The sequence below is a fragment of the Diabrotica virgifera genome, chromosome 2, assembly GCF_917563875.1.
Source record: "Diabrotica virgifera virgifera chromosome 2, PGI_DIABVI_V3a".
NCBI lineage: Eukaryota > Metazoa > Arthropoda > Insecta > Coleoptera > Chrysomelidae > Diabrotica > Diabrotica virgifera.
In genome coordinates this window covers 4,091,499-4,206,787 of record NC_065444.1, presented here as the reverse complement: position 1 = coordinate 4,206,787, position 115,289 = coordinate 4,091,499, and the positions used below count along the sequence as shown (strand labels likewise).

At 32.3% G+C, this 115,289-nt stretch overlaps 2 protein-coding genes across 2 annotated transcripts; one reads left to right on the top strand and one right to left on the bottom strand.

Moving 5' to 3' along the window:
* Nucleotides 1-13,628: 13,628 nt before the first annotated feature.
* LOC114330128 (methionine--tRNA ligase, cytoplasmic) lies at nucleotides 13,629-76,103 on the bottom strand. The gene is made up of 13 exons (XM_050643330.1): nucleotides 75,845-76,103; nucleotides 75,474-75,751; nucleotides 75,275-75,418; nucleotides 56,519-56,754; nucleotides 51,630-51,950; nucleotides 48,420-48,702; nucleotides 44,282-44,666; nucleotides 41,079-41,292; nucleotides 39,496-39,732; nucleotides 23,902-24,039; nucleotides 19,217-19,409; nucleotides 18,248-18,442; nucleotides 13,629-13,961 (listed from the first exon to the last, which is right to left on the bottom strand). Exons 1-13 carry the CDS (start codon nucleotides 75,948-75,950, stop codon nucleotides 13,809-13,811), a joined length of 2,883 nt encoding a protein of 960 aa, XP_050499287.1. The 5' UTR covers nucleotides 75,951-76,103; the 3' UTR covers nucleotides 13,629-13,808.
* An 8,555-nt stretch (nucleotides 76,104-84,658) lies between these two features.
* Nucleotides 84,659-99,707, top strand: LOC114330129 (CTD small phosphatase-like protein 2). The gene is made up of 5 exons (XM_028279440.2): nucleotides 84,659-84,778; nucleotides 89,737-90,678; nucleotides 93,177-93,545; nucleotides 94,066-94,161; nucleotides 98,505-99,707. Exons 2-5 carry the CDS (start codon nucleotides 89,755-89,757, stop codon nucleotides 98,568-98,570), a joined length of 1,455 nt encoding a protein of 484 aa, XP_028135241.1. The 5' UTR covers nucleotides 84,659-84,778; nucleotides 89,737-89,754; the 3' UTR covers nucleotides 98,571-99,707.
* Nucleotides 99,708-115,289: the final 15,582 nt, after the last annotated feature.

The window sequence follows — 115,289 nt, the reverse complement described above, 5'->3', positions numbered from 1 at the left end:
CGTAGTACCTTTCTTTCAAAAATTGATAGAGCGGATTCATCTGTTTTAGTTAGCGTCCATGCCTCTGAACCATATGTGAGAACGGGGACTATCAATGTTCTATACAGCCTTATACGAGTTTTTTGAGACAGACGTTTGTTAGATACCTCAAACCCAACTATAACCTCAGATTTTCTTAACATTCTGTTTTTTTATTGATTCGCTTATGTTGGATAATAAAAAAGTTAGGCACGTTAACAACTACCCCTGTTTTTCGGCAATAAGGTGTTTTTAAATAAGTACGGCAAACTTTAAGGGGTAATTCTGCATGATAAAATAATGACAGTTTGCTTTATAAACGTATTTTCGCAAATGCTTCGTTTCCGAGATAGGGGGTGTTGAAATTGTTCTTACAAACTGACGACTTATTTATTGCTCTAAAACGGTTTGTGATATGCAAATGAAATTTGGTAGATTTTAAGAGATAGTTATTGCGCATTTTTTGGCATACAATTAAGAATTTTATATTCACCATTGGCGTGCATACGGGTATAAACATTTTAGATATATCCCGTATGCACGCCAATGGTGAATATAAAATTTTTAATTGTATGCCAAAAAAATGCGCAATAACTACCTCTTAAAAGCTACCAAATTTCATTTGCATATCATAAACCGTTTTAGAGCAATAAATAAATCGTCAGTTTGTAAGAACAATTTCAACACCCCCTATATCGGAAACGAAGCATTTGCGAAAATACGTTTATAAAGCAAACTGTCATTATTTTATCATGCAGAATTACCCCTTAAAGTTTGCCGTACTTATTTAAAAACACCCTGTATTGACGAAAAACGGGGGTAGTTGTTAAAGTGCCTAACTTTTTTATTATCCAACATAAGCGAATGAATCAAAAAACAGAATGTTAAGAAAACCTGAGGCTATAGTTGGGTTTTAATTTCAGTATTTTATAAAAACTAGAACATTCCACAGGGTGTTCCAAAGTTTGAGAAAAAAACACAGGTTGATTCGTACACCCTGTATACAATGACAATGTACCTGTCTAGCAACAATATTATTACAGCGATATTGATAAAGATTAAGGCTATAACATTAAAAAAATACTTAAATCGGATATCAGGTTTAGGAAATACAAGTCATTAAAAATGACCCATTTTTTGGGGTGCCCGTTTTTTGTGCCGATGAGTGTAAAATAATTGTCCTGCATTTGATATCTGAGATCTAAGAAACTTGTTTTCTTCCTACACTTCTACTAATTTGGCTTTAAGGATCAGTTGTAGATTTATCGCTTTCCCCTCGCACTATATGTCCCAGATAAGACATTTTTAGGTGTTTAAAACCCCTTAACGTATATGCTCGAGTTAACTCGAGTGCGCTAAACTGGCCAAACTGTACACACTCGAGATAATTCGAGCGGCGTTGTACTTAATGTACTATAATTTTTCACACTTTAATGCAATCGGGAATTGAAAATAATAATGTGAGAACAAAAAAATTGTTTTGTTGATATTTATCATTTACATGGGATTGTAAGCTATAACAACACTTACTTATTCAAGATTCAAGTATAAAATATAATCCTTTTTCTACTTATCACTTAGGACTTATCTCTTCCTTGTGAGCCGCTTTCTTACAAATTTACGAATTAATATTCTGATTCGCCCATTTTTCAATATTAGTCCAGGGTAATATGGTTTTTTCCATGACACTCGAGCAGCCAGGGTACTGAAGCGTTTTTTCGACAGGTAATGCCTATAAGAGCAAATTGTAACTATTTCCTGCGTAGGATCTGGCGGCCATTTTTATTTATAAACAATTAACTGTCAAAAAATGGCATTTTTCCCTTTTTTTTTCAAATCAATGGAAAACAGTGAAACTTATGGTTTTCTTACTACAAATATCTTTGAGATTATGGAAAAAGCTTTAAAATGACGTATTATAAAGTTTGATATACTCATTTATTGTTAATATAATTACGAAAAAAGGTCTGAATTGCAAAAAAAATTAATTTCGGAATATCTATTGTAAAAATTAGTGTACAGCTTTAAAATTTTTGTTATATAAGGGTTCTTTGGTGCTTAATATGTGATAAAAATTTCAAAGTGATTCATTCAATTGTTTAAATTTTATTCAAATTGTTTATCCCAGAGAGCATTTTTTTACAATAACATAAGTCAGAAAAATTGACGTTAGAACCATTCCACAGGTGTCAAATGAAAGAGCATGAGCTATATTTTCAACTTGGTTTGAAAAAAGCGAATAAAAAATGCATTTATTAGTAATAAATAATTATGCAAAAGTATCGTAAATCTTTCCTTATAAACTTTTTATTTTGTTATATAAGAAATGATATATATTTATTACAATTTTTTATCAATTATGATATAAATAACATTACTTGGTAGTTGTGCACTTAAAACGGTAAAAAAGTTAATTTTTTGAAAAAAGTTATTCAAAAAGTTTATAAGGAAAGATTTACGATACTTTTGCACAATTATTTATTACTAATAAATGCATTTTTTATTCGCTTTTTTTAAACCAATTTGAAAATATAGTTCATGCTCTTCCATTTGACACCTGTGGAATGGTTCTAACATCATTTTTTTCTGACTTATGTTAGTGCAAAATAAATGCTCACTGAGATAAACAATTCGAATAAAAGGGCCTAGCCGGGTAAGATGATGAAAAGTGCCCCCAACTCGATTCGAATTCCATATAGGTCACCGTTTAGCATATATAGTGAAACTAACTTTCTGAAATTTTTAGCCCCCTAGGTGGTCATGTGTCCCACCTAGAGCCTAATTAGGCTTTTTATGTTTTTATTTTTTATCTCAACCGCATCAAGAACTAGCGAAAAACTTTACATAAAACATTTGTAAGATTTAAAAAGTTCTGGGCGAAAAAAAATTTTATTTTAATTTTTGGCGGGAAATTTAAATTTTAGAACGATTTTAAAATTTTAAATGAGTATAAAAAAATAACTAAGACATTCGTTTTCACAAAAAAATATATAACGTGTATTTTTGCATAATATTTCACCCTGAATTTTTTCAAATTTTTAAAATTGGTGAAACGCACCTTTAAAAATAAAAAACCGCATTTTTTCGGTTTTTTTTTTTTCGTTTTTTGATACAATTTTATACATATTTTTCAAAAAAGGTAACACCGTCACTGGAGTAGGTAAAAAATTTAAAAATAATTGGGGTTTGCTTAATAAAACTTTTTTGTAACGCCATCCAATTTCAAGATACAGGGCGTTGAAGAAAACAAAATTTTACACATATTTTACGATTTTGCCGAAACTACTGGCAACATTGTAATAAAACTTGGCGGGTTTTAAGAGGTAGTTATTGTGCATGTTTTGACATATGTACAATTAAGGATTTTATATTCATCATTGGCGCGCTTAGGGGTAATGGTCTGAACTTTTCAAAGAAAAAAAAGATAGTACGCCACTGACATATTTCAAATTAACAATCATTTTTGAATTCCTCATTCAATTTGCGATAAAAAGCTATCTTTTCATTTTTTCATACGAGGCGCCGTTTTGCTGCAAAAAATAAAATATCTTAACGCTTCCAAAGTATTCGAATTAGTTTTTATAATGGATGTACGAGTTTATGTATGTAGATGTAGAAACTACTACTAGAAGTTCGAATACTTTGTAAGGGTTAAGATGTTTTATTTTTTGAATAAAAATGGCGCTTCGTATGAAAAAATAGGAAGATAGACTTTTTGTCACAAAGTTAACGAGGAATTCAAAAAGGATTGTTAATTTGAAATATGTCAGTGGCGTACTATCTTTTTTCTTTAAAAAGTTCAGACCATTACCCGTATGCGCGCCAATATTAAATATAAAATTCTTAATTGTATATCCAAAAGTGCAGAACAACTACCTCTTAAAACTCGCCAAATTTTATTACAATGTTACCAGTAGTTTCGGCAAAATCGTAAAAAATGTGTAAAATTTTGTTTTCTTCAACGCCCTGTATCTTGAAAATGGATGGCACTACAAAAAAATTTTATTAAGTAAATCCCAATTATTTTTCAGTTTTTTACCTATTCTAGTAACGGTATTACCTTTTTTGAAAAATATGTATAAAATTGTATCAAAAAGCGAAAAAAAACCGAAAAAATGCGTTTTTTATTTTTAAAGGTGCGTTTCACCAATTTTAAAAATTTGAAAAAATTCTGGGTGAAATATTATGTAAAAATACACGTTATATATTTTTTTCGTGAAAACGAATGTCTTACTTATTTTTTTGTACTCATTTAAAATTTTAAAATCGTCCTAAAATTTAAATTTCCCGCCAAAAATTAAAAGAAAAAATTTTTTTGGATAGAAATTTTTAAAGCTTACAACTTTTTTATTTAAAGTTTTTCGCTAGTTCTCGATGCGGCTGAGATAAAAAATAAAAACATAAAAAGCCTAATTAGGCTCTAGGTGGGACACATGACCACCTAGGGGGCTAAAAATTTCAGAAAGTTAGTTTCACTATATATGCTAAACGGTGACCTATATGGAATTCGAATCGAGTAGGGGGCACTTTTCATCATCTTAACCGGCTAGCATCGCTTTGAAATTTTTATCATATATTAAGCACCAAAGAACCCTCATTTGACAAAAATTTCAAACCTGTACACTAATTTTTACAGCAGGTATTACGAAAATAATTTTTTTTTGTAATTCCGACCTTTTTTCGCAATTATATTAACAATAAATGAGTATATCAAACTTTGTAATATGTCATTTTAAAGCTTTTTCCATAATCTCAAAGATATTTGTACTAAAAAAATCATAAGTTTCACTGTTTTCCATTGATTTGAAAAAAAAAGGGAAAAATGCCATTTTTTGACAGTTAATTGTTTATAAATAAAAATGGCCGCCAGATCCTAAGCAGGAAATAGTTACAATTTGTTCCTATAGGTATTACTTGTCGAAAAAACGCTTCAGTACTCTGGCTGCTCGAGTGTCACGAACAGGGTATATTTTTGTCTTATTACCCTGGCCTATATGTATATCACGCTCCTGCGCTGCAAAAAAAAATATGTTCTAACAAAAAAATTATCGTTCATCGCATCGTCCTTCCGATTATTCCAACAAAATATCGTGATCGTCTAGTGACAGTTTCGTGACAATTATTTCCGTAATCGGATAAATTATGCAACTATAGTTGGGCTGACCTGGGCACTAGGATCATTTTTTACATTAAAAATAAATTGATTTTTTTGCCGGCCTTTTTCAAAAAAATTGTGCATTAAGCCTTTAAGTCTTTAGCAGTTCTCTATGTTTGTTGACCCTCCTTAGTACTTCCTAATTAGTTTTTCTTGCTGTCCGAGGTATTTTCAGCATCCGTCTATGAATCCACATTTTCAATGCTTCAATTCTGTTCATGGTCGATACTGTTAGTGTCCACACTTCTGCACCATAAAAACTACACACCAAACATATAGGTCTGGATCCCGCGTATGAAAAAAAAGTTGATTAATAGACCACGAAAACGGCACATTTATTTTGTCCGACAGAATAGACTTAAACTCTCCGAACAGAGATTACACTCCCATGCAAAAATCAGACTGCTATTTATCACCTGTCATTTGACACATTCTACATGTTCAACTCATTAAAACGCCCATTTGGTGATAAGTAGCAGTCTGATTTTTGCATGAGAGTTTAATCTCTGTTCGGAGAGTTTAGGGGCCGGTTGTTCGAACGCTAATCAACAATGATCATTATCAAATATTTAATTACTGTCACCAAAACTGTCAATGTCAACTTTGTTTGAGTTGCTGAAAACGTAATTAATTACAATTATGAGATTTATTATTAATTATGTTAATAATTATTGTTATATTAATTGATTATAGACTCCACAGACTTTTTAACAACCCAAACAAAGTTGACATTAACAGTAATTAATTATTTGATAATGATCATTGTTGATTAACTTTCGAACAACCGGCCCTTAGTCTGTTCTGTCGGACAAAATACATGTGCCGTTTTCGTGGTCTGACCGTTCCAAATTTTTAACCTGTTCCACAATTAAAACTTCCCCTGTTCCAGTTATTTTTATTTAGCGTATGGCACCTGACACATTTACATTTACATATATTTTGTATAAGACAATACATAGATTCACAAACGTACATCTAACTTATTTACATAGTCTATCGACTCTGGAGTCGCCATCAGGAAATCCTCTGACCTGCCATGATATAATCTTGTGGGACACTGTTCTGTGATGTGATAGATGGTTTGTGGTTGTCCACAGTCACAGAGTGGGGATGGTCGTTTACCCCATTTATGCATCATGTAACCACATCTGCCGTGTTGAGTTCTGATTCGGTTAAGCATAGACCATGTGCTGCGTGGTAAGTCAAAGCCTGGTGGTTTTTGTGTAATGCAGGGTAAGTTGCTATTTTGTTGTTCCATCCATTCTCGAGTCCATGTTGTCGTTAAATTGAACTCATTTTCCACAGCAACCTTTGCTGTTTTTATTGGTGGTCGTCTGGATCGTAGACGGTTACCGTTGGCGGCATCTATATCTTGGTGGATTGGCAGGTTCTCGTTATCTACTATCTTTCTGTACTCACTAGTGAGTGCGTGTATGCGTCGTAGTTTGGGTGGTGGAATGTGGCTAAGTACTGGGAGCCATTGCGTAGGGGTGGATTTGATAACTCCAGCAATCATTCTCATTGTATAATTTAATTGGGCATCTACTTTGTGTATATGTGGGCTGTTAAGCCATGCTGAAGAGCAGTATTCCGCAGTTGAGAAGACAAGACCCAGGGCAGATGATCGCAAGGTGGAAGCCGATGCTCCCCATGTTGTGCCGCACAGCTTCTGGATGATGTTGTTTCTGGATTTAAGTTTTTCCGCTGTTTTTGTCAGATGTTCCTTGAATGATAGAGTTCTGTCAAGAGCCACCCCAAGGTACTTTGGTGTTTTATTGTAGGCGAGTGTGGTGTTTTCGAACTGAATATTGAGTATTCTTTCTGCAAGCTTGTTATTTAGGTGGAAACTGGAAACCTCTGTTTTCGTAGCGTTTGGTTGGAGCCTCCATTTTCGGAAATATTTTCCCACTATGTATAAGTCCGCCGTGAGGATTTCTTCTGTTTCTTCAAATGACTTACACCTTGTTGCAAGGACCCAGTCATCGGCGTAACCAAACTTCCTTGATCTGGTTTCTGGTATATCAGAGATGTATAGGCTAAAGAGAAGAGGAGCCAGGACAGATCCCTGAGGCAGTCCATTCTTCAGTTTCCTTGGGGTGCTGATGTCAGATCCCATGACCACTTGAATCGTTCGGTCGGCTAGCATGCTGTTGATTATTCGAGCGGTGGATTTACAGGGGATTGTACGGAGAAGCTTGTATATCATGCCTTCTCTCCAGACTGTATCGTAGGCCGCTGTTAGGTCTATGAATGCGGCAGCAGTTTTATGTTTTCGCTGGAACCCTGCCTCAATAAATGTAGTAAGTGAAAGAACCTGATCTGCGCAGCTTCTTTTTGGTCGGAAACCTGCCTGATCAACCGGTATTGTTTCAAGCAGCTTTGGGCTAATTCTATTATAGATAAGGCGCTCTAGAAGTTTAAACGTCACCGATAGTAGGGCTATTGGTCTGTAACTCTTAGGGTTGTTATCATTTGGTTTCCCTGGTTTTAATATGGCAATGACCTTCGAGCGTTTGAGTTCCTGTGGTATGATACCGGTCTTCATAATGTCCGTGAAAAAGTGGGCTAACCATTCTCTCGCACGTTTGCCGCAGTTAATTAAGAATTCGGGATGAATATTGTCAAAACCTGGAGCTTTACCTGGCTTTACATCCTTGAGAGCAACAGTGACTTCTTCGGAAGTGAAAGGGCGGGAGTATTCGGTGTCTGTAGATTGGAATTTTAAAGTTTTGAGCTCTCGTTTTACCTTGGTTGTATGTGGCTTGTCTTTCGGTGCTCTAATGTTGATACCAGATGTGAGGCAATAGTGTTTGGGTTAATTGTTCTTTTGTTCCTTGTTATAGGAGTTCCGCTTCCTAATTTTCTTAACAGTGTCCATGCTTGCCTGCTTGATGTTTGAAAATTAAGACTTTCTACAGTTTCGTTCCATTTTTGTTGTCTCGCCGCATCTAGGCTATGGAGCAGTTCATCTGCTATTTCTTGATCGCCACTTTCAAGGAAATTTTGGTACAGTTCTTCACTATTATGGGACCAACCGGGAATGTATTCTTTTCGATAGCCTCTTGGTATATGCTTTTTGGCCGTGCTTATTACGGCTCCAGCGAATCTTTTGTAATTTCTGCTGGTAGGCGGTATCCATCCTAGAGTCTTGTCCAGTTCCGTAGAAAACCTACTCCACATAGCTTTCTTCAGATTCCACCGTGGGCGAGGGATGGATGTGATTAAAGGAATTTGGGTTCCTGCCTCTATGATTACTGGGCGGTGTTGACTGTGTGGAAAGTCGTCCATTACTTTTCGTGAGACTGATAGAGGTTGTCCGCTCCTATTAGTAGATACAAAACATAGATCTGGGTTGTACCCCTGTTTCCATGCTGCTGACATAAATGTAGGTCGGTCTTTAGCATCAAACTTAAGTAAGAGATGTTCGTCCTCCGCCCATTTTACTAGTGCGTTACCATTGTTGTTGCATTGTTTATATTTCCACTGTTCATGGCGACTGTTGTAGTCCCCCACGTATATTGACGGGTGAGGATGTGTGTGAATGACTTGAGCTGGCCAGGATATAGCTGGTGGTTTGTAGGTGTTAGTGATGGTGATGCTTCCAATTTTTACAACAACATTATGAATTTCATCATTAGTACACGTGGAAACAAGGACGGCGTTTTCTATGTTTTGTTTAACGTACGTTGCTGTGCCATATGATCGATGGTACGTGGCACCGAGTAGTTCGAAGCCAGGTATTTTTCCCCTTTTTCGCAGTTGATCTTCCGTTTCGCAATGTGTTTCCTGTAAAGCGACCAGATCGATGTCGTTATCTTTTAAAAATTTTGATAAGTACTGGCTCTTTGAATAGCTTATACTTTCTACATTTAAGTGACAAATTCGGATCATCGGTCCGAGTTTTCTAGTCGTTGAGTCCTGAGAAGGACCTTGTGTATTTTTAGTAATTTGCCTTTTGATAACGTTTACCGGCATTGTAATGTGTCTCTGGTCAGGAGATCCTAAGATTATCTGACCGCCAGTATTTGCTAGTTCATTTAGCGTTATCCAGGGTGCACGTGTAGTATTCTACTACGGACGCGAACTAGCTTTACACCCCTGTTCCAGTGTTCCTACATATCAAAGTTTGTCCGACTAGACACCCTTAAGCTATTAACAAATTTTCAGCTTGCTATTAATCAACTTTTTTTCATACGCGGGATCCAGACCTAATAGCACTTAACCATTATTTGTCTTAGTTCTAAGCTGAGATAATTTTATTCCGAATACTTGATTGTATTTTATAATATTTAACGTAGCTAATATTATATTTTTTCTTTGTTTAGAAACACTCACCAAGAAAATACTTGGGCTAACAGACTATTACAGGAAGCAATGAAGAATGGGAAGCAAGTGAAGACGCCAAGTCAGTGCATGAAAATATACAGATTTTGTCCTTATACAAGTCAAATGATGACGTCTTTGCTTAAATTATTTGGTAGATGGTTTCCAAAACAGAATCAGTTTTCCTAAGAAATGAAATTATGTATGAATTGGTTTTTATAAAGCCTTCTTGTGTATTGAATTTTGTAAATAGATTTTTAAAATGTATCTATCTATTAGTAACAAATAAAATAAAATAAAATTATTTTACCCGTCTTTGAAGTTATACTTCTTTAAGCGCGTTGGGAGTAAATTTATATGTGCGCGAATTCATCAAAAGGCTTATTCCTGGGCGCAGCTCAAACGTTATACGGGCTCTGATTGGGTAATTACAATGACCTGTCAATAATTGTTCAATATGTCGGTTATGGGTAAACAAATGTTGTGTATATTAGTTTTTATTGTTGTGAGGACAGAGAAAAAAGCAAGTTTATAACTGTAGTGACCTTTTTAAATAGTTTTTAAAAGCAACAAGTACGTACATAATTGTAAATGTTTCAGAATTGTAATAAAAAATTACATAGGTACTTATTTATTTCGAAAATGTATGTACCTATCTAGTACGTAATGCTTTGATTTACATAATTTGATTACTAACAAAATTTCTACCAATCTTCATCTAATTATATTTTGTTTTCTTGTTTTATCTATGTTTTGTTGTATTTTAAATCCACAAAAATCAAACTAATTTTATTAAATTCGGAACTGTCAAACAGTAAAACGTTTAGTTGGCCTATCTTCGCACATGACAGTTACGTGTAAGTGTTCAAATGAGTAGAGGGTACACGTCTAAAGCACGCTAGTAAATCCTAAGCATGCTAATAAACGCGGTTCGAATCCCAATGCAAGTTTTTATTTTCTTTATACATTTTATGATTGTAAGTATATTTATCTATATTTTTTTCAGAAAATGCGTATTTAGTTAAAATTTTTGTTAACAATTATTGTTTAGAAATCATTTCTTTGCTAATAAAAATTTTTGGAAAGTAGTATTAAAATTAGTTTAATATTTAGATAAAATATAAATAAACTGTTTAAAGTACATATTAATTTCGTTGGAATCATATAATAGAAGTATCACTTCTTACGTGCGTACAAAGTACACACACACATTCTTTTTTTAATATTAGTCTAACCTATACGTACTAGGATGTATATTCTTCTCACAATTTTTCTTAGCTTTTTTTCAGGTTTTTACCTTTAAGTATTCGGTGATATTTTCAGTTATTTTGTTATATTCTGATTTATTATTATTCCTCTGTCCTTTGCTTCCCTTATCAGCGTTAGAAGTCTTTCTTCTAGACTTTTTCAGCTCTGCCACGCGCTTTTTCAACTCTGTCTCTGATTACTCCTTCTAGGAGCATATTAAATAGCTCCATTAACAGACTATCTCCTTGTCATCCGCTCCGTTCTATATTTATATCGTTTGTATATCTTATTTGCCCATCAAAATCACTTAAATAGAACGTTCTTTAAAGGTAAAATATTGCAAAACCATAAAATCCTTTATAAAAGGTATATTTGTTAAAATCCCTATACAGGGCTACATCAAAGACAGAACTAGTTTTCGATCGGTTGACCGATCATCATCAGTGCAATCTTAGAATCTACATGCAAGAAACAAAAGTAAAAATAACAGTGTAAAAACCCTTTACAATTGATCCGTCATCGGAACATATGACAAAGATGTGAATTATAACATGGATGATTAAGATATCCAATGTTTTTCGCCCGAGGTACCAATGAGCTCTATCTGACAAGTTCACATCATGACTGTACGGAAGCAAGTGGAATTGCAAAACCTCTAAATTTTAAAGAACTGCTTGGATTGACATGAAATTTGGCATAGACATAGCTAACAAGTAAAAAAAAAGTGATATTGTGCCGATGTGTGATTTTGTCCTAGGGGTGATTTTCACCCCCTTTTGGGGGTGAAAAATATATGTTCCAAATAAGTCCTGAAATGGATAAAATGACTAATTCTAAGTAACTTTTGTTCTATAAAGTTTTTTCACCAAGTTAATACTTTTCGAGTTATTTGCGAGTGAATATGTTAATTTTTCTACAAAATAACCACATTTTCAGACGGTTTTTCGCAACTAACTCAAAAAGTAAGTATTTGGCCGAAAAAAGTTCTTATCAAAAATATAGCACGTAAAAAGTGAAAAACATGGTGTATATATTAGGTCACTATACCTAGTAGAAGCAGAGTTAAAGCTAATGAAAAATAGGTTCATATTCGTCAAATTGAAAATCCAATATTTTAACGTGCCATAACCAAAAAACGAAGCACTTTTTTGGGGAAACCTTATTTTAACTTTTTAAAGTGTTTAAAAAATGCTTATTTTTGTTTAAAAAAAAATTTAGCCTAAAAAGTAAACAAGTTACGCTCAAAATAAAGTTAGTCCCTTTTTTTGGTAAGAAATCGGGAAAATCACCCCCTAATTAGCATTTCAAATGAACTTAATTGTTACCACTGCACAAGTTTTATACTCGCGTATGTATTGATCATATGATCTGTAAGTTTCATCGGTTCAAAGTCCTTCTTTTTGAAAGAGCTGTAGTTAAAAGGGCTTGAATGAGTCACTCATCACGAATGTATGCAAATTTAGAAACACCGAATCTTAACCAATTTTTGTCTTACAGAAAAACAAAAATATAGAAAATATTCAGAAAAGTAAAGCCGACTTTTTTTATTGTTTAAGGTTTCTCTAATTGATATCTCTAATAATTTTTATTTTGAAAAAAAAAATTTTTTTCAAAATTAAAATTTTTAAAAATTTTACTTTAAAACCACATTTTTTCAAAAATAAGCACTTTGAATCGGTGAAACTTACAGATCGTATAAAAACAACATAAGTAAAGTAACTTGTGAAGCGGTAACGATTAATTTCATTTAAATTACTAATTGGGGGGTGATCTTCCCGATTTTTTTTTTGCCAAAACAAAAGGGACCAACTTTATTTTGAGCGTAACTTGCTTACATATGATGCTAGAAATTTTTTTATAAAAACAGAAAAAAAGCTTTTTTTAAAACACTTTAAGAAAGTTGTAATGTGTTTTCCCCAAGAATGCTTCATTATTTGGATATTTCACATTGAATTATTCTATTTGAAATTTTTCGATTATGAACCTATTTTTCATTATCTATAACTCTGCTTTTGCTAGGTATAGACCTAATATATACACCATTTTTTTTTAACTTTTTATAGGCTATAGTTTTGCTTAGAATATTTTTTTCGACAAAATGCTTACATTTTGAGTTATTTGCGAAAAACCGTCTAAAAACGTGGTTATTTTGTTGAAAAATGAACATACAGTAAAACCTCAATATAACGGACCTCTATTTAATGGACTTCGGATATAACGGACAAAAAAATCCGCTCAAATGTGAAAAAAATTAAAACGTCTCTGAATTTTACAAAGAATTTCTATAAAATTTTTATTATAGCATAATGCGAACATATTTCTAATAATAGTATAAAAAACAGCAAACTTCAAAAGTGCAAACAAAACTTAAAAAAAGTTTTTTGGTTCATTTTAAACGTATTTTTGTATAACGGACTTTCGGCTTTAACGGATAACCCGTCCCCCCAATTGGTCCGTTATATCGAGGTTTTACTGTATTCACTTGCAAATAACTCGAAAAGTATTGATTTGGTGAAAAAACTCTATAGAACAAAAGTTGCTTAAAATTAGTCAGTTTAACCATTTCGGGACTTATCTTCGACATATATTTTTTCACCCTCGAGATGGGTGAAAGTCACCCCCAGGTCAAAGCACACATCGGCACTATATCACTTTTTTTCTTTGACATGTTAGCTATGCGTATGCCAAATTTCATGTCAATCCAAGCGGTTCTTTAAAATTTACAGCAAAAACCGTGAAAGAACGTACTAAAAATGATTAAAAGAAGTACGAGGATGAGGTGGTGTACACAAAGTCGATTTTTACATAGAAAACCAAAGCTGATGAGTCTCGACAGTCTTCTAGAGGTTGTACTACGACATACATAATTGAAATAAACACGACAAATTGTAAATTTAGTTTATTATCAAATAAATAAAAACACTTCTTAAATAAAATATGAAAACTGTATTTAAATATACCATATTTATTATCAATATTTAGAATATTGAATAAATAAAATAAATATTTTTCTACCCAGATCACACGCAATACTTTTATTTATCAACTTATATTATTTTTATTCTTATTTCTTGCCCTTTTTGCTTTTTTGGGGAGCAGCCACTGGGGTACCGCTTGCTGAAGCTAATTGTTTCTTCAAAGCCAATAGTTTGTCTACTTCTGGTTGCCATTTAGACTTTTCTGCTCCGCCTTCTTTCAATGTTCTTACAACCAAAGCCTAAAATTAGAATTATTGTATTGCTATTGTATGAAAATTCTTATTACTAACAATAAAAAGATATTTTTGCATTACCTAAACCAAAAAACTCTGTATGATGTATAAATAAATCTACAATTCTTCAAATTCAAAATAATACGACTTCAGCTCCGGTTTCACCAACAACAAATAAATCAATGAATAGTTATTCGTGAATAAAATTTATTAGACGTTTATATTTTTATTTTGTTTCAATATAATTTTGATAATTTAAAGTTAAACTGACGAATTTACTTTCTTATAGATATTTACAGCGAGATTAACTTGCCAAATTAATCGAAGAGTAAATATTTATTTGATAAATAAATAAAATATGTCTTAATGTTGTTCTGAAGCTATTTTCTTGTGGCATTTTTGCAATTAACTATTTTTGATGGGAAATAAGCCACAATTTTACTAAAAAATGATTTTATTAACGTTTCGACACCCAAATTGGGTGTCGTTGTCAAAATACAAAAAATACTAATGAATTAAACAAAAATGTTGTTGCTTAGTAAAAAAATTCTTCTAATAATTTATTTAATCTGACTCATTTATATCGGCAATTCAGACATATATTATACATTTTAAAGTAGAAGACTTTAAAATGATATTGCCAATATTTATGAGTTGCGTTCCCGGGACGACTTTACTGAAAGATAGTTCATTCGATTACATCAAATCAACCCCAACTCAAGAATATCCGTCACAAAAAAATTCATAACATGTGATCTGTTGTGACAGTAAAATTCTCGCGCTAGAGATTCCATAGTAAATCACGAGGGAAAACCAAGAAAAAACCTAGTGATACTATCCCAACATCGTAAGTATTAGGTCTTATTTTAGTTTACTCTCAAAACTAATACCAAATTCTGACCTTAATATGTACATATGTTATTTTAAATTATAAATAATATTAATAATACATAGATATATAAATGATATTAAAATATAAAATATGTATTAACTCGATATGTTATTGACTTACTAATCCTGGTATTTTCTTTCTATTGACTTCCTCTTTTAGTATGGGTAACCAATAAAAATATGTCTTATTTGATGTTAGTAAAATGGAGAAATGTCAGTTTATTGGTCGAATAACTTTATTCATAGAATAAACTATTTGTCGTTGGTGAAACCAGCCATTGAGATTTAAACATAATGAGCAAACAAAAAATGCGGCAGAAGAAACCGACATTGAGTTGAAACAGAGTGCAGAAGTTGTAGGGCTAGCGATAAATACAAATAAAACAAAACTACTCATACACACCAGATCAAATAGACAGGTTCAACAACAACACTTTATAGACGATATAGAACACTTGAGTCGATTCACGTATTTAGGAATGGACCTGGTCGCAAATAATGAAGAAGAACCTGAAATAAATAGAAGGCTTATGCTGGCAAATAAAGCCTATTGCGCGATGGGCCACATATTCTAATAGCGAGACGTACACAGGAAAACAAAACTCCGGGTCCATAAAACAATAATCAGACTCATAGCAAGTTATGGGTGTGAAATATGGGTTATAACATGAAATCTGCCAATACATTAGATGTGTTCGAAAGAAAAATATTACGTACGATACTGGCCCCAATAAGTGAAAATAACAACTAGCGAATATACGAAAAATATAGCGAATTAACACTAGCACAATACACTAGACTGCAGATATTACGGTGGGCAGGGCACGTGGTCCGCATGCATGATAGAGGGAGAGGCAGCGCTGAAAAATTTCTTTCAATTTACTAAAGCTTAATTTTTCACAGTTGATTACTGTGATTGTGTAGACAAACATACTGCGGTCGGTCAAGCGAAACGTAGAACAGGGGTTACTGAGAGGGTATCAAAGTTACTTTCCAACGAAGGTAATTAAATCCATTTAGTAAGCCTGAAAATCAGTACACACATTCTAAATTGAATATAAATAAAAGTTATTATAGTCGGTCAGCTGTATGACGGGACAGAGCCGGACGGTCGGCCAAAATGAATGTACAGGGTTATTCACTATATTTTGACCCCCTTGTATACTGGTTTATTTACAGAATTAGAAAAAAATGTAAAATACAAAAGTTATTCGATTTTTTAATTAAGATTTTTTGACATATATATCGTACTAGTGACGTCATCCATTTGGGCGTGATGGCGTAATCGACTATTTTTTTAATGGGAATAGGGGACGAGTGCTAGCTCATTTGAAAGTTTATTCAATTCTCTATACAGTACTATAAACATCAAGATCATTATTTATACAGGGTGTCCAAAATTTTTTTAATTTAAATAATTGTTTAATTATTAATTCAAAAAAAATTTTTGGACACCCTGTATAAATAATGATCTTGATGTTTATAGTACTGTATAGAGAATTGAATAACCTTTCAAATGAGCTAGCACTCGTCCCCTATTCCCATTTAAAAAAATAGACTAGAATAGTCTAGACTAGAATAGAATTTAAAAATAGTACTATAAACATCAAGATCATTATTTATACAGGGTGTCCAAAAAATTTTTTTGAATTAATAATTAAACAATTAATTAAATTAAAAAAATTTTGGACACCCTGTATAAATAATGATCTTGATGTTTATAGTACTATTTTTAAATTCTATTCTAGTCTAGACTATTCTAGTCTATTTTTTTAAATGGGAATAGGGGACGAGTGCTAGCTCATTTGAAAGGTTATTCAATTCTCTATACAGTACTATAAACATCAAGATCATTATTTATACAGGGTGTCCAAAAATTTTTTTTGAATTAATAATTAAACAATTAATTAAATTAAAAAAATTTTGGACACCCTGTATAAATAATGATCTTGATGTTCATAGTACTGTATAGAGAATTGAATAACCTTTCAAATGAGCTAGCACTCGTCCCCTATTCCCATTTAAAAAAAATAGTCGATTACGTCATCACACCCAAATAGATGACGTCACTAATAGATATATACAGTGGAACCTCGATTATCCGTCTCTCCATTAACCGTCACCTCTGTTAACCGTCAGGGTCCGTACATAAGTTGTATTGAGTACATAAGAAAAAATGTGAGTCATCAATTCATTTTTTTAGCATTGCGATAAGCCAAACGAAATTCACTGAAATGTACAATGCAGTAGCAAATGAAGTTATGGCTGAATCAACTGTTTTGTTTTCGTTGCCTAAAAATGACTTAAAGGAATGGTTAATTTGTGATGAGGACGCAAATGGCTATCGATACTGACAGATGATGGAATAGTTGAAATGGCAAAACAGAGGCTGACGAAACTGCTTCAGAAGCTGACACAAACTTAAAATTTGACAGTGGCGATGTCGATGATGCTTTTGCAACTGACAAAGATTTGTCTAAAAAGCTAGAGAAGCTGCATCACACATGCAACCATTCATCGAGTGGTATTCTCGACAAGAAGAATCCAATAAAGTAGATTGCATGATTTTACGCCGATTAAAAAATTCAGCCCTTGCAAAATGTGAAGCATCAGTAAAACAAACAAAGATTTCAGAATATTTTAAACCAAATTCGACAATATTAACACGAACACAAATTCCTCTTATTGTATTATCAAACATAACAAACAAATAAAATTTGAGAGTTGTATTATCAATTTTTAACTTTTTTTAATGTTCTGTTAACCGTCTTTTCGATTATCCGTCATACCCTTGGTCCGGTGCCCTGACGGATAATCGAGGTTCTACTGTATGTCAAAAAATCATAATTAAAAAATAGAATAACTTTTGTATTTTACATTTTTTTCTAATTCTGTAAATAAAGTTTACAAGGGGGTCAAAATATAGTGAATAACCCTGTACATTCATTGGGGCCGACCGACCGGCTCTGTCCCGTCATACAGCTGACCGACTATAATAACTTTTATTTATATTTAATTTAGAATGTGTGTACTGATTTTCAGTCTTAGTAAATGGATTTAATTACCTTCGTTGGAAAGCAACTTTGATACCCTCTCAGTAACACCTGTTCTACGTTTCACTTGACCGACCGCAGTGTGTTTCTCTACACAATCACAGTAATCAACTGTGAAAAATCTAGCTTTAGTAAATTTAAAGAGATTTTTCAGTGCTGCCTCTTGGACTATGAGAACAGAATCCCCAGAAAATTGCTAAATGCAAAAATGAACGGAAAAGACTTGTTGGAAGGCCAAAAAAGGGATGGGATGACGAACTAGATGAGGATGCCAAAAACCTCCTTAAACCGCGTCTATGGAAAAGAGTTCCATTGGATATATGGATGACTTAGAGAAAACAAGCTTACCTGCTTGGCCACTTCTTCTTCAATCTTCTGTACTGCATTGGAATCTACAACGTCAGTTTTGGTAGGTGCAGATTGAGGAGCTGAACTTATTTTCAATGATTCCAACTGTTTCTTTAAATCCAAAAGGATTTTTACTTCGGGTTGCCAGACTGATTTCTCAACACCACTTGATTTCAGTTGTCTCACTTTATCACCCTATAATAAAATATATATTTTTAAAATACTTTAATTATTTTAACTGTGTATTAAAAGATTTTGATATAAGAATTATTTCATATTTGGTATATGTCCTGTAAAATACGAACATTACAGGATACCTCTACACCGCACATATCTTGTAAAATGTAATATCATTCAAATGCAATAAAATTTACAAGAATTTTGATTAATAACAGCGTAAATTGTAATTAAAGTTTATGGGAATATTTTTTGAAGTCCATAAAACTGTCATATTCATAAATACTATTAGTCTAGTAGCTATTGAAAACAGCTTAACCCAGCGTGAGGCTGACCCCTATTTTGCGGTGCCTCACTGGAAGTACGTTGTCATTTATTATTATAAGAAAAGAGACATTAATTAATGCCTGCAGGAAGATATATGAACTGTCGATTCACAAGACCTCTTTTCTCACTCTAATTCACGTACATACCCCATTTGATTTTAGATTTATTTATATCAATTTACGCCATTATTAATCAAAATTCAGAGTTGGCGCAATGATATGAAATGATTGTAATTTCGAGACGAATCAATTCATGTAAATTTTATTGCATTTGAGTGGCATTACATTTTCCATAAGATGTGTGCGGTGTCCTTTGGTTACCAACCAAATTTTGTTGGATGGATGGTTAGTTAGGATTTTGTATTCCATGTTTCCTATGCCCATTTCCAAGCAATACTTTTCGTTGCTACATTATTTTGTCGTGTGTTTTTCTTGGGATTATTTATTTATTTAATAAATTCCATACCTGACTGGCTACTGCTGCTTCTAGATCTGCCGCGCTTTTGAAATCTCCACTGGGGCTGGTTTCTTTAGATTGTTGTTTGCCTGCGAATTTTTTCTTTAACTCTTCTGCAACGCTTGGTTCAATTTTGGCAAACAAAGGCGAGGGTTCTCCTAACTTATGACCTGCTGGAAGCATGTTAACTATTTCTGGGTCACTAAAAAGAAAAAATAACAACTATTAAATAGAGAAATATTAACAATATGCTATTATTTCAACGACTATTACTTAAATACTAACAAAAAGAATCCCGGGAGTTGACGCCACTACCGGGCGCGTCTCCAGGTGACGGTTGGAGATTGACAGTTGGAGATTGAGAAGTACCTTATCGGGCTGAGTGCAACTGATCGTCGGAGCAGGCTTACCTGGTTTAAAGAAGCGTCCAGAATTGACCAGTGAGTAGGTGGTGGCATATACAGTAATGGGATCGAATTTAAGTCTACCCAGACTGGCTCCCATGCATCAGTCTTTCAGGTCGAGATCATGGTATGTGCTCAGGAAATAACAGATATGGCTTGCTCAGTCAAAACCATCTCTATCTGCTGTGACAGGCAAGCAAGGCTAAGGACTTGTAACGGTTCGATACGTTACGAAATTATTTTTGAACTTTTTAATTATTTTTATAATTACTTCTCTTGATCTCTTAACCCTCCGTTAGTCGCTAGGATAAACGGAGCAGCAAGAGTCGCTACGGTGTCAGAGACCGACAATTTAAAAAAATGGTTATTGCTATAAAATTCATACAAATATTTTATATTGTGTATAGGAATGACTGAAAAATATTTTTGAAAATGTTTTATTGGAAAACAACAGATATAAAATGAAAAATCCTAGTATAACAATGTACATATTGTTATTTGTAATATAAAAATATTCGCTAGGAACCATTTCCCATAATTCCAACAAACGTTTTTGTTCGGCTTCAAAGGACATCTATAAATAAGATTTGACCAAAACTTACCGATAAAATGCAATAATAAGATGCTAAATCTTTACCTGAACTGAAGTTATGCCAATAAAGTAATAACCACACCGTTAGTCGCTACGGAGTCTTGCACCGAAAATAGCTATAAAACTCGCACAACTGTACCCAAGTAGGTAAGAATGTATACTAACACGAGGTTAGTTGATAGGAAGAGGTACAGAAAGTGGCGATAGAAAAAACTAGTTATTTTGCAAATCCCGAATGAATAATTCTGTCGTCGGTGTGTGACACCGATAGCGACTAACGGAGGGTTAATTAATTTCTCAAATTTTCTCGTAATTAACTATTTACGTGACGTCACACTTTTGTGTACGGAACCGAACTATACGCCACCCAGTGGTGGAAATGACTTCACGTTCTGAGAGAATTTGACGTTTACCTTGTGGGAGAAGCGGATTTCACTGACCACTCGACTGGTAGCTTGGAATAGGTAAAGACGAATCAAGTCTAATGGTGTAGTACCCAAAATGGCGGAATCTTAAGTAATAAGTTTTATTGGAAAATACAGTGCCACTTAAGTGAAAATGGTATCCCCTGGTTTTATCTACTGAATCCATCCAGTGTTCTATAGAGGGACAACAGTAATGAAAAACTGAAAGATTCCGCCTTTGGGGAAATAATGGGAAGTCATAGACCCTCACCCACCTGAGAGGAACCTATTCCAGCTCCAGTCAGTCAACCTGGGAGCAAGCTGGAGCGTTCCAGCTCCATTTTCTCTCTTCTACACCTGTGCTTACAGATAGCATGGTTTGGCACTATCCTAGTGCTCATTTTCTGGGAACCTTTTGGTTAGCCGTTCGAGTAATGGGTTTGTTTGGGAAGAGTTTGGTGATTTTAGTAACTATTGCGTATCATATCACAGACATTTGGTTGATGTACTATGTTATTAATTACTTTTTTCAGATTTAGCTTACGTTAAGACAAGACACAAAAGCAAGAATCTATAAAGCAGCAATTAGACCTATATTAACATACACGGCGGAGACAAGGCCTGACACATCTAAAACGAGACGACTACTAGAAACAACAGAGATGAAAATACTCCGACGAATATCAGGGAAAAGTCTGTTGGATAGGGAGAGGAGCGAAAACATAAGAAGATCATGCAATATAGAAGACATAAATGGATGGGTGACAAAACGGAAACAGGAGTGGAACGAACACATTAGTAGAATGGCAGAGGATAGGATAGTACGAATAGCACGAGATAAGTCACCAAATGGACGAAGAAGTATTGGCAGACCAAGAAAAAGGTGGTGCGATAACCTAAACAATTTAGGAGGATAATATTGAAGAAGAAACAGGCTTTAAAGCCTACATACAAGAAGGAAGAAGAAGAAGAAGAAGATTTAGCTTACCTTTGTTTTTTTTATATAACATATTTGTATATTAATGTATTAGGTTCCCAAACTTATTTACGATCTAGGGTAAGTTACTTGTGCACAAGGAATAAGCTCAGAAAATTACGGTTTTATACTTTATTATTGATTTAATTGGTTTGTAAATTTAGGTTGTAATATTAATTGCCTGTTTCCCAGATATTTTGTCGTTAATTTGTTTCATTTCACTTGTTCAGTCATTCTAAGTCGTTTGTATAGGTATTTATCTTAACTTCAATTTATTTAACGTTTATTCAGTAACTTTGATTAATTCATTCTATTGTATTTCCCTTAGTCAGGCTTGTGCCTGCTTATTTATATTATTATTTATATTTGTCGGTATTTAATTTAGTTGTATGTAGCAAGCGTACTATAACCATTTGGTACAGGTAGTCTCATGTGAGTTGTACCCTATATATAGGTATGTAAGATTGTACCCTGTAAGAGGTATTAAGTTTTGTAATATATAACATGACTGTTGTTATATGGTAAACTATTGTAAACTGTCATCTTGTGTCATTTTAGAGTTACTTACTATTCCATTTTTAACGCAGAGATTGTGCAAATCTAGGTAGTTATTTTTAATAAATATTTACTTATTTTGTATATCATTTATTCTTATTATTCCTTTATGTGCACATTTACTGATTTAATCTATTTAATATTTGACAGCAGTGTAAGATACCTGGGAGATTGGTCGATCCCATCTCCTGGAGACCGTAACTTAGTCTATTTTATTTATCTCCTATATTCTTCTATTTTGATTATATTATTATATTTATTCTATCTATTTTCTGAACATCTATTTTATCTTCATATTGCCATTCTTAGTCATCATCACTATCTTTTAAGCTACCGTCTTTGTCAGGCATGCAAATTGGCCGTATCCATCCTTGAGTGTCAAGTTGTCGTTCTCTTGCATATATCGCTAGCCTAACTTCATTCAGTTTGCATCTGTCTATTTTGTTACTTCAGCTTCTCCAACGAGAAGCTATTTTCTTTCTATTCTCATTTTTTGTTCCATTAGTTACATCTAGTTTTCTTTCTATTTTCATTTTTGTTAATTTTGCTACTCATCAGTTTTTTCTTTTTTCCTTACTTCTGTTGGAGTTTATCACTCTCTTTACTTTCACTCCAACAGAAGTCTTCTTTTTTGTTACAGACTCTGGAAGCAGACAGTAAGCTGGTTCTTGGGTAAAAGAGAGCATTGGTTGATGTCGCGCGTACCAATAGGGTCAACTTAATATGGGTACCAGACACACAGGTGTGGAAGGGAACGAACGGGTAGATACCCTGGCAAGCCATGGCTCATCCACTTTGCCTGTGGGACCCTAACCTGTGATTGGAGTGCCCTTCAGTGAAGATTCCAGGACTAGTGACGAATGTATAAGACAGACGAGCCCCACATACCGGAGCCATCCAAAAGTTTTACAGCTCAACTGCTGCTTCTAAATCTTAGAAGATGCTATCTGGTGGTAAGTATGCTTACAGGTAACTGTAAACTAATTGTGGCGACACGCTTCAATTACTATTTTGCTAATTTTAATTTTTAACAACTTTTTCAAAATGAAATAATACGTCCCATTTTAAAATTCACAAACCATATGCATAAAGGGCCTGTTAAATTTTAAGAAACGAAATATATCAGTATTCAGATAAAATGCCTTCCCAGCTTTTAAAACACCAGATGTTGATGGCCTGTTCAGTTTATGTATGGGAAACGCAAATTCCATAATAGATTACGGGACGATAAAGGGCCAGCCTCCTTATGTCAATAAATCAGTCTTTAACTTCTTTAAAAACCACAGAAATGGAAAAACTAATGTTTTTAGTTCATCCACAGGAGTCTGACACAAACCCTCGTCCCGCAAAGAATAACAAACCCTCTTACGAGATATAAGCACGCCTTTTTAACCAAAAATAAATAAATATATTATTGTTCGTTGTCTTACACTTATTTTAATTTCATTTAATTGGTTCCGTAAACCACTCACGGAACATAAGTATCTAAACAGACATGTAAACTAGACATCTTCATCTACCAGGCCTTCGGTCTTTATGCAACCGAGGTAAATGAAGAAGTTACCCCTAAAGAGACTTGTGGCTTTCTGTGAGCCCTCAAAGTTACTAAATAATTAGAGTTAGTTAGGAACGGCATGAAGAGCTCAGATTCGGAGACCCGAGTAGATAGAGACGTCGATTACGTCCAGCAGTGGACAATCAAGGGCCGTTAAAGAAGAAAAATATTTTGGCTAAAGTTTGTGCCTTCTACATAATATACTCACCTAGGAATCAAAACAATGTTAGATGTATTCAACTGCTTCTTCAAATTCTCACTGGTTTCAGGCATATATGGTTGCAACAAGGTGGCTATCAAACATGACAAATTGCAACACATGCCAATAACGGTTCCAGCGCGTACTCTGAAAAAAAATATCATTGTTACTTTAATTTTGGAACAAACATCAAACCTCAACTTATATATATATATATATATATATATATATGTCTTCATATCAAGGCGAGATCCGTTTGTATCATAAGCTATACAAGATGAGATCCGTTTTGCAAGGGGAGATCCGATTTTGGATCTCACCTTGTATTCACGTGTATATAGTGACATCTCGATGTAACAATGGTTAGGATACAAAGAAATCGATTTTTGTCTGGACCTCATTTTGCACCCCTTTTGGTGAATTTTATACTGCAGTGGTTCCACTAAATCCGCTGTAGAGGGCAGCGCGCGAGATCCGTTGTGTATATGGTAAATATATATTTTGCAGACAACCTGAGATCCGGTAAATTTGGAAACATCGCAAATGAATTTCACGGTCAGCTCTCTCACTCGGCTTATGCCTAGCTTGAATAAGAATGTTTACATTATTTAAGGGCTCTGTCCAGAAAGGCGATTTTCAAATATCTCGAGAACTACACGGCATATCAAAAAAACGTTGGAATTCTTTTTGAATGGTTTTTCAAAATCTATATACTTATGCAATGCAGGGTTCTTATTCTGCCTGCGAAAGCGGTGGGTGTAGCAACTTTGAATTTTCAACTGAAACACTTTATTTTTAATTAAATAGTTGAAATTTAGAATTAAAAATACACAACTTTTGTTTGAATCGATAATAGCTTCTTTAATCCAGTCGGAAGAGCTTCAAAATCGTCGTTTTGATGACATTTTTAGGGTTTAGGGGTACCTCAGGTAGTTAGCTTAAAACGTAAGAAATAAATTTGAATAGTTAATGTTTATTGATAAACAAAGCTCCAATTCTATTTTACTTCAACTCATTTTAAGGCTATTTCAATAAGCTAATCGGTTCTTTTTTCAGTTTTTTGGTAAAACATTGTGACTTATAGACGAAAATTCTTAAAATCGGCTATTTTTCATTTTAATTGTCAATAAATAATTAAATTGAGAAAAAATTGGTCAGATTTACATAAATTTTGTTATTCCGTCCATATAGAAACTAAAACAATTGTTACGTAGTTACACTGAGTGTCATAAAAACCGTGTATTTTTACTCATTTCTTTGAGCTATTTCACGTAATATCGAGATATAAGTTGTATTTTTTACATAAGTTATATTAACGTTAAACTGACTTAATTTATAGTTTTATAAGCAACAATTAAGTATAGCGAAATTTATAAAACCTTGTTTAAATTGTTTTACATGCTCTATAATGCGGTTATCTTAAATTTTGTTTTGAATGTTTTTCTTCTTACTGGTAGACAAAAAATGGCAAAATGTGCATTTTTGACATCAAATTGTTGATAACCAACATAGTTACTACTCAAAATATTAAAAAAACTAACCGTCGGTATAACAGGTTGCCTGGAAACCAGATGCAGAACAGTACCATAAATGTTTTAGACTTTTTAGCACTTTCTTTAAGTGAAATTTAAAATCATTTACCACCCATGTACACTCATTACGGAATCTGTTACAAGAATTTCAGCGATTTCAGCCATTTTTTCAAAATTTATTTGGATTTTCTCTAGTAATCCTTCCAAAAGACAATACATAAATGGTGAATACCTTTTACACCAACTTCAAGGAGGGTAATTTATACAGGTACATACTGGAATTATTATATGGACCGTTCACTCTTGTTAGAGTATAGTTCGCTCAAATATGAGCTCTTTTAATCCATTTCACGCGGTAAATTAGTCCGCTTTTCCTTTAGGTCTTAGTTCATAGGTTGTGATGTTTTTTTGCCCTCTCTACTATCTTCTTCCACTCTCTCCGGTCCTGAATCTTTTCTCTCCAGTTTGCAATTTCCATCTTTGATATATCGTCTAGCAGTTGATCTTCCCATCTAATTTTTGGTCTTCCTCTTGGTCTATTTTTTACTGGTTTCCAGTTCATTATCTTCCTGATCAGTTCTTCTACCCCTCTTCTTTGTGTGTGCCCAAACCATCTGAGGCTTTGTGCTTTAATGAATTTTACTATATCTTCTCCTTTATTTATATTTATTATTTCATGGTTCATCAGCTTTCAATATTCCCCTGTTTCTGTCTTTACTGGGCCATGTATCATTATAATTTTTCTCTCAATTATTTTTAACTTTTCTTCGTCTTTTTTCGTAAGGCACATTACTTCTGCTCCATAGGCTATCACTGATCTGATTGCTGCTGTGTATATTTTTGATTTTGTTTTTTTTGCTCAAGTTTTTGTCCTTGAGTAGTTGGTGATATTTCCAATATACTCTATTACCTGCTTTAATTCTGTCGTTTATCTCTATATTCCTTCCGTTTTTGCCGTCCACCATCACCCCCAGGTATGTGAAGCAATCTACTCTCTGGAATGTATTTTCACCTATCTTTATTTCTGCTTTTCTGTTTACATTGTCTCGTGTGCTTATAAGATATTTTGTTTTATTCTGATTGATTATTAGTCCTCTAGTCTTTGCTTCTCTTACCAGAGTTAAAAGTGCCTCTTCTAGTCTTTTTTTATCTCGTGATACCAGTCCCAGTTCATCTGCATATCCTATGATCTGTGTTGAGCTTTGAATAATTGTCTTTTTCAGCCCCGTGTCCCTAATTACTCCTTCTAGAGCGATATTAAATAGTGTCGTTTGTCGTTGACAGACTGTCTCCTTGTCTTACTTCAAGTTCTATTTTGATGTCATTTGTATCGCCCTCATTTGTTTTAACTTTTGCTGTTGAGTCTTTTATTGTCATTCTAGTTAGTCTGATTAATTTAGCCGGTATCTCCATTTTTTTCATTTCTTTTAATAATTGTTGTCTGTATATGCTGTTGAAGGCCTGTTGGAAGTCGATGAATAGTATGTGTAATTCTATGGCATGTTCATAGCTTTTTTCAATTGTTTGTGTCAGTACGTGTATTGCATCTATTGTTGATCTTCCTTTGATCTATTGTTCTAAAACCTTGTTGATATGGTCCTATAATTTTTTCTGTGTATTGATTTAGTCGGTTTCTTATAATTGTGGTCAATATCTTATACGTTGTATTCAGTAGCATAATTGGTCTGTAGTTGCAGCACTTAGTTGGATCTCCTTTCTTAAAGATTGGTGCGATGTGTTCGTTTTTTCATTCTATGGGCATGCTTTCGTCCTTCCAAATTGTAACCATTAACTTGTGCATTCGCTTCGTGAGCTCCTCTCCGCCGTTGATGATCAGTTCGTTGTTGATTTCATCTGGCCCTGGCGTTCTGTTTACTTTTAGTTGTTTTAATACCTCCATGAATTCCTAATAAGTAGGTGCGACTTCCTCTTCATCTCTGTTATCTCTTATATCCTCATCCTCTGAATATGCCTTATTGTCGTTTTTGTATAGGTCCGTGAAATGTTTTTCCCAATCTTTTTTGTTTATTTTTGTGACAGATTTTTTGGTACTGTGTTGTTGTTTTATCTATTCGAACAATTTCTTGTTGTCTTTATTATTCGCTTCTAATTCTTGCATTTGTTCAGAGATCCATGTGTTCTTCTTTCTTCTATAGAGTTTCAATGCTTCTTGTTTTTCTTTCTATATTGGTCCAGTTGTTCCTGTTCGGCACTTTGCAGCCATTTGTTTCTTGCGAGGTGCTTCAGTTGACTTTTTTGGTGACATTCCTCATCAAACCATTCTTTCGATTCTTTGTTTTTTTGGAATCCTATTATTTGTTCTGCTGTCTCTATTATGCTGTTCTTTATGTTTTTCCATTCTCCTTCTATTTCTATGTGCTCGTACTGACCCAATTTCTGTTCCAGTTGTTCTGTATATTGTTGCTTTGTTTCTTGCGTTTTCAGATTGGCTATATTCCATTTTCTCCTTTTTCCTTCCTTATGATTATTTGCTTTGATTATTTTCATCTTAAGTTTTGCTATCAACAATATGTGGTCAGTGCCTCCATTTGCCCCTCTAAATGACCTTACGTCTTGTACTATTTGTGTCCACTTTTTCGAAATTAGAGTATGATTTATTTGGTTTCCATCCATTCTTCCTGGTATCATCCATGTTATTTTGTTTTCTTTTTTATGTTTATGCCCAGTACTAACTATATATGTATTTGTTGCTGCTGCTAGGTTGCAGATTTCTCCTCCATTATCATTCGTAGTTTCATGAATGGTTTCTTTGCCAGCTACATTACGATTATAGTCCTCCTTTCCGATCTTTGCATTGAAATCACCCAATATTATTAATATGTCATTCCTCGGAATATTTTCACAGGTTTCTTCCAGGATGTCTTAGAATTCTGTTTTATCTTCTTGGTTTGCTTCTTCGGTGGGTGCATAGCAATTGACTATCGAGATGTGGGCTTGTTTATTTTCTTATGTAAGATATCCTTTCATTAACTGCTTTGAATTGTATCAGTTTTTCCCTCATTTTTTTGTTCACCATAAATGCCGTACCATTCGTTCCCTGTTTGTTTTCTCCCGAATAATACATGCTAAAGTTTTTCTTCTCAATTTTTCCTTCTTTCTTCCATCGTATTTCCTGTACGGCTAGGATTTCTAGTTGGTATTTTTTCATTTCAAGAGCTATTTCTTGCATCTTACCTGCTGCCAGCATGGTTCTAATATTCCAAGAGCCCATTCTAATGGGTTTTGTTCTTTTCTTCTTATTGAGATTCTTTCTTTATTTTGTGTGCGTTATTTTGTTTTCGTTAACCGTTTGCATTTCCGAGTCTTTTTTTGCCATGTCAATATCATATTTCAGCCGCTGTTCTTCGTTTATTAGTTTTTTGAATTTTCTATCAGCTGTTCTCTTTCTTCGTCCCATATCTAGATTTTGCCATTCACTATTAATTTCTTGTAGCCGATTTTCGTTTGCTTACCTTTGCTTCTTTCGTCCTTTGCTATTTTAGTTATTTCCTTTTGTATTTCTTTTTCTTTCGATGTCCAATCGTTGTTTATATAGATACGATCTATATGCTGTTTTAGTTTACGTTTCTTGTTTAGGATTTCCATTTTATCCGTGGGGGCTTCTGTTTCTATTGCGCATACTGTTTCTCCTATTTTTTTTGCACTTCTTAGTTTTATTTGTATTTGCAACTCTTGGGCTCTGAAATTTTCCATTTCTTCTTTTAATTTCATATAATCATTGTTTCTACTTTCAACCCAGTTACGATCAAGCTTTTCTTTTTGCTAAATTTCTCCAGTTGCTCTATTCATTCATGTAGCTGTTTTACTTCTTTTTTTAGTTTTTGTTTCTCTGCTTTTACACCCATTAACTCTTTATTGGTTTGTTGTTATTCTTTCATCCAAGTTTTCTCTTTTGCGTTTCGTTTCATCATCGGTTTCACTTCCTGTGACATTTTTTCCATTTTCTAGGAGTGCAGCGCTAAATACCTGGAATACCGATATTAGATTATCAACAATACTTAAAAAATGAAAGTTACCAATTCACCGGTAGTTAATGCGTTATTTAAAAATTACCTGCGCACCAGAGTTGCCAGTTGGTCTGTAATTAGGATGGGGATTAAAATAGATACGAATTCACCGGGACCCGGAAATATGCACACCCTGATATTCTAGTTACGTAAGCTCGTCCGATTGGCGCATGACGTTAACAACAGAGTAAAGCATAGTCCCGTCTATGCGTTCGTAATACGAACGCGAATGAAATTTGAGAATAGTACAAATGAATGAATTATGACTAAAAGAAACTAAGTGATTTTTATAGTTTAGAGGAAAATTATTAAACTATTTACTTTTATTTAAATTGATTTTCAGTTATTTGTAAAGTTCCCAGTTTCTTGATTATATTGGTATCCGGAAAATAAAAATATTCATATAATCGATATCTACTAAAATTATTATATTTCGTTAGTTTTCAAAAATTGATTAGTGGCCTACACATTAGTAAATATAATTTTTACCAATGGGAAGAAAAGAACCAAAATAAAACCATAAATTTAATGGATTGATAAAAAAACAAAATTTTTTACTTTTTAAATAATGTATTTCATCAGATTTAAGTAAGAGGCTTGGAAAAGACAAAAATAAGTTTTACAGTTTTCATGCCATGCACTTTATTTAAATTTTGTGCATGTGAAATAGACGTACATACAGCAACTATGTAGCAGTTTTCATAATTTTTCTTTTACGCAATGTCAGGTTGTTAACGAGACTTGTTTAATTCTTTAATTCGGAAGTACATCCGAGACCTAAAAAATAACTTGTTCGCTTTGTTAGAACAGTGTACAGTTACACTTTTGGACATACGGTTTTCTAAATAATTTTTAGTTACCAAAATGGAATCACCATTCACGTGGAAGGAAAAATTGTCTTCAGTTACTTAATATATGACAAGAGAGTGTCTGATTGTTTACATAAACTACACTTACTCAAATGATCAACCCACGTGTACGTTGAAACATCTTCGGATTGAATACTGGAGTCCTTCAATTTATGGCAGATATAACCAGCCAAATTCTCCAAACCATCATACTCGAGGTCACTAATGTTTTTTCATTCTAACTCTCATTGAAAACTTGAAAATCCACAACTGTTTCGTTGTTAGAATCCAGCCTTTGGATCAATTGTCCAGAAATTGGTAAATCTGGGATGTCGTCTGTTTAAACGTTCGAAAATTCGTTCCGTTGTCTCTCCTACCCGTATATAACTTTTATAAAATAAAATAAAGCTTTTTGTTAACACTTTAAAAAAATTTTAATGGGTTTTCCCCGAAAAGAGCTTCATTTTTTGGTACTAGGTATCACGGTAAAATATTTGATTTGGAATTTGAAGGATAAGATCGTCTTTTTTATGAGCTACAAATTTACTTTTACTGGTTCTATAGACTAAGAATATACCATTTTTTCGTTTTTTTTTATATGCTACATTTTTTCCAAGAATATTTTTTCGATATAATACTTACTTTTTGAGTATTTGCGAAAAACCGCTGAAAAACGTGTTTTTTTTTTGTTGAAAAATAAATATTTTTAGTCGCAAGTGACTCTAGTACCTACTACTAAATTAACCTAGTACCTAAGTTAAAAAACTCTATAGAACAAAAGTTGCTTAAACTTAGTCAGATCTGTTTCCGGACTTATTTTAAACGTATATTTTTTCACCCTCCAAGTAAAAGCAATCAACGGCACAAATTCAACTTTGAAGTGGGGGATGGGTAGAATCTAAATCCAAATTTTCATGCAATTAGGAGTTGACCCTGAAAATTATGTGTGTTTCTTTTTATCTTTTAAATCATTTTACTTAAATTCATTTTTTAACTATCAAATAATAATTACATATTGAGTTATTTTATTTTTTAAACTTTAATAATATTTATAAAAAATTTTACTTTCTTGTAATGTATTTTTAAAACAAGCAATCATTTAAATAATTATTTTGTAACAATTTGTATTCTTTAAGAATATAATAATTACATTTTGGTTTCGTAGTAAGTGTTTTTTAAGAATATTAATGTATAGTTTTAAAATATTGTATTGCAAATAATTATCATTATTAAATGGTTATTATTTGTCAAGTATTCTTTTTCTTTTTTCACACCCTTATGTATGTAATAAAACTAAGGGACTTTCTGAAAGGTCAATCGTAAACTTTAAATACACAAAAGAAGCGATACTTAAAAGTTACGCCCATTATATATCTTTATATCGTGGGAAATATACAATACAACACGAGCTCCAACCGCTCGACTAATACTCTTTAGAGCTGGCATCAGTGTGTGATCTCGCGTTGAACGGTAAATATCTAAAATTTCGTATATAAGTCCTCCCCTTTACTTTTCAGCGACGGATCTCGTTTCGCTGTAAATTTATCAGAAAAATTTAAGTACAAAAATCTTTTCCCCTCTAAGTGTGCCATGATTAATCTGTTAATTATAAAGATACTTATGAACAATATACTCCAATAATTAATTTCCTATTGGTGGATCTCGGGTTGTCCTCGATTTAGTCGGATCTCGCCTTGATATGAAGACGTATATATATATATATATATATATATATATATATATATATATATATATATATATATATATATATATATATATATATATATATATATACTCATTAACCGATAATACGAAGCCAAAAGTTCCATATTGCCCTATTAATATGAAGCCCGCATCGACAATACGAGGCCCGACTCCGGGCTTCCTAAAGATTAACGTGTATATGTTTGAGCCTAAACTGTACGCTGCACAACGCTATCAATAACACATTTTTTTTTTGGGCTTCGAATTGTCAGGGAGTATCTCCAAACATACGCCATTTAGTTCATCGATTTGATGGGTAGGGGGCGTCTCGAACATTAGGTGTATATTTATATACACATTTAATATATTTACAGCGTATTCGAAGCCCGAGTTGATTCACATACAGTACGAGTCCCGTTGAATTGGCAACATTGCTTCAAAGTATTGGCGATTGTTTTTAATACTCGAGACACCTTGTGCGGATTTAATGAGCCAGCTTTCTAAATTGTAATGGTGTGTTTTATAGAAGTATATCAAAAATATATACCGGGTGCTGCATCTCATTACGCACCATAGGAATTACAATGCAAAAATAAAGAAATACATATTCCTGCTTCCCTAATTGTTTTAGCTAAAAGTCCATAAGACTTTTTTTGTAGCAAATTACTTTTTATATCAGATGGCATTCTCAAAAAACGAATTATTTTCGTCGTGGAGTGAAAATTGTCGAAAATATCTTCCCCTTTCCATCACCTACTTGAGTTATTAAGGAACAATCAACACCTTTTTTTTTAAATTTCAAAGATCTGTCATATTTGTTGGCACAAGATTATCGTCAATTTATCACACTAAAATAACTGCAAAATGATTTATTTATTTTAAATGATTTAATACTATAATAATACTAATACTTAATACACTAATCATAAAATTTAACATACAACACAGTTTTAATATTTAATTAAAGCAAGTGCTCGAATATTCCACCATTTTGAACTAAACAATACCCTAATCTATTGTAAAATTCTCTACGAACGTTAGCCAATATTCGAGGAGAAGTTTTTCTACATTCTTCGCATATACTATTTTTAAGTTCTTCTAGTGAATTTAACTTTTTTTCGGAATAAATCCTGGTTTTCAAATGCCCCCAAAAAAATCGTTTGGGGCAAGATCTCCAGACCTAGGGGGCCTCTTAATTTGGCAATTTGGTCCAATAATACAATCATTAAAACAATTGTTGAGAAATTCTTTTACAGTCTGGCTATTATGGGCAGGACATCCGTCCATTTGGAACCACACCTCGTGGTCTTCTCGGACAACCTCTGCCAAAGCAGGCAAAATGTCTTTATCTAATAACATTATAAAACGTTCTGCAGTTAGATTTTCCTCGTAGAAAAAGGGCCCAATTAAGTGATGACCTATTATTCCCAACCAGACTTTGTCTTCTTCGGGTACTGGGTGCGTGTTTCTAGAAAAAGCTGCGGTTTTTCAGTAGCCCATATCCTACAATTTTGTATATTGGGTTCATTGTTCAGAGTGAAAGTACATTCGTCCATAAAACAGATATTTTTTAACTACGAAAGAAAACCTTCAGCAAGAGAGCGGCCAACAATATGTGCCATTTGCTTCAAAGACGTTATTACTCATTTTACCAGACACCTTTTCAGGCACCATCCAGATAATAAGGAAGTTCAGTTAATCAAATCTCTAAAGCCCAAAAGTAAGGAACGTATGGAACTTGTAGCTGCTTTAAGAAAACAAGGATATTTTATTCTACAAACAGAAAAAAATATTACACGCCCTGTTAAATCTTAAAAAAAACTAGATCCAAAATACTTTGTTTGTAGTCATTGTCTGGGACATTACACTAAAGAGTTTTTAAGCAAACACGTTAAAAGCTGTAAAAATAGGTCATCGTCAAACCCAAAGAATTGTTTATCTGCTTCACAAACTTTTATGGCGATGGTTAATGTGAAAAACTCAACTTTTTTACAAAATGCTCGAATTAAAGACGAAGTATTCAGTATCATGCGTCCTGATGATAAAAGTGAAGCAGTAAAGAATGATACCCTAATCTGTATGTACAGCGAAACTCTTCTCTCAAAACATAAAAGAAAACAAATAATTAATGTTATTTCGAATAAAATGAGAGAGTTGGGCCGTTTACTTATTACATTAAAAAAATCATATGATATTAAAAATTTATTTGATGCCTTGAAACCAGAACTATTTAATTACCTAATACTTGCTACCAAAGAAATAAGTGGTTATAGTGTAGAGAGTAAAAGCTTCAAATCACCATCACTAGCTTTGCATACGGGATCCAACTTAAAAACGGTTTGTGATGTAGCATACAAACTAGTTCTAGAAAAAAACGTCTTCCTGGTATAGAATGGATCGATCAGAAAATTAAAAAAATCGAAATTAAAGATCTAAGAAAGTTAATTGAGGGTCACTGGTGTAACGAACTGTCTAGTTTAGCTTTGAAAACCCTTAAAGAGAAACACTGGGAAAAGCCTTTGCAATTGCCACTAGCAAGTGATACAGGGTGTTTCATTGGGAAACGGAAATACTTTAATTGTAAATAGAGGTCACCGAGGCGGTTCTAGGTATACTACATTTTTTGCCCTACCGGCTTTTATAACCGAGTTACAGGGTGTTTTATCGATTTTGCCAATTTCTTTCCTAAGTAATAACTTTGGAACCACCCTGTGTATTTTTTTGATATTTGGTACACATGTGTATCATCCAAAACCCAAACGACCGACAAACTAATCACAAGAAAAATCCAGGTCCGGATTAACAAAAAATTATAAAGTAATTGTGACCTTAAAACACCACCCTGTATATTGAAATTCTGAAAATCTGTTTGCATATTTGAAAAGAGCACAAAAAACTAAGTCTAATTGTTCGCTTCCATTTTTCGGCCAGACAATTTTATGACTTTAATTTTAAAATTATATTGAATTTTTTAAGAACTCTGACATTAAAAAGAAGCTATTGTTAACTTTTAATTATAAATTATTAAAGCTATTGAATAAATACTCATTTTAAAATTAATCAATACTTATTTACCACATTGGAACGACCCTATTAATCACAAGAAAAATCCAGGTCCGGATTAACAAAAAAAAAGTAAAGTAATTGTGATCTTGAAACAACACCCTGTATATTGAAATTTTCAAAATTTGTTTGCACATTTGAAAAGACCACAAAAATCTGAGTTTATCGGTTTGCTTTAATTTTTCGTGAAGGAAATTTAATGACTTTAATTTTGAAATTAAATATATTGATAATTTTAAGAACACTGAAATTAAAAAGCAGATTTTTAAAGCACTTTTAACAATAAATTATTAAAGTTATTAAATAAATACCCATTTTAAAAATATTCAATAAGTATTTACGACATTCGAATGACCCACTTACAAATCACAACAAAAATCCAGGTCCGGATTACCAAAACAATATAAAGTAATTGTAACCTTGAAACAACACCATGTATATTGAAATTTTCAAAATCCGTTTGCACATAGGTATGAAAAGAGCACAAAAAACTACGTTTAATCGTTAGCTTCAATTTTTTGGCCAGACAATTTAATGAATTTAATTTTGAAATTATGTCGAAATTTTTAAGAACTCTGGGAACTCATAATAAAAATTTCGATATAATTTCAAAAGTAATGTCATTAAATTGTCTGCACAAAAAATTAAAGCGGGACATTAAACTTAGTTTATCGTGCTCTCTTCAGGTGTGCAAACGTATTTTAAAAATTTCAATATACAGGGTGTTTTTTCAAGGTCAGATTTACTTTGTATTTTGTTGTTAATACGGACCTGGATTTTTCTGTGATTAGTAAGTAAGTCCTTCTAATGCTGTAAATAATAACTGATTATTTTTAAAATTAGTATTTATTCATTAACTTGAATGATTTATTAATAAAAGTGCTTTAAAAACCTGCTTATTAATTTCAGGGTTCTTGAAAATTTTAATATTTTTAATTTCAAAATTAAAGTTAATAAATATTTGCACAAAAAATCAAAGTGAATCTATAAACTCGGATTTTTGTGGTCCTTTCAAATGTGCAAACAATTTTTGAAAATGTCAATATACAGGGTGTTGTTTCAAGGTCAAAATTACTTTATGTTTTTTTGTTAATCCGGACCTGGATTTTTCTTGTGATTAATAATTGGGTCTTTCCAATGTGGTAAATAAATATTGATTCATTTTAAAATGAGTATTTATTCAATGAATTTAATAATTTATAATTAAAAGTTAATAATACCTGCTTTTTAATGTGGAGTTCTTAAAAAAATTCAATATAATTTCAAAATTAAAACCAAAAAATTGTCTGGCCGAAACATCGAAGCGAACTATTAGACTTAGTTTTTTGTGCTCTTTTCAAATATTCAAACAGATTTTTAAAATTTCAATATACAGAGTGTTGTTTTAAGGTCACAATAATTTTATAATTTTTTGTTAATACGGACCTGGATTTTTCTTGTGGTTAGTATGTCGGTCGTTTGGGTTTTATATTAGAGATATGTGTACCAAATATTAAAAAAATATACAGGGTGGTTCTAAAATTATGGCTTAGGAAAGAAATGAGCAAAATCGATAAAACACCCTGTAACTCGGATATAAAAGTCGGTAGGGCAAAAAATTTAGTATACCTAGAACCGCCTTGGTGACCTCTATTCATCATTAAAGTATTTCCGTTTCCCAATGAAACACCCTGTATAAAGCTTTTTAATGACTACTTAAATGCGCTATCAGCTGAATCGTTTAAACTACTTCAGGAAAATACCAATATTAGAAGTAATTATAAAAAATTGACAGAATGTATTTTGGCTAAGACGGTGATTTTTAACCGTAAAAGAGTAGGGGACGTGCAATATTTAACAGTAGAAACCTACGGGAGGAACTACGATACACTTAATCAAGAAAGTTTTACAGAGGCACTCACTGAAGTTGAAAAGATTATATATAAAAATCATAGGCGTTTTGTAACTGGAGGTAAAGGCTCAAAACCTGTTCCAATTTTATTTTCATTCCAGACGCAAAAATACATTAGCCTTTTACTAAAAGTCAGACAAGAAACCAATGTTGTACCAGAAACCAATGCATATCTTTTTGCAAATCCTGATTCCGAAGATCGCTGGATGTCTGGCGCAAACACAATTAGAAAGATAGCTATTAATTGTGGAGCCAAACATCCAGAACTATTGACATCAACTAGATTTAGGAAACAAATTGCCACGACTCTGCAATTATTAGTCCTCGATGATGACGAAATGGAACAAATCGCCACTTTTATGGGACATACAAAGAAGACACATACCGAGTTTAACAGGTAATGTCAACTTTAAGAGTATGCATGCACTGTTAATTTTGGTTAGGATTTTTTTAAACTTTTTATGCTTGATATGATATATCATACATAATGTAATAGAATTAGCAACAATGGTTAAGTTTCGAAAAGTTTACTTTAAAGGTATCTCGTACACAAAATATTTCAAAAAGCTTTCTTTGAAAAATAGTTAAAACCGGGTTTTAATTGTTCCTTGTCCGAACTTAGCAAAACGCGTGTTGAGTCTAAATTTGTTTAATGAATAAACATTTCTTTTTAAAATTTACCAGCATATTTTCTTTCAGCCTTTCCGATATATTTGAATGCGATATATGAAAAATCGTTATTTCCCCTTTAATATTCGAAAATCGTTGTTAGAATGTATGCTTCATAAATCCGTATTTAAAATAAATTATTGTTCTATTAGACTCTCATTGTTTCCGATAAGGTAAATTCGATGGATACCTAAACCATGTATCTACATAGACATTTAAATCGTTTTAAAATTAATAAAATACTTTTAGACTACCGCAAGATATCTACCAGACTGCTAAAGTAGCCAAGATTCTTTTACTTATGGAAAAAGGCAAGGGAAATCGGTACCGAGGAAAAAAATTAAGTGAAATCAATATAGATGATAACGAATACTATAGCTCTGAATACGAAGGCGATGAAGAACCGATTATGCAGAAGGTGCTAAAGCGGGTTACAAGGGGAAAAAACCTGAAGACGAATTAGATACTGGAGATTCTGACAGATATGTGTATCAGTCAACGGAACGTGATCAACATAATGAAAACACATTATCAAGAAATTATTTTAAAAAGGCGACTAGGCCGTTTCACGAATCTAACGAAGAAAATAGTGAAGAACCACCAACAAAAAAAACTAAAGGTATGAATAAGTAAAAGTGTCTACGATCATCACAAAACAAAATTTTTTGATATTCCGCCATATTTTGTTTAAAGTTACGTTATCAATGAATAAATATAAAAGTAAAAAGATAAAAGAAAGAAAAAACGGGAATACCTAAGATTTTTCCCTACTTTTGTTTTTTCAAAATTACCACCGTTATTACCAGGTTAACATAGAAAATATTTTTGGCGGTTAGAAATTTTAATATTAAAATAAAACTTTAAATGAATATAGGTCATAACTTTTTAAACGACCACTTTACTTTTCTGCGCTTAAAATTTGGATTATTCCTGTGGATCCGTCCCTGGAAAAAATATGAAATAATAATATTAGATATTAAAATATTTAGTTAAAATATATTCATACGTGATTTTTTTTGTATTTTTTTAACGTTTTGACGTTTTTAGAATCAACCACGAAATCCATCCAGAGATTCAGAGCCAAATGGTCAGATAATGAAAAACAAGTTTTACTTCAGTACTTTGAAAAACATATTGAAAAAAAAATTACCCCTCGGAAACATGAATGTGACGAACTACTGAAACTACATCCACACGTGTTCGAAAATAAGGACTGGGTCCGAATAAAAACATATGTGTATAATACATTCCGTGAAAGGAAGTGATTGCTTATTTTTATTTTTACTGAACCACATACTCGTAATAGATTATTTTTAGTTCCAATAAATTACTTTTAAATAATATATATTTTATTTTCAAAAATGTTTAAACCTAAACAAATCCGATTTTTGTACGAAAAGATCATTTTTAAATATGATCAGGTACGCAATATAAAATAGTGAAAGTTGAGAAATCTGACAACCCTGTCGGGCTTCATATAGTCTGGTAAATATAAACATTTTATACAATTGGCTTCGTATTGCCTTCAAATGTTTGGGCTTCGAAAGACCTAAACCATATATCTACTATTTGTGTATTAAAATAACTTACCCCTCAAAGGTTGCCTTTACTAACTTTAGAATTTCCTATATAACTACATAAAATACACTCCTCTATCGGGCGTATTAAGGGTGGGCTTCCGGTTGTCTGACTAATATAGTGGGCTTGGTATTAATAGAGTAATGTATATATATATATATATATATAATCTTTAGACCTTCTACCCTCTCGGGTGTAGGTAAAACAAACCTCAACTTAATGATACTTATGTCACATTGGACTTACTATACCCGTGTTGCATTATTACAATTTTATGAAATTGAACTTACTTTTCATCGTCGGAACCTTTTAGTAATACCCATGGTTGATTCGATTGCATGTATTGATTACCAAGTCTGGATATCGATAGAATATGCCTAATTCCATCTCGCAATTTAGACTTTTCGAGAGCTTCTACGTAACCTTTCAGTTCTCTGGTACATAACGCCAACAGATTGAAATCTTCTTCGGTGGGTTTTATTGCAGGTACCGTTCCTTTGAAGTTGTTTTTCGCAAACACTAACGCCCTAAAATATTAACATTCGTTTATAAAATATAAGCATAACTATGTACTTAAAACTATGAGTGTAACGAATTCCCATTATATTGTTTATCCACTGGTTTGTTCGATAACGACTTTGTTCCTGCTATTACTAAAATACATCAGCACTATAATAGTTAACCTGAAGTGGTTATACATACAGGGTGTTTCATTAAGAATTGTCTATATCGTAACTGGAGAAACCTTAGCACAAAATACGAGGATTTAACCGAAAACTCTTAAATAAAATATTTTTCCTTGCCGATATACAGAGTGTTTTATTACAAATATTCTAAAATGATTTTAGCCTATTGTTTTAACACCTTCCAATATTTTGTGTTCAAATTTGACAAACAGTTTACACATGTTAGGATACTATAACTAGTGTTAAAAGATAGTCTTCTGCTCTTACCAGAGGCGTGCTGTAGGGATATATACTTCCTTTTCGCCCTTTTCCCCTCACAATCTACGCCACTGTCGTAATAATCATTTCAGAATGTTTTTTATTCTTCATTACTTTTTACGTAAATATCAATATTTTCTCAATATGATAGAGTAAGTAGTTTTCAAGTAATGCATTCAATAAGATTATCGATTTTAAACACAGTAATTTATTATATTGAATGTTGTTTAAAATACATAATCTTATTGAATCCATTATCTTTAAACGCAAATAACTTGAAAACTACTTACTCTATCGCAATGAGACGAAAGGATGATATTTACGTAAAAAGTAACAAAGAATCAAAAAAACATGCTGAAATGATTATTACGACAGTGGCGTAGATTGTGAGGGGAAAAGGGGAAGAAAAGGAAGTATATATTCCTACAGCGCCCCTCTAACAGCGGAAAACTATCTTTTAACACTAGTTAAAGTATCCTAACATGTGTAAACTATTTGTCAAGTTTGAATAGAAAATATTGAAAGGTGTTAAAACAATTAGCTAAAATCATTTTAGAATATTTCTAATAAAACATCCTGTATCTCGGTAATGAGGAATATTTTATTGAAGTGTTTTAGGTTAAATCTTCGTATTTTGTGCTAAGGCTTCTCCAGTTACTATATGGGCAATTCTTAATAAAACACCCTGTATATAGCGTTCTGACAATTATGGAAGGTGAAAATAGTCAAAGGAATCGTTGTCTACCGTCGTGAAATTGACTGTATTTGATTGTATGTGAAACTGTGTATTAATAAAGAAGTTAATACATTATCTACAATCAAAATCTGGCAACAGTGTTGTCGTTAAAACTTAATTATCATTTCCCAGAATTTAGTGTCTACAATTTTGATACTCTACAATAGGCATAAATTAAGTGTAAAAAAGGTACCTGTTAATGAAGTTTCCTAAATTATTTAACAATTCGGAATTATTTTTAGTAACGAGATCGTTCCAACTAAAACTGGAATCTTGAGATTCCGGTCTGACATAGAGTAAATAAAATCTCCATACGTCACTTGGAATTCCTGTACTCTGAGCGTCTGTTCCGAATACTCCCACACCTCTGGATTTCGAAAATTTACCATCTTCATAATTTAAGTATTCTAAAAAACAAAAGTTTTATTAGGAAAAATATGTATCGTATTTAGACAAGGCGGAAACGGCGGGTTCGTTGGGAAAAATATTCCCATGAGATATTTTAGCATAATCACATTCGTGAGACATCCCAAAATAAGGTTCAAGAAGTCGCCCACGAGAAAAGTGGGCCAATTTTTTTTTAACAATTTTTTTTAATCAAATTGCAAAAATCAATATTTTTGGTCCGGTCTAATTTTTTTTAGTTTTTTTGGACCATTCTTAACAAAAAAGGTCTCTTATAAGTTTTCTCTAAAGTTGATCTTTTTCGAGTTATAAGCAAGTTAAAATTTGAAAAACGCGGAAATGGATATTTTTAAGACTTAATAACTCGGTCAAAAATTATTATTTTGAAAGTCAGAAAGTGACTAAATCAAAGTTTAAAGTCGCCGTTACATGATCCTGAAGAAATCTGTGTTATTAATTTACTACTTAGCTGTTATTTTTAATTAATAACAATGAGTGGTTGGATCGTATTGACGCCGCTGTAAATGTGAGTGCGAGTAAGATGCACAATTGGACTGCTTGAATAGCTTCTCTCTCGCACCCAGCATTTACAGCTCCGCACACGTGCATGGCGCTTATTATTTTTACTTAAAAATAACAGCTTAGTAATAAAATAATGACAAAAATTTCTTCAGGATATTGTAGGAGGGGCTTTAAACTTTGATTTAGTCATATATTGACTTTCATAATAATAACTTTTAACCGAGTTATTAAGCCTTGAAAATCGCCATTTTTCGTTTTTTTCAATTTTAAATTGCTTATAAGTCGAAAAAGATCAACTTTAGAGAAAAATTATAAGAGACCTTTTTTGTCCAGAATGGTCCAAAAAATTAAATAAAAAATTGTTCGGCCCAAAAATATTGATTCTTGCAATTTGATTAAAAAAAAATTGTTAAAAAAAAATTGGCCCACTTTTCACGTGGGCGACTTCTTGAACCTTATTCTGGGATGTCTCACGAATGTGATTATGTAAAAAAATCTCATGGGAATATTTTCCCCTTCGAACCCGTCGTTTTCGCCTTGTCTAATTATTTTTGGTAGTTTTATCGGCATTTCAAAATAATGTAATGCGGACCCCACTCCCCCCCCATATCTAAGACGAAAGAAATGGAGGATATTGGAGCCACCAACCTTTTAATCCCGATTGTATCTCCTTGAGATTTGGGCCACTGAAAAAGGCGTTAAAAGGTAATCGTTTTCAGTCGGGCGAAAAAGTACAAAATATAAAAATATAAAAGTTTTTGAAAGTGTTTAAATGCTAAATAATGTTTCAAATAGCTCAAATAGCTTTTAACAAAAGCTCTCTTTTGTTAAACACGTTCATATTATATCTACACTCACCGGCAGAGAAAACGGGCACCCCAAAAAATGGGTCATTTTTAATGTCTTGTATTTCCTAAACCTGATGTCCGATTTAAGTAATTTTTTTAATATGTTATAGCCTTATTCTTTATCAATATCGCTGTAATAATATTGTTGCTAGACAGGTACATTGTCATTGTATACAGGGTGTACGAATCAAACTGTTTTTTTTTCTCAAACTTTGGAACGCCCTGTGGAATGTTCTAGCTTTTATAAAATACTGAAATTATAACCAAACTATAGCCACAGATTTTCCTAACATTCTGTTTTTGATTCATTCGCTTGTGTTGGATAATAAAAAAGTTAAGCACTTTAACAACTACCCCTGTTTTTCGTTAATACAGGGTGTTTTTAAATAAGTACGGCAAACTTTAAGGGGTAATTCTGCATGATAAAATAATGACAGTTTGCTTTATAAACGTATGCCCACAAATGCTTCGTTTCCGAGATAGGGGGTGTTGAAATTGTTCTTACAAACTGACGATTTATTTATTTCTCTAAAACGGTTTGTATATGCAAATGAAATTTGGTAGATTTTAAGAGGTAGTTATTGCGCATTTTTTGGCATACAATTAAGAATTTTATATTCACCATTGGCGTGCATACGGGTATAAATATTTTAGATATATCCCGTATGCACGCCAATGGTGAATAAATTCTCAATTGTATGCCAAAAAATGCGCAATAACTAGCTCTTAAAATCTACCAAATTTCATTTGCATATCACAAACCGTTTTAGAGAAATAAATAAATCGTCAGTTTGTAAGAACAATTTCAACACCCCCTATCTCGGAAACGAAGCATTTGCGGGCATACGTTTATAAAGCAAACTGTCATTATTTTATCATGCAGAATTACCCCTTAAAGCTTGCCGTACTTATTGAAAAACACCCTGTATTGACGAAAAACAGGGGTAGTTGTTAAAGTGCCTAACTTTTTTATTATCCAACATAAGCGAATGAATAAAAAAACAGAATGTTAAGAAAATCTGTGGCTATAGTTGGGTTTTAATTTTAGTATTTTATAAAAGCTAGAACATTCCACAGGGTGTTCCAAAGTTTGAGAAAAAAACACAGTTTGATTCGTACACCCTGTATACAATGACAATGTACCTGTCTAGCAACAATATTATTACAGCGATATTGATAAAGAATAAGGCTATAACATATTAAAAAAATTACTTAAATCGGACATCAGGTTTAGGAAATACAAGACATTAAAAATGACCCATTTTTTGGGGTGCCCGTTTTCTCTGCCGGTGAGTGTATAAAGGCATCAAAACTTGTGGGTTTTGTCACCAGAAATTGCAAATATTTTTCTACTGAATCAACTAGACTAGTTTATTGCTGCTTAGTAAGAATCCTTTTGGAATACTGCTCTGTGGTTTGGTCACCATATTTCCAGATTCATATTGAGAGAATACAACACCTTTTTATTAAGACACTGTGCTTATCACAGCAACCTTATTATTCTGTTCTTGAACAACAATTGTCTTTACCACCACTTGTCTTACAAGTTCGTCGTGCACTCAGGTGCACTTTTTATACGTAAAATTATAAATGAATTTATATATTATTCATAAAGACTTACCTGTAGCCATTAGATGATTAACAGTAATATAACCCTGGTTGGCACCCAACAACATAGCAGGAAACAAAACGGAATGGAAAGGTACGTTATCTTTGGCCATGAACTGATACAAAGTGACTTCTTCTCCTTTTGTCGGCGTCCACCATCTTGCGTAATCTTCCGTGTAAGCTTTAGTGATCGAAATGTACCCTAAAGGTGCGTCAAACCAAACGTAGAATACTTTATCTCGATAGCCGTCAAGTGGTACGGGAACCCCCCATTTTAGATCACGGGTAATACATCGCGGTTTAAGACCTTCTTTCAACCAGGCTTTGGCTATTACTTGCGAGTTGTGCGACCAACCTGAATTTCGCAATTTTATCCAATGATACAGCAAAGGTTCCAGCTGAAAATACAAAAAAAAATAAAGTGAACTTATCATAAATATGTACATAATGATACAAAAAATAAGTCAAGTGGTGTAAGATCTGGAGATCTGAGGGGAAGGATCCAATATCTGCAGTTTTGCCGATTTACTGTTCCATATTGGGACCATGCAAGTTCGGAAGAGTGACACCTGGTTTCATAGCTCAGTAAAATTTTTAGTACTTTTAATTATATTGGCCAATTATATTAGTCCTGGTTACTGGATAATTGTCAAGGCCATAGCTCAAAAAAGAATAAGAAGAAAAAGTAAGATTGGGGTTATGTTATTAAAAGGTAAACATTATACTAGAAGCAAATAACCATTAATTAAATCCACTTTAATAATTGTAATCATATCAATATTGTGGAGCAACATATAATTTTTACAATTCATAACACAACATTTGCGAAATCCCATTTTCTTCACTGGCAGTAGGTATGAAATATAAGACAATTTGACAATTTCAATTAACAGTATGAATTATTATTTAAGAAATATATGTTAAGAAAGTTGCAAGATTTGTCCGCTATACGCGCACGATCGTTTCTCGTATCCCCTCCAAGTACTTGCACACAGCGAATAGACAGAACGTTGCTTCATCACAAAAAAGATTTGGAGAAAAAAGCCTGAATCTTAATCATATGAATCTTGCATTATTTCGCAAAACTACATTCGTCGATCTGGATCATCCTCATTGATATTCTGGACAATATAAATGTTATAAGGGTGATATTTTTTAAGTTATACTTTTTTAGGCGCGATTGAGAGTAAAATTTCATAATACTGCGCACATGCGCACACAGACAGTATGGAATAAACGTTATAAGGGATCTGATTATGTGTTAAAATCATCTGTCAATAATTGTTTAATATGGAGATTTTGGATAATCAAATTAATGTTGTGTATATTAGTTTTTATTGTTGTGATGGCAGAGAAAAAAGCAAGTTTATAATATTGTAGTGATTTTATAGATAGTTTTTAAAAGCGACAGGTACGTAATAATTGTAAATGTTTCAGTATCCTAATAAAAAATTTCATAGGTACCTACCTATTTGGAAAATTTAAAAAGAACCTACCAAAATAGTATGTAATGCTTTGATTTACATAATTTGATTACCATCAAAATTTCTATCAATATTCACCTAATATATTGTTTTCTTACTCTATGTTTTGTTGTATTCTAATATTTCTTTCAATTCTAAATAATTTAAATTCAAAATCAAAATAATTTGGTTAAATTCAGAACCGTCAAAAGTTTAATCCGTTTAGTTAGTTGATCTTCGCACATGATGACACATGGTCTCCGTGGGTAAAAGTTTAAGGTGAATGAATTTCAATACTAACTGCGCTGATAAGCGGGTTCGAACCCCAATGGATACTTTTATTTTTTTATTTTTTATATACATTTTATGATTGTAAGTTTATTTATTATACAGAGAGGGTCTGTAATTTGGAATAAATTCAATATCTCAAATACTAATTGTTTTTTTGAAAAATGCTTATACCCGTCTGAAAAATGCCCGATTTTCTTAAATGGCAACACTGTCATCCTGATAGCTATTTTGATAGGGTGTGTAAAGTTATAGATAACTGCAAAATATTTAATTTTTATTCTCTGCCATTTACAAGATAATAGAAAATAACAAAGGTATGTCTGTAATTTGCAATAAATTCAATAATTAAAATACTAATGGTTTTTTTGAAAAATGCTCAGACCCGTCGATTAGTATTTCAAATTGTCATTTTTGACATACAATAACAGTGTATACAGGGTGTCCCAATTTAGAGATATGACGTCATCGTTGATTTTCTTAAATGGCAACACTGTCATTTTGATAGCTATTTTGATAGGGTGTGTAAAGTTATACACAACTGCAGAATTTCAAATTTTTATTTTCTACCATTTAAAAAATAACAAAGTTATGAAAAACAAGTAATCAAATTATAATAATTCAATTTAATTATTTCAATTAAGCAAATACTCTAAGGGCCGGTTGTTCGAACGCTAATTAACAATGATCACTATCAAATATTTAATTACTGTCACAACTGTCAAAGTCAACTTCGGTTGGGTTATTGAAAACATAATTGATTATAATTATGAGATCAGTTAATAAATTAACATAACAATTATTAACATAATTGATTAACAAATTTCATAATTGTAATCAATAATTATGTTTCCAGCAACCCAATCAAAGTTGACATTGACAGTTGTGACATTTTTGATTAGCGTTTGAACAACCGGCCCATAATGTTGCCCTCAATTATTGTCAAATTGTCAATGGGCAACGTTATGAGCATTTGCTTAATTGAAATAATTAAATTCAATTATTATTTGATTACATACTTATCTTTCATAACTTTGTTATTTTTTTTATTATCTTGTAAATGGTAGGGAATAAAAATTTGAAATTTTGCAGTTGTGTATAACTTTACACACCCTATCAAAATAGCTATCAAAATGATAGTGTTGCCTTTTAAGAAAATCAACGATGACGTCATATCTCTAAATTAGGACACCTTTTATTATTACTGTATGTCAAAAATGACAATTTGAAATACTAATCGACGGGTCTGGGTTCTTTTTAAAAAAACAATTAGTATTTTAATTATTGAATTTATTCCAAATTACAGACATAACTTTGTTATTTTCTATTATCTTGCAAATGGTAGAGAATAAAAATTTGATATTTTGCAGTTGTGCATAACTTTACATACCCTATCAAAATAGCTATCAAAATGACAGTGTTGCCATTTAAGTAAATCAACGATAACGTCATATCTCTCAATTGGGACACCCTGTATACATTATTATTGTATGCCAAAAATGACAATTTGAAATACTAATCGACAGGTCTGAGCATTTTTCAAAAAAACAATTGGTATTTGAGATATTGAAGTTATTCCAAATTACAGACTCTCTCTGTATAATTTTTTTCAGAAAATACGTATTTAGTTAAATTTTTTTCCTACATTGTTCAGAAATCATTTGTGGCATTTTTCAATGTGTTTGTTTGTGTGTGTTTTATTCTTTTATTATTTTAATTTTTGGCACTGTTTTAATAAAAATTTTTGAGAAGTAGTAAGTATTAAAATTAGTTTAATATTTAAATAAAATATAAATAAACTGTTTAAAGTACATATTAATTTCGTTGAAATCATATAATAGAAGTATAACTTCTTACGTGCGTACAAAGTACACACACATTCTTTTCTTTTTTTAGAACACGTAAAACAGACCTTTTACAATTGTTTGTGTCAGCTGCAATTTGCCTTGGATTAATTTGAGGATTCTCAGCCACTACAAAAGGGCATTTAGGAAAAATAAATCGATTTTTAAATACAACACCTATCGACTTTCAACTTTTTGCATGGTGTTCGGGATGAGGATAAAGTCTAAAAAATGGTTGGAAATGCCTAATTGCGTTTACAGTGCATAAAATGCATCCAAAGTGCACAAACATGTCAAAATCACTATGTATATTAAGGAGCACATGGTGCCCAGGGTTTACTGATAAGGCACGTCATCTGGAGTTTCGAGGGTGTTCGGGACTAAATTGATACAAACAGATTACTTGAGGTTTTTGAGGTCGCTAAACACGAATATGTCATCAGAATCGACCCCGGCGTACCTGGTGCCCAGGGTGACTGCTGAGGCACGTTAACATTACGGTTAACATATTCAATGCATTTTTAACAAACCATCGTATTTATAGTAGTCAACTTACCTTAGGTAAATCAATGTAGAATTGATCAGAGCACTTCAAAGCAGGGGTATTGTTACATATCTTACACCGGGGATTTTTCAATTCCACGGCATTGACTAGTTTTCCACAACCATCACATTGGTCACCTCTAGCATCCTCATAATTACAACCAACATTCGGACAACCACCTTCCACGAATCGATCAGCCAAGAATTTGTTGCATTTTTCACAGTGGAGTTGTTCCACGGACTGAGTGAACATGAAACCGTTGCTGTTGAGGGTAAAGAACATGTCTTGGACGATCCTGAAATTCACGCATAACAAATAGTCAACTATACTAACAGCCACAGTTACAATGCAGTGCGGGTAGCATAGAGTATTCCTTACGGGAGAACGGCCGACCACGTTGCCGGTTTGCGCATCAGGACCAGTGATTTCTCAGTCTATCGCCAAACTACCATGCACCTACCACTGTGCCGACATAAGCAGCATCGCTGCGCATCGTAAGACCAACACTGCATTCTCACTGTGGCTTCTACATTAGATTTACTAATATTCTATTGCTAATTGAATACCTGAACCACCAGAGAAGATTTAATTTCGACAGCGTAATTCCAAGCTACAGTTCGTACAATATAGATACTGTTGCACGTCATTATCTACGTCAGAGATCTAAGTTGACATTGTTGCCAAATTACAAAAAATTATTGAATTCATTTTAAATCAAATATATCACATAATTATTGCGGAAGTGGATAATACAACAAAACAAATTAATATTCATTGTAAATAAATAAAAACATTAGAATTAGAAAACAAGAATTAAGTTCTAATCTTATGTTAAGGTGGTAGGTACGTAGTTTCTGCTCCAAGGCTATTCAAATGGGATTCATTTTTTTCGAATCCTGAGAAAACTAATAAGTATTTTTGACAAATTTAAACGCAGAATGAAAGATTACGTTATTAGCGAGGGCCGAAAGTCCCTGAGAACTTCTATAATGTTTATTTTAATAAGTTACAGGGGTGAAAAACTAAGAGAAAATTTAGTGTGATTTTTAATTTTAAATATCTCATTCACAATAAACTTTTTATTTATTCTAAGGGACTTTCGGCCCTCGGGAATAATTTAGTCTTTCATTCTGCGTTTAAATTTTTTAAAATATTTATTTGTTTTTTCAGGATTCGAAAAAATGCACACAATGTCGGTGGTAATATTTTCCAAATCTAGTATCTTTGTCATACAACGCACTCAGTCGAATAGAATATTGTCAGCATATTGTCAGTCAGACAGTGACAATTTTAAATATTTGACATGGCATCGGGAATATTTTGAGTTGTTGATTAAATAATATTGATAGTGTATTTGATAAATAATTGATTTAAGAGGCGAACTTATAAAAAATTATTTATTGTTTGTTATTTAAGGAAGATCCAAGCAGAGAATACACCAGGATATATTTAGTGATCCAAGTATTTTGTTGTTAAAGATGTTCAAAATTGTAAGCGTTTCATAGTAACAATATATTACTAAAAAATCACTTTATCACTTTTCCTCTTTTCTCGATTGATTATTAGTTTTTTATGTACAGTAGATAAATTATTACAATCACTGAATACATAGTTAGTGAAAAAATTATCATATTAATTAACTGGATTAATAATTAAGGCAATTAATTATACAAGTAACAGTTAACCCACGAACATTCAAAAGCCATCTTTAAAGTTAATAATGACATTGTCAAGTAAATTTTACATATTCATACCAGTGTGAATTTTACTACACGTAATTTGCCGTGTAAAGACAGAAAAAGTAGGGATAGCTGTAAAATATTTGCGAATTATGTACCGATGGCCTTAAAGTAAATAATAAAAACAATACATATAATAAAACAAATAGTTATAGTAAAGAATAAAATCAAATCTGAAGTATCTACACCGCAACTGTCAAATAAATATTACCAATTTTTATGTCAAAATGTCACCTTTGTTCGATCGCAGTTAGAGAGTAATCCGAACAAGAGTACTTTATAAAAACGCTTAATATTCCACTTATACAAATTAAATGAAACAGGGTAGGGTACGTTTCTTTAAATTCACATTAATAGAAATCTTCCAATATTATTTCTACGCGTATATAATAAAATATGTCTATACTAAATTTACAATGAAGCTGCAGTAGAAATAAACAAACCAAGACAGGTTAAATGCTACTAGGAGCAATTCCGAATCATAATTTACAATGTATAAACTTTGGAAATCATGATTTGGGATATACAATGTATATACATTGTAAATTATGATTCGGGAATGCTCCTAGTAACATTTAATGTGTCTTGGTTGGTTTATTTCTACTGCATCTTGATTGTAAATTTAGTATAGTGGCTGTAATTCTAGTGTACTCGGCTAAACGATTCTAAAACGGAACAGACGTACCACTTTCGTGTTGGTATCATGTGACGTCACGTGATATGACGGGGATGACGTGAAACGGTATCTACATTGTAATACTAATAATAGTTAATAGTTTAATAATAATATCTATACTGCCGTGCTTAGCCAAAACGCTGTATCTACAGAGACATCACATTCGAGTAAAATCGATTTTTGTTTAGGAATTCGTATACATTTACACAGGATACGGCAGAAGATGCGGTGTGTTTAATGTGTTTTTTGGCTTAACTTACGTCATTTTTAGTAAGGAAATAAGATAGATATGCACATTTGGGTTAAAAAAAAGTAAAAATTTAATTTTTTCAGATTTTTGCAGATCGGCGTTTTCGATAAGCACGGCAGTATAATAGTATTTTATTTCCATTACTTGTTCAATGCCAATGCCATTAATTTCTATTTTATATCTGATTGGTTCTTTACTGATTACTATTGTTTTAGTTTTCTGAGATGAAATTGTCATATTAAATTATTTTGCTCTTATGTTAAATATGTGAACTAATATTTGCAGATTATCTTCATCTTGGGTTATCAACATTGCGTCGTCTGCGTAACAGAGTATCTTTACTTCTTTGTTTCCCATTCTATATCCTCTTCCTTTGTTGACGTTTTTGATGATTTCATCCATGATTAAATTAAACAGCATAGGGTTCAATGAGTATATGAATTTTCTCAAAGATGTATGTATATGAATTTACTTATTTATTAAATAAAAATAATAATTTTAAAGTTCAATGAAATTATTTCGTTTCTAAATATAATTTAAACCCAAATAATACTCACTGTGTTTGTTGTGGTTCGGACGTCCTTCCAAAATAGTCAAAACTAATATTAAACCATTCATAAATTTCCTTATGAATTTTATGGTACTTATCACAAATTTCTCGACAGCTCAAGCCTTCTTCGAGAGCTTTCGTTTCTGTAGCTGTTCCGTATTCGTCAGTGCCACAAATATAGACGGTATTATTATTGCACAATCTTGAAAAGCGGGCAAAAACATCTGCCGATAGCACACAGCCGATAATGTTGCCCAAATGGGGCACGTTGTTAACGTAGGGTAAAGCAGAGGTGATCAGTACGTTCTTTTCTCCAGGTACTGGCATTCTAAAATAAAATAAATTATATATTTAGGTATGCGCGCCAATGGTGAATATAAAATTATTAATTGTATTTTAAAAAATGCGCAATGATTACGTCTTAAAACCCACCAAATTTCATTTGCATATCTCAACCGGTTTTAGAGCAATAAATAAATTGAGGTCATGAGAACCAGGGTGGCCTAACTGATTTTAACCTTACTTTACATAATCAAAGAAAATGATCAGAAGCTAACAATGTCCGATTGTTTTAGTAATTGTTGTTGACCAATAATGATTCTTGGTCAACCTAAAACTACTAAAACAATTGGACATTGTTAGCTTTTATCATTTTCTTTGATTATGTAAAGTAATGTTAAAATCAGTTAGGCCACTCTGGCTCTCATGGCCTCAATTGTCAGTTTGTAAGAAAAATTTCAACACCCCCTATCTCGGAAACGAAGCATTTGCGGACATACATTTATCAAGCAAATTGTCATTATTTTTTCATTCAGAATTATTCCTTAAAGTTTGTCATACTTATATAAAAACACCTTGTATTGATGAAAAACATTGCTAGTTGTTAAAGAACCTAAATTTTTTATGGTCCAACATAAGCGAATGGATCAAAAAAGAGGATGTTGAGAAAACATGAAGCTATAGTTGGGTTTTAATTTCAGTATTTTATAAATGCTAGAATATTCCACAGAGTGTTGCGAACTTTGAGAAAAAACACAGTTTGATTCGTACACCCAGTATACAATGATTTAGCTCTTTAGCAACAACATTATTACAGCAATATTGTTAATAGTCTAAGAGCTAGTGAACCCTCCGACTAACGGTCGTCCTGTAAGGCTAGAAATTTTTCTAGTGATAATTCATAGCACACCAAGGCTAAAAACCATGACCTGGCAGGCCTCAGCGGTGCACGTGTATCTACCAGGTGAATCGAAAAGTGCAAATTTAGGGGGTAAAATAAACTTTCTCCTGTAAGGTTTAAATTTAAGTATGTGTTTGAGTAAGTCATTTAGAAGAAATGTGTACAATGACAGGCGATTCTGAAGAGCATAAGACCTTGCCAGGCGAGGGGAAAGATTAGGGGTGTTTCCTAAAATTATTCTTTTTGCATCGAACAAATTTTTTTTAGGTTTTTTGAATCATTCCAAACATAAAACGTCTTTAGTGATTTTTCTCTTAAGTTAATAGTTTTTGTTATATAAGCCATTGAAAATTTTGAAAATTGCGAAATCGGCCATTTTTAACCCTAAATCGGACATTTATCTAAAAATTTCAATGTTGCCAAGGTACGTAGATATTCTTTAAACATTGATTGATGAAATCCAGAAGAGTTATTTGCAATAAAATATCGAAAACCGCTTTGTTTTTTTAATTGCTAATCAAGCGGGCGCGTCACTGTAGTATAAGTGAGGACGTTTGAGTTTGCATAAATTCATTATCTCGAGAATGAGCAAATTTCAAGAGAAATTCTCAGGTAGGTCGATTTTTATTTTTGAATTAGGACTTTTTGGCATATATATAATACTAGTGACGTCATCCATCTGGGCGTGATGACGTAATCGATGATTTTTTTAAATAAGAGTAGGGGTTGTGTGATAGCTCATTTGAAAGATTATTTAATTCTCTATTCAGTAATATAAACATTAACATAATTATTTATACAGGGTGTACAAAAAAAAATTGTCTTCTATTATTTGTCAAAAATCAAAGTGAATTTAATAAAAAAATTGTTTTGTACCCCCTGTATAAATAATTATGTCAATGTTTATATTAATGAATAGAGAATTAAATAACCTTTCAAATGAGCTATCACACAACCCCTACTCTCATTTAAAAAAATCATCGATTACATCACGCTCAGATGGATGACGTCACTAGTATTATATATATGCCAAAAAGTCCTAATTTAAAAATAAAAATCGACCTATTTGAGGTTTTCTCTTGAAATTTGCCCATTCTCGAGATAATGAATTTATGCCAACACAAACGTCCTCACTTATACCACAGTGTCGCGCCCGCTTGATTAGGAATTAAAAAACAAAGGCGTTTCCGATATTGTATTAAAAAAAACTCTTTGGGATTTCATCAATCAATGTTTAAAGAATATCTACCTACCTTGGCAACTTTGAAATTTTTAGATATATGTCCGATTTAGGGTTAAAAATGGCCGATTTCGCAATTTTCAAAATTTTCAATCGCTTATATAACAAAAACTATTACCTTAAGAGAAAAATCACTAAAGACCTTTTCTGTTTGAAATTATTCAAAAAATCTAAAAAAAATTGTTCGATGCAAAAAGAACAATTTTAGGAAAAACCCCTAATCTTTTCCCTCGCCTGGCAAGGTCTTATGCTCTTCAGAATCGCCTGTCATTGTACACATTTCTTCTAAATGACTTACTCAAACACATACTTAAATTTAAACCTTATAGTCCGTTCTTTAACGGTAAAATATTGCAAAACCTCTAAATTTTAAAGAACCGCTTGGATTGACATGAAATTTGGCATACACATAGCTAACAAGTCAAAGAAAAAAAGTGATATTGTGCCGATATGTGCTTTTGCCCTGGGGGTGGTTTTCACCCCCTCTTGGGGGTGAAAAAATATTCGTCCAAAGTAAGTCAGGAAATGGATAAACTGGCTAATTTTAAGTAACTTTTGTTCTATAGAGTTTTTTCACTAAGTCAATACTTTTCGAGTTATTTGGCAGTGAACATGTTCATTTTTTCAACAAAATAACCACGCTTTTAGACGGTTTTTCGCAAATAACTCAAATAGTAAGTATTTTGTCGGTAAAACATTCTTAGCAAAAATATAGCCTGTAAAAAATTAAAAAAAAATGTGTATACATCACGTCTCTACACCTAGTAGAAGCAGAGATATAGCTAATGAAAAATAGGTTCATATTCGTCAAATTACAAATGGAATACTTTAACGTGAAATAACCAAAAATGAAGCACATTTCGGGGAAAACTCATTACAACTTATTTAAAGTGTTTAAAAAAAGCTTCATTTTTGTTTTATAAAAAAAATTTCTAGCATCAAAATTAAACAAGTTACGCTCAAAATAATGTTAGTCCCTTTTGGTTTTGGTAAAAAAATCGAGAAATTCACCCCCTAATTAGTATCTTAAATTAACTTAATCGTTACGACTTCACAAGTTTCTTGACTCGTGTATATATTGTTTATATGATCTGTAAGTTTCATCGGTTCAAAGTCCTTATTATTGAAAGGGCTGTAGTTAAAAGGGGTTGAACGAGTTACTGATCACGAATATATGCAAATTTAGAAACACCAAATCTTAATCAATTTTTGTCTAACAGAAAAACAAAAAAATACATGATATTCAGAAAAGCAAATCTGACTTTTTTTGATTTTCGAAATTTTTGGTATCTCTAACAATTTTTAAGTTATTTTGAAAAAAAGCATATTTTTCAAAATTTAAATTTTTAAAAATTTTACTTTGTAGGTAACCAAATTTTTTCAAAAATCAGCACTTTGAATCCATGAAACTTACAGATCATATAAACACAACATAAGTAAAATAATTTGTGGAGCGGTAACGATTAATTTCATTTAAGTTGCTAATTAGGGGTTGGTCTCCCCGATTTTTTTTTGCAAAAACAAAAGGGACCAACTTTATTTTGAGCGTAACTTGCTTAAATTTAATACTAGAAACTTTTTGTAAAAACAGAAATAAAGCTTTTTTTAAACAATTTAAAAACATTATAATGGGTTTTCCCCAAAAAGTGCTTAATTTTTTGGATATTTCACGTCGAATTATTCTATTTGAAATTTGGTGAATATGAATCTAGTTTTCATTGCCCATAACTCTGGTTCTACGAGATCCAGAGACCGAACGCGTACACCATTTTTTTTACTTTTTTATAAGCTATATTTTTGCTAAGAACGTTTTTTTTTTTTCGACAAAATACTTTACTTTTTAAAAGCTCTATAGAACAAAAGTTACTTAAAATTAGTCAGTTTACCCATTTCCGGACTTATTTTGGACTTATATTTTTTCACCCCCAACAGGGGGTGAAAGTCACCCCCAGGGCTAAAGCACACATCGGCACAATATCACTTTTTTTCTTTAACATGTAAGCTATACACATGCCAAATTGCATGTCAATCCAAGCGGTTCTTTAAAATTTAGAGCAAAAACCGTGAAAGAATGGACTATTACAGGAGAACGTTTATTTTACCCCCTAAATTTGCACTTTTCGATTCACCTGGTAGATACACGCGCACCGCTGAGGCCTGCCAGGTCATGGTTTTTAGCCTTGATGTGCTATGAATTATCACTAGAAAAATTTCTAGCCTTACAGGACGACCGTTAGTCGGAGGGTTCACTAGCTCTTAGACTATAAAGAATAAGGCTATAACATATTAAAAAATCACTTAAATCGGAAAACAGGTTTAGGAAATTCGAGATATCAAGAATGACCCATTTTTAAGGTGGGCGGTAATTTTGCAGGTGAGTGTAATAAAAAAATTGAAAATTTAAAAATTTTCAAACCATACACCGCTTAATGATACAAACGAGGAACAATAAAATCATCTTAATATGACAACTTACATTGGTCCCTTATGATTTTTTAACTTTGGTAAATCCTTAATACTTTTTTGCCACGACTTTTTGCATTTTTCCACTTCCTCTGGGCTAACAGCTTCCACTGGCGCTTCTTTTTCTTGTTGTGGAGAAGGTATTTCCTTCTGCTTTTCGGCCTCGTCCGATATTGAAAGATATTTAGCACCAACAAGTAAGGCATTGTATGCTGAAGACGGATCTAGTTTGTAACTATCCACTGCAGCCTAAAAAGAAATAAATATAGATAGATAGATACGTTTATTGGCAATTTTAACATTGTAAACACAACATGTCATGTCACAATATAAATAAGTCACTTATGTATACACAGGATATAACGTAAGAAATAATACAAGAACACATAAAATAACATAACAATGTATATTATACAGTGAAAAATAGAAATATAAAAAAAACAATTCAGTTAGGTGTATACTATATATATATATATATATATATATATATATATATATATATATATATATATATATATATATATATATATATATATATATATATATATATATTCCTGTATACTATAGAAACAGTGTTCCAGAAAGAAGTGTTTTGCTAATTTATAAAATTGTTTCGAATTCATTGCCAATATCAATATTTTTGTTCAGGTTTAAAAAACAATTATACAGATTATTAGGGCTGTGCAAGTTCGGCAAAGCGACACCTGGTTTCTACGCTCAGCAACAATTTTCGCACTTTTAATTATATTGGCCAATTATATTAGTCCTGGTTACTGCATAATTGTCAAGGTCATAGTCCAAAAAAATAATAAGAACAAAAAATAAGATTCAGGTTATGTTATTAAAACGTAAACAATTGTATGTAGTAAATAAAATTAGTTATTAAAATGCAGTACTGCAAGCAAAATACAATTAATTAAATTTACCTTTATATAATAATTGTATATCATATCAATATTGTGGAGCAATATATAATTTTTCTTCTTCAATGACAGTAGATATGAAATATACGTCAATTTGACAATTTCAATTGACAATATGAATAATTTAAGAAAGTTGCAATATTTCTCCGCTATTCGAGCACGATCGTTTCTCATATCCCCTCCAAGTACTTGCACACCGCGAATAATCTATTGCATTAAGTTGTGTAACACACAATCTGGAATATGGTATAATGATATGACTTTGTTTCTTGTATTGTACTGATGTTGATCACTGATCAGCACTTGTTTTTACATCTTGTATATTATTATGGACAGTTAACAAAGTTTCAAATATATTATCTATTGAAGGTAAAGGAAGAATGCCATACTTTTTAAACAAGGTAGGCCATACTTTTATGGTAGGTATCTTGAATAATAGATAAACTAAATGTAGTAAATAATTCGAAAAAAAAACATGATCGTAGATGAATTCAGACTTGTTTCAATAGAGGATTAATTTAAAGTTTGTTACAAAAGTTAAAAACATTAAAAAAATGTTGACTTTTATGACAGTTCTATAGCTTGTTTTTAAACCAGGAGGAGTAAACTAAAAAGACAGATTTACACCCAAGAAAGTCACTAGAAAAGTCACTAAATGCATCTTCTTTTTTGGTTGCTCATATCGGCCTTCGACGGTAATCCATAAATATTATATTTTACTAATATTATGTACGTCGCTAAAGAGTTCTAAAAACAATAATTGTTTTTTTATATAAAAGCAGACTAAAAATCTAAAAATGAAAGGAGTAACGTAGAAAACACATAAAATTACCGACATAACTTAATTAACCTATGAAATGCCAGTAGTGTCAAAATTTCAGAAATGTTAATAGTGTCAAAATTTCATAATTTAGTGGAATAAACTTGCCTGCGGTTGTACCAATTACAAACAAGCATTATGGCCCGATAAATTTGAATTACTCCTCCTGGTTTAAAACAGAGCATAGTGTTAGATAACACTTTGACACATCATCATGGCTGCGATGTAGATGACATAAAATTAGTTTTTTTTCCTCCTAATGTAACAAGCTTAGTGCTACCGATGAATCAAGGAGTGATCGAAAGCTTAAAAAGACGATACAAGAATAAACTTGTTTCTGAAATTCTGCAGCATTCTGCAGGGAGAGGGAAGACAAAGGTCTTATAGAATCATCAAAAAAAAATAACAAAGACGTTACCATATGTTGCTACTACCTACCTTTTAAGAAATACCCTCTTCAATCTTTAATAAATCTTAGAGAAAACTTTGGCCAGATGTTGAGAATCTAGTTTGTGATCTCGAATATTGCAGGGACTGAAGAAGAAGAAAATAAATAAATTGTACAAGATCTTCAAAAGTTAAAGGGTAACGAAGCGTTACGGCCAGAAAATGTGTAAAATTGGATGATAAGATGTGACCATTTTTGGGGCCGTAAATGAGAACGTCTAGTTCTGGTCTAGTCTAGGACGTCGAAGATATTATTTGAATTATGCCAGCTATACACAACATCCACAAAGGATTGTCGAGCAAATTATGATAAATATGTATTACATTACTTCCTGCGAATGGTATGTTTACCTAAAATTACACATTTTTGTTATAAAAAAATATCTTAACCAACTATAAACAATTATTGGTATATAGATAATATTTATGGATTGTATATATATTAACGGTTGTTTGTGGGAAAACCCATTGCAGATGATAACTTTATAATAAAAAATATCGCAATGATTGGATCAAAAGTTTACATATTGTATCGATATCAACAATAATTGTTATTAAATCAGCATTTAAAAATAACTTAACAACTTAATTTATATCCTTTATTTTATGGTATTACGTGAACCAATATTTGTTGAATTTGCAATTTACTGGGAAATACCATAAACCTTATCTAACTAAGCTTTATTTTATATATTTATATTTCCCGATCATAACGCTGATGAACAAGTTAGAAGCCTTTGAACTCTGGCTTTATAGGAGAATCCTGAAAATACCTTGGCCAACCCACACCACCAACGAAAATGTTCTGAGGAGAATAGGTACAGATAGTGAACTGCTAAAAATCATAAAAGTCCGAAAAGTTAGCTACCTGGGGCACGTAATGAGAAACGAAAAGTACCGCCTCTAGCAACTGATCATCCATGGTAAGATTGAAGGAAAACGGGGTCCCGGTAGGCGCCAGATTTCGTGGCTTAGAAAAGACTGGCCCGGCCTTGATTTAACATCTTTGTTTAGAGTCGCATTGGACAGAGACAGATTTGCCAGTGTAATCGCTAACCTCCATTAAATGAGACAGAACCACAAGATCTTTCCCGACCAATCTAACAATAAAATCAACGTTGCAGACCTCAGATCGTATGGACGATGAACTCTGAACTCAATAGGGACAGGAGCTCTTCAGCACTCGTTCTTCTTCTTTTGGTATCGTAACCTTATATCGTCGTCGTCAGAGCCAAACCACGTATGTACATTTTTGGCGAAATCCACTATTTTTTTTATTTATAATTAAAACACATCATACATACTGATATAATCTTCTTAATATTACTTCTAAATTTAATAAGAGCATAGTACTTTTTAACGCATTTCGGCAAAACGATATTAATTTTGATAAACATAAAAAAGATACTGCATTTGCTGAAAAATCTCACAACATACAAATATATAGGATGGTGTATAGGAGCCTTAGAAGTATACCGATAAATAATCTACAAGTTGAATGCTGTGAAATACCGATGGATATAAGACAAAAAAAACTTGGCATCAGCCTTTTAGTTAGATTGTATGAAAAAATTAAAGTTTAATTTCCAAAATACTCTTTTTAGCAAACTTGACAGAAAAATATTGGATAAAAAAGAAAACTCTAAATATAGTAGATTTATATTCAAAAATGACAATATATGATAAACAACTTTATAAATATGACATAAACCCAAATTATAATATTGACTTTAATACTATGGAACAAGTTCAGGTATACTTTTTATGGGACTATAGCAATTTGCCTCTATCTTTAAGAAAATTAGTGTTTATCTCAGACAGTTCACAAATGTTCAAAGATGATTGTATGCTATATACAGATGCATCAAAAAATATTGAAGGTGTGGGGTGTGCCTATTGGGATAGCAGTAATAAAATTAGTAAAATGTTTAAACTAAATTCTATTATGAGTATATACACAGCTGAATTAATAGCGATAATGGAAGCACTATAGTATATTATTCAACGAGCATGTAATGATGGCTATTACTCACGATGATGAAGTTTTCGACACGAGCCGTAGGCGAGTGTCGTAATTCATCAGAGTGAGTAATAGCCATTACATGCGAGTAGAATACGATACTTTTTCTACGAGCTTTTTTTATTTTAATTAGTAAAAAATTTAATTATCAACTACTCGAGATTTAAATTATAATAATTTGCAAAAATACCTAAATGTTATTTACTCCTAGTACGTGGCTAAATAATTGGTTGCCTACTATTACCAAATTCTTATTTAATGTAAAAATACAACTAGAAATTGTCAATATAAGTTCTATTCGTTCCCGAAAAATTATAAGCTTAAATTTGTACCTACTGTCAGTGAATCTAAAATAAATAGGAAATGGCTGTTGTCGGTGGACGTATTTCATATATATGTATAGTTATAATGTATATTTACATTTGACTATATATAATATAACAATATAACTGTACATAATATGTTATAACATATTTAACACAATATAACTTAAAAAAATAAACACATTATTAGTTATAAATTCCAATTAACATAAACAAAATGCGCTAATGTCACTGTCACTAAAATAAATGATAAACGTCAAAATGTTTAGTAAACAATATATAATCATAAAAAAAATACGGACATTGTTACAGTTAAAATTCCTTTAAAAAATTTTCGAAGTTAATTATTGATATAAATTACAATAATTATTGTATTAAATAAACAAGTTTAAGTAATTTTATTTGCAGTTTATATACGATTAATATTAAAAGTGGCATGCGCCACTTGAATCTAACTTCAGCCCGTGAGTAATGACCCATGAGTAACTTCAGCCCGTGAATAATGAATTATTACTCACGGGTACAGTAATGGGTGCTATTATCTATGAAAAAATAGCGAATAATGAACATGTTATTAAACGGTCGTAGAAAAAAATATTTATCTAATATAAATCATTCAAAGTTTATAATTTATAGTGACAGTAAAAGTTCTTTAAGTAAAATTAGTGCTATAAATCCTAAATCAAAAGTGAACTACATTGAATTATATATCATAAATAAAATTAAAGAACTTCAGCAACAAGGAAAGTCTGTTAAGTTAGCATGGGTTAAAAGCCACTGTGGAATAACTGGAAATGAAATGGTAGATGAATTGGCTAAAAACGCGGTGACACAAGGAGTATTAACCTATTATCTTTGTACTCCAAAAGATATTGAATCAGATTTACTCAAAGAGATTAAAAAAGAATGGAAAGAAAGGTATATTGATGAGAACATAAATACAGGAAACCACTACAGATCAATCAGAAACTATATAACAGATAAACCTTGGTTTTCTAAAATGGAGTCGACAAAAGATATGACAAGAACCATATGCAGAATGAGATTTAACCACTGTCTTACACCATCATATTTATTTAAACTTAATATAGCTGATAATCCACAATGTATTTGTGGTCAGTTGGGCAATCAACAGCACAAAATTTTGACCTGTTCTCTTATCTCTAATAAAGTTAATATGTTTTTAAATTCACTGTATTCTTTGACTGATGTCCACCATCCCAATAATTTAAATTATTTATTAACATTAGAAAATAATGAGTTGGTATACCGACTATTGTATAAACATATTTTAGATATTAAACTTAAATTGTAATTGTAAAATATAGAGTAAGTATTTCTTGTAAATTGTTATATGTTAAAAGAAAAAAGAAAAGAAAAAAAAAATATAAATAAAAAAAAATTAAAAAAATAAAAAAAACAAAAAAAAAGAAAGAAAAAAATACAAAAAAAAAATATATACAAAAAAAAATATAAAAAAAAATAATAGAAAAAAATATATATAATAATTAAACAAATATATAATAAAAAACATGTAGATAAAAATTAATGACGAACTTGGACAGTCCATAGTAAAAAGCTTTCGAATTAAGTAGAGGGCTAAAGAAGAATGTTGCAGTTTTTGCTGTGGAACTCTGAACATCATTTAGAAAAAAATAAATAAAAAAAAAATATATTATAAAAAAATTTAAAAAAAAATACAAAAATAATTATTTATTAGTAGAATTGTTTATTAGAGATTAATATTAGTATTAGTTTTAGGATAAGATATGAAAAAATGACTAATAAAATAAAAAATAGTAAAATTGGCGAATGAATTTAGTGTCCGCAGTCATATAAACCCAAACAAACAACAACAACAACATACACATACGAGGTTTGGCACTGACGCCGACGATATGGATCTTTGCCAGTCTGGCTATGTCCTTTCAATCAGATTTTTATTGTGCCCCACTTCTCACTTCTCCATTGTCTTATATTCATGGTTTTCATCATCATCATCAAGACAAATTAGAACATGCAGAAGAGTTGCCAGATACATGAACGAATGGAGGATTGTTCTGAAGAAGTTCTGATCTTTGGCTCATAAAGAGCTGTGACGGCACTGATGATGATCCATATTCCACTGTAATATTTTCTTTGTTGTTTTGCATCTTTTTATCTCTGGACATGTCCCAGCCATGACAGTCTTTGACATTTCACAAATCTTACAATATCATACCCTTCATTCAATTCATTAACCTCATTGTTTCCTATCATACCCTTCATTCAATTCATTAACCTCATTGTTTCTCCTGGTTCTCCATGTGCTGTCTTATTTTTGCACCGAGCCATATACTTTTTTGTCATTACCAGGTTTCACAACCATAGGTTACTAGTAACGAGCAGCCCAAAATTTTATTATGTTAATCTTTAGTCAATAGTAGTGTAAATTTAAAATAGCGACTAAATTCCGTCGATGCGATAGCCGCCATCTTGATGTTAAAGAAAACCGTTTTTGCTCAATATCTCCACCATTTTCAACTTCAACAATAATGGTAATGACTGAAATTGTTGCAAATGCAATTTACTAGAAGTTATTTTTGAAATTTTTTTGTGCGATCAATATTTTTCGAGTTGAGGGGGACAATAGCGGAAGGGGAATAATAATTGAATTGTTTTTCGTTTATTATTAATTTTACTACATAATTGTACATACACAAAAATGGAGAGAATTATATTTTATACAATTTTCATTTCTTTTATTTTTTTCCTAAAATGTTACTGTAATTTTCACTAGTAATACCACTAGAGGTCAAATTATTTCCGGAAATTTTTTTGAGATCATGAATATTTTGAAAATTTCCCGAGTCGCAGACGAGGGAAATTTTCTAAAAATATTCATGATCAAAAAAAAATTTCCGGATATTAATTTGACTTCGCTTGGTATTCGGTAAGAAAATTCCACACCAAATTTGCATTTGAAAATCCAAAGCTGCATGAACAGATTAATAGCGCGCCATAGCTTTGTCAGCAATTATTTAGGCTTTCAAATTCGTAATTTCTACTCATTGTAGTTGCATGGGAATACCATTTCAAGATAGAAAATAGTATATTCTTCAATTTTACATAAGTTTTGAGTAACTACAAGTGATAGAAAATTATTTTTTGGCGTTTTTCTTAACGTGCGTTATGCGCGTTTTAATGGTATGGAATTCATAACCAGCGTCAGCAAACATCAATCATAGGAGGCTGTGATCATTATATTTTGACACTTCAAAACATCAAAAAAAAAACTCGCGTTTTGTTACAATAAATAATATTGCACAGTCAGTAAAACCAATAAAATTCTTTGTTTAAAAAATGAATCGATTTGAAAATCATACAATATGCAAAATATGCGTGAAATTATCTGATGTAAAGATCAATCATCGTACCATGGCTTATTTATTTGAATTAATAGATGATTGTGGCTTCAACTTGAAGAAAGAAAATCTGTTCCAAATTGTCCACGAATATTTGCGTCTAAACTACGCAAAATTGAAAGTACTGAATGGGAAAAAGGTAAATAAATTAGTGTCTAAATATTATATATATTTTATTAGACATAGAAACTTAATTGAAAACATCCAAACTCCTGCATTTTCGCCATTAAGAAGAGAGGAGGTGTCCGAAGAATATAGAAAACATCTTAGCTTTGTAACTAAAATGAATCAAAACTAAATTATGTAAACAAATAAAAACCAGTCTGTCAAAAATGTTCTGTTATTGTAAACGTCAAAAAATTTCCACTATAATTCGCTGTTGGGTACCCCACGAGCAAAAAATTTCCGATAAAATACCTCCGTTGCCATGGTGATCTGTCAAAATAACGTATTTTGATTGGTTCAAAATTACAGGTGTGGAATTTTCATTAAAACTATACTCCGTCCCACCTTGACTTTACAGTATAAGGAACATAGGCAATGCAGTTCTTCTGAGAGTTTTTAGCGCAGTGATGCCGATTTTATCAAAAAGAATTTGTAATCGAACAGTAGAAAGATTCAATTAAAACTGTTTTAGAAAGACAATTTACAATTTTAGGATTCATATGCGTAATAACTATAGTATATCAAATAAACTTAAATGCATATGAATCCTAAAATTGTAGATTGTCTTTCTAAAACAGTTTTAATTTAATCTCTCTAATGTCCGATTACAAATTCTTTTTGATAAAATCGGCATCACCGCGCTAAAAACTCTCATAAGAACTGCATTGCCTAAGTTCCTTATACTGTAAAGTCAAGGTGGGACGAAGTATAGGATTGTTCTGCTCAATAGAATATCAGTACCAACGAATCGCGAGTAAAACCGATATAATTAAAACCACAATAAAGACTTGTGCGTGTGTCTGTCTGTGGTTGAGATATTGACTGCAAAACCTGTGGTTTCATTCGCCTAATCATATTTGACATTGATTCTTATTGACGTATTAATAGTGTGATATGACGTTATTTGCTTAAAATTTATGCAAATAAAAATTTACTCTACTTTACTTGGTTGTACCAAAATTTGTGGAATTAAATAAACGTTTCCAAAGCGATAAAGCAACCGCCACTGGGTATCTCATTGAGAACTAGAATACTCAGTCACTCGAGTTTTCTCCACCTTGCTCTATGGTGTTGAAGCCTGGACAATGACAGAAGCAACACAAAAAAGAATCCACGCATTCGAACTCTGGTGTTACCGTAAAATGCTCAGAATAAACTACATGAGCCATACGACAAATGCGGAAGTCTTGCCAAGGATGAACACGGAAAGAGAGCTTATGCTTATAAAAAAAAATGTGTGTGTACTTTGTACGCACGTAAGAAGTTATACTTCTATTATAATATAATTTCAACGAAATAAATATACCTACTTAACAATTACAATACAAAAAATTAACAATAATTACCAAAATTTAACCAAAACTTAACAATACCAAACATTAAAAAAAAACGAAAAAGTATGAATCGTCCAGGAATTGAACCCGCAACTTTGCGAATTCTCAATCTCTGGTCCAATGCTCTACCAACAAGACCATCAAGGCACATACTATTAACGTGTCAGATATACATATTTACACATCACGGTGACAAGTGAAATATAAAAATAGATGCTTTATTATTTTACGCCCAAGGAAGACAAATCCAAAGACACAAAATTATAATAAAAAACCTTTTAAACCACATTTTTCAAATTGCGCAAGTTGTATTATTAATATTAATGTTAATAAATGAAATATAAATATTTTGACGTTTCACAATTTGACAATATCATAACAAAATTTGATCTACTATTTTTAAAACACTTACCAGTGTAAGATTCTTTAGCTTTGAATAAGCGAGATCGTAGATCGTCCCGGTTGATTGTTGTTATCCACAGTTCTCTACGGCTTCGAGCTAATAGGTTTTTTATCAGTAATTTTGCGGCACTCATACTAGTCACAGTTTGATGGGCTTTCACATTGACATGCAACAATCATCTCTTCTATGTTAATAAGTCCAAAAATATAATATGAAAACTATTTAAAAAGGCAGTATAACCATTAACTTTTTGTTTGTTGTTTCTCTTCCTACAAATTTTAAAACGCAACAACCATACACCATACATAACCAAACCACAGTCCCACAGCTGTGATACAGCTGCCATATTGGATAATTTTTGTCATGTCATTTGAAAATCCAATCAGAACAAAGTTGTAATGCGACTGCGCCGGGATCAAAGGTTTTAATCCTATTAAAATTCACCCTCATATGCGCGTAAAGAAGTATAACTTCAAAAAGAACGGAAAACACAATATTTTGTTCACATAGTAAGAAATAGAAAGTATGAACTGCTCCAACTGATAATCGAAAGCAAAATAGCAAAAGGGGACCAGGAAGAAGACGCAACTCTTGCCTTAAAAACCTACGACAATGGACGAATATGACCCCCATAGAACTATTCAGTGCTGCTGCAAATAAGATTAAATGGGCAAATGTAATGACCAACGTCCTTAAGGATAAGGCACCCTAAGAAGAAAAAAGCGATAAATCACAAATTTGCACAGCAAAATGTTGAAACAATTGATCCTAAATATTATTGTGTTTTCAATTTATCAATCAAAGGCAAAATGAAAATTAAATTAAAATTTTTTTAAATAACGAGGGCACATAAATTTAATACACCCTGTATATTGATCTGTAAATATTTATTAGAATTTAGTTTGGATGTAAGTGGATTTCTTTTTTAATGAGCTTTCCGATGAACCATTAAAGACTTTTGTGAATAATTAAAGTGAAAAGGACGATGTATTTAGATTTAAAATGGAAAAAGATTGTTTATTACGGGAACTATAAAATCCACAGGTAGAGGTAATTATCATTTTCTAGAAAAATGGTTTAAAAGAAAGTTTGGAATTTTAATATCTTTGTTTCAACCCGAGTAAATATTGTAGGGTTCCCCGAAAGTAATTAGGATGGTCGGAATAATTTTGAAAATGACTGTTTGTTTGTCGAATGGAAAAGAGAAATGTTTATGATTCTTGGCAAATTGGAAGGGGAAAAGTGGTTTGAATGTTGAGTGAGTTTGAAAAAGAAGTTATTATGTTATTGGCATCGCTGAGGAGCAGTTCGACGTTTTCGTGGATAGATAGTTAGCAAGTACTAGTGGCTGTTTGATAGTGGAGAATAGTGTTGAAAAGTGGAACGAGAGACAGATCAAATTGAGACGAAATACCTCTTTGATTCTGTATTATTGTGAGAAGGAGAGCAGAGAATTTTTGGAGTTTTGTTTGAATCGAGTACGTGTCAAAAGAGGCCCGGCTTGTTGGAGAATTGGTGCTGGTATGCTGATAGTTTAGAAGCTGGAGAACGGAGAGGGCTTTGATGAGTAGCCTTTAACATAGTCAACGAGGGAGAGCTGTTTTGGGTCACGAGAAAACATCAGAGTGAGTGAAGCAAAAGGTCAGTCAATTTATGTGAAAGATATTTTTATGTTCGGAAACTAAAATTTTGAGTAAAAAGCATATGAATTAAAATTCCAATATTTCAAAAAGTAAATAGGAAGTATAGCTAATCTTGCTAATACATAAATTGGTTTTGTTTATTTTGTTTTACCAAAGTCATCGGGAACAAACCGATAAATTGTTTTTTTTTAACTAGAATAAATTTAAGTGGTAAAAATTTCATTCGGACATCTGTGTCCACAGGTTTTAGATTTGATAGATTTTTAGAGTATTGATTTTGATAAATAAAAGACAATTCTGTATGTTTATTTTATATTTTTGATTTATTTCTTTTTCCTATTTTATCCCGATTAGGATCAACTAAGAGATACTGAACCCACGAGAGAAGACAAGTATAACGTAAGATAATTTAGATTTTTTTTAATATTATAAAAAGGCACCCTGAGATTTTTTTATTCATTTTTTATGTATGATTTGCGACAATTAAATAATTAATCAAATAAATAATAATTAATATAAAATTAATAAGAAGCAGATCATAACAATATGTTACAAAGTTTGTCAACATTAATAACATGTATCTAGGAATTGAGATAATGGAAAACAGCCTTTTTAACAAAAGGCGTTTCTTGATTACAGCTTGTATGGAAGTAAAAATGAAATGATTTTGCACATCCAGTCATGAGGAAGATAATATATCTTCTAAATAAAAGTAGCTTTACCAGTTGCCAAAGTCTTTTACCACTAATCCGACAATTGTCCCGAATTTGTAATCTTCAAGATCTATAAATGAAGCAAAAGATTTATTACAAATGGAAGAAACTTGAACAATACCAGGATATTTCAATGGAATTCGAAAATCTGGATTAAATATATTTGAAGTAAGCCAAATAAAACATTTTGACAGTAATACTCTACTTACTAATTTGTCTTTGTATTGTCTGTGTTAACTTTATGTGATTCAAATGTAAACTGTGAAAGAAAATTTTCAAAAGTAAATTTATTAAGGGGATGGGTACGTATTTTCGGCTGCAATGCTATTCAAATGGGGATTCATTTTTTTCGAATCCTGAGAAAACTAATAAGTATTTTTGAAAAATTTAAACGCAGAATGAAAGATTATATTCTTACCGAGGGCGGAAAACCCCTGAAAACTTTTATGTTTATTTTAATAAATTACAAGGGTGAAAAACTAAGAGAAAATGTAGTGTGATTTTTAATTTCAAATATCTCATTCTAAAGCTAATAGGTCTGGATCCCGCGTATGAAAAAAAGTTGATTAATAGCAAGCTGAAAATTTGTTAATAGCTTAAGGGTGTCTAGTCGGACAAACTTTGATATATGGGAACACTGGAACAGGGGAAGTTTTAATTGTGGAACAGGTTAAAAATTTGGAACGGTCAGACCAAAACGGCACATGTATTTTGTCCGACAGAACAGACTTAAACTCTCCGAACAGAGATTAAACTCTCAAGCAAAAATCAGACTGCTATTTATCACCAAATGGGCGTTTTAATGAGTGGAACATGTAGAATATGTCAAATGACAGGAATTATGACAGGTGATAAATAGCAGTCTGATTTTTGCATGAGAGTTTAATCTCTGTTTGGAGAGTTTAACTCTGTTCTGTCGGAAAAAATAAATGTGCCGTTTTCGTGGTGTGACCGTTCCAAATTTTTAAACTGTTCCAAAATTAAAACTGCCCCTGTTCCAGTGTTCCCATATATCAAAGTTTATCCGACTAGATACCTTTAAGCTATTAACAAATTTTCAGCTTTTTTAACAAATTAATCAACTTTTTTTTCGTACGCGGGATCCAGACCTATAAAGAAATTTTTTATTTATTCTAAGGGAGTTTCGGCCCTCGATAATAATTTAGTTTTTCATTCTGCGTTTAATTTTTTTTTAAATATTTATTAGTTTTTTCAGAATTGAAAAAAAATGGACGTGGTGATATTTTCCGAATCGAACATTCGCTATCTTTGTCATACGACGCACTGAGTCAAATAGAATATGATGACAAGACAGTGACAGTTTTAAATATTTGACATGGCATCGGGAATATTTTTAGTTGTTGATTAAATAATATTGATAGTGTATTTGATAAATAATTGATTTAAGACGTGAACTTAATAAAAAATTATTTATTGTTGATTATTTATGGAAGATCCAAGCAGAGAATACATCAGGATACATTCTGTGATCCAAGTATTTTTTTGTTAAAGATGTTCAAAATTGTAAGCGTTTCATAGTAACAATATCTATATTATTAAAAAATCACTTTAACACTTTTCCTCTTTTCTCGATTGAGTATTAGTTTTTGTTGTGTACATATAAATTATTACAATCCCTGAATACATAGTTAGTGAAAAAATTATCACATTTATTAACTGAATTAATAATTTGCAATTATGGAGGCTGACTTAGGTTGTAGCACCATAGGAGAAAGAGAGAGAGAAAGAGAGAAAAGTGTAGGAACCGCTTGGTGAGATTCTTTATATGACATTATGCATTCATCCCAATCAGTTTATCTTCAAAAGAGTTGTGTCAATTTTAAACCGTCAGAAATAATGGTTGCAACTACAAATACAACCAATTTAAACAATAAAGAAACTGATGATGAACTGCAAAAAGTTCACATTAACTGAATAGTGAATTTTTGAAGATATTCTTCTTTAGCGGCGAATTGATTGAGGGTAAAATTTGATTGATCCGCGCGCATGCTCACACCGACAGTATGGTATTAGTTGTTATACGGGCTCTGATTGGGTGTTGAAATTTTGAAATGATCTGTCAATAATTGTTCAATATGGAGGTTATCGGTAAACAAAATATTGTATAATATTAGTTTTTATTGATGTGTGGACAGAAATAAAATCAAATTTATAATTATAGTGACTTTTTAAATGGTTTTGAAAAGCTGCAGGTACGTAATTCTAAATGTTTCAGTTGGAAATACCTAATAGTTTCAATACCTATCTATTTGGAAAATGTAAACAAAATAATGTAGTTACCTATTAGTAGGAAATGCTTTAATTTACATAATCTGATTACGAACAAACTTTCTACAAATCTTACTCTATATTTTGTTGTATTTTATTTCGACAAAAATCAAACTAATAATTTTATTAAATTCATATAAATTTATGGTGTAAACATTTAGTTTGTGTATATTCCCACATGACGTATACGAGAGTTTGGTGCAGTTTGAAATGGCGTCAACTTTCGTATGGCGCGGTAGACGTGAAGTGGGTTTAAGCCCCAAGCAAGTTATTATTTTTTTTATTTTTTTTTATAGATTTTATGATTGTAAGTATATTATTATATAATTTTTGAAGATATTCTTCTTTTTTGAAAGTGGTAGATAAGAAAGTTAGTTTGATTTTTAAATAAAATAAGTACAAATAACCTTTTAAGTATATTTACTTCGTTTAAATTACCTATTATATAATAGAAGAATATCTTCTTACGTGCGTACAAAGTACACACACATTATTTTTTTTACTTAAGTCTTTTATCTTCTCTATAATTTGACTGTTTATTATAGTTATTTGTTTATTTGTCTTCTTTTCTTTCTTTTACAAAAAATTAAATATTATGTTACTTTTTTTACTTTGTTAATTTCTTGTTCAATTCAACTTCTGACTTCATTTACCTGATAACTCTGCTCTTACAGAAAAATACCTACAAAACAAATTGGTTTGGTGGACTGGCCTTTATATGCCTATATCATTAATTTTATATAGCTAAATCGTTTTATATATGATCCTCTCAGTTCCTACCTTTTAAAGAGCATACCTACATTAAATTCTTTCCTATACTGCATACCTAAAATCTATTCTATGAATATATGACTATTTTGGATTATTGCGACAATAAATATTTTATTGTATAACATAAGAAGTACCAAAGTAAATTGCTCGTAGGTAATGGATTTTGATAAGAGCTATGACCTTGAAAATTTCACCTAAATGTGTACTAAATCGGCATGACTCATAGCTCATGTCAAAATTCAATACCTCAAATAATTATTAATTTAAATTAATAATAATTATTCCAATAAAAAGGGTTGGAATTTATAATGTTGCACAGTAGAATATTCGTTGTTGCAAATATCCAAAACAGTTGTATACTGATGGAATAGACTGTACTTATGTACATATATTCCCAAGAATTTAACCTTTTTTTATTTTTGTGATTTACATATTTAAATGATTACAATGTACATACAGTACAACCTGCCATATCCGGACCTCCCCATATCCGGACGGTTCTGCTGCATGCATATACCGAAATCTACCGAGAAAGGCAGTCCTGTTGTTAGATAACGCACCCTCTCATCCCGACCCAAAAGAACTAAAAGATAGCGAAATAAAGTGTCTTTTTTGCCCCCAAATGTGACATCCCTCTGTAAGCCTATAGATCCAGGTATTATAGAATCTATAAAGCGTGTCTATCGACGAAAGTTATTGACGGCGTTGATTACTGGAATGTATGAAGGAGAAAACATTTCAGAGACTATAAAAGAAGTGGTCTTGATATCCGTATTTTATCATATCCGGATTTTTTCATATCCGGATCGGTCTGTCGCCACATTGATCCGGATGTGGCAGGTTCTACTGTATTTTCAAAATACAAAATCCAAAAAAAACTTTACATGAAATTAGTTATGGCACTAGAGTGACTGCTCTAATTTCCAAATTATAAACATGTACATTTTATCTATACATATATAGCAGTAGAATTTCTCATTTCCATGTAGAAGGCGGGGATCAAATCCCAACAACAGTGAGAACATCTAGATATTTTTAAAAATATTTACTGCCTCATGTCGACTCAGCCTGAATAAAATCAGTATCTTGGGTAAGACCAAGGGTAAAAATAGGCAATTGAAGCATAGCATTGGCACTGTTACCTTCCTTGTATAGGCCTAGGCCCTAGAGATAGCAGACTACCCTGCTATAATTCCAAAGTCACGTTAACAGTATAAAAGGGAGACTATTATTTATTTTATTTTATCTAAGTATAGATAAACATTAAGTAAACAAATAATATCTAGTAATCTATTTTTAAATATTTGTTAAAGGCTTAATATAATTCTGCAATTTCTTGCCACTCCCTGTTTTCTGGGAATTTTCGCAGGAATTTTAAATATTACCGTCAGAAATAATTGTTGCAACTACGAATACAACCAATTTAAACAATGAAGAAACTGATGATGAATTGCAAGAAGTTCACATTAATTGAATACTGAATTTTTTTTACTTAAGTTTTTTATCTTCTCTATAATTTGACTGTTTATTATAGTTATTTGTTTATTTGTCTTTGTTTCTTTCTTTTACAAAAAATTAAATGTTACTTTTTTTACTTTGTTAATTTCTTGGTCAATTCAAATTCTGACTTCATTTACCTGAAAATTTACAGAAAAATACCTACAAAACAAATTGGTTTGGTGCACTGGCCATCTTATATGCCTATATCATTAATTTTATAGTGAGCGGCCGTGGGTAACGGCATAAACGCTGGCCTCATACGCCAGTAGACGTGGGTTCGATCCCTGCCAAAGACAAACCATTTTCATTTCCAATAATGACACGAGCCGTCTCACCGTGCCTCGGAGAGTACGTTAAGCCGTCGGTCCCCCTGGGCTAGTGTACATCGACACTAGTTACTTGAAACAGGGTTAAAGATGTAATTGGCGCTGGAACTATCCGAAAGGATCTCCCCGGCAAAAATGCCATACGATATTATTATTATTATTAATTTTATATAGCTAAATCGTTGTATATATGATCCTCTCAGTTCCTACCTTTTAAAGAGCATACCTACATTAAATTCTTTCCTATACTGCATACCTAAAATCTATTCTATCAATATATGACTATTTTGGATTATCCTGACAATAAATATTTTATTGTATAATATAAGAAGTATGAAAGTAAATTGCTGGGTAGGTAATGGATTTTGATAAGAGCTATGGCCTTGAAAATGTCACGTAAATGTGTACTAAATCGGCATGACTCATAGCTCATGTCAAAATTCAATACCTCAAATAATTATTAATTTAAATTAATAATAATTATTCCAATAAAAAGTGTTGGAACTTATAATGTTGGACAGTAGAATATTCGTTGTTGCAAATATCCCAAACAGTTGTATACTGATGGAATAGAATAGACTACTTATGTACAATATTCCCAAGAATTTAAACTTTTTTTTATTTCTGTGACTTACATATTTAAATTATTACAATGTATTTTCAAAATACAAAATTCAAAAAAAACTTTACATGGAATTAGTTATGGCACTAGAGTGACTGCTCTAATATCCAAATTATAAGCATGTATGTACATTTTATCTATACAGGATGTCCCAGACTAATTTATCAAGGCTCTATCTCTTAAACGAATACAGATTTTCGAATGGGACAAAAACTGATATATTCTATTTGTAATACACTTTAATATAGCGTAGAAAAAAATCATCCCCTGAATATTCATCCCTTAGTTACAACCCCTAATTTTAATTTTTTTAATAGCAGCCTGTATATTTTTTTAGAGTTTCAGATGTGGTCTTCTCTCGTCTATTCAACAGATTTTTTAATTTTAATTAAGAAAATATCAGTTTATTTTTAACTTCTGTTCATTATGAAATACTTACTAAAGTTAGAGGTTGTAACTAAGGGATGAAATTTTAGGGGATAATTTTTTTTGCCATATTAAAGTGTATTACAAATGGAATAGAACAGGTTTTGTCCTATTCGAAAATCTCTATTCGTTTAAGAGATATAGTCTGGATAAATTAGTCTGGGACACCCTGTATATAGCAGTAGAATTTCTCAATTCCACGTAAAAGGCTGGGGATCGAATCCCAACATCAAGAACATCTAGATATTTTTAAAAATATTTACTGCCTCATGTCGGCTCAGCCTGAATAAAATCAGTACCTTAGGTAAGACCAAGGGTAATAATAGGCAACTGAAGCATAGCATTTGCACTGTTACCTTCCTTGTATACCCTAAGCCCTAGAGATAGCAGACTACCCTGCTATAATCCCAAAGCCATGTTAACAGTATAAAAGGGAGACTAGTATGTATTATATTTTATCTAAGTATAGATAAACACTAAGTAAATAAATAATAGTAATCTATTTTTAAATATTTGTTAAAGGCTTAATATAATTCTGCAATTTCTTGCCACTCCCTGTTTTCTGGGAATTTCGCAAGAATTGTAAATATTACAAATTCCAGGAAATTGTAACTGATAATAAAACCTGTAATTTACATACCTTGAAGTCAGGGTGATTTCCTAATGATGCAATCCAGTTTACAATATTGACATACTTCGAAAGATATTCCTTTGAATTTTTTGGACAAATACTGAGGGGATATAACGTACCCCAAATAGCTATATCTGCAGCAGTCAAACAATTCTAAAAAAAATTGTATTTAAAAATAAAACAAGATTATCTTTAAACCCAAACCTACCTTAACCAAAAAGTTCTTGTTCTGCAAATTCTCATTGAAAAATTGTAAGGCAGACAGTACAGAACTTTTGAGTTTTTCATTTTTCGAAGAACCACCTAGCAAATGTGACAATTGTGGTGACAATCCAGTGGCTTCCCATTCTAGTAAATTGTAAACTTCCTCGAAATTTTCACCATTTATAGGTACAAAATAGCATATTGCAGAATTTACAGTAAATAATGTTTGTTGATTATCTATTTCTACATAAGGTAAATGCTTAGGTTGTGGAATAGAGCTATCTAAAATTGCACAAAAAAAATTTAATTTAAAAAATTGTATGTTTTCTACATAAGGAAAATTGCATCATTTCCACGTGGGGTTTCCCAACTTACCGTTGGTGTTCACTATTTTCAATTCAACTGTACGTTTAGCCACATTTTTGGCTATTATAAGTTTTAAAGTCGCCGGATTGTTCTCATTTGTATAAATTAATACCATTTTGATTTTAATTCAAAAATCATTAACGAAATACACAAGTACTTTACACTACAACCCGGCAGGAAAATGACACTGACAGCAGTGACAGCAGGAGGATAGGTTAACAATGATAAAAACTGTTTGCTTACGATAGCGAAAAGCGAAATGTGCACGACACACTGTTTGATTGAGCATGAGCATAAATTAATTGAAACAGTGTTGCCAAATCATTTCTAATGTTGAATGTCCAGGGCCGGACTGGATATTTATGTTTTAATTTTGTTTTCACCCAATTTTGAAAAAATGTGAAAACTTTGAATTATCCACGTCCGTCTGTCCGTCTGTCTGTCTGTGATCACATCTCCTCCGTCAATATACCAGGTAGAATGGCAAATGAGGTGTCAAATGAAAGCTTATAATCCAAGGATGGTACTAAAGGTGAGAAATAACCTAGGCCGTCTGACAGTCGGTCTGTCCGACCGCGAATATAACTCCCCCGTCCTTATACCAGGTAGAATGACAGATGAGGTGTCAAATGAAAGCTTATAATACAAATATGGTAATAAAGGTCAGAAATTTTACCTAGGCTGTCTGTCCGTCTGTCCGTCCGATCGCGAATATAACTCCCTTAATAACACTATATGGCGAAACCGATATATTAACACATCCTCCGTCATTTTACCAGGTAGAATGACAAATGAGGTATCGAATGAAAGCTTATAATCCAAGGATGGTACTAAAGGTGAGAAATTTGTCATAGGCTGTCTGTCCGTCCGACCGCGAATATAAGTCCTCTGTCACTATACCAGGCAGAATGACAAATTGAGGTATCGAAAGAAAGCTTATAATCCAATGATGGTACTAAATGTGAAAAACTTGACCTAGGACTTCCGGTTTTAGAAATGCGACCAGAAGTACTGTTTTAAAGTCACCGAAATAGTACAAGTGATATATATTATTCGACGCGACTTCGCAAGAAGAGAACAAATATATACTTCCGGTTTAATGACTGTCTGCCCGTCTGTCTTTCTCCTCCGTTATTAATACAGATTGAATGACAAATGAGGTGTCCAATGAAAGCTTATAACCCAAGGATGGTATTATAGATGAGAAATTTGACATCGGATTTCCGGTTTTAGAGTTGCAATCGTAAGTACTGTTTTAAAGTCACCGAAATAGTATAAGCGATATATCATCCGACGTGCCTTAGGAAGATGAGAACAAATGTAAAATTTTGGTTTTTATATCATTTCCGCTTAAAAAGTTCTAACCAGTAGTGCCGTTATAGTCGCAGAAATAGCACATATTACACATCAATCGAAGCGTATTGAAAATTTTAGTTTTAATCTTTAGTTTCTGTTTTGAAGTCATTTCTGTTTAAACAATGATGACCCAAAGTTTAGTACCTTGTATTTATAAAAAATAAATACCTTGCATTAATTTTTTTTTCTCGGCTGTGTTACAGATTTTTATAACAACTGATAAGAACATTCTCGGTTAATATTTCGAGAGTTCTCAAAATAATTTTTGTATTTATTTATATGTGCTAAAAAAAGAAATATTTAAATAAAACTGAAAGGGTACGGTAAAGGGTTAAGATATGCAAAATGCCTCACTCCCAGAATTAAATTTTATTATTTTTTTTTACGTTCTATGCAACTAAAAAATGAGATAACGCGGATTTTTAGCTCGCCACCCCCCTTGCCCCTACCCCCACAGCCAAAAACGTAGATTTTAGATTTATTTTTTTTAGTTGGGTTTCAATTGATTTAAAAAATTTAAAAAATTCACACGTGTAGCTAAGGCTTTTACAAAACACGTCTATTTTTTATGGACCCGTAGATCGAGTGTACATAACCTCAAATTTTTTTCTAACTTTTTTAAAACCTATAACTTTTTTTGGAGGAGGCTGCAGGTCCAATTCTTTTTGCATTTTGTGTATTTTATCAAAAGCTATCTCTCTGATTTTTTTCAGATTTTTCCGTCAGGTGCGCCATCTTGAAAAATCAGGAAAACTGTATTTTAGGGGGTTTTTAGGGATTTTCTCCATTTTATTGACTGCAACATAGATCAACTGAAGATTTTTTTAATAGATTATGTATAATTTGAAATAACTGAGTATTTTAGGATTATCAAAAATTGGGCAAAACACCTTTAAACCCCCCAAAGCCATGTTTTTTAAGTTATGTAAGGGTTTTTGCGGGCTTAATGATATTTTTTGAGATCGATAAAGCCTGAATATTTTTTTTTAATTTTTTTACGTTATATGTGATTAAAAAATAAGACTAATCGCATTTTTAGCCCACCACCCCCTCCCCTGCCCCCACAAAAACGTCAATTTTTCTATTTTTTTTTTGTTTAGTTGAGTTGTAATTAATTTAAAAATTTTATGAGGCTTCTACAAAACATATCTATTTTTTTATAGACCCGTAGGTCGAGTGTACAATACATATAACCTTTCATAACCAATACATATAAACTTTGAGTTGGTCACTTTATGACTTTTATAATAATAATTTTTAATCGAGTTATTAAGCCTTGATAATGGCTATTTTCGCGTTTTTCAAATTTTAAATTGCATGTAACTCGACAACAGTCAATTTTATAGAAAAATCACAAGAGACCTTTTTTGCTCAGGTTGATCCAGAAAATCTAAAACAAATTTGTCCTAAGTGAAAAAATTGATTTTTTGAATTCGTTTAAAAAATTGTTTAAAACTGTCTTACAAAACTCTTTGACAATACAGATGTTATACCTGTAATAGACGAAGAAAGCGATGAAGACTTTAGAACTGTAAAGTGTAATACCAACGAATATACTCTCCGAATACTCCAAGAGTATATACGGAGCTATATATTCTTTGGTAATACTTTCTTTATTCTTTTTATGGTGTTTTACGTGGCAGTAAACGTGAAGCAAAATGACATTTTAATAGGCAGAGCAGAGATATAGGTTATGTAGATGGTACAAGCACATGTTTGAATAATTAGAATATGTATACATATGTATGTAATATAAGGTAATATTAGGGTACCTACTAAATACAAACTAATGAACAAAGAACAAAATGTTTTGATTCACAAAACGACAAGAAGTATGATATATTAAAATAATGTATTTTTCTTAAATTGATTATTCTGTTTTATTTTTGTTTTTTGTATCCTACCTAAAAGATATCACAATGACATCTTACTTTATACAAAAATATTGCAAAAATTTGAAATTATTTTGTTAAATTGTAGTTTACTTGAGGACAAACTGAGCAACAGATATACTGAGAAAAAAATGAAAACCAAAAAATGATGATTTATTGGGCAGGTTGAGAGGGAGGAGGGCTAAAATTGAGCTAAGGCTTATTTTTAAACACATCAAACGTAAACAAAAACGAAAAAAAATATTCAGGCTGTATTGATCTCAAAAAATATTAGGCCTGGATCCCGCGTACCAAAAAAGTTGATTAATAGCAAGCTGAAAATATGTTAATAGTTTAACGGTGTCTAGTCGGACAAACTTTGATGTAGGTATGGAAACAGGGGAAGTTTTAATTGTGAAACGTAATTTTAATTGTGGAACGTGTCATCCTGGCAAGTTTATGATTGTGAAAACTAGCAGGTTGTTTTTAAGTTTATTCAATAGCAAATTATATAAAAATCCCTAAAAACTCAGTTATTTCAAATCATACCTACATAACCTATAAAAAAACCTTGAGTTAATCTATTTTGAAGTATATAAAATGGAGAAAATCCCTAAAAGCCACCGAACAAATCAGTTTTGCGGATTTTTGAAGATGGCGCACCTTACGGAAAAATCTGAAAAAAGTCAGAAATATAGTTTTTGATAAAATACACAAAACACAAAAAAAATAGACATGCAGCCATCACAAAAAAAATATACGTACCTATTAAAAAACAAAAAAAAAGAGGTTATAATATGTACACTCGACCTTCGGGTCCATAAAAATAGATGATCTGTAAAAGCCTTAGCTTGTGCGTGTGAATTTTTTGTAATTTATAATTTAATAATTATTAATTATTCTAAATGGGAAATAAGCCAAAATTTAATTAAAAAATGACCATTTAGAATAGTTAATTACAAAAATGCCACAAAGAAATAGCTTCAGAATAACATTTGTAATTGCAAACCAACTTAAAAAAAATAAATTCGAAAAATTGACATTTTTGGCTGTGGGGGAGGGGGAATAGGGGAAGTGGGCTAAAATTGCGGTGAGTCCTAATTTTTTAAAATCATATAGAACGTAAAAAAATAAAAAAAAATATTCAGGCTGTATCGACCACAAAAAATATAATTAGACCAGCAAAAATCCTTACAAAACTTAAAAAAAAAACATGGTTTTGGGGGGGTTTAAAAGTGTTTCGCCAAATTTTTGAATATCCTAATATACTCAGTTATTTTAAATTATACATAATCTATTAATAAAACCTTGAGTTGATCTATGTTGCAGTCTATAAAATGGAGAAAATCCCCAAAAACCCCTAAAAAAAAAACAGTTTTCTTGATTTTTCAAGATGGCGCACCTGACGGAAAAATCTGAAAAAAATCAGACAAATAGCTTTTGATATAATACACAAAATGCAAAAAAAAATTGGACCTGCAGCCCCCTCCAAAAAAAAGTTATAGGTTTTAAAAAAGTTAAAAAAAAATTTGAGGTTATGTACACTCGAGCTATGGATCCATAAAAAATAGACGTGTTTTGTAAAAGCCTTAGCTACACGTGTGAATTTTTTGAAATTTTTAAATCAATTGCAACCCAACTAAAAAAAATTAAATCTAAAAATCTACGTTTTTTGGCTGTGGGGGGAGGGGTAAGGGGGGTGGCGAGCTAAAAATCCGCGTTATCTCATTTTTTTAGTTGCATATAACGTAAAATAATTAATAAAATTGAATTCTGGGAGTGAGGGCATTTTGCCTATCTTAACGGGGGGTACCCTTTGCTGGGCAAAGTAGCGCCCATGTGTACGGTAAAAATGACTCAAAATTAGTAAAATCCTATATCAATCGATGCAAAGTTACACAAAGCGTTCAAATATCGACTTCCAGTTCTACTTTCGATTACTTTGGGTGAACACCTAGAAGTTACGAAGTCCAATTACTTGTTTAATAATAAAAATGAACCATTAATAAGCAAATGAAAACTGAGATTTGAGATATCTACCGAGCTTATACGAAGGTAAAACTAGGCAAGGTGACAATAAAAATCCCAAATTTTTGCAGTTGGATGAATCTTAATGAAACTTTTTGCATTCGATTCGTAAGAGCCTTAGGAAACTTTGTGAACGAAAATGATGATAATAAAAATGAAAATTGCATTCTTGAACAAGTAAATGCATTTTCCAAAATGCATTTCGAAGTGATGAAGAAAGATAAATTTGTAATTCGGGAAAATTTGACGAAAATGGGTTCAATTTTGCTAGCCGAGGGTCTTTGGGCCGCTGCACACAAATATCCTTACGATGATGGTCTATGAGGAACCAGGTTGCTAGGATGGGCCTTGTCTCCTGGAATTTTATGGAATATGGATACAAAATCGATGCAAACTCATTACTGGGGGGTCTTGGGGTCGCTGAACATTAATATCACGTCGTCGATGGTCTCCAAGACACCTGGTGCCCAATATAGGCATCGTCTTCTGAAGTTTTATGGAAATTTGATACAAAATGAATGGAAACTAGTTGATTGGGGGGTTTTGAAGTCGATGAACACTTATATCACGTCGCTGATAGTCTCCGAGACAGCTGGTGCCCATAATGGGTCTCATCTGGAGTATTATGGAAATTTGATGCTAAAGTTATGCAAATTCGTTACTCGATTGTTTTTGGGGCCGCTGATCACGAATATCATAACGACAATTGTCTCTGATGCACCTGGTGGCAAGGACGGACCTCCTCTCTTGGAATTTTGTGAATATTAGATACAGAATCAGTGTAAAAAGTCTTTAAAACGTTGTTTTTGGAGTCGCTAATTACGAATCTTATGACGGCGATGGTTTTCGACACCCCTGGTGGCCAGAGAGATATAGGAGATATATAAAATCAGTGTAAACTCGTTACTCACATGTTTTTTCATCGCTGAACACGAATATCATATATTATGTCGGCGATGGTTTCCGAGGCACTTGATGAGCTGGATCAACTGATTTTGTATTGCATTTCCATAAAACTACTGTAGACGAGTCCCCTCTTGGGCACCTGGTGTCTCGGAGACCATTGACGGAATAATATTCGTATTCTGCGATACCAAAAACCTCCGATTAAGTAGTTTCCACTGATTTTTTATCAAATGTCTACAAAACTCTAGGAGATGATGCCTGTCCTGGTCACCAAGTGTATCGGAGACCACTTCGTTATGATATTCAGGATGAACGACCCCAAAAACCGTCTTTGGGGGTGCTATTCTAACATCTTGGCAAAATGCGCAAATGAAATGGAACTGGGCAGGACACATGGCACGGTCAAATGACGAAAGGTGGACGAGAAATATTGTACATTTGAGACCACGCGATCAAAGTCGTAGTAGAAGAAGACCACAAAAACGATGTGTAGACGAGATCAAAGTAAAAGTGGGGAGGAACGGACAAAACAATGAAGAATGGAGAACTCATGGACAGATCTTTCTCCACCAGTTGATGCAAACAGGCTGTCTAGGCAAGGCGTCTTTTAAGTATAGTTTAGTGTTGATAATTCGTATTAGCGAGTTATACCTAGAGTTTTATCCAATAGGGGGCACGACCCTCATTTTCAAATCGTTGTTATCTCTCTTGTTTCATTTTTTCTTTTGTTTGAAACGTTGACTAATTAAGATTGGCTTTTCTACCTCCCTTTAACCTTTCAAGCTACAATCCTCAAAGGGTTTCTGAAAAAACAACATCTCGTGTAAACTTTGTATGTACTCAAATTAGTTTAATATAACAGTCTTCTTCAGAAATGAATTCGATTTTTTGAAGTTATACTTCTTTACGATCGAGGGTGAAATTTTATACTTGCCTGGCGCATGCGCAAACAGACAGTACGTTGTTCGTTGCTAATATTTCAAATTATGTATGTATCAGCGCAAACAAGTCATTAAAAGAATATATTAGTGTTTTTAGTAAGTGTATTATTTATTATAATTTTTGTGTCGTTGGATTTGTCTTCCTCGGGAATACAATATTTTATAATAATAGTAAGTATATTTACGCCCGGTTTCATAATCAACTTAAAGTGAACATTAACTAAAGTTCACTTTAACGTTGACATTTACCCATATGAATTGCATTGATAAAGGTACCAACTTAAAATTTAAAGTCCGCATTAACTGATTATGAAACCGAGGGTTACTTTAAATTTTAAAGTATTTTTATACCTCAATTACTTGGTCTATTGAATTTGTCAGTATGTATGAGAAATCTTGTAAGCTGTCAAAGCAAAGGGAGTTTGGCTCGGTGGTAGCGCGTTCGGCCGGAGATCGAGAGGTCCCTGGTTCAATTCCGTGTGTTATCTAACTTTTTTTGAAGTTATACTTCTTTACGATCGAGGGTGAAATTTTATAATTTCCTGGCGCATGCGCACACAGACAGTATATAGTTCGTTGCTAATCTTTCAAATTATGTATGTATCAGCGCAAATAAGTCATTTAAAGAATATATTAGTGTTCTTAGTAAATGAATTATTTATTATAATTTTTGTGTCTTTGGATTTGTCTTCCTCGGGCGTAAGATAATAAAATATCTAATTTTATTCTTCACTTTGATCTATTTGTCACCGTAATGTGTAATTATATCCGACACGTCAAAATCACGGGGCTTGATAGCTCGGTTGGTATAGCATTGGACCAGAGATCGAGAGATCGCGGGTTCAAATCCCGGACGATTCATATTTATTTTTTTTATTTTTGGTATTGGTTTTGGTTCATTTTTGGTAATTATTGTTAATTTTTGGTATTGTAACTGTTAAGTATATTTATTTTTTTTTGAAACTATATAATAGAAGTATAACTTTTTACGTGCGTACAAAGTACACACACATTCTTTTTTTTTCAATAATTTACATTTTATTAAACAAAAAGGCCGTAGTACCACCCTGTCCAATAGAGCCAAGCCTAATCTGTAAAGGGGGTGTGTGCTTGTTTTTATGGTACACCTGTTTATATGCACTATGCAAATTTTTATAAATAGGTATAATATGCATTATGCATTTAAAAATCCTAGATTTTAAAATCAATTGACCAAAATTAAAAGAGTTTTTTTTATATGAGATAGCATGAAATTTGTTTATAAAATACAACAAAGTAACCAAAATGACAACTCCGCTTAAACAATGACAAGACATACAAGGTTTATAACTACGCAAAATATCGGCAAAAGATAACAAATATTATAAACATTAGGAAAAGTACACATCATAATTAAAATTTCCAACAATAATTATTAATATTTATAGAAAACTAAAAATGACAAATCTCATTTTTATGAGTCACAAAATATATAACTATCCTTGTCTACTACATGGCGGGCTATTTAAAATAGAATTGATAAGTGATCAAAAACAAGAATCTTTTTTATTTTTTTCGCAAATTGCCCACGTAGATTTTGCGTTTAAACTCAGACATCTGAATATTGAATAAATTTCACATTCGTATGAAAGGCATAAATAATGCATTATTGCACTTTTTTACCTTTTACCTATAAACCTGTTTTTGTCTGCGCATGTGCCGAGTCAAAAATATCAATCAGAATCGCGTGGGCCGCCATTTTGATAAAGTGCTTTGTGTTTTAATGGTAACGCGGAATTATTGGAATGATTAATGGATTGGACAATACCTAATTGATCAAAAGGAAGTCTCCTGTTTTTCGGGTAAGTAATTAAACATAAGTAAACACAATAAACCGGTTTTACGGAACTTTTTCGACCAATTGTTATCAAAACATACAAAGCGGCTTCTAGTTCTGTTTGTAAACAGTCAAGGTAAAAAAGTTGATATGCGTCTAGGAATGATTCATTTGTTATAAAACTTGTTCAGATTTCTCTGAATCATTTCCAGTTTTCAAGATTTTATTACCGGATTTTACAAAGCGGGAAAAAGTCTACGCCTCTTTTTAACATAGGAATTTTTGCTTCATTTCTAAAATCAATAAGGCTCATTTTAGCTTAGTTTTAAATTTATTTCGCGTCTAGGTTTTTTTTTGTAATTTTTGGCATGAGCTTGTTTTAGTTTTGATTGGAAAAAAGAGAATGTTTGATGCGGCTATCGGAATTACATCATTCCCGAAGTGTAAAATCAATATTGCATTTCACAGGTGTTGCTCATTATCTTAGGATGCATATTTACTTTTCTGAGTTATTTTTGTCTCAGAAATGGATAAATCAATGTCTGAATTGTATTTTTAAGCAGATTATATTCATATTTTTTTGTTTGTATTTGTATGTTTTTGGTCCAGTATTCTATAAATTATTAGTAAAAAGAACCCAAAATTTTATAAGAAATACATATTACCATGGGCGCCGACAGGATTTTTTTCCAGGGGAGTACAACTGAATTCCAAAGATAACCAAGTACTGTTTTTAGAAGGTCTTTAAATACATTAAGAGCACCCGAAGTCCCATTTAACGACAATGTTAACATTATTCACATATAGTCCGTCCGCTATAACTTTTCCCATGCGGTACAATTCATTTTCAATCAAATTAAGCAAAACATAAATTGAAACGAACGTCGATGTGTATATACATTTTGTATACTGTATACCAGGGGTGGGCAAATACTTTTAAGCGCGGGCCAAAATAAAATTTTCAAAATATCTCCCGGGCCAGAGACCTCTATACCATACCCAGTATGTACTCTGTGCACACGCTAATGTTTTTGGTGGATGTTTTTCTCTGCCCAAAAAATTTTTTTGACAACAATACTATAAGTATCATTTTAAAGAATTTGGACAAAGGCATTTGACTGTTATTAATATATAATACTAATAATAAATTGTCATAGTTGGGTGTGGGTGTACATGCGAACCATTTGTTCCCAGTAAAATTACGAAATTTTTAATTTGGTCCAATATATTAAGCCATAACAAGGATCCAGATACATACAAGCACTTAGAGACCTAATTTTTTCTTTATTTTGAAACTAGATACATTGTTTAGTCCCGCGTAGATTTCTGTAAAATTAGAGTAAAAGAAACATTTATTTTAATTTTTTATTAAATACTCTTAAAAAAACCCAAAAAGTTTGGATTTTATTTTACTTGTTTTTGTACATTTTTCAATAAACCTTTACGCGGGACTTGATATTATCTATCTACAACTACTGTAAAAATTTGGACCTTCTATCATTTAAGGATCCAGAGATATTTGACATCAAAAGTTAAAAACTTAGTATTCGGGAAATCGCAAAAACATAAAACACTCTAATAGGCTATAAAGCTACCAGTACATGGTAAGTTGAGTGCCTTAAGTCGGAGTGCCGGACTTTTCCTGCCCTTAAGGGTTTTAAGCCCCTATTGTCAAAAAGATATCATGTAGGTATTTGGTTTACAAAAGTGGAGGAAGTTTCAGTACAACCATACAATCTAAACTGATATTTTTTATACCAAAAGACATCATCACTCAGCCATGATTTGTCCATTGTTGAACATAGGCCTCCTCCAGATATTTTCATCCTCTTTTGTTTTGTGCCTCTGCTATCCAATTGGTCACAATTCTTTTGAAGTCATCTGTCCAGCATGTTGGTGGTCTTCCCTGGCCTTGCTTGTCTGCCTGTGGTCTCCATTCAAGCAATTTTTTGTCCACCTGCCAACTTTCATTCTGGCAACATGTCCCTCCAATCTCCATTTTTTGCCTTTAAAGGCTGGGACACGCATATCCGCACCAAGCAGAGACAGCATAGCCAGCCTTGCTGTCTCTGCTCGGAGCGGTCACAGTGTGGATATGTGTGTCCTGGCCTTAATATGTGCGATAATGTTTTCCACTCCTGTTCATCTACGAAGTTCTTTGTTTCTTAGTCTATTTCTTGTCTGTCTTCATATGAAATGCAGTCATGTCTGCAAATGGGTTAAATGTGTACTCCATGACTTTTATAAATTGTTTAGTTAGGCGACAAAGTATCTATCACACCCCTCTGCCAATTTTTATCTTTTCAGTCAAAACAATGAATATTCACATACCTGTACCAAAAGACATAAAAAAATCTTAAATAACATTCCTAACTTAAAACTTTCATTTAAATGCAAAGATAACATCAAGTCAATTTTTTCGCATACTAAAGACAAATTTAAAAAAACTTCAAAAAGTGGCATTTATAAATTGTCATGTGGTGAATGCCCTGTGACCTACGTGGGTAGAACGATGCGACCTTTGGATACTCGTATCAAAGAGCATATGTCAAAGATCGATAAATCTAGCTTTGGTCATCATTTATATGAATCGAAACATAGCTTTAGTCCACAAAGAGATAGTAGGATCTTACACAACATACCTTATAATAACTATACCAAAATGAATCTACTAGAAGATCTAGAAATAAGTAGAGAAATGAAAAGAAACCCTCAAAACTGTGTTAACACCCAGATTCAATTAAATTGTAAATTTGATCCTATTTTTAAGAAATTTCTTTAGTAATTTTGGTTTAGTATACAGTATACCCAACAATTTATGAAAGTTTTTTGAACATTACTTTTAGGTATTCTTGAGTTTTCGTTCATTGTTTACATATTTGTAAACAAGTAAATATTTGTTATTTGTCTGATTTAATCAATAAGATTTTTAATTTTAATAACAGCTTTCGAACTCTGAGCTTATCAAATGATATTTCTCCTAGGTATGATTTCATCTAACTTCTTCTACACTTGGTCAAACTATAACAGTTTTGTTTTTTGGAAGAATTTTGATAACTTTTAATATACACGTTAACATTTCACTTCAATAGTAATAATAGAAAAATTTTTTTTGAAAATTTAACTTTAAAATTTAGTATCTTAACTTTAATTTCATTTAACCTATACATGGCTTTTTAGTCATTTTCAATTTTTAATTAATATTTATGAACATAGAGGTCGCATAAGATTGTAGTTCCTTCTTTATCATTTTAATAAATGACAGTCTTCCTCAGCTGATCTGCTGTTCATGTGGGCTCAAAATGGTTTGACTCAGCCATGTTGTCTTACTAATTAATAAAAGAATTTAGATGTGATTTTATTCACTTTAAAGGGTTATTATACCCTATATCTGTGGCTTTTGCCCAGTATTTATGTTTTTTATTGTGTTGTTTAGCAATTGCTCTTCTATGAAGGTTTTATAAGAGGACGTAAGTTTTTCACTTATTTTTTATATTAAAAAATCTTATCTGAAATATGTCCTTTTAGGAAGCTCTGATGATGACACGTTATGTGTCGAAAGTATGTAGCTGATAATAAAATATTTTTTACACACTATCAAAAGTTTTTTTGAAAACATACACCTGTTTGCCGTTTTGACCTATTTAGAAGTGTGTACAAGTCTTGCAGTCTTTTCCAACAAAAAAGATAAACTCAAACTACATAAAAGATGTAAATAAGACCTTAAGTACATTAATTTTCCCAACTAGTGCTAATATATTTTTTGGTATCAACAATTTTTTCTTTATTTTTGGATATTATTGGGGTGGAATTTCCCCATTACCGCCTCAGAGATTCACCACTGCTCCAGATAGCTGTCTGCATTCCTATCTTCAAATGATAGCTTATCTGTGTTTTATATTGTACCATTGATAAAATGATTCATTCTAGTGTCACCTTTTTATGACAATAATTGAAATACCATGATTAACTAACAATGTTGAATGGATTGAAGATCCATTCAACTTGTACAGAACTGTTCAAACAACCTTATAACCTTGAATGTAAACTATTCACAATTTTGCTCTTCATTTCAAGTACCCCAAAAATTTTTGGCTGCTATTTTTTAACTGGAATGTCGGGGGAAATCATTAAAAGAGATATAACATCTCCTGAGTATGAAATTTTTACTGTGTCATGTTTTTTATTAACATTTAAGCAAAAAAACCAACACTTTTTTCATTCATTTCAATATTGTGAAATAACTACTTATTGTACATAGATGAAAACGTTCAACAGGTAACTGTCTTGGAAAATACCTTCTACCAATTCTATTAACCCAGCACCTGCCACGTGGGGTGCTAACAGCAACCCATAACACATCTTCATCAAATATTTCGTATTTCAAGTTTGGTAACAGTGCTGTGCATCATTGTAGCTTTCTATAATATTATACAGCATAGATCTGTTTGCGTTTGAAGTGGTTATTTAGTGTCATTCTAAACTTGTAGCTCTAAAGTCGAATTGGGGTCTCATCAGCTGGCAGTTTAAGTTTTAATTTTTTTTTGTGTTTTTGATAAACAGGTCAAAATTACATTTTTTATTGCAATAAGTGATTTAAATTATTAATATAGACTCTATACTCAATAAATCTTATTATTTTTAGATATTTTACTTCACTTCATTTATTATGGCTTGGTACTTGGTAATTTGTTTATAACACCTTTTTAATTTTATTTTTTAACTTTTATAATATTAGTAACTAATAAGTTAATAAAACATGTTTTTTTATATTCTTATGTTACTCAACACATTATTTTGTTTAGGAACAAGTAGATCACAGACAATTTTTAAGGGGTGCTGTGAGCACCCCATGTGGCAGTTGACGTCTTGCAAAGCCATGTGGCAGGTGCCGGGTTAACATTCTATTCAATATACATATAATCAATTCTATCCAAGTTTTCTGTATTTGCCTTTTATTCTCATGTTAACTATTATTTTCAGTATAAATGGGTGGTCATAATGTGGTTACGAAGTGAGAAAAGAAACAGGGGATTTCATAAATTTTCCTTGGCAGCAAACAAACCCAAAAGAAAACCTAAAAAGACTGGCTGGGTTCCCAAATCCAGAACCGTGTCTCTTTACAAAAACTGTCTTAAATCAGTCAAAAAGAAATTTGTGAAAACCAAGGAACCTCAGAAGCCGCTGAACATTTCTGAAGAATGTAAAGAAAACTATCAATCCCAGGTAGTTCCTGAATTATACGAAGAAGGGACCAAAACTCTTGAGACCTTGAATAATGTCCCTCCTACCAGTGATATGTCAGCAACTAGTAGATGTTACGAGTATTACGATAGTACTCCTTCTGGCACCAGTTCTTATGAAACACAATCTGAAATGATCAATACAGACCTTCCAAAAGAAATAGAGTATTCCACCATCGAACTAAATACTATAGAAAATCTTAATTACAATGAAAAAATGCAATATATCGCCGATAAAAAAGCTTGTGAATATCAAAAAGATAAATACCAATATAATATGTTTGCAGAAAAAATTTGCGAGACCATGTATTATGAATACCCTTCTATGAAAGGTGAATATCCGGAGCTCCAAATAGATATTAACGATCTAAATAACGTTAACACTCAAGATTTTACCAACATGTTAGATGAGGAAATGTCAAAAGATGTTAACATGCAGAACGTGTATGATTACACTACTTTGTATACTTCAAATATTCCTGATAATCACATGATCACTAGTGTTTCGTCACAAGAAGTTGAGCGGCTAGATAGACAACCAGAACACATTGAGGTTGAAGATACTTGGGATGCTTTTGATCCGTATTTGTTCATCAAACACCTGCCACCTTTGACTTGTGAGATGAGAGCTAAGTGCCCTGCTTTACCATTGAAGACGAGATCTAGTCCAGATTTTAGCCTGGTAAGTTATTAATTATAAGTTTTATTACAGCTATAACAGGACTTCGTCACTAGAGTCAATCATGGTGTATAATAATTTTTTTTTATATTACATACATATTTTAATTTACAATCTGCTTCATTGAAGCTATAACTAATAGCCCAATAAATGACTGTTTTGGAGTGTAATTTCCAGGGGCAACTCCGAATTGTATGAAAATTTCGATTTAGGTTCTACTTACCCTCCACTTCAAAGTTGAATTTGTGCCGTTGGTTGCTTTTACTTGGGGGGTGACATTTACCCCTTCTCGGGGGTGAAAAACGCGTGTTTAAAATAAGGCCGGAAATGGATAAATTTACTTATTTTAAGCACCTTTTGTTCTATAAAGTTTTTTACGTAAGTCAATACTTTTCGAGTTATTCGCGATTTAAAATGTTGATTTTTCGACAAAAAAAAACTACGTTTTCTGACCGTTTTTTTCAAATAACTCAAAAAGTAAATATTTTATTGAAAAAAATATTTTTAGCAAAAGTGTACCCTATAAAAAAACGAAAAAACTGGTGTACCAGTAAAGTCTACTAATTGAGTAGAAGCAAAGTTGTAGCTCATGAAAAATACGTTCTTATTCGTCTAATTCCAAATCGAATAATTCAACCCGAAATCACTGAAGAAAGCAGCGTTTTTCGGGAAAACCTTATTAACATTTTTAAAGTATCGAAAAAAAGCTTATTATTTGTTTTTTACAAAAGTTTACAGCATCGAAAATAAACGAGTTAAACTGAAAAAAAAGTTGGCCCCTTTTTTTTGGCAAAAAAAATCGTGAATACCTCCCTCTATTTAGCACCCTAAATGAAATTAATCGTTTGGCTTTACCATCTATTTTAACTGTATGTGTATTGTTTATAATATTATGATCTGTAAGTTTGATTGGTTTGAAGTGCTTATTTTTGAAAACATTTGGTTTTATAGTAAAAAAAATTTTCTAAAATTTTTTGAAAAATTTCATTTTTTTCAAAATAACTTAAAAAGTATTAGTGATAAGAAAAATCTTAAAAAGTAAAAAAATGTAGGTTTTGCTATTATTAAATATGCTAGTTTAATTTTGTTTCTCCGTAAGACAAAAATTGGTTAAGATATGGCTGTTCAAAATTTGCATACACTCATGATTAGTGACCCATTCAAGCTTTCTCAATTATAACCCTTTCAAAAATAAACACTTTAAACCAGTGAGACTGACAGATCACATCAAAAATAGATGGGTAAGTAAATTGTTTGTAAAGCGGTAGCGATTAATTTCATTTGGGGAGCTAAACACGGCGAGATTTTCATGATTTTTGCAAAAAAAAAGAGGGCCAACTTTATTTTGAGCGTAACTCGCTTATTTTTAATGCTAAAACTTTTGTTAACAATTAAAACAAAGCTTTTTATAAACACTTTAAAAAAGTTTAAATGGGTTTTTCATGAAAAGTGCTTAATTTTTCAGTGATTTCGCCTTGAAATATTCGATTTGGAATTAGACGAATAAGAACGTATTTTTCATGAGCTACAACTTTGTTTTTATTTGATTGGTAGACTTTATTGATACACCATTTTTTTGGGTTTTTTATAAGCTACACTTTTGCTAAGGATATTTTTTTCGATAAAATATTTACTTTTTGAGTTATTTGCGAAAAACCGTCTGAAAACGTAGTTTTTTTTGTCGAAAAATCAACATTTTCAATGGTAAATAACTCAAAAAGTATTGACTTACGTAAAAAACTCTATAGAACAAAAGTTGCTTAAAATCAGTCAATTTATCCATTACCGGTCTTATCTTGAACATATGTTTTTCACCCCCGAAAAGGGGTGACTGTCACCCCCCAAGTAAAAGCAAACAACGGCACAATTTCAACTTTGAAGTGGAGGGTAAGTAGAACCTGCTAGAAGCTGCCCTATGACAACCCTCCTATTATATTTTTACATTTGATCGTATATTTAATTTATTAAGTCTGTTGGCCATAGTTTCTTCAATCATCTTTCAAATCCAGGAGGAGCTTTTAGAAGTTTTGCTTCATCATCTGGATGACTTCTCAGTCTATTAAGGTAGTTCTTTGTGATTCTTCGAATTTCTTCCTCTACGAAAAGTGTAGCAGTGTCCTCATGTAGGGTTTTATTGCTTACATACCAGGGCACGTGGAATATTATTCTCAATATTTTTAATTGGACTCTTTGTATTATCTTGATATTTGATGACTTTGAGCAACCCCAGGGTTTCAGTGGTTGGGATGTCTGTGGTAAATAATAGGTAAAGGAGAGGACCCTGTGTTACACCTGATTTAATGGGAAAGTGTGTGGAGGTTGCTGTTATATTTTACATGGAAGTAACAATCTTCAATGTAGGATGTATAATTAGCAATTTAATATTTAGGTTTAGAAAATAATAAAAAGTAACAAAGGGATTTGATATTTTTTTAAAACTTGGTATTCTTAGGTATTTCCCAAGGTACTTTTCACATAAATGATCGTGGATATATTTTCAGGTGCTAGATCTCGACGAAACTTTAGTTCACTGTAGCCTACAAGAACTCAAAGATGCCAGTTTTCATTTCCCGGTGCTATTTCAAGATTGTTCATATACCGTATACGTTAGAACAAGACCTTTCTTCAGGGAATTCATGGAAAAAGTCTCACAGATGTTCGAAGTGATACTTTTCACAGCATCTAAGAGAGTTTATGCAGATAAACTACTTAATTTGTTGGATCCGGAAAGAAAATGGATTAAATACAGACTTTTTAGGGAACACTGTGTTTGCGTCAATGGCAACTATATTAAGGATCTTTCCATCCTCGGCAGGGATTTGTCCAAGACTATCATAATCGATAATTCTCCACAGGCATTTGGTTACCATGTAAGTATAAGTGTAGTACAGAAATATCTGAAATTGCCAAGGTCAAGATCGAAAAACTTTGATTACGAGGCGTTGACAATTCAATCAGGTTTCAACGGTTTTTAGGTTTTTTATTTGTTACCTGTTTGACAGGAAAATTTCCTCCTGTGTTAGTTTTAAAACATTGTGTATAATTTCACTGGATTGTGCAGTTGGTGTCCTATTTTGCATGGCACATGTAATATTCGTGTTTATTAAAAAAATATTAAATGTATTCTAAAATAAACAACTATTCAACAGTTTTATGTGACAGTGTCACAAAACCACTGATTTCGTGCACAATACATTTTAAATTGATGTTTACTCTTTGCACCAACACATTCAACTGAAGTCCCCTCTCCTTGATTTGCTACCTGACTGACAGTTTCAGATATATCTGTACAATTGTACTTCATTTTTGTACTTTAAAGTCAAACGTAGCCAGTTGAAATTTTGTCTTCAAATAATTTTAAATATTTATGTACATTTCCATTTGTTTTAGTTGAATAATGGTATTCCCATTGAAAGTTGGTTTGAAGATAGGAGCGACTCTGAGCTAATAAAGTTGGTACCGTTTTTAGAGAGTTTGGTGACGGTGGTAAGTAGTATACATGCAATAACATATCGGCATTTGAAATGTAAAAGGTTGTAATCCACAAGTCAACTTTTCTCAGTAAGTAGAAAAACTGTTCCATTTAAGTAATTTGATGAGGAATTACCCTATTAATTAAAAAAATTATTAGGTTAATTTCTCATAAATTAAAAAAATTATTAGGTTACTTTCTCATAAAATTACTTAAATGGAACGTTTTTTTTCAAACGGAGTAACAGGTTTAGAGCGCAAAGATGGCAACATATTATTAAAAAATTAAGAGATTACCGAAAGATGGCGGGAACATTTTATGGAATTATTAATGGGAGACAACAACGAAATAGAGAATGACAGGGAGGAGTACAATTTAAATGAACAACAAGATGATGATGACATAACATACGAAGAATACAAGGAAGCAATTTTAAAATTAAAAAATGGCAAGGCTGCAGGACACGATAATATTAAGGCTGAGCTAATTAAATATATGGAAGGAAAAGGATTACAATTACTATGGAAGATCATAAGGAGCTGTTGGCATACCAGATGCATGCCTTGAGATTGGACTCTTGCAACTATTCTACCATTACACAAAAAAGGTGATAAACATAAGTGTTCTAACTACAGGGGAATATCATTGTTGGTAGGTGCTAGTAAAATCTATGAAATAATACTAGAGAAAAAGCTGCGAGAAAATATCGAGGCCACACAGGATGACAGCCAATGCGGCTTTAGGCCAGGGTGAGGTACAACCGATCTCATATTCACAGTGAGACAGTTATCAGAAAAAGCCCTAGAGTCTAGAGCATAACAGTAAGTTGTTTCTCTGTTTTGTGGACTTGGAAAAAGCATTTGATCGGGCGCCACGTAACAAGATCTGGGAAATATTAAACCGTAGAAATGTGAAACCGAAGTTAATCCAAGCAATAAAGAGTACATATAAATGTACACGTAATGATGTAAGTACGAACAATCACTCATCTCTAGAATTCTACACAAAGACAGGTTTAAGACAAGGTGGTGTTCTGAGTCCTTTGTTATTCATCACTCTAATGGACGAAATTGCAAAAGAATGCAGGGGTAAGGTAAAAAGAACTAGGGTTGGGGTGTATTAACACATTATATTGGGGTAAATCAGAAAAAGATTTGCAAGTGAATGTGAATGTTTGGAATGAAGCCTTTAACCTTGGCCCCCAGGGGGGGGCCCCTGGGGGCCAAAAGACCAAGGGAGGGAAAATGACCCCAGGTCAAAAATGTCAAAAATGACAATTAACAAAAAAATGAAGTTTCTTTTTTTTTGGCATGGACTTTATGTCATTCAGCCAGTCACAACATTAGTATTAGTGTCATGTGTAGTGTGTATGTTGAGTAAGTGTCTTGTTACTTTGCAAAGTCGACGTCATTAGCGTAAAACTACTTGGAATTACACATTATAGACGGTATTTCACTAAACATCAACTTCAGAACATATTTTTTATTCGTAAAATATTGGGAATTTTTTTTATTTCAAAATATGAGGATATCTAGGATGATATTAAAGTCAAATAAAAAAATAATGAGTTAAAAATTGAAAATACTTTTGAATTTATTAAAGCAAAACATACGCTGGGGTCACAATTTCCCCTGCTTGGTCATCCGAAGGTTAAGAAATTTGGGATGAAAATAAATATTGAAAAAACAGAAGCTTTAGTAATTCGAAAACTCAAGAAAATATAAATATAAAGCTGAATAATGAGACCATTACACAAGTAGAGGAGTTCCTTCAAGTATCTAGGATCAACAATGAATGGGCAAGAAAATATAGAACCAGAAATACACAGCAGCGTAATGAGTGCAACAAAATTATACTATGCACTAAATAATTTTATTAGGAAGAAAGAAGTAAGCCTGAAAACAAAAATGAAAGTATTTCAAACTGTATACGAGCCGGTGCTACTCTACGGTAGTGAAACGTGGACAGTGAACGACAATATCCGTAGTAAAATTCAAGCATGCGAAATGCGATATTTACTTGCGGTATCCGGGGTGACCAGACGTGATCGTATAAAAAATAAAGACCTACGTGAAAGGTGCGGTTTAGAAGGACCTTAGACAGACTTTATTATTTATTATTATTATACGGGATAACCCCATTAACAGAAAAATTACAGTTAAATATTAATACATTTCCAAAAGGTAATAATAAATTCAATGTGTTAAATATGACTTAATTAATCTAAAAAATAGAGAGTTAGAAAAGTATAAAAATACTGAAAAATTTCATATGTCACGAAAATTAATATATAACATAAATATTGACTACAAAAAAATATACAACATACAAACATAACACTTAAGAGTATAAAAATAACATCACAGAGCAAGAGATCTTTTTAATTGATTTAGAGTTATATTAAATAAATCAAGTTCGTAATTATTTAACAATCCCATATACCTATCAAGTGGGTTGTGAACGCCATACAATGTTCTATGGAAAGGTATTTTAAACATATTATGGTAACGGAGAGCTTGATAAGGAACATTAAAATTAATCTGACTTAAAAGATTGGGAGAATCTTTAAGTCCATTTATGATCCTAAAAATGAAAACAGCACCTGCTATGTCACGGCGTACCTTAAGTGGAGGTAGGGACAACTGTTGTTCAAGAAAAGAATAATCGTGATTGACAATGATAGTTTGTGTATAGTAAGCACATGATCTCAAGAATCTATGTTGTATTCTCTCGATAGTATCAATATGAGTCTGGAAATAGGGTGACCAAACCACAGAACTGTACTCCAAGAGGGACCTTACTAAGCTACAGTAAACAAGCCTAGTAGATTCAATAGAGAAGAATTTGCAATTTCTTGTAACAAATCCCAAAAGTTTAGATGCCTTCACAGATACAGCATTTATATGCTCCACAAAAGAAAGCTTCTCATCCAAAACAACACCCAAATCCCTAACGGAAGATACATATTCAAGTGGCTGATTATTAATGATGTAACCTGATTCAATTCTACTGACTTTCCGAAAGAAGCTTATAAAACAGCATTTCCTGGCATTCAAGAAAAGTTTGTTTCGAACACACCACTCCTGCAGTCTATCAAGATCCTCCTGCAACAACGCCTGGTCCAACAAACCATCCACAGGTCTCCAGAATTTCAGATCATCAGCTAGCATTAAGCATTTACTATTCAAAAAGCAATTATTTATATCATTAACAAAGATGATAAAAAGAAGCGGGGAAGTATGGCCACCCTGAGCAACTCCGGAGCTTACTGTAATAATATCAGATAAATAGCTACCAATCTTCACTCGTTGAGTACGCCCCGATGAGGAGTTCTTAATCCACTCGACAAAGTTAACATCAAAACCCACAGACACCAGCTTTTCCAAGAGTATTTGGTGATCAACACGATCAAACGCTTTCGAAAAATCCGTGTATATGGCATCTATCTTGAAACGAAACAGTTATTGTGGTTCGGACATATGGCGAGAATGAGTGAAGGTAGAACTGTAAAGAGGGTAAAGAAAGCGGCATCTGACAACAAACGACGAAGAGGCAGGACAGCAAGAACGTAGAACGCAAATATTGGAGAGGCTTGCGTAAAAAGAAATATTGGGTGGAGAGAAGCAGAAAGACTAGCTACCGACCGAAAGGCATGGAGACGTCTGCTTTTTCCACTTACCTCAACACCGTAAGGTACAAGAGGACGCCGGACGGCTTAATTAAGTAAGTAAGGAACGCTTTTTCTACTTCCTGAAAAAAGTTGATTTGTGGGTCATGTCACAAATAAGCGTGTTGTTACTGCCTTCTGTTCCCAATTAATTAAAACTCTTATTTCTATTCAAATACATATATTTTTGGTTTACCATATCGATGACTAAATCATAATAACTTGTTTATAATCACGACCTATCTTAAACGTGGTTACTGCTAACTATTACAATAATCATAATAATAATAATGGTATCATATCATCGGGCGTTTACTTATATATTAGAATGAACTTTGCAACCTCACGCGTCGGCCTTGGTCAAGGGCGGACAATTTACTTTCAATAAAACATCTTTTGTACAGGGTGATATTATAATACCACAGTCACAACCTACTCAAAATATCAGGGTGCAGATGGGACCCTGTCGCGCAATTCGCAGCAAATAAAATAGTTGTATGTTTTTAGGCTTCATTTTATTTCGGTTATACATACGCATTTTCAAGGTTCACGAGGTTTTGCACCAACTCTACCTTTCAACCATCGATTTTCTTAATTAAGATTTTGGCGTATTTCCATTAAATTTATATGTAGTAGACAACTTGTTATTACTTAGCTAGATATGTATATACATAAACATTTTTATTACAGAAAGAAGATGTCAGACCGCACATTCGGAATAAATTTAAGCTGTTCAGCTATCTACCTCCAGATTAGGATGCGTAAGCCTAGACAATCTTGTATGAAAAACAAAATAACATGTAATGCATTGTACTTTTCGTTACTTTTTACGTTAAAGTACTGACTAACTTTAATATTACGTGCCTTTTTGGATCAACACGAGAATATTGATGTATAGATAAAAAAATTTACCGTATAACGTTAAAAAAGAATGACATGGAAGGTTTGTTAAAATAGTTATTAAATATTGTCAGTACTATTACAGTACTTTTAAATAAAGAAATGGTTTAAGCTAAAAATTTAAATAAATTTGGAGTGTTCTTCTTTTTTGATTTTGCTCAGTATTGAGAAGCAATCAATATCATTATTTTAATTATACAGTATCTGTAATAACCACACAAACCCATGGATTATACAGGGTGTCCCCGAAAATAGTGCGTTCCTTTAAGGTATGGATATAATACACAATTTAGAACAAAAAAGTGAATTTTTGGAAATTTAATGACTGTGGAAATTTAACCTAATAACCCCTTGTTTATTTACTATTAAGGTGTGATTTTTGGGGTTGTTGAGATATTATGTACGTACCTGCAAAATAATGGATGTGGGTTTGGTTGATATTTACATTATTTTACCTACCAGATGCAACTGACCTACAAACCTACTTTTTTACTCTTTAGATTTTTGAGTTGCGCGTTGTTGCCAGACTTCAATTTGCATATCAAAATGTATTTTCGTTTTTTGGTCAAACGGATCAATTTAGAAAAAAATGTTATAAGACTTTTTTGCTCTACATTGTGCCTTCTACCTATACCTTTAAAGAACGCACTATTTTCGGGGACACCCTGTATACCTAACAGGTATGAAAATCATGGGTCAGTGTTGGGGAATCAAAAAGGGACAGATTTATATATTAAATAAATATCGTATTGATATCAATCATTTAAGCAATGTGCATAAATTAAAAACTTACCGATTTACTTACAAATTATCATCTCTTCCTCTTCTTCTGTGTCGAATTTGTTGTCTGGCCCGATTAGAATGATTATACGTAAAGAACTATACAAGTTAAGTTATACATAAGATACAACTTCTTTAATGTTATTACCAATTTACTAAAGCTAGATTTTTCGCAGTTGATTACTGTGATTGTGTAGAGAAACATACTGCTGTCGGTCAAGCGAAGCGTAGAACAGGGGTTACTGAGAGGGTATCAAAGTTGCTTTCCTACGAAGGTAATTAAATCCATTTAGTGGTGGCTGAAAATCAGTACACACATTCTAAATTAAATATAAATAAAAGTTATTATAGTCGGTCAGCTGTATGACGGGACAGAGCCGGTCGGTGGCCCCAATGAATGTACAGGGTTATTCACTATATTTTGACCCCCTTGTAAACTGCTTTATTTACAGAATTAGAAAAAAATGTAAAATACAAAAGTTATTCGATTTTTACATTATGATTTTTTGACATATATATCGTACTAGTGACGTCATCCGTTTGGGCGTGATGACGTAATCGACTATTTTTTTAAAGGGGAATAGGGGTCGACTGTTAGCTCATTTGAAAGGTTATTCATAAACATTAACATGATTAATTATGCAGGGTGGCCAATAAAATTTTTTTAAATTAAATTGTTTAATAATTCAAAAAAAAATTTGAACACCCTGTATAAATAATGATCTTAATATTTATGGTACTGTATAGAGAATTGAATAACCTTTCAAATGAGCTAGCACACGACCCCTATTCTCATTTAAAAAAATAGTCGATTACGTCATCACGCCCAGATGGTTGACGTCACTATGTCAAAAAATCGAATCGTAAATAAAGCAGTTTACAAGGGGGTCAAAATATAGTGAATAACTCTGTACATTCATTGGGGCCGACCGACCGGCTCTGTCCCGTCGTACAGCTGACCGACTATAATAACTGTTATTTATATTTAATTTAGAATGTGTGTACTGATTTTCAGCCATCATTTCATTTCAGGATTTAATTACCTTCGTAGGAAAGCAACTTTGATACCCTCTCAGTAACCCCTGTTCTACGTTTCGCTTGACCGACCGCAGTATGTTTCTCTACACAATCACAGTAATCAACTGTGAAAAATTAAGCTTTAGTAAATTGAAAGAGATTTTTCAGCGCTGCCTCTCCGTCTATTATTATTTATTAAGTTGATTGCTTTTCAACACTGCCATGGTAAAATTACTTTGGTTGTTAGTAGTTGTACAAGTAGCTGGTTACTTAAAACGTTTGGTTGTAGATGAGTGCAATAATCGAAAATATGTGATTAATTACGAAAAACAGATTTTAATGAGAATTGGAAACGATATGTAGCTTGTACAGCGTTGGTCAGTATTTTAAAAAGATGTTTTTAAAAATATAAACATAAAACATAGTATTGTATTGTAAAATTCTTACAGAACGTGTATATATAGGGGAACAAAAAAATTAGACGTTAGGTTTCTTGCCATAAACAAGAACATTTTTCCTGATCAATAGATTAGTTGCAATACTATGCACAAAAAATATTATTTGTTTGTTATTTGAGGTCTGGATGCGTCTAATGTTGAAATGACTAAAATCATGAAAAGAATTATGTTGATTTTTGTTTCGTGGGTGTTCGGGAACGATTAACTTAAATTAAAACAAGTGTAAAAACAACAACTTGTCAATAATATATTTATTTGTGTCGGTAAAATAGCGTGAATATTTCTCGAAAGAGGGTTTGTTATTCTTTGCGAGTATGGTGGTGTGTCCGCGCCAGGTGGTTGCTGTGACTATACTGAAAAAAACCACAAACGCTAATATGTTTGTGTTTCTACCATCTAGCCAGAAAGGCGATAAATTATTTAGATCTGGCGTTTAAAAGTTGAAACATTTCTGCAGTTTTAAGAAACGTCTTCGAATGCATTTCCAAAGTGAGTTATTGACATAAGGTCTAATAAGGTAATTAATTTATGGGAAATTTAGTTTATTAAACTGAACACATCAAAAATATCTGGTTAGGGATACATTTCGTTTCGTAAAACGGGCCCTTCTTAGCATCTGGTTTGTATATTAAATGTGAATTTTATATGACCCATAGTATTTCGTTTTGAGAGAAGAAAGTTAATATTAAAAATTAACAATTAAAAAATAATAATAAATGAAGCGTGTCGGCTATATTTTATTGAAAAATATAAATAAAAACAAAAAATTTAATGTAAAGATGTATACAAATTGATGTATAAAAATTTCTACAAATCGACTTTAGTCTTTTACTAGATCGTCTAATGAGTTACTTCCTTTGAAATACATTCTCTTTTTAGTTCAATACAACGAATCCAGCGATTTTCCAACTTCTTTATACCATCCGAATAAAACAATTCTGTAAACTCTGCAAAATAGTTGTTTGTTTTGCCAATTATCTATTCGTTCGAGCTGATTTTTGTATTTACATGCCATCTCCCCAAATTTGGGAACACGTAATAATCGGAGGGGACCAAATCAGGAGAATAAGCTGAATGAGAAAACAATTTGTAGCCAAACTCAAGAATTTTTGCTCTTTGTGCATTTTGTGGAGAAACAATTTTTTCCTCCTACCTATGGGACCATTACTTGCTAAATATCATAAGCTTTGTCTTCTTTACTTTTATATCGAGTCCATATTGTTGACTGTAATACGTGATTTTGATACTAGAGTGTCATCTGCATATCTGATGTTGGTTAGCCGGTACACATTTAGTAGAGAGTACCTTTTTCAGTTTCATGCAAAGCTTCGATAAATATTCTTTCAGAGTAGAGATTGAAGATTAGAGCAGACAAAATACAGCCTATCCTCACTCCCTGCATTATCTTCACATTTTCAGTGTATTCACCTTTAACTCTGAAATTTGAGGTCTGATTCCGGTAAAGGTTTCTAATTATTTTCAGATCTTTGTTGTTAATTCCTGCTTCTTTTAGCATTTGCATCTTCTTGACGTGTTGTACTCGATCAAACTCTTTCTCGAAATCAACCAGACATGCGTATACATCACAATTGACGTCTCTGCATCCCTGGAATAGGACTTGTATTGAGAACAAACCCTCTCTCGTACCAACAGAATTTATGAAACCAAACTTGATGGGGAAATTTGACTGTCACAGGGATTTTTAAATCACAGCGCCTTAATTGACCAAGGAGGTTACTTATGAGACCACTAGATACATTATAGTCCAAGAGGCAGCGCTGAAAAATCTCTTTGAATTTACTAAATGATTACTGTGATTGTGTAGAGAAACATACTGCGGTCGGTCAAGCGAAACGTAGAACAGGGGTTACTGAGAAGGTATCAAAGTTGCTTTCCTACGATGGTAATTAAATCCATTTACTAAGGCTGAAAATCAATACACACATTCTAAATTGAATATAAATAAAAGTTATTATAGTTGATCAACTGTATGACGGGACAGAGCCGGTCGGTCGGCCCCAGTGAATGTACAGAGTTATTCACTATATTTTGACCCCCTAATCGACTATTTTTTTAAATGGGAATAGGGGTCGAGTGCTAGCTCATTTGAAAGGTTATTCAATTCCCTATTCAGTAATATAAACATTAACATGATTCATTATACAGGGTGTCAAAAAATTTTTTTAAGTAAATTAATTGTTTAATTAATAGTTCAATTTTTTTTGGACACCCTGTATAAATAATGATCTTAATGTTTATAGTACTGTATAGAGAATTGAATAACCTTTCAAATGAGCCAGCACACGACCCCTTCTTCTTTAGGTGCCGTGTCTGTATTCAGACGTTGGCCGTCATCATGTTTACAATTTCCTGAAATCTCTCTCTATCGGCTGCTGCGCGAAATAATTCTTCTACTGTGCAGCCACACCATTGTCTAATATTACGCAGCCATGAAAGTTTCTTTCGACCAATCCATCTCTTTCCCTCCACTTTTCCTTGTATTATAAGGCGAAGCAGATGGTAATTATATGGCCGAAGTATTCTGTTTTTCTCCTCTTTATGATGCTTATGAGCAGACGTTCCGAATTCATCATTTGAAGAACATCTTCATTGGAAGTGTGTGAAACCCACGATATCTTCAGGATTCGTCGATAGCACCACAATTCGAATGCTTCTATTTTGTTTAGCATTGTGGTTTTTAACGTCCATGTCTCACAACCATACAATAGGATAGACCACACATAACATTTCAGCACCTTCTTTCGAATATTCATCGACAGGTTTCTATTACATAAAACTGGTTTCCAGGTCATAAAGCCTTCCGTGATATTTCGATCCTAGTTATTATCTCTTCATCAGAGTCACAATTTACATTTAACCAGCTGCCAAGGTACTTGAAATGATTTACCCGTTCTAACTCCTCTCCATCAAGAGAAAGCTGACCTTGATCTATATTAATCTTTCCAACTACCATCCACTTTGTTTTTGAAATGTTGATTTTAAGGCCTCTCCGATAGCTTGCTTCACTGACTAGATTTAGTAGTGTCTGAAGATCTTGTAAATTTTCAGCAAGAATGGCTGTATCGTCAGCGTATCTAATATTGTTGATTACTTCTCCGCCTAGCCTTACTCCCTCTTGTGTGTCATCCAAAGCCTCCCTAAAGATTTCTTCAGAGTACAGATTAAAAAGGGTGGGTGATAAAACACAACCTTGTCGTACTCCACGTTTTATCGGCAGTTTTTCAGTACGACTGTCTCCAATTTGGATAGAGGCTACACGACCCCTATTCTCATTTAAAAAGAATAGTCGATTACGTCATCACGCCCAGATGGATGACGTTACTAGTACGATATATATGCCAAAAAAATCATAATTCAAAAATCGAATAACTTTTGTATTTTACATTTTTTTCTAATTCTGTAAATAAAGCAATTTACAAGGGGGTCAAAATATAGTGAATAACCCTGTACATTCATTGGGGCCGACCGACCGGCTCTGTCCCGTCATACAGCTGACCGACTATAATAACTTATTTATATTCGATTTAGAATGTGTGTACTGATTTTCAGCCTTAGTAAATGGATTTAATTACTTTCGTAGGAAAGCAACTTTGATACCCTCTCAGTAACCCCTGTTCTACGTTTCGCTTGACCGACCGCAGTATGTTTCTCTACACAATCACAGTAATCAACTGTGAAAAATTTAGCTTTAGTAAATTCAAAGAGATTTTTCAGCGCTGCCTCTCCGTCTATTAATAAGGACCGATTTTTAGAAATTTGAAGTGATATACACTATTTTGCAATTGAATAACGAGATTTTTTTCTTTATGCGTTTCATGATAGTTATTAACTTCTTTTGACGATTTTGGCTGTTACAGCATCCAGATCGCATGTTAGGATTAGGTATAAGTATTATATCTCCATGTTGTAATGTTTTATATTTTATTACACAAAATCTCATTTACCCAAACCTAGTATTCGAATAACGTGTTGAAATTTTTTGAGTTATTTAGTTAAAATTGTTAAGTATCTACTATTTTTTTATAAATTGATTTTACATTTATTTATATTTTTATTCCAAAATCTAATTCATGTAAATGGTTACTTAGACGCAAAATGTGGATAAATCCGAACTCATAAAAATGTTCTATGTATCATAGATGTTAGCCACTTATTTATACTGTTTTCCTTCACTGTAATTGCTCAGCACATTGAGTTTTTGTCAGTATGCTCTGAAGGAGTTTCCAAAATGTTGAAATTTTGAAGCCTCTGTAAAAGTATCACAACAGTTTACATAGTTTTTTATTGGTTCGTCTCTACCAACTATTTTTCAATTTATTCCTCCATATACTTATTAAAATTAATTTGTTGTTAACATCCCTAACTATTTATTTTTGTTTTGTGCTCATAGATGTCACAGGCATCTATGAGCTATGTATATACAAAACAAATCACTACCTTTTGGTAAAATTTATGAAATTGGCAACTCTGTCCGTTCATTTGTATGAGTTCAGAATATTTTGCAATATTGAGAGCCTCTAGATACTCATTTACCCTAATTCCTTCTGGGGTATCTAAAACTGGGTGAAAATGAGAAAATTGGAATAGAATACCTTGCGTTTTGGTCTTGTTTCAAAGACATACTACATTGTATCAAAATTTGACACCATTTGAAAAATAATTTTTTTTATTAAATTCGACTGTGATTTAGTTCCATTAAATTTTATAAATATATGATGCAAAATATGTTACACTTATTAAAAGGTAAAGGGATATTTTTTTAGTACTTTGCATTTTTTAATTTGAAGACAATACAGATCTTATAGCAATTAGGAATTCAATTTAATCGAAGGGATTATTATATATTAGAAAGTGGAGTACATTCTGCTGTCTCTTACTTGAATTTTTCAGTTGGTAGCACGGATCTTTACAGCATCCTATGTTACCTCTTCTATCCATCTCAGCTTTGGTCGATCACGTCTTTTACATGTCATGTCCGCTGCAGTCTTTCCATCAAACTTACAGCTTCCGGAGCGAACCATGGCCGATGAGAAACGCTGTCGTTAGTTCAATGAGAACTCTAAGCAGAGAGGATTTCTGTCATCGGCTATGGTTCGCTCCGGGAGCTGTACGCTTGTAGATATTTTACAGTTCAAAATTTATATCTACGCCTCCATATTAGCTTTTCACAGTCTGCTCCGGGTATCTTGCGTAATACCTTTCTTTCAAAAATCGATAGAGATGATTTGTCTGTTTTGGTTAGGGTCCATGCTTCTGATCCATATGTGAGAACAGGACTACCAGTAGTATACAGGGTGTCCCCGAAAATAGTGCGCTCCTTGTTCCTTTAAGGTATGGATATAATACACAATGTAGAACAAAAAAGACCTATAACATTTTTTTCTAAAGTTAACCGTTTCCAAAAAAAAAATTACATTGTTCTCCATGTAAGCGAACTTTTATTTTCATAAAATTAACCAATCTGACATCACTGTACAAGAACTGTTTGTGACTTTTGGTTATTGACACCACAAATGTAGATCAGACAGGTAGACACCTGCAAAATAATTATACCACCCTGTGTGTGAAAATCAAACAAAACAAGAATTTGTTTGTTTGTTGAGGAGGAAGACAGGGTTTAATGTAAATACTAAAGGCCCATGGGGCAACTATTTTTGAATTGTGACTGTGTCTATCTTTAGATTTTGTATACATAGTTGTCAGATTTCAATTTGCATACCAAAATGTATTTTCGTTTTTTTTTGGCCAAACGGTTGAGTTTAGAAAAAAATGTTATAAAACTTTTTTGCTCTACATGGTGCCTTGTATCTATACCTTTAAGGAACGCACTATTTTCGGGAACACCCTGTATACAGTCTTATTTGAGATGTTTGTTAAACATACAAACAATCCATCTGTTATTTGTTAACCTCTGTTTTCCGTTATAGACCTTAACTCTGTTATTCTAGAACTTAGAAATCAATAAAAATGAACCTAATGTTTTTCGTCTTATGATTCAATCTATAATACATTCCCAAAAATTGAACAGGGACATATTTCAATTGATTTCCAGATTTACATACCTGTATTACCTTCAGTTTTTTAAATATTTTTAAGTGGTGCAAATTTTGGAACAGGTTTTTTTATTTATACTCTTACTATACACTTTTGTGTATACGGTATTCAAACAAATACATTTTATTTACTTAGTCATGACTGATATTTAATATTTTTAAATTTTATATACCTAGACGAAAAATGTGATGATAAAATAGTTGAAACATTTTTAAAAATTCACAAATCCTTTTATGTTCTCGTTCTATTAAGAGGAAACAGTAGCGATCAACAGGTAGCGAAAACGCGTTCCAAGATTGCGGCTGTAATTTTGAATATTTTTTCGAGATATTTGGCACACGTATTCGTAATATAATAAAGAATGGCGGTACAGAGTCCAATTTGAAAAATATATTAATATGTGGAAATTACTCTGTAATTAAATACAGTATTAAAAAAACGAGCCTGTACCGCCATTAAGAAGAACAAAAAAATACACTTTCTTCAAATAAACTTTTTTATCCGATGCCTAGATTTTGTGTCATTTTGGAACTACTAATGAAATAAAAAATTTTAGTAGTTCCAAAATGAAACAAAATCTAGGCATCGGATAAAAAAGTTTATTTGAAGAAAGTATATTTTTTTGTTCTTCTTAATGGCGGTACAGGCTCGTTTTTTTAATATTGTATTTAATTACAGAGTAATTTCCACATATTAATATATTTTTCAAATTGGGCTCTGTACCGCCATTTTTTATTACATTACGAATACGTGTGCCAAATATCTCGAAAAAATATTCAAAATTACAGCCGCAATCTTGGAACGCGTTTTTGCTACCTGTTGATCGCTACTGTATCACCTTAAGACACTTGTGTCGCAAGATATTGTTTGTAGTACCCAATCGTTTTTATTTGAATTCATAAATGTTTAAATTTGTAGGGGAAACGAAAAACAAAAACTTAATTCCAGCAAATGTCTACTTCATTATCTATATTTACTAATACATGTAATGTTTGATCCAAATACTAAGAAATGTAAACGTGGATGAGTATTTTGGTATATCCTTCAATTCTGCATGCTTTCTAGCAATTATGAAGATAGTCCATCCTTGTAATTCTCCAGTGATTCTTTAAATATAAACTCGGAATAAAGATTCAATAGCAGGGGGATAGAATACATCCTTGTCTAACTCCCCTCGTAATTTCTACTTCTGCGGACGTGGAACCTACGGTCCTAACTCTGGCGTTTTGGTTCCAGTACAAGTTTTTCAGTATGTTTGATGTCTTCCCCATCTAAACCGACTTCTTGCAAAAGTTATGTCGTGTCTTACTCTATCAAATGTTTTTTCGAAGTCTATGAAGCATATAAATATACACTGCGCGTCATAGAAAACGGGCACCCTAAAAAATGGGTCATTTTTGAAGTCGCGTATCTCCTAAAACTGTTGTCCGATTTAAGTGATTTTTGAATATGTTATAGCGCTATTCTTTGTCAATATCCTTGTAATAATATTTTTGCTAAACAGGTAAATTTTCATTGTATACCGGGTGTACGAATCAAACTGTGTTTTTCTCAAAGTTCGCAACACCCTGTGGAATATTCTAGCATTTATAAAATACTAAAATTAAAACCCAACTATAGCCTCAGGTTTTCTTAACATTCTGTTTTTTGATTCATTCGCTTATGTTGGAAAATACAAAAGTTATGTACTTTAACAACTAGTCATGTTCTTCATCAGTATAGGTTATTTGTAAATAAGTGCGACAAACTTTAAGGGCCAATTATGCATGAAAAAATAATGACCGATTGCTTTATAAACTTATGTCCGCAAATGCTTCGTTTACTAGATACGGGATGTTGATTTTTTTTACAAACTGACGATTTATTTTATTGCCCTAAAACCGGTTGAGATATACAAATGAAATTTGGTAGGTTTTAAGAGATACTTATTGGGAATTTTTTAACTTGTAATTAAGAATTTTATATTCACTATTGGCGTACATACGGGTAAAATGACCGATCATATTACCCGTATGCACGCCAATGGTGAATATAAAATTCTTAATTGTATGTCAAAAAATGTGCAATAACTACGTCTTAAAACCCACCAAATTTCATTTGCATATCTCAACCGGTTTTAAAGCAATAAATAAATCGTCAGTTTGTAATAAAAAATTCAACATCCCGTATCTCGGAAACGAAGCATTTGCGGACATACGATTATAAAGCAAACTGTCAGAACTACCCCTTAAAGTTTCTCGCACTTGTTTAGAAACACCCTGTACTGAAAAATAACATGGCTAGTTGTTAAAGTACCTAACTTTTGTATTATCCAACGTAAGCGAATGAATAAAAAAACAGAATGTTAAGAAAATCTGAGGCTATAGTTAGGTTTTAATTTCAGTATTTTATAAATGCTAGGATATTCGACAGGGTGTTGCGAACTTTGAGAAAAAAACAGTTTGATTCGTACAGCCGGTATGCAATGAAAATTTACCTGTTTAGCAAAAATATTATTACAGGGATATTGACAAAGACTACAAGGCTATAACATATTCAAAAAATCACTTAAATCGGACAACAGGTTAGGAGATACGCGACCTCAAAAATTACCCATTTTTTGGGTGCCCGTTTTCTATGACGCGCAGTGTATCTTTCTGTTGGTCATAGCATTTTTGGGCTAGAACTAGTAAACTGGGCTTCTCTCGTGCCCATGCCAGCTCTGAATCCAAACTGATCGTGATCATCTGATTGTTTCGCACTTTTTATAGTTCTCTTATGTACGACTTTTAATAAGACTTTTACTGCTTGACTCTTAATGTTTATCAGACGGAACTCGTTGCAGTGTTGCAACGGATTCGGTTACATTCTGCAAATAGGTTTTGTTGTTGTCTTGATTAGAGTTTTGTAACAATTTTCTACTTCTGAATACCGTATACACAATTTACAAACTGCTAAAAGTTGAATACACGCATAATTATGAAATAATGTTTAGACATATATCGGGAATACATAATTCATAATGCACTTTTGATAAATACCTAGAATCTAGGTCCTATTTCAGATATTTATTTTTATTTTGTTACATACTTATTATCTTTTCGTGATGACGGACAACTCCTACAAAATCAAAACAACTTATTATTGATTTTTATTTTTTTACGAATTGTGCAATTGAACTGTTGCAAAAGCTACAGAGGCTTTTGTTCAATGTCAGAAGTTTTTGGCTATTATTATATTGTTATTGTTATCTGCAAAACATAGTTCATGTACTCATTTACAATACTGTTGATATTTTTTTACATTGCATGTCATGTTTTGATTTTTATAGGAGTGCCCATAGTTGTTTTTGTTTGTAAACAAAATTATTTGGATTAATAAATAAATATATTACATTTAAGAGAAGTTCATTTTTAGTTTAGTGAGTTTCCCAATTTTAAGTTCTTCCTTCTTCTTTAGTGTCTGTATTCAGACTTTAGCTGCCATCATGGTTACAATTTTATGAAACCTTTCTCTATTGGCTGCTGCGTGAAATAATTATTCTACTGTGGAACCACGCCAATATCTAATATTACGCAACCATGAAAGTTTCTTTCAAACAATCCATCTCGTTCCCTCCACTTCCGTTTATTATAAAGCGAAGTAGATGGTATTTAGGTCCTCTAATTATATGGCAGAAGTATTCTGTTTTTCTCCTCTTTGTGATGTTTATGAGCAGACGTTCTGAATTCATCATTTTAAGAATATCTTCATTGGAAGTGTGAAACCCACGATATTTTTAGGATCTGTGGTGGATACAACCACAATTTGAATGCTTCTAATTTGTTAAGTTTTGTAGTTTTTAATGTCCATGTCTCACAGTTATACAGGGTGGTTCATCTTATTCGCCTCGGTCACTGTACGGAAAACCACTTGATATTTTAAAAAAATTTCTTCACAGAAATATACATGGCCTTTAATACTACAATCTAAAAATATTGTGAATTATACAGGGTGCTCCAAAAAAGAGTGGTATATCAAAATTTTTTCTTATGGAATGCCCTATATCTGATGACATAATTGAATTGACCTTAAAAAATAAGCTATACTTTCATAAGGGTTCCCTACACCTAAATACAGGGTGTATTGATTTATTTCGATTTTTATAAAAATGTAAGGTTTTAGAAAAAAATAAATATCTAAGAATCAGTAACAAATTATTTCTTGGATCTTGATAATAGAATAGACTATTTAGCATACTTAAACAGATGCTTATTGCAACAAAATTTCTTACAGGATGGTCAAAATATGAGATTGTTCTATTAACAAATTCAAGTTGTAATAAGTTACTTATTTTAAATGGAACACCCTGTATCTTACTAGTCTATTGCGTAGAAAATTTACTTAGCTTGTAAGCTTTAAAAATTAGAATTAAGTATCTATGTCGTGGATATGTACAACACACCACCAACACCTGCAATATACTTAGATATCTTAGTCAAGATACTTTCATTATTAAAATTCACATTTTGATCATTTAATCACACAGAGTGATCTATTCTATTCTATTCTTTATAATGGAAGATATTTAAAATCTCTTCAATTCCATGTAAACATTCTCAATACACATGTTATTCTGTAAGTTATATAAATTCCCATGTTATTCTGTAAATACCCATTTTTACATATTTTTGTACAATAGGCTCGATTTCGTTAAAGTAGCCATTGCATTTAATTGTTTGTAATTGCGATTCAAAGATTCAAACAAAAAGTGGTGTTCTTAAATTTACTTAATAACCGTTGGGTTAAGATATGGAAAATACTTATACGGAATGAAATATAATTTAAATATCTTCCAGAATACGGCATCTAATATAGGGTATGCAGTTTAATATAAACATATTATTCAATGTGACATGTAGACCAAAATCAACTAAAATAATACAACACTCTGTGTGATTACATGATAATGAAAATTTTATTAATGACAGTATCTTGTCTAAGTATATTGCCGGTGTTGGTGATGTGTTCTACATAACCACTTAAGTTGTACTTAATTCTAATTTTTAAAGCTTACAAATTGGGAAATCTTTTAATATTAAAAAAATGAAGGGAGATAGGTATAGGAGACCCTAATAATAATTTAAAGCTAAGTAAATTTTCTACACGATAGACTAGTAAGATACAGGGTGTTCCATTTAAAATAAGTAAGTTATTACAGCTTGAATTTGTTAATAGAACAATTTAATATTTTGACCACCCTGTATAGAGATAGGTATAGGAAACTCTAATACAAATTGAAAGCTAAGTAAATTTTTTACGCGATAGACTAGTAAGAATACAGGGTGTTCCATTTAAAATAAGTAAGTTATTACAGCTTGAATTTGTTAATAGAACAATCTTATATTTTGACCACCCTGTAAGAAATTTTGTTGCAATAAGCATCTGTTGAAGTATGCTAAATAGTCTCTTATTAAGATCCAAGAAAAAATTTGTTACTGATTCTTAGATTCGTAGATATTTATTTTTTTCTAAACCCTTACATTTTTATAAAAATCGAAATAAATCAAAACACCCTGCATTTAGGTATAGGGAACTATTATGAAAGTATAGCTTATTTTTTAAGGTCAATTTAATAATGTCATCAGATGTAGGGCATTCCATAAGAAAAAATATAACTTTTATATACCACTCTTTTTTTGGAGCACCCTGTATAATTCACATTATTTTTAAATTGTAGTATTAATGGCCCTGTATATTTCTGTAAAGATATTTTTTTAAAATATCAAGTGGTTTTCCGTACAGACACCGAGGCGAATAAGATGAACCACCCTGTATAATAGAATAGACACATAAGTTTCTGTTATATAAAACTTTCCAGATCATAAGAGCCTTACGTGATAACTCGATCCTGGTTATTACCTCTTCATCAAAGTCACAATTTACATTTAACCAGCAAGGTATTTAAAATGCTTTACAAGTTCTACCTCCTCCAGAAAGCAGACGATCTTCATTAATATTTCCAACTGCCATTTTGTCTTTGAATGTTTATTTTAAGGCCTTTTCGATAACTTGCTTCAATGATTAAATTTACTAATGTCTGGAGATATTGTAACTTTTCTGTAAGAACAGCTATACCATCAGCGTATTTGATATTGTTGATTACTTCTCATCCTAGTCTTACTCCCTCTTGTCTTTCATCCAAAGCCTTTCTAGAGATTTCTTCAGAATAGTGACAAAACACTACCTTGTCTACTCCACGTTTGATGGGTAGTTTTCCAGTAAGACTATCTCCAATTTGGATAAAGGCTATTTAATTGTATCTTAGCAGTCTTATAGTGTAGTGGTCAAGTCATGCTGCCCGCGGGCAATCGAAGAGTATCGTGTTGTACTCATTCGAATTCCTTCTCGATGTCGATAAAACAAACAACGTTCTTTTGGAACTCGACAACTTTTGTGTGCCTCTAGTTCCTAGCCCAAATCCAAATTGCTTATTACCCATTCTACGTTCGCACAGAAGGAACATTCGCTTTTGTATAATTCGTAAAAGTAACTTAAGTCTGTGGCTCATCAAACTGATTAGTCTAAAATCGCTGAAGTTGGTGGGCCTGCTTTTTTGGGGGCTTCCCGTGGTGAAATAGGAAGAAGGTTCGGAGAGGCAGAGAGTAATGACAATGGAGAAAGCCTGAAGAACAGGGAGAAGCGTACTTTTGAAGTGTGTAAAATATATAATTCCTAGCTGAGTCCATTAAATATATAATTCCAATGGTGTTGTCGGTTTGTAGTCGGAAACATTAAAAAACATCAAATACGGGCACAAAGGACTCTCGCACAAAAAATTACATTACAGATTACAAAGATTTGATCATGGTAAGGTCAAAAAACCTTACCATCTGAAGTGTACGTTGTCAGCATGCAGAATCTTCAGAGCATAGCTCTGAAGATGGCTTTATAAGAAGCCGAAAGCACTCGGCTAGGAATTATATATTTTACACACTTCAAAAGTACGCTTGTCCCTGTTTTTCAGTAGTCATAAGTGTGTACAAAAACTATTTCATTTTACAAAAACTGTTAGTCTTTACATTTTTCAATGGAGAAATACTTGTCGAAACTTGTGAGGAATGAAACTTTAACTTCAAATATACTGCAATGAAAAGGCAAAACATAAGTCACATTTATATAAAAAATGTGAGACATTATACAGTAAAAATGCATGCTGTATTATAATCGATAAATCCTTTTCTCGGAAATTATAAGTGTCATATCTTAAGGCACGTTCCACTATGTTCGCGCTCCTGCAACTACTCCACATAGTGGATACGTTGGTGCTCCCGGACCGTGCAACAGTGCGCGCTCCGCCTCGTTGCTCCAATCTGTGGCGGTTTATATGTAGAGGTGCGCAGTAGTAGCGGATACGCGAATTTATAGATAATTCAATTATCGCTATTTTATTTCATTAAAGGTACGATTCCGAACAAGACCGCAAACCGCAGCGACAGACCTACTGGTTCATACGGTTTCTTATGAGCTGTATGTCGAGTAGAGCGGCACAGTACTGCACCAGAACCAGTAGTGTCGCCGACCGCAAAGCGACAGCACGTATTTTTGCAGTTTCCAAATGAGTTTTCACAACTTCATTGTCCATTAGATGATTTTTAATGAGTATTAAGTAATTTCCTTTAAATTGTCTATTTTTAAATAGAGCTCTAGTTGACTTTATTTTTTTTATAATGCAAAATCAAAAAATCATTGTGATCTTCTTCCATCAAAAAAAAAATAAAATGAACTCATTGTCGTTTAGTATGTCTGACATCTTACTTACACGGCTTTTAATACTATTTATACTATTATGACTTCACATTGCGCAATGTTGTTGTCACTCTTAGATGCAGTTCTGTTCGGAATGGACCGTGATAGTGTGACGTCAAAACATCAAAAAAGTTTCCAAACAAAGCAAAAGTTTGATGTCTGGCAATATATGATTTGTGCAATCATTTTTAATCTTATTTTGTTTTAACAATCATCTGCACATTTTTTCTAAAGACACAATCCTTGTTAGTCATATCAATCATATTGCTTTTAATTTTATAAACGTCCCTACACAAAATCAAGGATTTACACACTAAATAGTACTTACTGCGTTTTTTCAGGTTCTTAACCAGTCCTATTTGGAAATATGGTGGGTAATATACTATGAGCATTGATTACAATCACGGGTACAACACATTACCATTTTGTAAAAATTAAACATCTTACAAGCAATATAATATAATTTATAAATCAAATA

What these genes read in the sequence shown, in the direction of transcription:
- LOC114330128 (XM_050643330.1), bottom strand. Translation starts at nt 75,950, where the DNA reads ATGGTATTAATTTATACAAATGAGAACAATCCGGCGACTTTAAAACTT. An exon ending in AACATTGTTTTGATTCCTAG is followed by an intron (nt 19,410 to 23,901) that starts GTGAGTATATTA and finishes TTTTCTTTTTAG; the next exon opens with TGACCCAGAAATAGTTAACA. An exon ending in AAGCAGCAGTAGCCAGTCAG is followed by an intron (nt 18,443 to 19,216) that starts GTATGGAATTTA and finishes ATTTTATTATAG; the next exon opens with GGTGATAAAGTGAGACAACT.
- LOC114330129 (XM_028279440.2), top strand. Translation starts at nt 89,755, where the DNA reads ATGTGGTTACGAAGTGAGAAAAGAAACAGGGGATTTCATAAATTTTCC. An exon ending in CTAGTCCAGATTTTAGCCTG is followed by an intron (nt 90,679 to 93,176) that starts GTAAGTTATTAA and finishes ATATATTTTCAG; the next exon opens with GTGCTAGATCTCGACGAAAC. An exon ending in CACAGGCATTTGGTTACCAT is followed by an intron (nt 93,546 to 94,065) that starts GTAAGTATAAGT and finishes CATTTGTTTTAG; the next exon opens with TTGAATAATGGTATTCCCAT.